The sequence below is a fragment of the Phaseolus vulgaris genome, chromosome 6 (genome assembly GCF_000499845.2).
Source record: "Phaseolus vulgaris cultivar G19833 chromosome 6, P. vulgaris v2.0, whole genome shotgun sequence".
Lineage (NCBI taxonomy): Eukaryota > Viridiplantae > Streptophyta > Magnoliopsida > Fabales > Fabaceae > Phaseolus > Phaseolus vulgaris.
This window is the reverse complement of record NC_023754.2, coordinates 28,179,588-28,322,291: the sequence shown is the minus strand read 5'-3', so window position 1 is coordinate 28,322,291 and position 142,704 is coordinate 28,179,588. Positions and strand designations below refer to the sequence as shown.

Below are 142,704 nucleotides of genomic sequence, written 5' to 3'. Positions count from 1 at the left end.
TTGTCCTTAGGGCGGTGAGTATTAATCTGTGGTTCCGTGTAGCATGGGGATCCTTTTAGTCATGAAAGTGACCTTTTTTTCCATTTCTTTAATTCTTAGTTTCCCCAAACTTTTAATGTGTCCATATGTACCTATTTTTCCAGCTTCTAATTAGGTAGCCATATGCAACGTTGTACATTTTTTTATAAATTAATATAGGTGCTGTCTTTTAGTTTACAGACACTATCGCTTACCAAAAAGGAAAATAATAGGAAACAAATAGCATAAATTAAATGGGAATCTTTTTAGTTTGATATGATGTAACCATGTCATAATTGGACTTGGGCTAAGTTAGCCTCATTGGGTTCAACCCATCTTTTTTTTTATATATATATAACTTTGTTAATGATTGAAACTAGGAGAATTTTTCATATTAAGAATGATCGCACTGTTTATCTTTTCATTTTTAAATACATTAATAATAACATATTTGTCTATATATATATGGATATATTTTTTAATACACTAAAATAAACATTACAATAAAAACAAAGAAACAAGATGATGGAAAACAATGCTAAGAGTTAAATTCAATTTGAATTTAAACATTTTGTTTGGATAGATGGAGAAAACAAAATAGCAAAAATCTATTTAGAAAATTTTAGATTAATACTCTTTTTTCTAAACATATGGCCATTTTTTAATAAAGAAGATTAAAACCGGTATAATGTTTTTTAGGAATTACAAATAGAAATTGATAAATAAAAAAAGCGCAATAACGTCTTTAACTGTTCTTCATTTAGAATGATTTCACATGACTGGGGAGATTAATTGCCAAAAGTAAATGGCGCAATGATTTTTTTTTAATATCTTAATTTAAAAAGAGAAGTGATAGAGATAGTTTTTATAACACTTTTTTTATTAACTAAAATGTATCAAAAATAAAATCTCATTAATAAACTACGAGGCAATTAAACTCATTAAAAAAGATAATGATTTACAGACAAATTCTTCAGTGTATGACTTAAGATTGTTACATAAGAAATAAAAGCAAATATAATATTATTTACACAAACATTAATAAAATTAGTTTGGGTAGATGATAAGTTTCAAGTTTATAAGATAATTTATTTGATTAAAAATGCTTGTTAAATTAGTTGATAAATATAAATTGATAAGTTAAATCCATAAGTGTAAACATGACTTTGATTCACTATGATTTGTGATTTATAATAAAATCGTTGTTACAAACATAATTTTATCCTTTTTATTTAAGTTTTACAATAAAAATATAAAAAATTATTAATTATAAATTTATATTAAAATATTAAATTATAAAAAATTAACAAATATATAAATCTTAAAATTATGCAATGTAGCATGAATTTTAATTGAATAATATATTTTTTTTCTTTTTAAATTTCATTATGTTGCATAAGTTTTTTAATTAAATAATAATGTTTTTAAAATCTACCATTGAGAAAAAAAAATATTTGGGCCTTCGTTTGGTATAAAAGTTTCTTAAAAAACCTTACCCATTTTCATAGGTTTTTACTTCCTGCACCCGTATCATTATCAAATGCACCTTCATTACTAGAAAACAAATTAAATTACCCTCTCTCACTACAAAGAAAGAAGAGGAGATGGAGAATGTTTACACATGAAGAAAAAGAAAAGAAAGTGAACGTACTGTGGTTAAGAAAGTTTGTTATAGAAAACTTATTTAAAAAAGACATTTTTGAAAGATATTATAACGGTCTTCAAATTATGTTTTATAAAACTTGTTTCGAAATGTATTTCATGATTTCTACAATTTAATTCCAAAAATTTCTAAGTAATTAATCTGAAAGTCACTTCAAAGAAAGGTAAAATAGTCGTGGAGGTGTGCCAAGAAATTGGGGGGTGCATGAATAAAAAGTCATTTTCATCCTATGAACAGTCAGTCAGCTACGCTCTAGAAAATCTGAAATGTTAAAATCTCAGGAAAATAAGAGTTTTTTTACTTAAAATAAAAGTTTGTAGTCTACTTGTTAATTTCTATTAATTAATGTATTTTTGTTCGTATTAACAGGATTAGTTAAATGTGTGTATTTAAAATATATATTGCATTTACACAAAAAATATATTATATTTTAGTTATATCTTAATATAAGTTACTTTAAGATAGTGTGGAATTCTCATGTCTTACTTTTCTTATTTATCAAATAATATATTGGTGCGTGAATTAATAAGTAATGAATTTTATCATTTTAACTAAAATTATTTAAAATTTCTTCGTATGTGATTTATTATTTTTAATTGTTGTTTTCAAATTTCATATTCAAATAGGTTAAAAGATTATTTTGAAATAACATTTTCTAGAATTGACAAAAAAAAACACTTCTACGCAGGTTATAATATAAGTCTAAATTTATGTGTCCAAACATACTTATACATATTAAGTATAATCTCAAACAACAATTAAAATAATAATAATAATAATAATAAATTATTATTATTATTTATAAAGTTCAATATAGATTAAAAAAATTGAACAACTGTAAAATCATCACTTTCTTAACTTAAAAAAAAAAACTTTTTAAACTAATATACTTTTAAAAATAGTCTTGACTTTACTTAATAAATCAATAAAATCTGATATAAGCTTATTTAACCCATGAGCATTTCAACCTAATATTCTTTATGTGTTTTGTTTGGATTGGGAGTGAAAAGTTGAGAGTGTGAGGATATGAGAATAACGTGTAGAGAAAGTTGAATGTGTTTGGATTAAGGTATGATATGTGAGAAAAATTTACTGAAGTATGTAAGTGATCTGATGATTATAAGGATATTTTGAATTAGTTTTAATGGTGTAAAATGTAATATTACACATTTAACCACAATTGTCACAAGTCTAATTGCATGTCTTTTCTTAAAATAACAGACCCAATTGATTATGAAGAACATGTTAACAATACAATTGATTCTCCCCTTTAATAGATAAAACATAGTTGATCATCTTCCAAAAAATAGAAGATAATCGACTATGTCTTATGCTTATTCGATTATGAACTGATTTTTAGGGCATAATTGATTAGGTATGTTGTGTTTTTCTAGTTATAATCGATTAGGCACTGTGAAAATTCATGAAAATGTTTAACCTGACCTCGAAGATGCACGTCAAACTCGTGAAAATGGCACACCTCACTAGCTTTCGCACTCTACTTACTCACCAAACTCTCCAAATCGAATTACCCAATCAATGGAAATGCATATGTGTTGTGTTTCCGAGATTGATGGTTATATAAATAAGAGCTCATGAATGCAACATATTTATGATTCAAACCTATAACTAGGACAACGCATTGAAGACAGTCAACGAGATTCCCTGTGTCAAAGTAAAAAAATTGTGCATGCATGGAATTATGTGATATTTAAAAATTAATAATAACATAATTTGATATTAATAATAATTTGTATAATATATTAGTAGTAATTTGATATATATCGGACAAAACCATTATTCAATATAACATGATTAATTAGTAAATAATACACGATAAACACCATTTATAATATGATTACCAAAACTTGGACAGTCCTAATCATCCATACCTAGGAGACCCAAGATAACCATTATAAATAGATATGTCTTTAACTCAAACTCAAAATAATTTCAACATCAAAGTGTAATTGAAGTTATTCTTACTAAAATCTAAAAGACTTAAAAATAAATATCGAAAAGCTAATTGAAGTTATCCTTACTAAAATCTAAAAGATTTAAAAATAAATACTTAACGATAGAAAAGCTAAGTATAAAAAAAAATCTAATTAAAATAAATTCAACATTGTACTAATAATATTTAATAAACAAGACTTTTATTAAGCAAATGTCTAAACACACTGTAGTTAAAGACTTAAAAAATATTTTGTATTAAGAATTACATTACACATTAGAAACCATGGAAATATATAACACATTGTTAGGCTTCCCAAGTTGTTTATATGCTTAGAGATTGATCCCAAATTTAAGATAAATTCACCTATGGTAGGTAATATCTCCTTTCAAACTTAATATATATATATATATATATATATATATATATATATATATATATATAAAATTATAAGTCTATTAAGTCAAAAGCCCCATCGATCATAAATAAAAAGATATACTAAAACATTGTGATAAAAAAAACTTATGTTTGGATACAATTATACATATCCAGATTTTGAAGCTTTGACTAGAAATTATCTCGCGGCAGTAGTTGTTACTATTGTGGGATCCACCATGGCCAGAGTGTGATCAAATTTAGTATATACATGTTCACGAAAGTTGGTGTTTATGTTCTTTTAATTCTCATAATAACTTGGAACACGCTCAAAATATTATATATATCTATGTTCTACATTTATAACATCAAAATATTATTGGAAAAAAAAACTTGTATAATTGTAAAAAGATGATAAAATAATGAATGCAAATGGTTGTATAAATTTATTTAAAGTATCAAAATATCATTATTAGAAAGATGCACAACCATAATTTGAATATGTGATTCTTCCCTAAACAAAAACAACTTTACAGAATTTGATCCATGACATTGTAATTCTTTAAATTACATTGTAAAAATTAAACAAGGAAATATCATCAAATTCACATATTTGATTAAAACAATTCTTAGGGTGACGGGATGACGTATGGTGTTTCTTTGATAGGTATTACTTTTTTTTAAGGCAGTTAGGATTGATAATCAAATTTACATCAATATTTTTATGCAGTTTTTTTCTAAATATTTTTATTTTAGGTATTAGAAAAATTAAATTATAAATTTACGAAAATACGAGACAAAGTTTAAATAAAAGAAATCATTATTTTAAGTAAACTTATATAATTTTGGTCATACCTAATGTCATAATCCCTACGAATAAAAAGCTGGGAAAGATTCGTAGTCACTCGTTGCAAATCCCTTGTGCGTATACTATACGTATTCCGCGGAAAAATCCTCGTTAAAAAAAGCAGCAAAAAAAAAGAAAAAAAAAAAAGAAGCTTAACGCCTAAGCTTCTCTTGAGTTGCGTGGCTTCTCGGAGAAGTTCGCAAAGACGTGTCGGCAGATGCCAAGTGGAAAATTATAACTAATCAATGGCCATGCTTCTCTGTGGCCGCGTCTATTCTTCCTACTTTGAAGTCAACATCTTAAACAAATCATACCATTCCAAATCAAATTTGACTTCAATGGAAATTGACAAAAACATCCCTTGGACGTGACCTGTCACCTCTTCATCCCAATCATCGAAATGACAGCAACTGTCCTGTACCATAGCAGAATATTCTCTCCTCTAATGGAAAAATAATAAGATGCCTAAACCAGATATAGCAAAGAACACGTTGAAAAATATGTAATAACTCGTTACAAATCAATGAGCGTTGCATGTCTTTACACGTAACATAAACACTATGAACTGAAACTGCATCTATTAAGCATAGTCCTTGAAATTACTCCACCAACATACACATTCATTATTAACGTTGTCTATCTTTTTAAGACAATGGTTAACACGTTGTGAACCAAACTTTGAACACATTTTCGCTCTGTCCATAGACAATATACGAGGAATGATAGCTGTGAAAGGAAATTAAAAGTGCAGCGCCAGAGATATTCACCATTTTAATTCTGAATTCTCCTGAACAAGCCAAATAATTGACTCATATTTCGTTATATTCTTCAATAATATTATTTATCTGTTCCCATATACATGTATGACGTGTATGAAATTTTTACATATCTTTTACTGCACTCAAATTAAATTTGACACTGCACCTCAAAACACACACACTTTATAGAGAGGTGAAACGTCGTAAGAAGAATCGGGTACGCACCTCTTTGCCACCATCTTTTTAACTCCGGATGCATTTCATAATCACATAGTTCAACAAGACCAAAAATAAATAACTTATTTTATATAAACTCAAAAATAAATATATGAAAAAAAATAAATCATAAATTAATTTACATATGAACTAAAGTTTACCTTCATAATTTTACTTTGTAAATGTCAGAAAAAGTGTCTAGTTTTTAAAAATAAACACGGAGCTTACGCTTCTTTTTTGTTTGTAAGGTTTTAATATTCATGTATAATAATGATATACCCTTTTAAAATTGGTTAATTAGGTAAAGTGCAATTATTTATTTTTGAAACTTAACCAGGCCGCACTTATTCCTTGGTACAAGCGTATATACGAACCAAACGTGGTCTCCAAGCTACTTTTGCCTATATTTAGACCCACCCTTTATTTCTCTCCATTTTATAATCTCTATATACTCTTCCTCTTTCTCTCTCTCTCTCTCTGAACAAGACCCAACCATCAAACTCACTTCAATAATTGAATCGTAGAGAACACATACAGAGGAAGCAAAACTGGAATCCTGGTACGATTAAATTCTCCCTCTTTCAACTATAGAAGTTGATTCATAATAAACCAGTTCCAACAGATACAAGCAACTAGCTTTACCTTTCTTAACCCTTTTTCATCTTTTTTTTTTTATATTTTAAAATAGTGTAGGAGGGTTTCGCTTTGAGATATATTTGCATGTGCAAAAGGAAATTAACAGAAAGATGACATGGTGCAATGACCCTGATGAAGAGAGGAGGATTGAATCAATCACGCCAACTATGATTATCTCTCAGAAGACTGATGTCAGTGACATAAAACTCTCCGAAGAAATTCGAACTGTAACATGCCCCTCGTGCGGTCATACAATTGAATTCAAGGATCAGGTACTACCACATACTTAAATGTTTCTAATTCTAATCCTCACATACTTATGTTTCCTTAACCTTTGTATGTTTCTGCTTTCATCTTTTTAAAAGTTGTTTTTTTTTTCGCACCGTCTTTAATTACTTTGTATTGTACGTGTGATGAACTATTAGGGTGGAATTCATGAGTTGCCGGGGTTACCAGCTGGAGTGAAATTTGATCCAAATGACCAAGAAATACTAGAGCATTTAGAGGCAAAAGTGGCGTCTGATGCATGCAAGCTTCATCCCCTTATTGATGAGTTCATACCAACTCTTGAAGGCGAGAATGGGATTTGCTCTACGCACCCAGAAAAACTACCAGGTGCTTGATGATTTGCTTTATTTCATTTTTAATTATTGTTTTTTGTCTAATTAGTAGTTTAGTGTAGTGTTTTGGAATACCTATTTGAATATATGTTATGTACGCATCAATGAAATTCTCATTTATTGGGAGACACGTCTTGCTGTGCACGATACCGCATGCATGAAATTAATTGTTTTAGAAATGGAATGATTTTCTCTTTGAAAAATATCTCTAATCATAAGGCGGCTGAATATGACAGCAGAACATTTTATGTTCTTTGTATGAAATCAGATCTAAGAATTATAACATTTTTTTTTTGTTTAAAATTTAAAATGGCCTTTCTAACTTATTTGAAGATATGTAGTCCAAATTTGAAGACGTGTTAGAAATTGTGGCATGTATGTGAAAGTTGGATAGCCTGAAATAAAAATTGATAGCAGTCCAATATTGTGTGTTTCTTGATTCGTTGTTTTGCAATTGTAGCAAAGAAAAGTTTCCGTTGAGTCCTTGTATATGTGGTTCTTAAGATGATATGTTGAAACAAAGAAACACATTAGAAGCACGCATACATATAACTAACTTCTTGTTCATGTATGTTGCAAGAAAGTTCTTAAGTTAGCAATGGCTACCTAACTCAAAATTGGCATCCTATCTTACACTAATTATCCATCTAGCAAGAAAATAAATAAATAAATAAATAAATGAGCCTTAATTATGAGATTTTTAAATTTTATTGTATGTCATATTTCACAAAACAACAGTTGCTGCCTTGTTACTCTAGTGGGAGCTTTCTCAACTTTTTACCGTATAATTTTTCTCCCACATTTTTTATATTTCTCGCTTTTTATTTCTATATTTCTTTTTACCTTACTTATTGTAATACATAATATGAGGTATATATATTTATATTTTCACCTTATATGTATATACCCGCATTTTATTTTATGATAGAATCGATTTCAAAACATCAATTACTTATTGAAAGGGTGTAATTCTGTCCACATCCTTGAGGATGCAAGGGATGTCAAATTGGTGGAATGAAAAGGGAGGGAAAAAATGGGTGAAATTGATGTGATATAATCTTTTCCTCACATCTTATTTAAACCTTTTATATTGATTATATAATTATAAAATGTAATTTATAATGATTTTTTATGACGACATTTATAACTGATAATCAAAACAATATATCCTTAAGCTTAAGCCATTTTCTTTTCTTTTTCTATGATGCTTCAACCACGCCCTTAATTTAATTGAATAGAGCTAACAATTCATTCAGCATTGATACATATAAATATACGCATACTTTATCAACTCAAACAACAGAATAAATGTTAAAGGAATTTCGATTATGTTATATATATATATAAACTACAAAATTTGTTGTCATTCATTCGTGGTATGAGAATATGTACTTTTGGGTAGATCTCACATTTCTTTCCATTCATACATCACTTGTACACGTAAAAGAAATTAGCATAGACTTTATTGAAACAATCATCCTTTCTTATTTTATTTTTTTCTTAACAACCAAACTCTATTTCTGAAAAGAAAGAAAAAAAGAGAGAAAATATTAATATAATAAATGATTATACTACTTTGTTACATAATCATCTTTCTTCTAATTACTCGCCGTAATATACAGAAGAAAGTATAAAAAAAATAGCTTACATTATAGATACTGTCTCACCTAATCTATTATTGTTATTAACTTCATGCTTGAACTCCAATATTCTTAGTAACCTTATCATTGAATTGGCAATATGGTAATGATAAAACTTTTATTTTCTCTGTTTATCTTTCTTCATTGTATCATATCAGCTGTATATCTATGTATATAATTTCCTTAATAACATTCATCAATATAAAATATTTCATTAATTATTACTATATCACTCTCTTTTTATTATTAATCTAGCTGCTCCTTTGAGCAATTCACCTAAGATAATAAAGTGACTAGTCTCAATTGATGAGAAAATCAATGATTATTTTTTATTAGTACATACGTATAATAAATTATGAATAATGCATTAGAAAATGAACTGTTCATATATATATTTATGTCATTATTTTGCTTTTGTTTCCTTTAGAAGACAACATTCTTTCACTATACGTCTTTGTCCAGAAAATAGTATATATGTTGCGTTATTATGCATGTATAAATTTCGTATGACCAAATGTTTATTTACAATTGTATGAAACAACGTAGGAGTTAGCAAAGATGGACAGATCCGGCACTTCTTTCACAGGCCATCAAAAGCATACACAACTGGAACAAGGAAAAGAAGAAAGGTCCACACAGATGAAGAAGGAAGTGAAACAAGATGGCACAAAACGGGAAAAACTAGAGCCGTTTTTGCAGCTGGTGGTGCTGTCAAAGGTTTTAAGAAAATACTAGTACTCTACACCAACTATGGCAGGAAAAAGAAGCCCGAGAAGACTAATTGGGTGATGCATCAGTATCACCTTGGCAGCACTGAAGAAGAGAAAGATGGAGAATTAGTTGTTTCAAAGATCTTCTATCAGACACAACCCAGACAATGTGGTAATAATCCCATTATCACAGAGGAGCCGTACCAAAAAATGATGAACATTAATGATGGAAGTGGCCACAACAACAATACATCAACACCTAAAACTGCAACTCTTGTGGATCGCTACAATGCTCCTTACATAAATTATGGTAATGAGCATTTGAGTTATAACAACTTGGTTGTTGAAGCTGATGGCTCTTATATTCGCTATGCAATGGATGCAAAGAAAGCAAGAGTTGAAAGTAACAGTGGGAAGAGCTTCTAGGAAGTGTGAGAATGATTATTTATTAGGTAGATTTGGTTGATATAGGGTTTCCTAGTGACAATGATTAGGTAGATGTGCTTGATATAGGATTTCCCAGTGACAATGATTAGATAGATGTGCTTAATCTAGGGTTTCCCTTACTGATTAAATTACAGTATTTATTTATTATTGGAGGAGTTAGAACGAAGGAATTATGGTTGTAAGTAGGACTTTAAAATAAATAAAAAGTTGTACTTTCAATCACGATTTTAATTCAGATAACATTTTTATTTAATTTGAAGTATATGTTTTGTGATATTCACGATTTTAATAGCAAAGTGTTGTGCTATTAAACATGTTTTTGTAAATTTTTGTTGTTGTTTTTCTTACACTACAAGGAAATCATGAATATAAACCAATTTTTAGATATAAAAATAATTAGTTATAATAGAAACTAAAATAGATACCGTTTTAGAAACTAAAAAAAAATTGTTTCTAAATTAATTTCTATTATTTTCTATTATTGTTAAATAGTTTCTAAATTGGTATCTAATTAGCAACTAAGATTTTAACTACCAATTATTTAATTTCTAAATTTGGTAGCAAAAACCTTGATTGCTAATTAGCTATCAATTTAGAAACTATTTAACAATAATAGAAATTAATTTAATTACTATTGTAACTAATTATTTTGGTTTCTACAAATTGGTTTCTATTTCGTGTGACTGGACATTTTTTAATTTTATAATTTTTTTAACTCGTGTTTCCTCACATGTTTTTTTTAAGTTTTTTAATTTTTCTATTGCTTATTTAATTTTTATGTTTTTTTATTTTTTAAATTAAGTATTTATTTATATAATCTTTGAATGTATTTAAAATATTAATATAGTGAAATATGTTTAAATGAATTTTAAAAAAATATTTAAATATTTAATTAAATATTTTAAAGAAATTACTTATTATGTTAATTGAATAATTTTAAAACATTCAAAGCATTGTCGATAATATATATTACCATTGAAATAAAAGGAAAAATAAATATTTAAAAATTTATTTATCATTATGGACAATTTTTCTGATTGGAATATTCTGTTCCAATATTAAAAACATTTTTTTTACATTATTTTTAACAATTGATTTCCCGATAATATTAAATTAAATTCCTGTTGCTATGATTTTTAAAATAATTAAAAAAAATCTTGCTTACATGCACAATGATAAATAATTTCTTTAAATATTTTTCTTCTTATTTCAATTTATCTTTTAATAATAATAAATATTTTAATCATATTGTTTTTAAATTTTTTAAAATTGCATTCATTTAATATAATTAATTAAATTAACTATAACAGTTTTTTTTTAAATTCATCTAAATATATACGACATTTTAAGGTATATTTATTTTATATTTAAACTCACATTATCATTATTCTAACCAACATTTAGGTAGACAATATTATTACGCATTAAATTCTAACGTTTTTTTTATTCTTTATATATCCACAAAACATCTAGTTAAGAATTTGTCACGTTAATATGTTAGTAGAAACATTATTCACTAATTAATAACTTATTGACTAAGGTTACCAATAACTTACGCGACAAGATGTAGAATATGTGAAGTTTGAATAACAAAAATTGGAAACTGCTTTCTATACCTTCTTATCCATTCTGCGTACTATAGCCAGAACAAACCAAACAACAAATTAAGTACAAACAAAAGACCAAAATAAACAAATATTTCTTTCGAGAAGTTTGAAATTTTCATCTGGCTTATATTTAAATGGGAAAGATTTAGAGAATAATTTTTTTAAATCAACATTAATAAATTCTGGCTAATGTTAGTATAATTTTGTATTGATGTTGAGATTTTTTTAACTAATGTAGGTTAGAGTTTTTCCATCACCATATATAAATTATTTTCTAATTAGTATTAGTGGAATTATTTATCTGGGTCAAAACTATTTATAGGCTGATTTTTGTAAGAGTTTTCTTAACCGACATCACTAATATTAATTTTTAAGTGTAAACTGTATTTTTTTTTTCATTAAAGTTTATAGTGATTATTATTTATTGGTGTCTTCATTATTGAAGTGGTAATTTAGATTTGGTGATAATTGAATATTATATTGAAATAATAAAATTTAAATCTATTTTCTTTATCTAGACAAAATTATTTTAAAATTAAAAAAAAATTAAAATTTATATATTTAAAATTTCTTAAAATTATGAAATTCTTTGTAACAAAGTTTTCTTAATAAATTATAGTAGGTATAAAAATAATTTTACTTACTATTTTAAAATGTAGTTTTTAATCTATTTCTAATTATGTGTTTTCTATACAAATATAAATTCTCTTTCTTAAGTTGGATGTTTAGTAGTCAACAAACTTGATTACTACAAAACATGTCCTGATTAGTTTGTGATTGGGCTGTCATTAGTTGTTTGTTGTATTTATGTAAAGTTAATACCTAATAATAATGTTCTTGCTTTTAAAGACTTTTCTCATATCTACCATTTGCATACCTACTTTTCTTAAAATTATAATTTTGCTTGATTATTGCAATTACTATTTTGTGAACATCTCCATTGGAATTTACCTGCTAAGAAACCACAAGCATATTAGCCTGCAAGTTACCTCATCAAACAAACTCTCTCAACAATAACAAAAATAACAACTATTAAAAATGAATAATATAAAAAAATTACATTTATCTTAATATTTCATATCGACTAAAAATAAAAATATTTTTTAATATACAAGTAAACAAAAATAATAACTGAAAATAAATAATGTTAAAGATTTTATATTGATTAAAAATATTTCATGTAGTAGGTATTTGAGTTAGATTGAAAGTTAATTTTTTAATAAATAATGTAAATATATAAGGTATAGATGGAAAATGTGAATGACTTTTACAATTTCTAACATTTACATCTATTATTTTTTTTATATAAATTGAAACATCATTTATATTTTATATTTATTTATTTTATTATTTGGGAAGAGTTAATCATTAGTAACATAGAAATCTATACATAATGTATAACTGCGATCAATTTTCCTACTTTAGTGAATTTTTCACCACCTTTAACACATTTAAGTGGAGGTACCCTTCCCCCACCAAAAGAAAGATTCCACAAACCTATATGGAGCAAAATTCAATTTGCTTAATTCCTCCTCAAGTCAAGGTTAATTTTAGGATTTTCTTTTTTTCCTAAAAATAAAATAAAAATTTGAATAATAACACTAAAAACATAAGTTTATCACATTTTATTCTATCTTTAAAAGGTTTATTTTTTATTTTTCTTAAAAAACATTATTAAAGTTAAGTTTGACTTCTATTTTTATAGAAAAGAAATGCTAACCTAATAAAGACACAATAAGTTTATAGGAACCGCCACTTTTGATTAGGTGGTGATTTTTTTCACATTATTTTGTTTTAAGAAGTTATTAATTTTCCTTTTCTATTTCTTTTAACTCATTCATTTACCTTGGCACTTGCTAGTTCTTTGATGTGGCTTTGCAACACATCGCTCACACATTTAACAGTATTGAGTTTCGTAGATGGATAACTGGATTAGTATAGGTTTTAATCTTATTTAGTTCAAATAATTTTATATAAAAATATAACTCAAATTTTAAAAACCAAAATAATATAACAATCCAGGTCTTTTTTTTTATTCACTTTAGTTTAGTATTTAGTTTAAATTTGAAAAACTCTATGTCTATATTGTAATTTAATTATTTATTTGATGCGATATTTTTAATTAGCATAACCATCTTCCAATAATTTTACGTACTGATACTTTAATACTTTCACGCTGTCAAAAAATTTAAAAAGAAAGTTTAATCCTTTAGTAACGTATCACGTTAATTTGATTGTGTATCACCAACCAGGAAAGATATATCCCATTAAATAAGAGTTTATCACATCAACCAGAATTAACTCAATTTGTACTACCGGATGGGCGACCAGACAACAAAATCGACTAGACGACAAGATGCAAAGTTAAACACGTAATAAACAAGTCAACTTCGGTTAAGACACAATTGGGCCTTCGTTTGGACCCTAAAGCAGGCTTATAGCAATCATAGCCCATTTAAAGCAGTATAAATAGCAGAAGAGGCACAACACTCAAAGAAGCCTAACCGAGAAATCAGGAAGACGAGAAGATTGCAACAAGAGAAAGTGTTCTGCAGAGTTCTAGTCTTGCAGAAAGATAATTAATATAACTTTTTTGATGAAAACACCAATTCGTCCTGTTAAAAAATGCAAAAAAACATTTATTTATAGAAACATTAAAATATAAAGTGAAATTTTATAAATTTAAGAAACTAAACTGAAATCAGTCAACAAATTAGATACTAAATATACATTGGTCTATTTAATCCGTTGTTCAAGAACAAAATGGATGCACAATCATAACCCGATGAATACTTTCCTAAAATTCCGAATATTAATTAAATAATGTTGTTATAAAAAATAAAAATTACAGAAAAAAATATGATACTATAAAATATTTAATACTAAAAGATACACATTTTTTTATTCAATATCAAATGTTAAAAAATAAATATCAAATCAAATGAAAATAACAATTAGATAAAGTCAAATAATTATAAAAAAGTAAAATAATCCAATGTATGATCTAAAAAGAAAAATAAATATATATTTTTTAACTCACTTATTAAATTAAAAGTATTTTCGTAATTTGAAACAAAATCATAAATTAAGACAAATGAATATTGAAACAAAACAATCATGTACATACTCATTTACATCCACATACCAAAATTAAAAAATTAAATATTACTTACATTTATATCTATATCCATTCAGGAATTACATGTCAAAATGGAAACAAATTCGAATACCCACAGTGAATGGTTCATTTTTAACCCTTTTTCTAAAGTGCCTAATTGGTATCAAGCAATTACGTTACATCTGATCCGGACATCAAGCAAGAAGCAATATGAAATAAGTTAGTTTTGGTGTCTTTTACATGCGTTTTCACATATAGAACGCAAAACCAACCAGACTAAATATATGATTTGAAACTACTGTAAATCTATTGCATTCTACAAATCAAGCATACAACTGTTAGTAGGAAACAATTGGCAAACTAAAAGGCCAATCTAAATATACGGGTTAAAACTAATCTAATATCCAGTGTTAGTGATGTTAGCGTACAAATAAACACCTAATAAAACTATAGAATATCTACTCAGTACAGCTAACATTAGCATTTAACCCTCGTATCTTTCGCTAACCTGAAGTCATTGTTAGCAAGCGAACTAAAAACTTCTGGTAGACATGCGAGCCACCATGGCACAATTTTGTATGGCCCACACCTATGCTAGACGCCTACACTGGTGTACGGAACTGCTATAACTTTTGAAGAACACATTTCTCGTACAGGGTAAGGATAGCTTTCTTGTTGGGATTCTTCAATTCAAGCAGCTGATCACCGTAGTTATGTTTTGTCAGCTCTTGCTTGAGCTTCTGGACAGTAAATTTCTTATAATCATCCACGTTAGTATGCTGACTATGGATGTCTTCATCACCCCCAACGGAACCAACATCTTCCAGACTTGTAAACTTAGGTGGATTAGATGCAGTCTTAGATCTCTTAGTCCCCCTAAAAATTCTAGGGCTGGAATCCATGTCCTGAACAGATTCTACACCCACATCATCATCTACCCTCAAACGCTTTCCATGGGAGGCAAGTTCACTGTCCAGTATTGTTTCATTCAGTCGAAACTTGGTCAGTTCTTGATGCAGATAATCAATTTTTACTTGTGCAGACTGTAACTGGAGAGAGAGAGAATCAGCCCTGCTATTTGCCTGAGAACATGCTTCACGTTCTGTTTCCAAGAGTTGATCGAGAATTTGTGTGCTATTTCGCCTGTGTGTTCCATCTTTCTCCAACAGCGAATCTATATCCTTTTCTCTCTGTTCCACCTTTTCCTCTAGTGATGAAACCCTAAAAAGTGCACCTTTCTCTGAATCCCCCACTCTTCGCAATTCATTTTCCAAATTACCTTTCTCCGTCTCCAAATTTTCAATTTTCCTCTCAGCTCTCTCAATCTGTGCCAGTCTCTCCATTGCAAGCCTTTGCATCTCGCTCTTCTCCTTCTGAGCCAAGGCAGCTTCGGCCCCAGCTTTGTCCGCTACTTGAGTAACCCTTACAGCTTCATTTCATTTTCAGCATTTTGACATCTTTCCTTGACTTCCTCAAATGTTTTGCACTCAGATTTGTACTTCTCCTTTAGATGGTTAATCTCCTGTTGAATTACCTTCACATCCTTCTCATATGACAGAGCCCTGGCATTTTCAGTTTTCAATCTCTCGGTCAACTTGTTAATTTCAAGCCTCATTGGCAAAATTTCTGATTCATAGTTTCTTATTTTTGACTCTGCAGCCTGCACACATTTCTAGGGTCAGACATGGTATTTAGACCCATAAGGTCAACAACATGTGTTCAATACATAAAACAAAAGTCAATTACAAAATTATCCAAATTGGATTCATGTTTCAAAATTGATTCTCTGTTATACATCGTTGTTTAAATCGAGTGCTACTCGGTTAAAATACCAACCATGCCACAGAGTTCCAAATACTATCAACTCCAACGATCAGTTCGTTTTTTATTTTATTTTATTTTGGGTTAATAGAGGTGTAAAGGGGAAGGTCGGAGTATTAAATAAATAACGTAATTCGTTATAAACATACATAAGATAAATCTTGTCTCTGAGAGCATTTAAAATGCTAGGTGGGGCAAGTACTCGTCTGTCTAATCTGAGCATACGATATGAAGGTGGATGTGAAAGCAAAATATTTAACACCTCTATTCAAGAACAGTTTTCTTGAATTAACTAAACAGGCATGAACCTTACCTTCAATTCCAACTTCAAAGTTGTTAAACACTGCTCCGCATGCTCAATTTTAGCAGTTTTCTCCTTTAGTTTGTCTTCCTGTATAAATCAAGAAGGATTATGAATAAGAAGTTCATTCTCCATCCCATTCATCACATACATACAACATTAATAAGGTAACGTGTTAAATTCTAGGTAACCAGAGATTTGCAGAAATGAAGTGAGAACATCAGAGAGCTTAGCTTACCTTCTCAACCAAAGTGCAAGAAAACTCTTCTCTTAAAGCATCTTCCCTCAATAGTGTTTGCTTGTTTGTGTAATCCTGCACAATTGCTGCCTTCTCTAGAGCAGTTTTTGCTTCTCTAACAGCAATGTCATACTTCCGCTTCCACTCTGCAGCCTCCTCTTGAACAGACTGCGATTGCTCCCTCGCTGCAGCCAACCTTGCTTCAGCAGCACTGCCACACGACTTGAGAGCTGCTATTTCAGAACTAGCTAGGTCCTCCTCAGATTTCTGTCTAGATAAAACTTGTTCATATTTTCTTTTCCAGTCCATAGATCCTTGCTTGGTAGAATCCAATGTTTTCGATAAGCTAGAATATCTCTCATCCAGCGAGCAACAGCTTGCCCGCAAATCAGTTATGCTATTCATATATTGATGAGTTAGTTCCTTCTTATCATTGATGGCATCCTCATAGCGTATAATATACTCCGACTTTTCACTTTCACTGGTTTCCAGCCGCTTATAAAGCAGGGTCATCTTATCTTCAATCAGGCGACAGTTTAAAATGAGAGAACTCTTTTCAGATTCAACTTTATCTATCAGTCTCCTGGTCAGGTCCAGTACGGGGCCTTCAAAACTAGTGTGATGTGACCAACAAGTAAATTATTAAAAGTCAATTTTAAGGAACAATTGAAAACAATCTCTGCAAACAAACCTTTGTTGTAAGAAGACAGAAAGTTTTTGCCACTTCCCTGGAGCTTGAATGGAATTTTCATATTCACATAAAAGAGCATCAAAAACCTGCACAAGAGATCAAGTCAGTTTGACATTTCAAATAAGGCCACCCTAAATGGTCCAAAAAGGAAGATACAAAATGTAAACAAGTTATTTCACATCTCTCTCCTTTAAGATCTCCATATTGCATAAAATGGATTGCCATGAATTGCAATTGCAAACCCTCAGGTGAGAGATTATATTTGCTTTACATTATACGACCAAGTGAAGAGAAAAATGATAATCTTAAATGAATGAACACATCATCTAGAGCTAAATATTTGTTTTCCTTTAATGAAAAAACCTGATAGGCCAAAAGAATGAATACATCACTTGATAACTGTTTCTGTTGTTTTCATCAGGACAGCAGAAGCAATGAAGTATTTAACTTTAAAATCAAAGAACATTCACATGAAGAAATCTAAAAGATGTACACATGAAAACATTTTACGCAGGTTGACAATAATATTGAAGCATAAATACTTCGACTCTCTAAAGCGAGGGAGTGCACTGAAGAGAGAAGTAGAGAATACTACAGAATTACAGCCAATGATTAGAAAATCTAAGAAATTAACTACTTCATGACTTCTTATATATCTACATGAATATTATAAGAATCTAAGCAATTGATTTTGCGATTAATGATAACAACTTTGCACATTTCATTGCAAAGTGAACCACTTGATTTGGACAAGACAAAAAGCCAAGCATATAAAAATGCATCCTGTATAGCAAATATTCTACGAAAAAGCAACTTTATAAAGAATCGTCATACGTCTGTTTCCCTTTTCTAATTTAGGTTTCTATCTGGGGGACACATCACTGGTGCAAAGGATGCGCAAATTTTATAACCAGGTCACAAATAAGTTCATAATCAACATTGTGATCAAAGCAGTGGCAGCACCACCAAAAAATTATAGGCAAAACCTCAACAGATATTATATATAGAAGGAACGGTTGAGCATTTGAAACTGCATAATGATAACTGTTGCAGTTACCAAATTAGCCTAGATATATTGTGACTTAGGAAGTAGAGTTTGAATTAATTATTCTTATATTGTAAATTGCATTATGTATTTACTAGTTTGTAATCATCATGTTATGATAAATCTCCCGAGGCAGAGTGCATTTTCACTCCTCAAGTTATTCATTCAGTCTAGAAAAATTGTCTCCTTCAATCTCAAATCTGATGAATTTAGCGGTGGTTTAAAAATTGTTTCAAAACAAATGTCCTAAGCACAGTCAAACACAGAAGAAAATAGTGGTATATAACTATGTAAAGTTGGTTTTATCTACTATCCTGTAGGATAATGAATAAAACTTGTGCTTCCAATATGTATTCACAATTGATATAAATCATGTTTAGTTTACCTTGTTTTAGAGAAATAAATGTTGTCATAGGAGACCTTTTGAAAGAAAATGAAAGAAAACCTGCTTATCTGTTCACAAAACTTCTAACTTGCTAAAAGTAAGTTTCATGTTTCAGCTCCTTATTGGTGGCTTATAAGCAACCGTTGTACATCATCAAAGTCTTTCAAAACAAACAAATAACCTCATCTACAAACCAGAAACAATTATCCTAATACATATATAGCACATTTAAGTGATTCAGAAAGCAACAGAAAGGTGAGGTGGAAGAAACTCAGAAGAAATAAATTTTAGATAATCACTATCCCACCTTCTCACTAAGCCATGCATAAAGCTAACATGCAGCCTAGATATCTTCAACAATGCTCATTAAGATATCTCCAAATTAAAACAAAAATATTTTCAGTAAACAAGAACCAACAAACAGAGGACTAAAACTAGATTGATGAATATTTGCAGTTACCTAAACAACAATTACCTTTGAAACATTATCTATCTTTGCATCAGAAGAATTACAAGCCGCCCTCAGCCTCTTTTCCATAGACTGTATGGCACTAGAGCATTGTAGATCAGCTTCTATATATGCATTCCTCTTATAATCCTGTCCAAAGCCAATAAATTAGTTGCACAACATACAATATTAACCCACAACCCAAACTGGGAAAAAGCAAGCCCATTGCAAATAAATAGCGTAAGAATTTTAGTCATGTAAGGTTAATCAAAGATGATTAAAAAGCAGAATTCATTTTTTTCAATTTTAACACAGGCAGTTTCATATGGTGCTTGACAAGTACCGCATGATGCTTGCCAATAAGAAAGAAGGAAATAAGTCTAAGAAACTGTCACAGACCCACAAAGAAAGTCAAATCTAATTTGATTGAGTGATACATTGACAGAAAGGGAGAGAATTTTCCTACCAAGGGGTTAAAATAGAAACACAGACTAATAATGAAAGGGATTATATAGCCAAAATAAAACTTTAGCCACCTTATATGAAATATTCTTTTTGAAACAGAAGCCGCACAACTGATACTATGTAGCACCAAGCATATTTATTTCAAGGTTCTAATTGCAAACTAGCAGAAACCCTGCCCAGCTTCCACTAAATCCTTTGAAATTTGTTAGATATTATTAGATATAATTAGATATTATTTGATATTATGAGATATTATAGATATTGTTAGATATCTCATATTTATGTAATGGGCTTAGCCCATATGTTTCTTTTTCCTATATAAACATAACCCTATGTGTTCAATATACACAAGGGATTTACCCTATTCTTTCTTTTCCTTTAATATGGTATCAGAGCATAAGGTTAGAGTTTAGGATTTAGGGTTCAATTTTTATTGGTGAATCCACTATTCACTGGAATTTTCCAGCCACCACCCCCACTGTCTCGCCGGACCTTCACCGGACCTCCGCCGGACCTTCACCGGAACTTCGCCGGACCTTCGCCAGAGACGCCGCCGGAATCTCGCCGGAATCGCTGTCGGAGCCTTCATCTTTGTTGCTCCCGCCAATTAACCGGTGACTGGATTTGTCCTTATCTTTTATGGCTTCTTCCGCTTCCGCTGCCACTATGGCTTCTTCTTCAGTCATTATGCCGGATTCATCTATTTATACTAATTACGTCAATGTTCATCTTTCCATTGACAAATTGGATGGAACCAATTATGACACTTGGGCATCAGATATTAAATTATGGCTTAAGAGTCAAGGTTACGTTGATCATCTTACTCATCCTACTCTTGCTGAAAATGAGGTTGTTCGTTGGTCAAAAATTGATGCTCAATTATGCATTGTTATCAAATCGACCATTCACTCATCTTTAAAACAAATTTTTCGTACCTATGAAACATGTTCAGAAGTTTGGGAACAAGCAAAATTATTATACACCAATGATACTCAACGTCTTTATAGTGTGTGTCAAAATCTTCTCACAATTGTTGCTCCCAAACGTCTTGATGGTACAATGGCAGAATATCTAGGTAAACTTCATGCTCTTCATGATTTTAATGAGTTATTACCTCCTGCCTCTATTCCTTCTCAAGAACTAGAACAAAGATCCAAGTTCTTCATGTTATTGGGTTTACATGGTCTTCCTGATGATTATTCTCACGTTCGTGATCAAATTTTGGGATCTCCTATTGTGCCCAATTTTACTTCCACTTGTTCTACCCTTTTGCGCGTGCCAGGTAAACACACCGCTGATATAACGTCTCATGTTGATGACTCTTCTGCTTTAGTATCTCAGCATAATGATCGTACTCGCCCTCACGAGCCGGTTTTATGGGATTGAGTTAGGCTTAAAGTCCACTTCGTAAAATCAATTTGGAATTTCCATCCGAATTTTGCGCAGTGATAATGGACGTGAGTATCTTTCTCATTCTTTTAAAAATTTTATGGCTTCTCATGGTATTCTTCATCAAACTTCATGTGCTTATACACCTCAACAAAATGGGGTAGCTGAGCGCAAGAATAGACATCTTGTTGAAACAACTCGTACTATTTTAATCCATGGTGATGTTCCTCAGCGTTTTTGGGGTGATGCTGTTCTTAGTGCATGTTATCTCATTAATCGCATGCCATCTTCAGTTTTAGATAACAATATTCCTCTTGTTGTGCCTAGTGCACCTAACAATTCACCACCGCCGCCAACTCTTCAGGTGTATAGTCGTCGTCAACCGTCTCATCGTCCATCAGCAGACTCTATTCTGGTGCCAACACCTCATCCCCCTCCGGCTCTTATAGTTGAACCTCCGACTGTTGAACCTGATCTTCCTATTGCTATCCGTAAAGGTATACGTTCTACTCGTAATCCCTCTCCACATTATACTGCTTTGAGTTACCATAGACTATCTCAACCCTTTTATACCTGCCTTTCGTCTATTTCTTCTGTATCCATTCCAAAATCTGTAGGTGATGCCTTAGCCCATCCTGGTTGGCGTCAGGCCATGCTTGATGAAATGAATGCGCTTCAGAATAATGGAACTTGGGAACTTGTTCCTTTACCATCTAGGAAATCTGTTGTTGGTTGCAGGTGGATTTTTGCTATCAAAGTTGGTCCTGATGGTACTATTGATCGTCTCAAAGCTCGTCTTGTGGCTAAGGGTTATACCCAAATTTTTGGTTTAGACTATGGTGATACTTTTTCTCCAGTAGCAAAGATGGCCTCTGTTCGCTTATTCATAGCTATGGCTGCTCTTCAACAATGGCCTCTTTATCAACTGGATGTTAAAAATGCTTTTCTTAATGGGGATTTGCAGGAAGAAATTTATATGGAGCAACCTCCCGGTTTTGTTGCTCAGGGGGAGTCTTCTGGATTGGTATGTCGTCTTCACAAATCCTTATATGGCCTCAAGCAGTCTCCTAGGGCTTGGTTTGGAAAATTTAGCAATGTTGTTCAACAATTTGGTATGACTCGCAGTGAAGGCGATCATTCAGTTTTTTATCGTCACTCGAGTGCTGGGTGTATCTATCTTGTAGTATATGTTGATGACATTGTTCTTAGTGATCACCATGGCATCTCACAAGTAAAACAACACCTTTGTCAATACTTTCAGACCAAAGATCTTGGCAAACTCAGATATTTCTTGGGGATTGAGGTAGCACAATCCAATACTGGTATTGTTATCTCTCAAAGAAAATACGCATTAGATATTTTGGAGGAAATTGGGTTGATGAATTCGAAATCTGTTGATACTCCCATGGATCCCAACGTCAAGCTTCTACCCAATCAGGGGGAGCCTCTTTCAGATCCTGAGAAGTACAGGAGATTAGTTGGAAGATTGAACTATCTCACTGTTACTCGTCCTGATATTTCCTTTGCAGTCAGTGTGGTGAGTCAATTTCTTAATTCTCCATGTGAAGATCATTGGAATGCAGTCATTCGTATAGTGAAGTACATTAAAGGCTCTCCTGGAAAAGGTTTGTTATATGGTCATAATAACCATACTAAAGTCGTTTGTTATTCAGATGCTGATTGGGCAGGATCTCCATCTGATAGAAGGTCAACTTCTGGTTATTGTGTCTCCATTGGTGATAACTTGATCTCTTGGAAGAGCAAGAAACAAAGTGTTGTGGCAAGATCTAGTGCAGAAGCATAATATAGAGCTATGGCCTCGGCTACTTGTGAGCTTATTTGGCTTAAACAATTACTTAAAGAATTGCAATTTGGAGAGGTTAGTCAAATGACACTGATATGTGATAATCAGGCTGCTCTTCATATTAGCTCAAATCCAGTTTTTCATGAAAGGACAAAACATATTGAGATTGATTGTCATTTCATTCGAGAAAAGATTATATCAGGAGATATCAAGACTGAGTTTGTTAATTCAAATAATCAATTAGCAGATATTTTTACTAAACCCTTACGAGGACCTAGGATTGATTACATTTGTAACAAGCTGGGTACATATGATCTATATGCACCAGCTTGAGGGGAGTGTTAGATATTATTAGATATTATTAGATATAATTAGATATTATTTGATATTATGAGATATTATAGATATTGTTAGATATCTCATATTTATGTAATGGGCTTAGCCCATATGTTTCTTTTTCCTATATAAACATAACCCTATGTGTTCAATATACAGAAGGGATTTACCCTATTCTTTCTTTTCCTTTAATAAAATTAATCCAACAATGAGCAGCTACAGCACACTAAAGTTTTGCAAGGAGATGTGCATAAGTGGCGTTTGAGTTTAAAAAGATTAAAATTTCTCTAAATTATAGAAGCTGGTTTATTCTCTCTACAAAAGTAGGGAGCAGAGATCAAATATCCTGATTTCAATTTACACACATAATATGCTGCCAACTCAAAAATAATGCTTCTGTTTAGCATTATAAGTAAATGATAACAGGGCTGTGCACTCCACAATAATAGGAAAAAAATTGTTACCCAACCCGCACCCTAAACCCCACACATGAAAGAGAGACAATTTAACAAGATTCAAGACAAAAGAGTTAAAGATGAGACAAATTAGCTGTAATTACAGGACTAGATAGGTGGTTGGAGTTTTAGGGACAAAGGATTGGCATATAAACAGTTAGATGTTGTAGAGGAGGCTTCACTCAGAAATATTCACATTGAGGAACAGGCATCTCAGTTCTAAAAGGGAAAGCCTTTGTTGGTGGAAGAGCTTACGAGAGTTCTCCCTTTTTTCTGTTTGTCATTCAATCTACATGGAAAATGTTCTTTCCCTTTTCACTATTTTCTGTTCCAGTATTCCTTTCCTTTGAAATATTAGAATTGTTTTCAGTATACAACAAATTGACCTGGCTGCATATAGATCTCTTACCGAGGAAGAGATGGAAAAGAGATGTGATAGATAGCTCAGTGGAGTTTCTAAGAAAGACAACCAGCAAGAATAGTGTAGTTATGCTATATGGACTCAAATGAGGTAAAATACAAAAGAGCAAGGACAGTGTTGAAGGATTATCTTAATTATAAAAAGGCAAACTATTTGAAAGGGAAACCCTTGGAAGGTGAATTCTCTTTTTTTCTTTGTCATGCAGTGTACATTACAGAAATTATCTTACTCCTTCTCTATTCTGTTTTCTTTTCTCTCTATCCAGAATTCAGACTAAATTGTTGGGTTTCTAACATAACTGATATCTCCTTTTGATGAGCAAATAACTTCTACCAAATTAAGTTTAATCAGTCAATTGCACTCAAATAATTTCGAATATTCCATACCTCAAACTCCCTTTTGAAAAATTTATGCAGCATGCTTTCATATTTTGTTTGTACTATACCAACACCTACAGCACTGGCAGTAAAAGCTCCCATTGAAATCTGAACTGCTTTTTCATGTGCTTCCCTCAAAGCAACCTACAAATATTGTAATTTAAACGGGAAAATAGATGAAATATATAATCAACATTCAACTTGAATAACTCACTTCCTCAGGCGGCTTAGTTCGGTCAAAAGAGGACACATAAATTTTGGCAGCAGAATCATATGCCTTACGACACTCAGCTTCTTCAACACTCTGCAAGTCAACGATATTGACAAACAAAACTCAAGGAATGTATGCTTGAAACATTTTTGTTCTAACTTATTTTACGTCCATTAATGAATCCATTACATATATATACATGTTAAGAAGCACAAGTGGAAATCCTCACAGTTATAAGTTCACAAGCCAGAAAAATAAAACTCATTCATATTAGAAGGAAAGGCATAGAAGAATACAGTATATATACATTGATTTTGAAGAAGCCCAATTTTTTGTGGTAGTGAAAATAATGAATATTATATCACAATTACAAGCTATTTAAACACTCGTCATGCTAGGATGGGTTCTGTTAATTAGGCATTGTCAGTTGAGACTTCATAGTTGGCCATATAGTCTTTTAGAATGGATAATTAGTAAAGGGCTATTATAAGTAGAGCATGACATCGTGGACATTGTATCTTAGGGTATAAGGAGAAGGAAAAGTTAGTTAACATCGTTAAAATATTAATGAGTTAGTTGCTTGAGGTGTTATTTTGATATAAATAGAGGAAAAAGGGTAGGAGAGAGGAAGTATGTTCATTTTGTAGATTGATCATTAGCTCTATGTGAAAGGAGAAATCTTTTGGAAAGAAGAAACCCTTTGAGGAGAGAGTGTTCTCATATTTCTTGTTGTTTTCATTCTATTCAATAAAAAAATTATTTTCTATCTCTTTTCAATTCTTGGTTCCTAACATCGTAGAGGAAGTAATAGAGTATAGTGGAATTACTAAGCAGTTTTGCACTCTTTTAATATATTGTAATGAACGTTACTTAGCCTATCAAGCTTTTAGTCATGCCCATATATTGTAATACGTATAGTCTCAGTTTCCTATAAATAGGCAAGCTTACAACTCTCGTAATCAACTTTACATTTCCATTATATGCATGTTTTCTGTTAAGAGAATTCATAACAAAAATTTGTTACTTTCTATGGTGGTAATCGGAGTAGGGTAAGAACCCTAGGCATGTTTTGTATCTCTTCCTTCTTTTCACACCCTCTCTTCTCTTGCGTTTATGTGTGGTCCCCCTCCTCTTCACCTTTATCTTTATTCATGAAAAATTCGAGAAACACTTTGACAATTTCAGCAAATGCATTGATTACATTTTCCCATGTTGTTTAAGTGATACTTGACACCAAAAATTACTTCTTGTGGTGTCAACAAGTGGAGCCAATTATTGAAGGTTATCATCATCTTCACATTACTTGGTGAATCCAGTTATTCTGATTAAGTATCAAATTGTCAAAGATCGTGATGCATACTGCATTTACGAGGAACACCAAAACCAGTTATCGCTTTCATGGCTTCAATTGTCAATTTCCAAAGAAATGCTCCCTCGCGCAATTGGTAGTAAGAGTGCATGGAATTTGTGAGAGAAGATTTATGCCTTCTTTCATTCTCAAACGAATGTCAAGTCTAGTCAACTTCGTAATGAGCTTCATAATACTAATCTTGAAGATCGAAGCATTTCAGAATATTTACTTTGAATCTGGTGTCTTGTTGATGCTCTTGCTACCATTGGTGAACCTGTCTCCATGAAAGAACATCTTGATATATTTTTTGAATGCCTATCAGACGAATATGAATCCATTGTGGCTGAAGAGAGCAGTCATTTTGATCCTCTTTCAATTAAGGAAGTTGAAATGTTGTTCTTGGCTCATCAGTAGTGACTAGAAAATTGTCTTAAAGCACTAGTTTTTATTAAACTAACAGGAGTTAACTTGCTGAGACTTCAATCTAATCAGCAAGCTCATACTCGTGTTGTTCACACTGAACAAGATATTGACTCATAGTCTAATTTTAGTTTTCGTGGTGCATATGGTAGTGGTGGACATGGCACGTGGTGATGGCCGCAGTCGCGACCGTGGCAGTTGTAGCCTATTGCAGTTTCAGCTCTACACAAAGTTTGGAGATGTTGCTGCAAATTGCTATAGTCATTTTTATCCAAATTTCATACCACCACCACAACTGAATACCCAAACCCAACAATACTTCTCATCGACATATTATCAAACACCTAATCCACAACATGGTAGGTTGCATGATATGACAAGCATTTGTGGTGGGGTGTTGAGAAGTCTCACACTGCCTACCTTCATTCTTTGAGTGCATCTTATAAATGTGTTAGACCTTAAAATCAATTTGTTTTAAAATGAAACTTGACAATGTAGAAGAAACCTGACACTCAAATTTCCCAGGCCAAAGCTTTAAGAAGGGTACAACGACAATCTCAAACAAAAAATGGTAAAATGTAAAAACATGACAACAGTTCTCTCAAATCCTTATTATGCAGTGAGCTACTTATGCTTTTGATAATATATTCATTATGAGTTATTATCACATGAACAAAATTAGAAACATAGTTTACTAATTGTTGGAGTCTTGGAGATCTCACATCGACTAGGAATAAAGTCAAATTATAATATATATATATATATATATATATATATATATATATATTGAGTTAGGAAAAAACTCACTTACTAAGATGGTATCATAGTCATTCAGAATTTATCCTCGTCAAGTTCTTCAGAACTATTAAACACATCAAATATCAGACTCATGTTAGACCACCCATAAATACTTAATCTCACACTTGAGATGTTCATTCCTCAAAGTGAAGGAGTGCGTTAGAAACCCCACATCAACTAAGTCGAATTATAATATATGTGGGGTGTAATCCTCATCTTACAAGCTCGTTTAGTAAAGTAAGTTAGGCATAAACTTACATACTAAGATTAACATTAAATACTCCCTCCATTTCACTTTGTGTGGTTTAAGCTTTTCGATAATTTTTTAAATTGACTGTCATTGCGATATTACCCAAAATAAATGCTTACACAAATCTAAATATTTATAACTTTTCAATAAAAGAAAAAATGAAATGCAGAGAAAAATTCATTTTATGATATGACAAGATTTATTCTTGTTCCTTTTTCACATGAAGCCTTTATTTAAGATGGAGACACTAACCTGCCAGGACGAAGAAATTGTAGGCACAGCACCATGATTGAGAGCATCCAGATAAGATTCAGTGATACCAATCAACACAGGACCTGTCATCATAGTTGCCCCAACTTGTTTTGGCCTTGTTCTCTCAAAAACAAACTTTGTCAAAGCATCTAGGCCAGATCGAAATTCAGGCCGTAATTTTTCCAACTGCACATTGAAGATAAATTTTCAAGAAATAAGAATCAATAAAATGAATGACAACAGAATATGGTAGCTGGTAAGTCACCAACCGATATCTGATCAAGTCGCTGTAGATCACTTTCATTGTTCAGAGTTCGCACAAGAGTGAAGCATTCCCTGTCAGGGAATAAAGCCCGAACAGAATCTCGAATCTACTGATTGATATTGTCAGAAAATTAGCACTTCCAGAGAACAAACCAGGTTCGTAATTTCCTACAGGCTTAAAAGCTAATGAAATGCAGTAGGTTTAAAATGATAGTGCACAACTATATTGAGAACTTGCACTACAATAAAATAAAATAAGTAAATGGAAAGTAGACAGGGCAATACTAGAATTCATGGACGAAAGTTAAGCGATGTTTTACAGGTACTCTTATTTTTGTTCTATTTTTGCAATGAAAACACAAGTGTAACAGTTCATCCATGAAAATATAAAATTTGTTGTAATTGTTACATGAGTTTTCATTGGGAAATCCCACCAAAAGTACCAAACAAACAACCTCCAAGTTTTGTTCTAAATGCATCTGTATCTGATTATTTTACTTCCCATATTATTTTATGTATTTTTGAGATGCAGAAAAAACCAAGTGCATTCAGTATTGGTTGGTAAGGACTCTAAGTTTTAAAGATGTTAGCGCAGAAGAGGATTACAGGCAGTTCAAACTGTTAGTTAGGGACAGTTATATCATATCAAATAAATAAATATTACGGATGGAAGATTGGAAACAGGTCTTTTATCCATTGGGAATTGCTGCACTAAATTTTAGGTTCATGAATATTGTTTATACTGCCCTGATAAGATTCCATTTACCATACATTTACTCTTCATAAATGCAATTAATTCTGAAATGTATAACATGTCCTGCTGAGTGCATTTTTGCTCCAGTAATTCATCAAAACTAAGTCTTGTACTGAAGGATTCATTTGATTCAGATAATCAGAAAGTCTGTAAGAAAGTGGAAACCCTTTGTGAAGGGGAAAAATATTTCTTCTATTCTCAGGCATTCAATAAAATTATTCATCCTTTGCATGTCTCTATCAATTTCCTTTCACACCAAGCCAAGTATTTGCAATTTATTTAAGGATCATGTTCAGACAGGTAAGCCTTGTAAGTCGATAGTAATAGTTTCTGTGGAAAATTAAACAAAATAAAGTAGGAAGTAGAAAGATGCCTCGTTTTTGGCAGTTATATCTCTTCCACTCCCTTGGACAGGCCTCAATGCAATTTCCAGATAGTCACGGGGTGTTATTTTTCTGTTATCTTCTACTAGGTCCAAATAAAAGTCCTGCACGCAAGAGGAAAGACAAATAAGGGAAAGACTGAAACTAGACACCAGAAGTAGGCTAAAATGACATCAAAACACAAGGTTAGAAAATAAAAATTTCAAGTTTCCCAAAATATGTGATGAAACAACAACTAAAGGTTTGTAAACCTCTTACCCTTAGAAGCCAGACAAAAATAGGGGAAAATTGACCCAGTTCAGATACAGAACTCCTCCCTCCAGATGCTCTAACACGAATGTGCTTTGTCATCTGAGTGACAAGAGAAAGTCGATCAAGGGCAGCCTCATCGATACCACCCATCTAGGCAAGAGATAAGAGGGAATTAATTTGTATGTTCATGAGTGGACCCACAAACCGGTCACTAAATTATTAAAATCAAATAGTATGCAGAGTAAAAGCACACTCAATTATGCGTAAATATAAGCTTTTATAAGCTACCCCAACCTGGTTATAAATAAACATGCTAGACAAAAGGACAGCCAATGAGAAGATCTGGGTGCTATATGTTCCCTGTACATTGATGAAAAACAGAGAAACAAAGGGAAAGAACATTACAACAAATGGAAATGGGCTACCCTATAAACAAGCAGGTGTACTCCAAGCTAACCGTTTGATCATAAGCATCTATTCCTTCACTGTCTAATAGCAGGAGATTGTACTCTGTTCCGTCAAGGGAAGTCCTCTTCAGCGGTGTACTCCACAACCAAAGCCCCTTGGTGCATGGACGATGTGTTGATGCTACACGAAATCCACTAGTCCTCCCAAGAAGCTACAATATAATGAGAACAAATTCTGAATTCTTTTTATCACAAGACTGATAAAGAAGTTGTGCAAAAGGTAGTTACTCAGAATGACTAAGTCTCATCTCATGACAGCAGGTAATTACTGTATGATGAGTTAGCATGAAAGCTGGCTGGCACGCCAACTGTAACTGACCTGTCAGATTGTGTAATAAAGCAAATTAATCTCTCAGATGTATAAAAAAGGAACACTGTAAGAAAAAAATTCAGATTAATAAGCTCAAACACATTTCATTCTGAAATTATCTCCAATGTTTTCTTCTACTTCCTCTCTTTCTCTCTGATACTAGCTAGTTTCTTTCAATCGCATTCCACTCTGATAAACATATCCAATATGGGGAGAGGAAAAGCAAAGCCAAAAAAACACTCATCTTTCTTACCGATAAAAAATACAAGCATTAGAGCAAATAACATTTTGTGAAGAGGCAAAATATTTACTTAAAAGCAACAATAAAATGGTTTGATCATATAGCATAAGCTCCAAACCCGGTGTATGAAATCCATCACCCTTCTTCGTCATTTTAAGTTCAATACTAAAGAGTTTAACTAACAAGAAAAATGGTTCACAACTTTTTTATGGCCCACACTGCAATAGCAAATTATAATCTATAAAACACAGATACAAACGCGCAGCGTTTTATTAGGCACACAAAAACAATTCCCAATCCACCTACTAACAAAGTGATATGGGCGTTTTAATAATTCTAGAAAAGTCACGCAATCGAAGAACTATGAAACACCCAAGTTACAACAGCCCTAGAGAAGTCACACAATATAAGAACTATTGCTCAGAGAACCCACCCTCAAAAACTAACTATTAAGAGGAAAAACCAAACACTTAAATACTCCACCGAGCATCTCATACATAGGGCTTGGGCACCCTATGATATAAAGTCTCGTCACAAAAAAACAATTACCTTAAAACTACATCACTGGATCACTATCCGTGCGTTAAAACTTAAAAATCCTAGTTATTAAACGTATACAGTGTCTCTAACAGCACGAAACGCCCTCCACAATCCTAACGTAAAATGCCTGTAAATTACAAGGTATTAAACCCTAAACACCAAAGGAAAAATCATTCACTATCTTCAATGGAAAGTTCACCTGATTCAGAATGAAACTCTTGCCCTGGCGAGCGCGTCCACATACAGAGACCACGCCGACGGGCTCCTTGACAAGCTGGAGTGCGGCTACGGCTTCCGGGTCCATACGGAACCGTCCGTTTTCGTCGCAATAGACGAGGCGAATTGGCCTCGCCGGACCCGTAACCGACGACGAAGAAGGAGTCATCGACGGTGAGGAATCGGCGACATTGACCCTTCTACGAGAGAAAAGGTTCATCATCTTCTTCTTCTTCAAGTTCTTCCTCCAGTTCCTGTCTTATGTTGAGAACCGGCAAAACAAAAGGAGGGGAGGTTTGAACTTGGGGAGGGAAACTTTGAAATGACTTTTTGACCCTCTACTTCTTCAGACGCTACCGTTAAAGTTCTACCCACGCAAGGACCTTTCAGTCATTTGCATCCTAACATGGTTTTTCGTGTCTCATTCAAAGGGACCAAACCTGCCGGCAAAATTCACAGCCTCGCGGTAAGAAGGGTGGCAATGTGGGAGACTACACAACCTGTTATGAAAAAATGTGAATTGATTAGTATGGGTAAAATAATTTTTTTAAAATAATTTTAAAATATTTTATTTTTTAAATTGACTTTTATATTATAAAAAATAAATTTTAAAATTAATGAGATGCATTAAAAACTTTGATGGGATATATAAAGAAATATCTTAATAAAAAAAATTGTCTCTTCTTACTTTTATTTTTTATATATTATAAGTGAATTATTAATTTTTTTATTTTTTATAAAATTACAGACCACCTTTTATACATGATAGGCCAATAGATTAAATTCGAATTACCTAAACAGGTCAATGTGCGGCTTGTTAACCTACATTACTACGGTAAAAAAGTTCATAAAATAGATTAAATTTAAATTAATTCACGTCTAAATGGAATTAGACTGCACAGTTTTAATTACTTTATTAAAATGTAAATAACTCTTCTTCTTCTTCTATTTTAGATAAAATAAAGTTGATAAATTTTCTTTGCACCTTTATATTTTTTTTTAATTTTAACAATATTTTTTTTAAGAATGGTGGAAAGTGTAGTGTTTTCTTTTTCATTTTTAAGTGTATTTTTAAGTGATGGTTGTTTGTGGTGGCTGGCGAAAAACGTTGGTGGTTGAGGTAAGTTTTGTTGTAATTTTATTGATGATGATGTGTTTTCATTCGCTTATTTTTTTATTTTTTTGAAAGCCACAAAACTTAGAAAAAAAACAACAACAAAGTGTAACAATGAAGTACAAAACTAAAAAAAAATTATCTTTACACTAAGAGACGTCGTCAAATAGATTGAATATTCTCGTCTACCTTCACTCACACTGAAATGATGAAATTGTTCTCTAAAATGCTGTGAATAGAAAAGAATGAAAGTGTTGCATATAGAAGCGGGTATGAGTGTGGAAATGTAACTGAAGATATTTAAAAATGTGAGATATAACCCATTACACAATTGAGCATAATCGATTAAGTTCTCACTCAAATAATTTTATGTAACTTGTTATTGAACTTCTGATTTTGTACATATTATATTTTTCTTGTGTCATAACCTATGAGTCTCGGACACTACTCTTAAATGGTGTGTTCGTGTCGAACACTATCGGACACCAACACTCATATGACACATATTGGTGAGTAGTCTAAAATTAAAAAAAAATATTTGTTAGATTTCTCACAATTCTAACACGATTCTAACACAAATTAAAAAATATATATATATTAATTTTATAAAATTTTAAACTTATTATATATATTTTTTACTATGATTATAAAAAAAAAACAAATCATTTTGAAATAGCCATGAAAAACACAATAATTATATCATATATAGATTTGTATTTTTGTATCCTACATTTTAGAAATTACATGTATTTTCGTATCCATATCGTATCAGTATGTGTATGTGTATCAATGTCTCTTGTACATATGAGAATAAACGATTTTGCAAATAATAGGATAACCCTTTAAACTAGGGTAGTATTTTTATTTTTTATTTAATATTTTGTTTTGAAGATACGTAAATATTAAATTTTCTATAAAGATAAATATATTTTAAAAAATTTACATAAATATTTTTTGTGAATATATATATATATATATATATATAATTAGATAATTACTTGATATGATAATGATGTAACTAGAGATGTTAGACTATCTTTAAATAAGAAATTTAAAAAAATAATTATTTTTATAACAACTTAAAAATATTACATGGTAAAATATATTACTAAGTAAAAAATAAAAATAATAGAATACTGTAAGAGTAATTTGAATAGTCATTATTTTGTTAATATTCACTATAAATAATTTCTGTTAATATTAATTAAATTTCTTTTAATATCAAGTAGTGAATATTTTTTTTACCGACACTGATGGGGAGTTAAAAAATACTTCAATCAACATTAATGAAATATGAGATGGGAAAATATTAATAAAATTTCACTTGACAAATAACATGAATTAAGATTAAAAATAAAACAAAGGCTAAGTTGGTGATTAATAATAAATTTGAAAGCTAATTTTCTTAATGATGCCCAGTTAGAGAGAGAAAATATCTACTTTTCCTGGCCGGATATAAAAAAATAAGAAATAAAAAGAAGTGATGTAAACGTGTGTATTTGATAGCTAGGGTGGTGATATATTAATATCATAAACCATATTAATAAAATAATATATTAACCATATTTGATTTATTTTTTAGTTTTAAATATTATAATGTTATTATAATGGTGTAAAATAAATCTTTTCCTATTCGATAGTTTCTATTTTTTTATGCAATATTTGGTGCTGTTGTCTTTCTCTGTATCAGATTCAATCCATTAACTCAGAGGAGACGTTTTCCAAAGCTCATTCAGATCCAAGATCAACTTCATCTACTCATTCAAAACTAAAATAATTATAAATCGAGCACCTTATTTGTAATTCTACAAATTAAATAAAATTTCAAAACAGGGAAATAACTGTAATTAAAAAAATCAAAGCACAGTGAGAAGATCTTTTTGTGAGAGATTCTCACATTCAAGATGTTAACTAACTCAAACATAATGTACAGAATCTCTTCCAGGCCTTTCAACACAACGTGGATTTTGTTTTTCTCGCCCATCCAAGAGACTCAGAAAAAAGGAAAAACAAAAGAGGGAAATCAACTAAGAAATTTTTTCTATATATAATTAATTTCCCTCTCAAGAAATTAGGTAAAAAAAGAACGAGATAGATCAGTCAGAGCCACAAGGCACCAGCGTCCTTTAATATGGGAACCAATTCACCTGAAATATGAGTGGCCATGACTCGTTCCAACCCGCCGAACAGCTTGCCGGCGAGGAACACCGCCGGAAACTGGAGCTCTTCGGCGGCGTGGGGGAAGAGGTAGCGAGCGACGGTGGCTTCGTGGTCCTCGTGGACCTCGTAAACGGGAGGGTTAACTCCGAGGCCTTGTAACAACCTTTTGACGACGTGGCACATGCAGCAGCCCCGTCTCCCAATGATCACCACGGCGTTCTCCGAAACCACGGTGGCCACGGTGGCCGGATCAGCGCCATTGGATTCCGCAATCCCTCCGGCGTGTGAGTGGTCACGTGCGCCGGTAGCAGGGATGCAGGTTCTGTAGGGAATGGCTTGGTGCATGGTAAAGAGAGAAGAAGAAGAAGAGAGAGGTGTGGGAGGGAGGAGTAGTGGAGGGTAGAGGTGGAAATATAAAGAAAGTGGAGGGAGGGAGGGGGGAGTGTAACGTCAACGGCAGTTACATAATTATACGTCACCGCTGTTGCGGGTGACGCGGTATTGCGTCACCGACGCGGTCAACACATTCCCGGAAGTTACATCCATGACATGATGAAATGCCGAGATGCTTCTCTACAGTGATTTGTTTGGTCGCGGTAAATCACTAACCTTATTTCACACTAACTTCTTCTCATTTTCTATGTCATTACTTAACTTTCTTCTTTGCACACGCAACTTATTATTGTTAAAGAAAAAACACAGTGTTAATGATTATTCAATTCAATGTTGATATTATTTTAGTTTTATATTATCAATTTATATATCAGTAGTTTATTTGGTTCGTAATTGAAATTAATAGACATATATATAAATTGGAGTAATAATGCATTTATGGATAACTGTAGAAATATTTTTTTTGTTGCTACAAAAATTTAAGAAAAAAAAACGCTGGTTAGTATAAATTTATTAGAGACATTTTTATTGATATTGGAGGCTTCATACGAAAAGAAGGAACAAAAATAATACTTTAACTACAATTTTAGACAAAATTGTGTAGGTAAACAATATAATTGTTTTATTAATTGTTATAGATTATTTAATAATTAAAAATTCTATATCCTTTTAATTTTCTTGTATATTTATGAGTTTTGTTATGGTACAAGTAGTTGTTGATAGCATAATTCCATTCCATAACAAGTTGTATTAGTTGTATAACATTTTTATAATACTTTTTTATTTTTCTGACATGCTTTGTCGCATACTTCAATCTATTTTTCTTTGCATAACATGTTGTGGAAGATAGTATAAAACTATTTTTTGGCCTTTTTACCGTACCAGTTTAATAATTTAAAAACTCAAATAGGTGTATTTTAAAAAAATTACCAAAATAGATTAATTTACTTGCAAACATAACTCCGATAAATTATATTTAAAAAACTAAAATCATGTTTAGAAACATAATTCCAGTAGTATTTTGTCTGTTTGAGTAGGAGAAACAAAATAAAATAGAAGATTTAGGAAGAAAGTGGAAGTTGGAAGGTGTGGAAATTAAAGAATTTGAGAAGAAGGATACGTTGGTTAAAGGTTGAAGAAATTGTTCTCATTGACGAGGAAAACAGAAGAAAGATAAAGTGATACTTTTATTTTTATTAAAATGATCCTCTCTATAATAAAAAAAATATAATTTTATTTTACATGAGGTTATGTTGATGTGTTTAATGATAAAGTGAAATTTCATTATTTTATTAACACATGGACATTCCTATATGTTCAGTATAATTATTTCCAACAAATTAATAAAGTAAAATTTTAAATTAAATTAATTTTACATAGAAAGATTTATTTTAGTTGTTTTCATTTCAAGTATTTGAATGATTTAAAATTGTAAAAATTAATTTCGTATTATAATATAAAAAAACATATTTAATTCTATTTTATTTTGTTAAAAACTATAATTTTTAAATATTTTTTCAAAATATTTTTTCTAAAAATATATTATATCACTGATATTTAGAGAATGAAATAATTTAATATTTTGAAATGAATACTTGAATAAATTAAAAATAATTATATTACTGTTGTTGTTTGATTTTAATATTATTTAATATAGCAAGATTTGACTAGATTGAGTTTGATCTAATCGCAAATAAACCATCATTCCAAAATATCTTGGTATTATTTGTTCGTTGAATTATTTAACTTCAAGAATCCTAACTTTCAATATTATCTACCTTGTCTAGATATTTAATTATTCGCATAGTCAATTGTAGATGCTCCAAAATTAATTATTGATTATGTACATATAGTTAAACGTGCAGATATTATTCATAATAAATAGTTATGTTAATCAATTTTTGTCCTTTTCATTACTTAAAAAATATAGTATAATAATGTCATTTTTAATCATTATTTTTTAAACCAAATATATAAACATTTTCACTTTTAATTTTAATTTTTCTTCTTCTTGTATACTTTCTCTATCTCTTAAAATTTTCTCTTCACTTATTTTTCAATTGATTTATTTTCTTTTCTCTTCCCCCTTCCTCCATTTCTACCATCCCAGTAAAAATAAATAAAAAAATCCAGCTACAGTGCTCGTTTACAAGAAAAAAATAATAACGCTTATCCTTTTCATTTCATATATAGCATTTTATTTTTAATGATATTTTAAAGTTATCTTACAAAATTTATAATAAAAAAGCACAATATATATAGAAAAACAAATTAATAAATAGTAGTAAAAGATTCAGTCCTAAATTTTATAAAAAAATTACATCTATGCATACTTAAGATACAAGTATTTAAAATATTTAATACTGTATAATTAAACTATTTTATTCCAACACTAATATGATATATAATAAATAATAAATAATAATTTATTATTTTATTTTCACATAATAAAAAAGATATAAAATAAAAATTAATAATTTTTATAAAAAAAGTATAAGATGTTGTAATAAACAATAATAGACAGTTAGAGTTGTATTTTGAATAGTAATTAATAATGCGTTATTGTGTAATTGTTGAATATGATGTTATAACCAGTACTACTTACTTTCTATGCGAAAATATCTCCAAGAAGGACCCGCAACCATTAGGTGACATGACCTAAAATGATAAAAAGAAATTAATTTTAATAGGAAAACATTGATATATATCTTCAAATTACAACTACCATTTTCAACTTCACTCTTATTTGGTAGATAGGAGGGAAGAGAGGGATAATAAAATACTAATAATTGTTTATTTAGAAAAAAAGAAGAAAGAACAGTGAATTGTATTTTATTATTTCTCACTTACTTTTTTATATTTTTTTATTATTTTATAATGCAGAAGATAGGAAATGTTATTAGAGAGAGAATATAAAATATCTGTAAAGCATGTAAATTTGAATGAGATGGTAATTAAAAGTGATGAAATTATTATGATAATAGTGTTTGTAAAGGTGTGATGGGTGACGTGGCAGCGTGGAGAGGCACATAGTATAATAGTAGAAGTAGTGTGTGACGGTAAAGGACGGTGCTTAAAAAACTTAAACGTTGCGCTGACGACGTCATTAGAACCATCTTCACCGTCCACATGTTCAGGAACTGTCCTTTTTCAACGTCTCACTGTAGTCTTGGCTTCTGAGTCCAGCCCCACTACACGTTTTCCTTCATTTCACCATTCTATCAATCTTTTTTTTTTAAAATTATATGATTATTTTTTTATATAAATTGAGTAATAAAATTATATTAGATATTACGTATTTGTCATATAATGTAAATGACACACCTTAATTACATTCAATATATATATACTCTGAAAAAATAATTTCTTTATTTTAGTTCGTTCTCTTCAAACCGTGTAATGATGACTTAGTTTATATTTAAATTTTTTACTTATTTATATGATTACATACACCTTTTATTATTAAATCGAATTATAATTTTGAATCATAATTAAAAACGTATTATCTAGTTAACCTTTTTATTATTAACCTTTTTGTTAAGTTTAATAAATAAGTAGGTACTTGATATCTATTTATCTCTCGGGATCGACTAGAATATATATATATATATATATATATATATATATATTAATTTCTATGAATTTCAATGCATAATGCATGTATAAATATTGAATCGTTTTTGAGTATTGCAAAGGAGCAATGCAAAGGTGACACAATGCAGACACTTGTGATCACTGGTGCTCATAAGTCTTTGATGCTAACTGTTGATTGAATTTCTTATAGCCAGCAATTCAAAAGCGTTGAAAGAAAACAAAACAAAATAAAATAAAATAGGTTTATATTATGGATTTCATAATTTCTCACTTATCTTCTCCAAAGTCACTTTCGCCCCATGTAATGCATGGCTAGCTACCTCCATATAGAATCTTGAAAGGGACCACACAATCCAATATCCACATTATTCCACACTTCCTTTGTATGCAAAAATTGACTTTCCAATGGATTTAGATGGGTATTGGGTAATCACTACATTATGCACCAATCAATTCCTCACACATATCATCTCCACATTGTATGCACGTCATTCTAATCGACCCTTACAACGTATGTAGTGACGAAACTCCCCTTATACCAAACCCAAACTTATATAAATCATAATATTTGTAATGTCATAGATCGAGTACGATGATGTTATGTGCTAATAGGTCTATATCATTTTTAAAATTTCAATTCTACATCAGTATAAATTTAATTTTTTTCAACAATCAATAAATCAATCTTTAAATAAAAAACAATATTTATTATTGAAGAAAGTCAATAATAAAATCAGATATAAAAAAAATAAAATAGAGAAGACATGCACTAATAAGAATACACTGCCTACACTAAATATTTTAAATTTGATATCTGTAATTTTTTTTGTCTAAAATAATATGATTTGAATATTTCATTTCCAATAAAATAATAGCTTCATATCACTATAAACATCTTTTTCACGTTTTATTTATTTATTTATGTAACAATGTTTTCTTTTCTCGTACTTGGCGAATTGACCATGAAATGTATAAGATTCGGAATTTCAACCAGATTCGAGTTCTAATGTATTTTATTTTTAATTTTAAAGAAAAAGGTGTACTTTTTTTTTCACGCTAGACAAATTAAGAAGAAAAATGTTGAGTTTAGAAGTGATTTATTAGTGTCTGTTAAAAAATTAACCCAAAAAGAACTTTAGTCACTTGTCCTATTAGACAATTTGGTATAATTCTAATAACACCTAAAAGAGAAGGATATGATGATTTTCTAAAATGGACATTAAATATTTAATTTATTAAAACTTGCATCCGTTACATCTATGAGTAAACTTGTTGATACCCATTCCGTCTTTTATTGTTAAAAAAATCAAATTACGGGTTTGACTTTGCCTCTTTTATAAAAATTAGTCCATAATAATGATTCATGCATTCAATATTTCTTTACATTAAAAAGGAAGAAGTTGTTTTAGTAATGTTAGAAGACAAAAAAATGTACGCACGTGATGTAAATGTATAACGTGATACTTTTTTGTATTCTCACCTAATATACGTTGTTAGGAGAAGCTATGGAGGTGCAGGAAGAAACAATCCCGAAAAACAAGTTTGAATGGATTATGGGCTTGTCCAATTGGAGCCCAAAAAGTTGGTGATCCAAACCAGAAAAAGTGGTGAGTGGGCCTGACAAGAAAAGTCCCTTTGATCATGTGGGATTTGACAGTCGAAACACATGTCTGTTACAATGTTTTGTAGCTTTGTTCCCACCAATAAAAGCTCCTTTACATACATAAAACCAAACATCACTTACTATTATATCCTATGCATCTCAAAAGTACCATGGCCAAAAAAATGAACTTACCATTAAGGGAATAAAAGGAAGCCAGAAATGGGTGTGGGGTGCTGCAGAAGGAAAATGGCAGAAAATAAAATACAAGCTATTAGTTCTCACTTTATGCTGTGGCCCATTCTTTTACCATAATTATCTACTTTAATTCTAACCATTTGAAAATTGAAGAATATGTCTACAGAGAAGATGCAAATTCGCCAGCTCCAATAGTATGCTCACAAAATGCAATTATATTTCTGATAAATTTTGGCACTGCAAAAAGACAATTCAATAGCTTTCATTGATGATGTCGTGGTGGTAGTCAGTACCTTAATCCCACTACCACTCCCAAATCTTTCTCCAAAGTCAAAGTTCCTTGCTTATGCAAGAGGGCTATTTAGCAACCAAATTTTTAATATATATTTCTCAACTTGATATAGAAATTTTTATAGATTATGATATTTCATTCTTATAAGTGAGTTTTATAAGATTAAGTTAGGTTTAAAGTTTATTTCTTAATATGTAGTAATTATATTTTTTATTATATAATAACAATCTTACTAAAATAGTCATTATGTGAACCCAAACTTGTTTTTATAAAAGTCTCTTGATTTTTTAATTTTAAAGAATTATGCATATGCTTTGAAATTATGTTTAATACAGAAGTACTTCTGGTTCTCATTTCTAAAACTTGAACAAATGAAGAATCACTGCTTCAATGAAGATAGAGAGTTGTGGTATAAAATGATTAAAAAATTCATTATTTATTTTGACATCTTTCTCATACTTTAACAACCCTATCCATAAAAAAACCCACCTTCTCACGTACTTGTCTTCTGCTCTTATCTCTCTCACCCCCAAGAAGACATTTATATTTTAAAGGCTTTAAATACTTTAGCATTTATGGTAACTATGTGAAATTTGACTACAGGTAAAACCAAGAGGAAAAAAAGGGATATCACTGCAAAATTCATTACACCTGGTCCTGTATATCAAAAAAAGATTAAAGACAGATGGTCCCAAGTCCCAACTGAAAGTTAAGAATGTCATTTTAGGAAGTAAACCACCTTTCTCACCTCTATGCTGTCCCCAAAATAACTTGACATGTGACATTTTCCCTTCATACTATTTAACCCAACAGTTATGTTTTTACAAAGGTTTGTGCAAAGGTTTCGCACTTCGTGTGTGGCATAAGATGTTGGACTGCTTTGCTGTTTTTGACCAGAGATGTTATGTTCACTTTCTTTTCTTTTTCAGTTCATAAACTTTAAAGTAAGGAAATTATGTCACTCTAGAGTTGAAAGTGATGGCTTCAACAAGCCCTGTAACCAAGAAATTATCTTCTTGGACTCAGTTTTTTCATTTGTTAGACCCATCAAGGGGAAAATGGAAATTCATGAAAGGTAAATTTGTTGGAATTGGAAAAAAACCCTGCTAAATATCATCAAACATCATAAATGCGATTGTATTCAAACGAGGTCTATATTAAACTGAGTTTTTAGTTTGGTCCATTTTTTTTAAAGGCTCATTCGTAGAAATGTCCAACAACACTTAACAAGAGTATTAGAAAAGTCAAAAGACATGAACAATGGCAAATTCAAGCATGCACATTCGACACTAACAAATTTGAATTTCTAACTTATAATGGTGGAGAAATTTTCTGGATTATGTTTTATAAATTTTTATCTTTCAAAGAGATTTTTAAGGTTTAGGGTTTAGTTAACTTATTTTTTTTTCAAATAGTATTTAGTTAGGTAGAACGACTGTTTTTTTAATATTTTTTAATTTAATTAGAAATCATGTTTATAAATATGTGTTTATGAGTGTATTTTTTTTTATCTTTTTAGATTTAAATTGAAGTTGTGTACTCTAAAGTTATATTTACAAACATATTTTTTTCTTTATTGTGTTTATTTGTGATGATGTAATTATTTTAGTCTAGATAGTGATATTGAACTTTTTTTTTATAAATTATAAGTGAAAAAAATTCAACTAAATTTTAGTCAAAATAAAACAACTGTGCGCTAAAGGAAAGTTAAATATTATAATGTATTATTTGAAATAAATTTTGGTCAAATAAAGTGCAAAATATTATTGAATAGACATTAATAAGATGTTAACAAAAGTGGAAACAAATTATTAATGTGCTCTAGAAGTCTTTGTTTGTTGACTAGGTTTTCATTTTGGTTTTTATTAAGCTTCTGTATTTTTCGTGCAACACGAATGCATTAACTTTCTTGTGAAGGAACACGAGTCTTTTGTTTGAGCATTTGTCAAAACCCAAACCACATTTAAGCAAATAAATCATGGTTAGTTGAAAAAGACATGAAAGTATAGTATATGTTATATTTAGGACTTACTCTCATGTATACAATTTTTTAGTGACAATTTTGTATAAACTTTTCTCACACTTCTAATTTACATAAAAAAAATAACTTTAATTGCAATCAACCTAAATTAAAAAAAAAAACATCATTACAAATAAACAAAATTATTGCCTGTAACACCTTTAGTGTTTAATATACACTAAATCTTGTTTGGAAGCACAAGTATACCTTATAAATAAATTAAAATAAAATGAATTAAAATCATATTTTGTAGCACAACTTCCTCAAAATTTTAAAAATGCAAAATTATATTTGAAAACTAGACTTTTTTTTTTTTAAATTGCATTTCTTCGAAATGACACTACTTTCATGTTTTGGGTGGAAATATGTTACGATTATTAACTAATAATCTTCAATTGGTTTTCAAGATTAATAGATTATTTTATAGGTGTTTTCGTGTTAAAAGGTGAGATAAATCTAGAAAACGAAATAGTTCCAAGCATAAAGGTATACAATGATATAATTCTGAAAATAAGTTTTAATATACTAAGTATATATAATAACATTTTTTAATATATATATAACTTGCGTTTGACCATTTGTCAAAGCATTTGGTGTGAAACAAACTTCATCAAGCGTTTTACGAGGAAAACTAACAAATATAGTTCAATAGCAGCATGGCTATAACCACATGTATCCGAAGACTTCATGTTAGAAAAAAGTATTGTGTTCAGATTTGAGAGGAACAAGAGAAACAAACCAATCATTCCGGTGACCAAAAATCACTGACAAAGTTCCGGTTGAAGAAAGTTCTAGCTACTGTTTTAAGATGTTTAAGGATGCATACCCTTCGAATTGAAATTTCAACATCTTGATTCTAATAAATGCATTCAAAGTGAGGATAAAGATGCATAGTTTTACCACAATAGTTTTTACCCGAGTAGCATCTCTTGCAGGTCACATTGCCTATGCACAAACCATAAATACACAAGTACTTCAACATTGGTCACAGCCAATATCAAATAAAATTAACTAAATCCAGCAGCAAATAATAACAATTTTCCTCGTCACTGAAATGCAAAGATACTTATAGCAAAGCACATAACCAGAGCAACCTATGGACCAATTCTTCAGCTTATCAATTCCAGTGAGTCATATTAGCTAGCAGCACACATGATTCTAAGTTCAATACTGCAACACACCCTGCAAAGAGTAGGAAGAATTATCCAGAAGTAGTGAAGCATTAGATGAAGAACTACATCCTGCATGGAAAGGATTCATAAATGAGTTACCTTTATGCAGTTACTTCCAACCGCCTTGCTCTGAAGTGCCCGGCTGGGATGGAACTCATCTTCAACAAGTCTAGTAAAGGAAGGTCCAGCATTCAATGGTAAAGTGATGGTAGAGGCATCAACCTCTTTATTTGCAACATGTGCGTCCTCAGTCAATGAAAAACCAAAAAGTCTACAACTGCTTTTACATGACGAAACCAACTCTTGATTGTTTCTCAATGCTGACACAGAATTGTGTGACTGTGAACTACCCAACTGATTATGAACATCAAACATACCTAAAGAACTAGCCCTTTCCGGAGCTCGCCTAGAGAAAGTATGATCATCAGATTGGGAAGATGCAAAAGTTCTAGCTTTCACTTCAGATGCGCATAAACCTTGGTACATCTTACTATGTTTCTTATTATTATAATCACAGTTGGAAACTGGACTAACTGCTTGCTGGAACATTAACACAGATGATGGAGATGACACTTGTGAAGGTGTAACGGATGCATGCAAATGTGGAGCATTGTCATGCATCTGTACAGACCACCCATTTCTGGAGTTGAGCAACTGATAACCATCAAAATGTCCAAATCGACCATTAGCTCGAGCCTCCTCGAATGACAATGATCTTCCATATGGTTGGCTTGGAAGAATTTCTTGACCTTGCAAGACCTTTTGGAACCCGAAAGATTCACTAAAGCCTGTGCCATTGCAGGAAAAATCAGATGCTGCATGTGGCATTCTGATGTTATTTCCTGTAGGAGGAATCCCAGAACAGTTTGGACCAAGATAGTACCTCCCTAAGTCATATAACCGAGGACTCGGAGCATTAATACCATCAAACGGAGGATTAACACCCAAAATTTCTTGACCTTGCAAGACCTTCCGGAACCTTAATGATTCCCCAAAGTCTGATGTTCCAATCCCATCTGCTGAGTAATAAATTATCAATGTTATTGCAAGGAGAAACATGGCTCAAATTTACTTCTCTTTCAAGAAAATCGGTCTAGTGACTTACTGGGAGAAGGAAATTCCATCTTCGTTGAATTCATTCCAATCCTGGTCCTCTTCAAACCAGCTGCCATCATGTTGCTGGAACTTGAAGCAGAACCAGATGGCTCAATTTCCCATGGGGAAACCCTATTGTGCCTAGCAGCTTCCATGTCATCCCACCTTACCTGTATAAAACATCAAGAACAAATGGCTCAAATCAATTATATTTTACTACAGAAATTACATTGCTTAACAAATCATAATCAACAATAGGGTAGTGACATAGTGCAACCCACGGCTGTGTCCATTATGAATGAGAACATTCAAATCTTTAGAGATCTAACAAATCGACACACAAAACAAAGGAATGATTGAGATTTATGCAGAAATAACAAGCGTAAGAACAATAACAATCATTGACCTGCAATATACAGATACGTTGCTAGCAAGGAGAACATTAACAAAACCACTCGAGTTATTAGTGTTGAAAAGGACAAGCCAACTTTGGCTGTAACGGATTCCTATCAAACATGTATTCCACCACGAGGCATGGAACACACTCATGAAATTTTACACACCATAAATGATGAATTATGGCTGAAAAAAGAGATAGGTAAACTATCATTTACAATTCAAATTTCAAGAGATAATTGTCAAGCATAGCCTGAATGAAGGCTACGTGTATTGTTTCTTCTAAAGTTAGAAGGCTACGTGTATTGTTTCATTTATTTGAGAAAAATACACTTAAAGGAAGATCCATGGAAGTTCTTACATCCATCAGAGTTCACAAACCCAATTCATCCATCAAACCATTTTGCTGAATTAATGAACTTACATGAATTTGAAGCAGAAAGAAAACCAAAGAAAGAAACAGATGAGTAAATATCCATCAATAAAAAAATCATCAAATAAAGACAGATGGAACAATAAAGGACTTGATATTTGTTTAAATCTTCTTCAGGAAAATGAAGAAAAAGGTACCAAAACAAAAATAAGAAAGCTGCAGTTACGGAGAGGAAAATGCAATCATATGTAGTATTCCTTCAACCTTGCTCACTTGCATATCCAAAACAAATGTGAAAAACGCAATAATGTAGAAGTGTAGAACTAATGTAGTCTATAGAGATTCACGAGCTGAAAATCTAGGAGTATAAAATCTTTCATAATGAGCTCAAAGATGATAAAAAAACACTACAATATCAAACCTAAAGCTTACAACACACAATGACGTGCACATAAACAATAAAAAAACTAAAGAAAGACATTAGGACCAAAGCTGACATACCAGTAGGCATCTCCATTTTGATCCAGACCACCTAACAGGATCGACATCACTGATTCCAGCAATTAATCCAGTAAATCTGTTCAATACAAATTAGATTAAGACCAGTTATTATTGATAGGTGATCAATATGTAGCATTAACACGTATGATATTTGATAATTTGACAAACCTCCGCTCTGCAGCATCTTCCGTTTCGAAGCGCATCCGGAACCTCATCCCAACTAAATAAGAACTGTCAAGACTCTTTAAGAATTTGTGAGAAGGTATGATGAATTCCGAAGAGCTAAACCTGCAAAGGAACGGCGAAGTATGTAAGACATTCTTAAGAGAGATTGAGAGAAAACTGACAGAGAAGGACAGAAGCAGTAATATTAAAGAAATGACATTCCTAAAGAAGAGCTTCCAGCAAAAACCTTTCAGTGCATGGATCAAGTGAACTGTTAGTTTTGGCTTTAATCTTATTAAAAAATACAAAGGATGCAGAGCAAATGGAAATTTTAAAGCATTAAACATTCAATAACTAATAGGAATTTCTTGGAAATTTAATGCAGGTATTTATTTCTATCAAACCAAATCTCATTTCTAGCGCCTTAAAATAAAAGAGCTGAGGTGAATTGGGAAATTCACCATTAGATATTGTAATGAAACCCCATATCCCCATCTAAATACCAACTTAAAACACTCATGAATTGCACATAGAAACTGAAGTATTTACAGATTTCCTTGACTAAATCTTGGGAAAAGTACAAGTGACTTAAAAGAAAAATACCTTGGATTGTAGCAAACACTAAAAGCACATCTTGTAGATAATGCATTAACAACATCCATGAAAGTTCCAGGATTCAATTGCTGACCAGAGGGAACTGCAAAGGAACCAGAACCTTTCAATTGGGCTGCCCTACGAATCCCTAATCTCAGTTCTCCATCATCGCCCCTGATTTATATTATAAAATGTTAGTTGTGGTTAGGAATAAAAGTTCATATTAGATACAAATTCAGGTCATGATACCTAAGAAACAACACAGCATCTCCAGAAACAAGCTTCTTTTTGTTAACAAATGCACTCCACCCAGTAGTTAGCAAATGCCTCCGTGGTTGACCTGTTCACACGCATAATGATAAAAATAAAACTCTAAACTCCCAAGTGTTAAACATGCTATGCACACTAAGTATGCTAATAAGTGACATACCCCTGTATATATGACGAAACCTCCATTCCAGTCCATGCAGATCCTTTGCCACGAGCTCCTGTGAAGGTCTCTGTTGACTGTAATCCTAAAAATAACATCAGAGTACAAATTCAAAATGCTACCACTAAATACATACAAAATAAAGCTTGAATTTAGCATATAAAATAGGATAAATTAAATTAAATCAGTCGGCAAAACTCTTGAGCACAAACAATGCATCGTAATTCGTAACTACCAGGGGAGGAAAGCAATCTTCAGCTGCTCGGCGAGGCACTGAAAATCCACCATGAGTGCTGGTGTCTGAAGCTGTGAGAGTCTTGCAGAACATATGGGGAGTTGTTGACTTCACCATAGCTTCAGTGTCCCCCTCTTCCCCATCAGCTTCAATTTCGCCTTCACGCAAACTTTGCTCCAGTTGCTGTAATAAAGTGCCGAGTTCAAGCAAAATTAAAATTAAAATCAGCCAATAAAGACACTCCATTCGCTTAATAATAAAATAACACCATTTCTTATCATAACAAAAGGGCCAGTAACATGGATTTGGAAAGAAAACAGTACAGAACAATGTGTTAACCACACAGTGTACTCTTTCCTCCCTTGGTTTCTAGAGCTATGACATTCTGCTAAATCAAACAAAATCGTTATAACTAGCTTCCTTAGTCAAATTTTATCTGACCCTAAAGATTCGAACAGATAGAGATACCTTTCTTTCTGCAAGCTTCCCAGACCCAAACTACACCTAAGTAAAATCAACATCATAAAGAAACCTCACCTCGCTTTCAGGAACCAACAACACTTGGCAATATACTTCATCGCTCCCTTCCTCTGCCTGCCCAAAAAAAGCACAATCATATTTCTTTAAAATATATGTAAAATCGAAAACAGACCACCCCATATTTCCCTTTACACATGACTCATCCAAAAGAACCAAAACCAGAAACAAAACTGAATGGGTCTCTCCTTCATTCATGAATCGTTAAACCAGACAAGGAAACACACCAACTTTCTCAGCAAGCAGACAAACAGAAACCCAGATACAAACCCCCATAAAGAAACCAAATTCAAGAAAAGGGAAAAAGGAACAAAAAATCCTCAGCCGACACATTGGTTTTGTTTTGTCCGATGAAGGGTAAAAAAGTGACGAACCGAACCACACTTACATGGAGCTTGACATCAAGAACACGACAGAACACATGGGGTGGGATATCATAAGCAGTGACCGGAAAATCCTGAACATGCTCAAAGTGTCCCTGTGGCAAGTACACAACCACGCTTCCTTTCTTCGGCAGAGAGATCAAAGGGCCCGCACACGCGTGCCACAGTTCCAAGCACACGGAAGGAGGAGGAGGAGGAGGAGGCGGAGGAGGAACAACCAAGGTTGAAGCAGAAGTGCTTATCCCCGAGTGAGAAGAAGAAGATGAAGCAGCAGAAGAAGAAGAAGCAGATAATGGAGCTTCATCATCCTCGGTGGTGTTCAGATCGATCAAGCCCATAGCAAGAAAGTGGTGTTTGCAATGTGAAGAAATCTAACAAGTGAAGGAGAGGGTTGGAAGAGGGTGAAGGAGGGGAAGATTTCAATGAATGGTCTCATGCCTGCTGCAGCATTTTCAGAGAGCGTGAGGTGTAGTTGAGTAACTTTGGCATTGCTAAAAGAGGGTGTGACCCAATACTCCAAAAAGAAAGAGACCCTCTTTCTCTGTCCTCTCTCTCTCTCTTTCTTTCTCTCTCACTACCCTTTTATTATGAGTTATCACTCTCTCTGCTATTTTGTTTCTTTTTGGGGTTCTTTTCTTTTACTTTATGTTTTTGGCTGGGTAGGGTGGTGTGTGTGTATTTTGGGGTAGCATCAAATCAAGCTTTCAGTGAGATTTAAGTTGGAGTGATATAAAAATGGTAGATTTACATCCCCCTTGTTTTATTTTATGTGTGTTTTGGGCCCTTTTGCTCGTTCTTCTGCGGGGTGAAGCAGGAGCAGTGTGCAGTTGGCGCTGCTGCAATGCAATGCTAAGCTGAGACTGTTGGGTGTGATGTGTGGCAGAGAGAGAGAGAGAGAGAGAGAGAGAGAGAGAGAGAGAGAGAGAGAGAGAGAGAGAGAAAGAAACAATGGTACAAGAAGAAAGACTGTAGTAGTGGTAGTGGTTCACTTTGTGAGGTTATGTTTGGGTTAAAGACCAATAAAATATGGGAAACTCAATAAAAACTATTTAATAGCGTACGGCATCCCTGTATTTCCGGGCGGATGTCTATTCTGTCCTCTTCTACTTCACCAAATCTCACACCTATCCCTCTCTCTCTCTCTCTTTCTCTCTGCTTAATCTTCTTTCACTTTTTAGTTTTCATCATCACTCTTCAATTCCTCCTAACTCCTAATTCCTAATTCCCTCTCTTTCAAGACCCCACTATACCAATTCTTTTCCCTTCCCTTATGCAACACACATTTACTTCCACATCATATGTCACACATTACACATCACGTGATTCCATCACAGCAAATATGCATAAAACCACCAATCTCATCATATATACTTCTTTTCTCCAAACTCTTGTTCATATCAAACATTTTCCAATTATTTTTTCTGTCAAAATCCACCCATCATTTTGCATGCACGTCCTTTTTAATCATCATGCAACTCCATACTTCTATATTCAAATAATTCATCTTTAACTCACAACATTAACAATGTGTTGTGTTTTTGTAAATGTGAAAAAAAACATGCTAATTTGACTCATTAAGTGGCCTAAACAAACATTTTATGATTTATATAATGTGATTTTGTTGTGTTAATTGGTAAAAAAGAGTGGGATGGCATTGGTGTGGAATATTTTGCTTGCTGTGGAGGCTGAATCATTACAGGTGCAAGGTGCACCTTATTATTGCTCCTATTTGGCATGCTTTGGTAGTTAATGTTGACAATTAACCAAAAAACAGAGGGTTTTTATATAGAAAGTTGCACAATGGTTTTAAGCATTCATCTTTTTCGCTTTTGAAACGGCCACTTACTTTGTCTGCTCAAGTTTTGACTTTGCCATTAGGGTCTTATCATCATTATTAGCTGTTTTCTTAGACAAAAAGTAATGACAAATCCAGATCACTCTGGCTAACCAATTCTGCATCCACTAAAATAATCAACAGCTTTATAAAGCTTTTGTAGCCTAGATCATAAAGTACTCTTCAACCCACTCTTTGCAATTTTTTACTTATTCCTTCCTTTTATTTTCATACCTTAGTTTAATCATTGGTCTCCACACATGCACCTTCCTCCATATCCAACAAAACTTCTTTATTTTCTCACCAAGCTACCACCTGACTATTGATAAAGAAACCGTGGCAGAATTTCTTGTCTTGTGTTTATCAAAAATGCTTTTTCTTTTCTGAAATAACCACACAAGACAGTATCATTAACATGGCATGCATGAAATTTCAGAGGGCATGCATATGCACACTAAATAATTATGCCTTGGGGACATTAGCTTAAAGAATTTTCTCCTTCACTGCTGCATCATATTTGTTCAAAGAATTAGTTGCAGTCACCAATGGGATAACTGCCCTTCAGACTCAGTATTTGTTATTCAGATTTTCTTCAGCCACACGCATAACTTTTTTTGTCAAAAATTGTGTGTGATTTAGCAAGGAATGTTTCAGTTGTATGGTGAAAAAAAGAATAAGAGGGAGAGACAGAAGAAGAAAATGATCAATGGAGAGGGAAAGAGATGATTACCCATACCCACATGACACCATCAAGTGGTTATTGGAATACACAGATACCAAACATTAATTTAAAAAATTATGCCTTTTTTAGTGAAACACTTTATGATTTATGAGACTTGGGTTTTCAGCAAATCATCATCGCAGGTAAGTAACGGTAACTATGTAAAGAGCCAAAATTCTTACCCAAAATTTGTTTCAATAACTTGTTTTAGGTAAATCGTAAGAATTTATCAAAAGTATTAAACTTTTTATTTGGAAGACTGAAATCTTATTAAACTAAATTAACAATACATGTAAAATAAGCTCTTTAAACAAAAGAACTTACTCACGTGTACATAATATATTCTAATGTGCAATTAATACTTACATAAATGTAAGTAGACATGGTTTCATAATTAAGTTAAGAATTTTGTCCCTGAAAAATAAATAAAATATAATTTTGATAATTAAAGTAAAGATGAAATTATTTGAGTAAAAAATTTGTCTTAAAATGAGTATATTTTGGTAAAAAAATTATCCTTTTTAGATGAATCTATAAAGAGTTTGAAAAAAAACAATTCTTTAATTTAAACCAAACCAATCAATCAGTCAATCTGCGAAATACTTGATACATTTAATGTACGTAGTGTCTTCATATACCTTTTTTCAGATGATTTGATGGTTTGGATTTTTTTTTCTCGATATGGGTATTCATTCTTAACCCACTATACTAATACCAAATCATTTATTTCAAAATGTATATATATTAGTTTATATTTAACATTGTATAAATGACGATAATTCACCTTTTTTATTTTGTGATAAATTTGTAAGTTTTTATATTGAATCTATTTTGTTTTATTTCTTTTCTAATTGAAAATATTTATGGAAAAAACTTGGTCGGTGAAAAGCTGAATGTGTGCAAAATCAAATTAACATTTTTATCTTTCTAATTAGTTATTAATGGAGTTATTCTTCTCTTAATTTATCTAACCAGTACTCAAAGTTATTTATTTAATGAACATTAATCTGGGTGAGATATTTACAACCACTGTGATAATATTTTTATGACCCATCATTTGATCTATGCTATCAAGTGTTTCCTCACATCTGAAATTTATTATAGTCAAACTTTTGAAAATAGTTTCATATCCAAAACTTAGATACACACAGTGAAGAAAATATTTTCTATTAAGTGATTTAATGAAAAGAAAAAACTCAAACACATCATATTGTAAAACTTAAAAGAACCTTTAAATCATAAAATATTTAATATTCGTATGTCAAAAGATATTCATTTGTACAATTTTTTAAGTCATCAACTTATATTCATATGGGATAGCTAGCAGCAGTGCACAAATAACAATGTATAACTTGTTATATTTAAATTGTTTAAGACATAATTAAAATTGGCTAAATTAGTGTCCTATAATATAACATATGGAACAATTTTATGTAAAATCATTTAAAATGACAATGAAAAATTAAAGAAATATAAAGGTACAATTAAATTATATTTTAAAAGTAAAACAATTGACATAAATATAGATTTTGAAAGCATGGGATATTAAATTAGGTTGGAGTGATGATCTAAATGAATGTTTAAGTTATTGAATCTGATTTAGAAATGTAATTGAAATATTAAAATTGAAGCATTGTTATGAATGATTAAGATCCCTATGTATGGGTGAGATTTATTTTTAAGGAAAAAAAGTACTCATGATTATTCCTTAGGACAGGGTACTTTTCTCTATGTTGATTATGTCATACTCCAAATGGTATGAACTGAAATATATTGGCATTTTGGTATTTATTTATAGGTTTTGTTTGACATTGGTAATGTTTAAAAGAAAGGAACGTGGGAAATGATTTTGGGTATGAAAAAAAGTGATTTGAAAGATGAAGAAGAGGCCCATGTATTCCATTATTGATGAAATTATTAAAGAAAAGAGATCCCCACCAAGCATTGATTAGTGGGGTTATTTTGAATATTTTTTTTAAAAAATGGATGATGAAGAAATGTGTATGTATGCATATATGTGTGTGTTGTGATGATGGGAGTTTTGAGTGTGTCTCTAAGCAAAGATATTTGGGTGACTAGGGCCTCCTCCATGAATGAAACGAAGGGTGCAAGTTGTATGATATTACAATACATCACCCAAACAAACCCCACACTCACTCACTCACACTTTCATTCTCCTTATGTGATTCTGGTTCCCAACCACTCTTCACCATAATATGTATCTTCCAAAACCTCCTTCACTTTCTAATCTTACCCAAACACACCTCACATGCCCTACCCCAGCCCCACTTCCTCCTACCCTCCACCACTCCTCACTCTAACACTCTATTTTTAGCTCAATACCCTAAATCATATCTTATCATCAATTTTAGATGTTACATTCTCAATTTAATTCAATCTATAAAATCAAACCATTTCATAAAGTATAAATTCATTCAGGATTTATAAACAAGATTCATTTAAATTCGAATTCAAACAACTAATATTTATTATTATTTCCACTTCAAACAATTCATAACACAGGTCTATCATAATCAATAACCTTTTCAACATCAAAATCAACTTATGATTTACCAAATCATAAAAATATACTGTTTTTATGTTTTTATACTTTCAAAATCAAACAAATAATCATCATCTATTTTACTCAACTAATAATGAAAGAGAAAAAAATGAAGTTAGTGACCACATCCAACTCTTTTAACCTAGGATTTTATTGAAAAGTAAAATTAACTTCTCTTACATTATTAAAAGTATTAAAAGTAGGCGTACTTACAAAGATTTCAAACTCATAAAGAAAACAATGATAATCTAACTTTTACCACAAAATTATGATAGATGATCAAAACACATCACTAGGATTCTGAATTAACATATATTTATCCTAAAAGTTTGAGTTATCACATGCAAATGCATATAGTTATACAAACAATACAACTCAAAACTGACTCAAAGGAAAAATGAACAAAATAAATTTACTCTAATCAAAATTATGATCGAGCAATTTTATTCTACTCACTACCAAAAGTCCAAAGGTAACCTTTAATTGTCAGTCTAACGAGTTATGAAGCTAAAAATTTAGAGAAAAAAAGTAAAGGAATAAGAGAAAAGTTTTAAAAAAATGATGATTATATTAAAATGAAAACTAAATAACTATTTTTTTATAATAAATTTAATTAAGCATATGAAATTAATAAAATACTTATAATAAATTAGTTTTAACAAATAATTGTAAAAACTGTAGAAGTTTATATCCGAATTACTTTTTTGCTGGCTTAAATTAAATTGATTTAAACTTATTTTTTTATTCTTATTATGTAATTTGGTTTATTAAGTATTTTACAAAGTTTCATGTACAAGTAAAATTAGATATTTTTTATGTCAACACTTTTACCTAGTTGATTAATTTCTAAAGTATTCAAGTACAAATTAAACTTGTAAAAAAAACTTAAATATTAGTAATATTATTACCAATATTTACAATATAAAATATAGTTTATGTACACAATATTTTTCTTTTCTCCATCTAATAAATTCTGTTAATGCATGATAATAAACTTAAATTTTTGGAGTTTCAATAATTACAAATGCAAAAAATTGCTCTTTTTTTCTGCAATTAACAGTACATGTACTGAAGCAAAAACACAAAAACAAAACTACGTTTTCCTTTGTCTGTAGAGATACATCTAAACACATGGTGAGTGTGTTTGAACTCGAGTTTAAGAATTAAACAAAAGTAAATCAAAGTGGTTGTAGTTGTAGAACCACTTGTTCTATTTTTCTACGTGGTGCTAAATGACACTATTTCCTCTGCTTCATAAATCTTCACGTTATTTATTTTTTATTTTTTATAAAGTTTCGGTGTTAGGCATCACTATGTAATTTGACATTTCAGCTAAGCTGACACCTCAAGTAACAACAATTATCTTCACGTTACTTCTCTTTTATCATGTTATTGAGCATGCATCACTTTCAAGCTACATTTTCATGTATATAAACCCTAAAAATACCTAATAAACTAAAAATAATTAATAGATATATCTTTTATTTATTTTTTATCACTTTTTTCCTTCTACTGTACATTAACATTCCCAAAAAATTTATATTACTAAAAGATATATTATATTCTTTTCTATTTTTATATTATGTTACTTTTCACATTTTAAAAATTTAAAAGAAAAAAAAATATTTAAATTGATGTAGAATTACTCATCATATAATTTTTTTAAAAAATAACAGGACATTCAAATACATTGAATTTCAATCAATATTGTTTTGAGTGTTTCATTTTTAAATTTTTTTTAGTCAATTCAAATTTATTGATTTTTTTTCTCAAAATATTTCAATTAATACTAAATACAAAATTTTATTTAAATATCAACCAGTCCTAGTTATTATTGATTGAAATTTTTTCTGTCAACATTTTAAAAAATAGAATAAATTATTGACAAGCAATAACCATACTGTATCAATGCAAGGATTTTTTTCATCACAATTGTGACAAATTCAAAAAATATCTAAATGAACGAATTTATTAATCACCCTTGTTATATAGAGATGACAATAGTACGTTTTATTTTCACATCTCTCCATATAAAAATTCATCTTCATTATAACAATAACAATAAATTTATCTATTTCATTTTTTATTATTATTTTATTTAATTCAACAACTTTGATTTCTATTTAATTTAAACAAGTTTAAGATATTTATACAAATCAAGTTTTAAACATTAATAACTTTTGTAAATTAAATATCTACTATACTAAATTTTTTTAATCTAAGTTCCCTAAAAATATTTATTTATATTTTTTAATTTTTATTTTACTCTATCAACTTAAAAATACATCATATTGGAACATGTAGAATAGGAGACATAACACAAATTATTTAACTTATTAGGTAAAAGAATGAATAGATACTAAAACAAATCAATCATGTGAGGACACAAATCTTATTTGAAGTCTTTATTTTATTTGTACTTATTTTGTTATTACTTTTATTTTAGTTGAGTACATTTCTCTTTTATCTATAAAATCTAAGTCACCAACCAAAGAGAATTGAAAAATTGTATATACCAAAAAGTTTGATTTCATTATATATCATTTTATTATTTGTTTATTGTGAGTTGCATCTTTGATTTGGTTTGGAAGGTTGTTGAGATAGGAAAATAGAGTGAAGTACACTGCAATGCAATGCCTCAGCTATAGGTCTACCACGATAGGTGGGTCTCTTCTTGTCAGGGGAATCAGAACAACTAATTAAGATTTCAATTTTTCTGTTCCACATTTATTCACACAATAATTCTACCATTTTAATTAATAATACAACTATTATTAATGCATTCTTTTCTATTTTAACACCAAACTATCATGCTCTAAAATAAAAAATATACTTATCTAAGCTAAAATTAAATATTGATCTACCAGAGTAAGTTTTTTTACCATGTATATATCTCATTCAATAGTTCAAAAATAAATTTTATATATTTTAATAAAAATTATTTTCATTCACATCATTCGAAAAATCCGACTCCTAAAAATATGTTTAGAAAGAGTAAATTATCTATCAACTATAATTTTTTTATAAAATTGATAAAATCTTATCTATCACTTTTTTTGGTTGAATATGAAAAAAGGAGACACAATTTTATGAAAAAAAAAATGAAAGTTGATTTTATTTGGATGAATAAATATTTAGATAAAACAAAAAGAAGAGGACATAGTGTTTTTTCACAAATCATTGAAAATTTGACCACGAAATATAATCATAATCTATTATATTTGTACATATACTCAACTATATTACTGAAATAATATGTAATTCATAATTTTGAGTTTTTTTTTATAATTTTTTATTATAATTTTAAATTTATTAATAATAATAAAAATTATAATTTTTGTTACTTATTTTCATATGGGCAATCTCATATTTTATTTACTTTTTATAGTTTTTTCATTGTTACACAATCTATCAAACAGAACATTAAACAATGATTAAATTTTAAAATAGAAAAACTTAGATTTTTTATTTTTATTGGATTTTTAACATTGTCTATTTACTCTACTTTTAAAATACATTAATTTTAATATATTAAAATATTAAATTCAATGTATTTTCAAGTTAGGATAAAAAGATAATACTAAAAATTCAAAAATTTGTACTTATTTTTTCAACGAAAGCCAACTACTTTTTTTTTTATATATATATTTTGACATCTTATCGTTTTTCTTACTGTCATTATATATGTATATAAATTATTATTTTTATAATAATAATAGTTTTAATATCATATTTTATTAATAAAAGCAATTATAGAATAGATATGAGAGAGAAAAGTAGTTCTCAAACAATATTTGTCATAAGTAAAAAATAAATATAATTCAGTTCACTTTTATGCTAAATAGAAAACTTGAGTAGAAATATAGTTTGAAAATGATTTATTTATTTTATTTTCTTCAATTGGAAAAACATGATTTAAGAGGGGCAAAGTTTCTTGACATTTCTTTTGAATTTGCGATTGATGTACCACGTTTGATTGTGTGATGCTCATTCGGTCAATCAAATTCTATCTTTCTCTTTCTTATTCATTCAGAATCTTGGGGACAACATAAATACTACAATTTTCTTTTGCTATTTTTATTTTCTTTTGTGCAAAACTTGTCTTCTGTTTTTGTGAGTAACTCTACTCATTACATGTTAATAAATTTATGGATTTAGTCAAATTTTCAATTACACATATTTTTACTTTTTATTTTAGTTAACTAAATTATTATTTTATAATATTTTAACTGAACATCTTATACACAAGGTTTAATTAGATTAGAATAAAAAATAAAGTGTGTGCAAAATTGAGATTAAATAAACATTATGACTTTTTAAAAATACCGACACTAAAATAGTAAGACAAAAAAATCAAAGGAAAAGTATAATTCTAATTCATATATTTTTATTATTTAATATGTATTAAAATATTATACTATTATTATTTAATTTCAAGTTTTTATGTTGTTATTTTGAAATATTAACTTTGCCCATGCAGGTTAGATTTTTTTTAAAAAGTCAGTGTTCCACAAGAGAACACTTTCTCTTGTTGCAATATTCTCGTCTTTTCGATCTTTCGGCGACTTCTTTCAGCTGGATCTCCTTTGATCTGCACATGATGGGGGAGTACCTGCGAAGACACTCCGACGATCAAGTCAATCCGAGAGTTAGGTACCAGAAGAGTAGAGAGTGAATAGTTATCTTGGGTGTTGTGTCTCTTTTGCTATTTATACTGCTCTGGATGGGCTATGGCTGCTATGACCTACTTTAGGGTCAAAACGAAGGCCCAATTGTGCCTTAACCGTGCTTATCACCTAAGTTGGCTTGTTTATACCTAATTACTACGTATTTAGCTTTGCATCTTGTCGTATAGTCGGCTTTGTCGTGTTCGGTCATCCGGTAGTACATTTAGTTTAGATTATTTTTTACTATTCTTTTCATTTAAAAAAATCCAATTACTTATACTTTTATTAAACCTTTATTAAATTATTTTCTAACAGTAAATTATATACTTTTCATTACAATATAATATTGATGGCAATGCAAAATTGGATAGGGCGCAATACCTGATTTTGTTCAGATTAACAATTTTATTTATTTGAAAGAATTTTGTACTTAAATGATTATTTTTTTCTCATTTAAATTTAAATGATTTTATATTAGAGTAGTTTAGTTGAGTAAAAAAATCCTATTTAATTAATATTATTAAATATTTAAAATTTGTATTTTTTTAAGCGACTATCTCCCTTTATTTTTTTTTACTAGATTATGATTAATTTTATTAAATATTTTAATTAATGATTAAAAAATTAGATAATTTGATTGAATATATCTTGTTAACGATTAATAGGTCATATAAATAACTTTAAATAATTTATATTCACTATTAAGAAACTCTGAACATGATAACTACAAAGTACAATTTTGAAGGTGTATTCTTGAATCAAAGTATTTTTTTTATTGAAGTTTTAGATTTATAAGTGAGAAATAAAAAATAAAAATAGAAAGAATTGAAAGAGATTAAAAAGTAAATGAAAAATGAAAAAGTTGTAGTAAGTTATAAATAGATGGAGAGATGATAATTTATGAAATGACGTTGTATTTTTTGCATTTGATTGGGGCCACCCTGGAATATGAGTTTTTGAGGGAATTGGTGTGTGGGAGTGGTCCCTCCCACTCGGTGTGGCACTTGTATTCTTATGTTCTTAAATTTTCTGAGAAACAGAATATGTCGTTTTCAATGGACTGGTTGAGCTTTTGCAGTCATCAGAATTTTAATTATTAATTTGTGTGTTGTGAAACTTGAGTAGTCTACGTCACACGCATGTCTCACTACCACCTATGATCATAGTCTCTGTCTCCCTCTCCTCTTTCCAACCTTTGGACCATGCAACCAATTTATTTTTTATTTTTCCATCTCTTCTTCTTTTTCAATCTCAATTTCTTCTCTTCATCCTCTTCCTTCCTTTAACCCTCTCTATCTTCACATTGCAAAATCATTTTTTTAAAACTAGCTCATTTCCATGGTCCATTTAGCCCAAACTCAAACCCACTCAGAAGGCCCATAATGAGTACCACTTCCTTCCTTTCTTTTAAAATAAACCAATTTAACTATTAATGAAAAATAACTTAATTTTCTCTTGTTTATGTCTTGAGAATACAAAATTAGGTTGAGAGAGAGTTTTATCTTTGTAAAACTTGTTTTAACTAGAAAATAAAAGTGCAAGAAAAAAATACTAACATGGATTGATTAATTAGTATTTTTTTTATCGGACATAGCATTTGAATTCTTTGAGGTGTTGAATCTGAGTTGTTGGTAAATTCTAATCTTTTATATCTGGAAAAAATTATCCAACGCTTAAGTGAATAAAAATTAAAATCTCTTATAATAAATTAGTATAGAGTATGAGTTAAATTAGAAGTACTTCATAAATTTTTATTTATAAATTATAAGATCAAATAGAACTGAAATTATCTATTAATAAGGTTAATAATAAAATATTATATTTATTATATGATTTGATTATGAAATATGAATTGAGTTCAATTTTAAGCTTGATCCAAGTTCTTTAAAGCGGTAGTACAATTATTTTAATTAAAAAATATTTAATAAAATAAATATAAACATGGTATTTATATAACTCAAAGACTAAATTTATAAAACATGTATTGACATATCTTAAAATTTTAAGGCGTGTATAAAGGAAAAAGGCTACAAAAACAAAAAAATTGTAATAAAGCTCAAAATTTATATAATATCTGTCCTATTATTAAAAATCTGGAGTGTGTTTTAATTTTCTAATTTAAATTCCGAATAAGTCTTATAAGATTTATAAAAGTTAATCTAATGCAGTTATTTAAATACGCAGTATACGTTTAGTAACTCGTATATTTAATTAATAGGGAAACCTTTTAAATATGTATAAAAACAAGTTGGAGTAAATTAATGAAGCTAAAATTATGTATAGATTAACAAACTTAAGAATTTAAATAGTGTACCTAAAATTAAGAGTACTCATACAATACAATGGATTTTAAGACATTATAGTATTAATCCAATACAATAACAATTATATTTTATTAAGTGAAACTATGTAAAGCTATTATCTAAATATATATTGTTTCATAATCTTAAGCTTCTTATCACAACATTTAAGGAACAAAATAATTTAGCAATGGTGATAAGTTACATAGTAAGACGCAGCATAGAGGCTAATCTATTTGCATTTGCATTTGTATTTGCATTTCCTTTATTGGCGAAACAGAAGAAAAAAGTTGAAGTATTTGCAAAGATCATTTATGATTGTAGTTTTGTTATCGAATTGCGTGCAAGCAAGAAAGTGAGTGGCACTAATCACTTGCCCAAGAATGAGGCATTCAGCTCCCACGCTATTGTCATTCACAATTACAAGTCAAAATCATAACTTTGCTTCTAAGACAAATATTCCTGCTTTTTCATCACTCTAATTACATTTATTAAGAAAAAACACCTAATTGCCTCTATAACTTTAGATTAACAATATATATTATAGACATCGAATCTCACACTAATATTTTTTTTTATATATATATGCATACAAATATATGTATAATTTCTAAAATATTATATATTATGTAATTATAAATTAATAATAAAAATTTATGTGCATTAGGTATGTTTTAATTTTTTTTTTGAAGTAAAAAAATATTTTTTTTATGATTGATTTAAAATGATTTATTCCTTATTTTTTATAATCATAATAAAATTTATGCAATAAGTTTGAGCTTTTAAAAAATTAATATATTTCTCATTTTTAAAATTGTGTAAGACTCATACTATAATTATCAGAAATTCAATAAATATTTTTTAAATTGGACACTTCATCATATATGTTCTATGAATGTCGGTGTCCAATATGTGTGTCTGACACAGACACGCCATTTAACACACCATTTAAGAGAAGTGTCTGAATCAGGAGTGAAAAAAATATATTTAAAAACACAATATTTTAATTATTTAATATTTCTAATCAAATAACTGTTCAAGTTTTGGATGGTACTATGGTACATAAGTAATGTATATTTACTTTCTTTTCAATTTCACTTTACTCTATTCTTCTTTTATCTCTCTTTATTTTTCATCAGATTCAATTTTCTGTGTCTCTCCTTGAATCTGTGCTTCATTATAAAGCAATGCTTGGTCCTTGTTAGCAAGCATAGGGTACTCGTTCACAAGTCAAAGCCCCTCTTTGCCATCTGAAAATGTCTTCCCTGAGACACATTAGGATGCAATGGCCTTGAATTAGAGTCAAGATAATTGAGGACAAGCACCATGGCCACTGAGCAAATAAACATAGGTATTGGCCCAAAGAACCAAAGTAACAAATCAAGAGCAAAATAGAGGGCTCGAAGACCAAGTGACCAGAAATCACCTCCCCTTATGACTGCTATTTCAACACTACTCACAGGGACAAAACTATCTGGAGTGCTTATCAAATAGTTTGCATGAACAAAGTGTCTTGCTGATTGAACAAAGCATGAGAAAGCTAGAAGGAAGCATGTTAGCAGGCAAATGTACTTGACAGTAATGGCTGTTGGTCTAGTGTCACCATAGATCAATTGACTCTGGAAGAAAATGTTGGAACTGTTGGCAATCCAAGCTCCAATAAGGGAACCAAGAGTCAGAGAGACTGAGGCCAAGAATGTAGCAGCTGTAGTGTTTGATTGAATCACAGAAAGAGCTGTGCTCACATCCCTTTTGTCTGCCTGATCATTACAATGTTAAAAACAAGGAGAATAGTTAAAAGGGTTTTCAATCAAGTAGAAGAATAAGGTGATAAGGATTAATCACTTGCCTGCATAATTCTTTCAACCCAAATTCTTTTGTCATTGTTCTCAAATCCCATGACTGTGGTGTGAGTCTGATTGATATATTTGTAAAGCAGGAAGAGGTGATAGGAAAACATGATTAGCAAACCCGAAGGGACCAAAATTAAATCCAGGTACTCCTTATGGAACTTCATGCTTATGTTGTTCCTTCCTAGTTCTCCTGATTGAGGAAAGGTGGAGGATTGAGATTTTATTTCCAAAGTCTTCAGTTATAAACTACAAAACTAGGTGGATTTCCTTTATTAACATTTAATTTGCTTCAAGGATTATTGACCTTTCATGATTTGACAACCAATAGCAACTTGATAAATTTTCAACCCTATTTTATTGCGAATTATTGATTAGTACAACTAGAACACCAATGAATGGAAGAAAGAAAATGGCTTTGGGGAAACAGAAGGTGTTGCCAAGAAGAAACAAGTTTTGTATTCCAAAATGTTGGAACCTTGAAAGGGACAAACCATTGATCTGCACAAGGGTTGCCTGATAGCTGAGGCAGCTTACAATTTGTTTTTAAATTAAATATATTATTATCAGTGTGTGTCAAAAAAATTACTTTACTTAAATTAAGAATGAAATGGTTAAAAACTGAGTAAAATAATTTTGAATAACATTTAATCCAATATATAAATAATAAAAACATTAAATAACATTATGCACTTATAGAGTACATGACATATATACATTTTTAATCTTCAGTAAATTTTTAATTTGATTATAGTAATATAATATTTTTACTATTTTAGTCTACGCTGTAGTAACCTATTTTTTATTTACACTAATATATATATATATATATATATATATATATATATATATATATACATTATACAGTGTAAATGTTTATTTCATATAAATAAAATTTACAATGAATAAATACTTTTAAATATACAAAATTATACTATATTTCAAATTTGTAATAAAAAAATATTTTATATAAATAAATTATATTTTAGAATATGATGAATGATATAATTAATTGTTGTAATTGCTTTTAAAACATATTAAAATTTCAATTAGAACTAAAAATATTTAAAATAATAGACTTTTACACTATTTTTTGTAACGGTTGAAAGTATAAATTAATTATTATAGTATTTTTTTATTAAATTAATATATAAATTTATTTTATTTTATATTTTTAATTTAGTTTTTGCTAGCCGGTAATATAGTTTTTGCTTAATATATTTTTAATTGGTTTAATTGTGTTTTAATTCTTAAAATTTAGGATGATTCATCCTACAAAGAGATTTGTTAAGAGGATTCCAATGAACTGAGCAAGGACTGCAGGTGTTCAAAACTGAAGTTCAGTCAAAAAACAAGGTTGAGTACCAGTCTTGTAAAACCTTTTGGCAGAGGCATTGAACAAAAGGAGAAACTCTTGATTTATGAGTTCTTGCCCAACAGAAGCTTGGTCTACCTTATTTTGGTTCCTTGTCTTAACCTCTCTAATTTTTGGTTTTCTTTGACAACTACCGTCATGTACATTATGTAGAAGCAAATTGATAGATCGGACTAGAGCTTCCAAATTAAGATTGGGTTTCTTTTGATAACTCAGTCAGAAGCCTTCCGTCTTAGCAAGCCATGCAAATTAAGCTCATTCATTTTAGCAGCAAGAATAAAGTCATTCTGCGTCAGCCCACCTACATAAACATGTATTACTTTAGACAATGCCCATATATGGATATAAACAAATGAATTACGATGTAGAAAAATCAAGAAAACTAAGATTAGATAACAGCAAAAAGGACTTTTGGCACAAAGTTAAACAGACTTGGAAAGAAGCAACGACTGTCCAAAGCTAAAGTATACTACTATACGTGCCACTAATATTAGAGATGAAAGTTGAATATGTGGGGAAGCCTTTTTTTAAAAGAATTTCAAGATATGCAAGCTTATAAGCTCACAAAATAGACTTATAAGGTGAGGATTACACTCTACTATATAAAATCTGATCTTATTCTTAGTCAATGTGAGATCTTCGACACACTTTCTCATTGAGAAATAAACATATTGAACGTGAGATTACATATTTATGAGTGGTCTAACAGAAACCCAATAGCAATAACATAATAACCCCAAAAAACTTGACTATAATAGATTCTGAATAACTCTGATATCATCTAAGTAAATGAATTTATGTCTAATTCAACCACCGAAAATCAACTTATAAAGTGAAGATTGCACCCTCACTCATGTATGTTATAATCTGACCTTGTCGATGTGACATCTCCAACGATAAGAAAATGTAATAGCTATGGTATGGACAAACAAAATGACTATGTGATAAACAAATTCCTATTTAATTAAGTTTTAACTTACACACACACACCTAAAGAGAGAGAATTCTTTTTTCAGAATTTCTCTCCAATCAACCATAAGCTGAAACCTAAGATAACCATTCCTCTTCTGCACTTCTTTTCCTTGCAGTACCACAATGCTATATGGGGTGTGGAGGCTGCTGGACAGATAGTGTGATACACAGCTCGAATAGTTTGCCCCAAACTTAAAAATCCAAATGGAAAAACATTTTTTGACACCACCTTTTTCATCTACATCCATTTGACCATTGCTATTCATAATAAAATAATAAAATAAACATAAATAGAATGTTATAATAAAATAATAATTTATGAAGTTGTAATCTGAATGTAAGAGAAAAGTGGAAGTGTCAAAGTATCATGACTCAATTCATTGACTTACCAGAGAAGCAAATTAGTAACATCGCAACCACTGCAGTATTTTCTTTTTCTTTAACCCTTAAAGATATCGGTTAAAATGTACTATATATTGAACTTAATTTGATACATGGTGCATATATCAAATAGATTGGAAATCTGGACAAAAACCATATCACTAGTAGCCAGCGTTGTGCTTGTTCTACGGGTTTCATTAAACATATTATCATTATACTGGGCTCCAATTGTTTAGAAGTATTACGTATCAGGCCATAGGGAATACAAAGAAAAAACCAAAGAGAAGAATCAAAGAAAAGATAATGAGTTTTGATTGAGAAAGGTGAAAATGATTTCATCCATACTCAGATCAGTGATTAAAAAGACATTTAGACAGTCACTGAACCTAACAAACTGCTAAAAACATACAGCTGTATCTAACTGTCTAAATGACTAACCTACCCTTAACAGCCACTCTCAAAACTCAATGTTTCTAAGGAGGCAACAGTGAGTTTGGCCTATTGAGTTTGGACATGAAATGACCACACTGGGACTTGGACATAGTTTTGTTGAGAATATCCGCTACTTGAAATTGAGAGGGAAGATGAATGACCCTCACCGCTGTATAACTTTTTCAAGAACAAAGTGAAGGTCCAATTCAAAGATTTTAGTGCAAGAATGGAGTAAAGGACCTTAAACAGCAACTAGTAGTTCAGTTAGACGGGACTGAATCCACAATAGATCAGTGGTTACAGCAGCAAGTCTGCTGTATTCATCCTAAATGCTGCTGCAAGACACAACAAATTTCTTCTTAGAAGACCAGGATACCAGATTGATCCAAGAAAATAAAACAACCTGTCGAAGATTTCTAGTCATTAGAATGGTCAGAATCACAGAATGCTTGAAACTGCAAGTCATGAGATTTATGAAGACCATATGAAGCAGTCCCTGAAGATATCACAATATGAGGTTAAGTGCTTTACATATTTCCAATGAGCTCTTGAGGAGAATACATGAATTGGCATACTTTGTAACATAGAACGATAGGCCAGGTCAAGTGATAGTAACATATTGAAAAGCGCCAACTATAGTTCAGTAAGAGAAGGACAGGGGTAGTTAGAATAAGTCATATTAGCTTCTTGATGAAAATAAAAAATGTTTTGGCCTGAGATAGTATTAGACCACAGGAACTACCTCAATACCCAAGTGTAAAGGCCCAAAGGTCTTTGTTGTAAATTTTGAAAGGAGCTGTGAGATAAATTGACAGATTTCAGAACTGGAATTTCCAGTTACAATCTTTTCAACATAAAATGAATGTTATGAAGGTAGAGGTGAATAGGATGAAAAGAGAAGGGTCATCTTGGCTGCTATAAAAACCAAAAGAATGAAGATCACAACACAGTTTTTGAAACACAAGATCCAGAGGCTTGTTTAAGCCTATAGACATAGAAAGCTTTTCATTATAGGTCAATTTTGCCTAAACATAATCTTCTGATATCATATTTCTCAGAAACCAACTTTGATTAAATACTTTGAATAATGAAATATTCATACCCAAAGAATGTGTCCAAATCTCTATAGTAACATTATTCCAGCCAACAAGATGAAGATCAGGATGATGACCTACATTATAAAACAATGTTAAACTTTCTATTTCTCTCATAACATCAATAGGGGGAGACTGATGTCGAGGTACAGGGAAGAGAAGTAGAAAAAACCAGAAAATAATACCTTCAGCTTCAGCAAGATCAGCTATTATCCCGAAAAATTCCAATCCTTTGGTAAAAGTCTTCACTTTCCATGATCTCCTCAATTTCAATATACCATCCTCGTTTACCAAATTCCAATCGGCAACCTGACCATTCAATGTTAATAACAAATACATTGATACTTAAATTGACGTAAGTTGAATCAATGTGTTAAATAGTGCGCCATAGCGTTGTAGCACGGAGGTCATAGCTGACCAAATAACAAGATGAATAGAGGTGTTGATTAAAAAAGACCTCTAAACGTATGAATGGCATTAATGAGTAAATTTTATCATTTTTTGAGAATTCATATGTATATGGAGTATACATTGTATAAAACATATGAAGTCATATTTAAAAGAACGGGCATTCCACTATCCCTTTATAGCGTTTTTGAGTTGAACATTTTTAATTTTTAAAGATAACACAATTTACAAAAACCTGTGGAAGCAGAGTGCATGCTTCATCCTGGGTCATGGCCTGCAAGTCCTTTGTATTGCAGGGTATGCACTTTTTAGTTGACAAGCCTAAAATAGAAAAGAAAAAATCGATTATGAAACGCCTAAAGGGTAAGTTAAAGGTAGATAAGGCAGATAAACGCACCTTTGTTGGTAGTGCAAAATTCAGCGGTTGTGAGAGGTGAAGGGACTCCATGAGATATTTCAGAATTCATTCTAAATGTAACAGAGTGAGATCAGAGTATGAAGGAAACATCGTTAAAAATCGAAGAAAGAGATTTAGATGAAATTACCGTGTCCGTGTATATGAATAATGGGTTTGGGGAAAGGGTGGTAATGGTAACTTGGCAGTGGTGGCAAGAGACAGAGGTAGAAGAGGGTGGCGAAGAAGAAGAAGCCGATTCATTTGGTAGTTCTATCAATTCATGTTTCGAGGGCGTTCAGAAATCACGCTTTTCTCAGAGCAATTCAGTTGTTTTAAGGTTTTTTGTTTTTATTTCCTCTTTTGCCCTCCTTCACATGGGAATTTTAGTACAAGAGAAAAGTAGTCATTGCCCCTTTAAATTAAATTACGTAAATAACTCCAAATGCATATTATAAAATAAAGTGTACTTTAAGTTTAACTCAACCTCACAAAACCGACATGAGGTTTGCACCCACTTATATATTATCAAAGACTCTAATCTCTAGTACATGTGTGATCTCCAACAATATTATTCATAAACATGTTCAGAAAAAAAAAGTTGAATAAAAGAAGTTGAGAATAAGTCAAAATAATACAGCCCTGCCATGAAATTAAGCTTTGATACCCACCAAAGAAAAGAAAGAGAAAATACTGACTTCAAAATAAACACAATTACACACTGCAACAAAACATAGTTATGATAGCAAATACATGAAGTAGAATTGTCACATCACAATCGTGAAGATCAACAGAAACTAGGACACAACTATGCAACATAAACACAGATTATTGTTCGTGATAAACACAGATTATTAGAGTAATTCAAGGATAAACTTCAATAAGCGATCTCAAACCAAATATGTTTGTTATCTTGTAATGACTGAATCCAGCTTCCAAGAAGAGTTTCTCCCATTCTTTTTCTTCTCTCTCTCTCCCAGTCACCACAACCATCATTAGCATATCATAAAACAGCTTTGCTTCGGTCAATACATGATTTTCATTCTTTTCACCAACCACTATGTCTATGATAATCACTTTCCCTTCCTTCCCCTTCTTTGAAATAGCTTCTTTGCATTTCTTCAGTACCTTAATGGACTCTTCATCGCTATAAGCATGCAATACTAACTGCAACATATTTACCAAATTAAGATATCTTCAAATCCAACTTAACATACAGCTTTGTAAAGATTAACAAGTTGCATACCTTAAGAAGAATGGCATCTGCTGAAGGAATGGACTGAAACATGTCACCTCCAACAAACTTCAAATTGGTACTGTCAGGCAAATTTTCAACCACATGTGGAAGATCAAGCACGGTCCAATGCAAATTAGGCAGTGACTCACAAACTATCCTACCTACACCTCCTTTGCCACCACCAACATCAACCAATGAACTCAGTCCCTCAAAAACAGATTTACAGTTTCTCATAACCAGATTCACCATCCCGGAATCACTGATCATTGCTTCATTGAAGAGGCCGTTAAACTCTTGGTTCTGACCCCAATACTCCCAGAAACTCATGCCAAAAGCGCTGTCAAAGGGTGTGATCTCCTTGCTGTGAAACCACTCTGCCAAGGATTCTGATGAGTGAATCAAAGCCGGATGAAACATTGCTCGAACAAAAGGAGACAGGGTTGGAACATTGTCCTTAAGGAGTAGCCTCGAGGAAGGTGTGAGATCATACCCCACTTCTTCCTTATCATCTTTCACAACCTTGGTTGTGGCAAAGAAACCTGCATGCACCAGCAAGCGCATGAGCCTATATACATGACCAGATTTTGTTGGTTGAATCTGAAGTGCCAAAACCAACTCAGGGAGAGTAATAGGTTTGGCATTCTTGAAGATTATGTCTGGTATTCCCAAGTGAACTGCACTTTTGAGGCACATGGAACCAATGAAACTATAAGTATAGTTGTATAAATGAGCCTGAGCCTGAAACAACTCTTCAACATCCATCTTTTCCATAGTTCTTTGCTTGGATAAATTCTTCTTATGCTTTTATGAGACTGATTCATTGACACTGGATTCTGCTTCTCTTTTTTATTTCCTTACAATCGTACAAATGATTATTTTATTTTATTAAGAAAAGTAGTTATTAAAGATAAGTTTTTAATGAAGAGTAGGTGTCACATATATGAGAGCACCAGAACGGCAACTGAAATTTATGGTCTGAATCAATACATTGTTGTTTTCTAGTCAATTCTCTGACTTCTGGGACATCTAGAAAAGCAAATAGAGTGTCACTTTCTTCTGTTTTAGTTTTGTCTATGACAAAGAAAGATGCAATTGAAGTAGGACAATAATAAGTTGAATACTGTTCATTCATTATTGTTTTATGACTTTATCTTTAGTGACTTCTGACTTTTCTAGGAATAAAACAAGTGTCATTTTTCTATAGGAATATGTTTTTTCCTCCACCTACAATTCACTAAATATTAATATTTTAATTATTTTTAATATTTTTATTTTGAAAATTATTTTAACATTTTACATTTTATTTATATTTTCATTAAAGATATTTTTTCATTTTTAAATTTTTTTTATTATAAATATTAATATTTTGTTGTGATTGTAATGTGGAGTGGGTGTCAAAATCGTTTTTATATTAGCAGAAGCAATGTCGATAGAAAACTTAGAATAAAAAATTCCGTCACAAATTAGGTTAATTCCTACAATTTTGGTCAAACTTGTTTTTTTATTATTAATCAATAACTTCTTAATCGCGTTGATGTTAAAAAAATGCATTGTTTGAATACTGAATCGATACAGTTATCTTTCCAAAACTAAATTAAAATTCTTAGAAAAGTGCACCAAAATGACTTTCACCAAGAAAAATATATTTTGATTAAGATGGTTAGTCATTTTCCTTTGCAGTTCAGCCTCTGGCTTCCCAATCATGCGGGTTCTAAACATTTTATAAATGATTCCATAACTTATCCACATACTAAGTTTTTTTATTTATTTTATAAAAGCTCTTGTATTAAATATTTATGTGAAACTTAACATCTCAGTTAGCCTGACAACTTAAGTAACAATAATCATTTAATATTACATGAAAAAAATATAATTAAAACAAAAATATGGAAAATTTTATTAATAAAAAGCTATAAGAAAATACTAGATAAAAGTCTATTATACCAATGAAGATACTCTTTGTGAATAAAGTCTAAGTTAGCAAACTTATTAGCACGCTCATCCCTTTCACAAAAATTGTGAGAAATCCTAAACTTGATTTTCCCATACTAGTTAGGATAAGTGTTCTACCTATTACAAAGCATCTAAGGAACATTAATTCTAGTCGTAAATACAACACAAACTAAAACAGAATCACATTCAAGCCATAAACTAGTAAGACCTATATTTTGAGTTTGTTCAACAACATGTATAACTCTATAAAACTCAATAACCAAAGCAGATTGAACATCAAATAAGCAAAAAAAAATATCCACAAAAAATACCATCACAAGTAGCAAGACCAAGAGAACCCCTAACAACACTATTAGTGTTTTTAACTAAACCTGAAGAAGGAAACTCTCACCAAACAAGAAGAAACTCTCATCGAACAAGAAGAGATAAAACTTTACCACGAGTATTGATACCAAAAAAACTTAAGTACATTGAAATAAAAAATATCATTTTGTATAAAACTTTTAGACGAATTACCCATTAAACAAATAATTATTAATTTCATCTCAAAATAACTATAATTTATTTATTTTCACGTAATTTAAGAACAAAAATAAATTTTTTATTTATTGAAATCATTTTTTGTAATAAAAAAATTGTTTTTTATTTGTTAAAAAATTATTGACATAATTGGTCTGTGAGAAAATTAAGAAAATATGTTCAATAACTCATCAAATTTGAGTAAGGTTTGAATTTTTAAAAGTTAAAACTATAGTGATTTTAGGATGAAATAAGTATATGCTTGTATTTTTCTTAAGTCGTTCTCCCCTCTTAATTGGTTCTTCTACGTGGAAGAGTGTAAAAGAAAAGTAAATATGTGATTTTAAATAAATGAAATAAAAGTCCTGTAGATATTAAAAAGGGGAGTGTAGATAGTAAGAATGAAACGATACATCCTCGTGAAGCACCTAATCAAGGCTTTGAATTATGTAAGATGTTTATATTGGGTTTAGGCCATGTTCTGTTTTTGTATAAGCAAATATGAGACAATTTCTTCTTCCACCCCATAGTTTAAAAAATACCAAAAATATTTATTTTAGATTCTACAATTCGAAATGTAAAAATTTGCATTCTTAAATATCTAATCCAAATTAAAAAATTTTATTTTAGAGTTTGCAATCCATACTACAAATTTTATTTCCAAAACATAAATTTTGTATTCTATTTTATATTTCACAATAAAAAATATAAATTTTATATTTCAAATTACATATTTTGAAATATAAATTTTAATACAAAATTCAAAAAATCATAAATTTTGATTTTCAGATTTTATAATATGAAAGTATTTAAATTTCACATTTTAAAACTAAAAACATTGAATAAAAATATCAAAGGAAAAATGATTTTTTTGAAGTATGGGGTACAGAAAGAAATTGCCCAAATATGATGGTGCATGAGGAGCACCCATGAGATAAATTCTGGATTAATCCACCTCTCTCAATTACTCTCTCAATTACATAGTCCTTCTATGATCAGTTATATTCATTTTATATTGTTTTATTAATATAGATTTAAAGTTCTTAAAATCTTGAATTAGGGTTTTTTTTCATTTGGTAATGAATTAGTTTTTCATAACTTTGACAAATATCAACTCGTCACATTAATACAATAAATTTACTACAAACAATGGAGTGTAATTAGATGATAATACTAGATACATAACCTTTTATTGTAAAAAATAATATATCTATAATATGCAATCAATTACCACCGTGAATTAAAAAATTCAGATAAATAATGATTCAGTAGAAAAAGTATTGATATATTTTATATTTAGTATAATAAAAAAATTAATAATCCTAACATAAACAATTTAATTTGATTTTTTTTGAACACATAATTAAAGTAGCATCAAACCTTGCTCAATTATCTCAGATTTGATGCAAAATTAAATAACATAAAAATAGTTTGATTTTACAGTTCCAATTTGCAGAGAAAGGTAAGGGAAAGGAAAGAGTGTGTGAAGTGTGAACAATCAACGCAATGCCGCCATTGACTTGAACACGTTGCGTTCTTGCTCTTCAAGAAAACCGACCACCTTAAAGCAATTCCCATAATGTTTTTGCATCTGGTGTGTGTAAGATTCATCATCTGATTTGAATTGATTAGGTTGAAATCGAGGTATAATGCTCCCACTCTTGAAACTCGGAACGCTGGCCTTGAAAACCCTAAGCAAACCCGTCGCCAGTAGATTGAAGCAGCAGGCCGCTCTTCACCCCAGGTTCCGCCAACTCATCGTTAACATGGCTCAGGTTCCTTCCATTTCCTCCAACTTTAATTCTCAATGCAAATTTCCCGCTCCTTTCTTCTTCACTTTTTTATTTACGATTTTGTGGATCAGTCAAATCATCAAATCACGACCAAGATGCAACGGCGCATCTACGGCCACGCCACCGATGTTGAGATTCGGCCCTTGAATGAGGAAAAGGCTGTTCAAGCTGCGGTTGACCTTATCGGAGAACTCTTTGTCTTCTCGGTCAGTGATTTTAGTCTTTCATTTCGCTAAACACGTTGCAACTATTATTACTTAGTTACTCTCTCAATTCTACTGGCATGTTTATGATGTTGAATTTACCCATGGTTTTACTCTGGAAACATAGTTTTGATAATTTTGTTGATTACTTGTGTTGAGTTGCCTCTTTTTAATGAAATGCCTTAGGAGTATGAATCTAATTTTATGTATTTATTATTCTTTTGTTCTGTTTTCACAAAATACTGAATAGTTGCTCAGTCAAGTATTGAATTATATTTTAATTCTATTTCTTTCAAATGGTTTGTTATTCTTACGAAGTGTTTCTAATGTGAACATTTTGATGTGAGATATCATCTTAATCTAACCAAATTTACTTATAAGATAAGATGAGGTTTGCACTATACTATTATTTGTTGTATAATCAATGAGTTCTCCAACAGTTATAAATTTGGAATTTGGAGCGTTCAGTATTAGTATGCTCATTTTCATTGGAGTTTGAGTTGAGATTAATAGGGTCTTGGAATTTAGCGGAACTCTAGAATTTGATATAGGTACTATGATACTTTGTTTGGATGATTTCAAGAGGGTAACACCAAATTATGCTATGCAGAAAAAACTATAAGAACAATACAAGTAGTTGACTTTCAATTTAGTGGTACTTTGTTGTCAGTTGTTGGATTAGATTGAGTTATGTCTTTTCACCAAAAAATAAAAAGGATCGAGTAATGTTTGTTCAATATTCAGATAAGTAGAAAAACTAATTGTAGAGAATGGCAGAAAATGGTTCCAAGAGAAGACAAGTAGGCAGAGAGGAAGAAGAGAGGAGTTATAGATATAGGAGATTGATTACTCAAGTATTTTTTAATAGTAATTAAACAAATACTCTTACAAATTTGAAATAAGAACGTGCTTATGATCCAAGGGCCATATAAAATGCTTCTGAGTGTGATCTTTAAAGCTAAAATGTTTGTACCTAAATAATATGTACTCACATGTTTTGTCATTTATTGTTTGCTTATATGGCTATGTATATAATCATAGGTTGCAGGAATTCTCTTGATCTTTGAGGTACAAAGGAATTCTAGATCTGAAGCAAGGAAGGAGGAGCTACGAAAGCAAGAGCTAGGGGTAATTTCAAATAATAATCTTATGCAAATAGTTTTAACATTATGTGTTTCCTTTGAATTCAAGTCAAATCTGTCAATTTTTCTTTTTCTCAATTTAAGTTGTTATTTATTTATTATAGTCTTTGTTTTCAAAAAAAATTGTTCTTTTGTTTATATGTTGTTATTTCCTCCTATTTTTAATTTCTATCATGTTTCCTAAGTTCATATGCTAAACATATTACATGTATTATCTGCTCCCTTTTTCCGACATAAAGGAGGATTTTTTACCAATACCACATCATCTTGTTGATATTATAGTTCTTTGCTTAATCACGATTTTTACTGAAATAAAACAAGGTAGGAGCAGTTGAAGTGTTTGACCAGTATCACTTTGTGAATCATAAGAAAAATTCTAGAGGGGCTGAGCTGAACCCATGATAGGTTATGATACACATGTCTTCATATATGAAGATGTCAAGATACTCAATTTCAACCTTTTCAGTTTTTGATTAATTCAAATCCTATATTTCTCAGTTGGTGCTGTCAATCCTTAACTACATTATTGTTGCCTTAATATTTCGTGATGTGTATTTTATTGAAAAAATTTATTTGGCATGGTTAAGTCGACAGTCATATATTAATTACTAAATTTGAGAATGATGTACATAAATGGTTTATACTAAGTCTTTTTGTGAAAAATATACAAGAGGAAAATATCAAGGTTTTTGTCAATGTGTTTTATGTTGGAGTGGAATTGTTAAAAGTCTGAATTGGAAATCAAGGATAGTTTTTTGGCTAGGCAGTTTATTTATTATAATAATTCACGGCAATTTGTCCTTCTTCTTGCTCTAGAATATAAAACCACACTAAAAACAACTCATTGTCATTGGTACCCAATTCAGGCTAAGTAGGAGAAGTTATTTAATAGTCAAAGTTTCATATTTAACATTCTCCAACCGTTGTTTGCTTTACTTTAGGCTGTGAAGGAAAAAAATGAGAACTTGGCAGCAGAAGTGGAACTTCTTAAGCAAAGAATTCAAGAACTGGAGCAGATGGCCAGGGGACGAGGACTGACTGGCATTCTAAACTTCAGACAAGGTAATACAGAAACTGGAAAGGCGGAAAAAACTGCTTGAGCTGATAAACAGTATAATTGTTTTATGACATTTTTTTCATTCGTCTATGCGATGAATGTCAGGCTTAATCTTTGATTCATTTGAGGGTCTCTTCAAGAAGAGCCTATTTTTACACATTCTTGCTGTATTAGGGATAACTAGCTGATTGACATTGTATAAGTGTCAAGCACTGTATAATTCATAGAGGTGACGCTATCAATTGAGCATAAAATGCGTCATCTCAAACATACCCTTTGCCTTCTCAAGTCCACTTGTTATTATTCTTTAAAAAGAAAAGAACATTCGTCTTTCATGAATTCACTTTATCTCTCTTTCACCACAAATGATCAATTGACCTTGCGGCTGTGGAGTGCTTGGATTTATCTGCAAAATGACAAGGACCCCATGTCCTGATTAATTTAAACATGCAGTAGAATTTATTTCTGCAATTGATATGTGTTTTAAGTATGAAGTTTGGTGACAAGATACCCATCCACCGCATTTGATCGTCAAATTGATTGCGAACACAACCACCCACCCCACTATACCATCTTCTATGTTTCCTTGGGAAAATTAGAGGGTTATGGACATGACATGTGGATGGTCCGACCGAATGATAAACCACGGGATGCAGTATCCATTCAGCAGTGCCCCTGCAAAGCTCTTCCATTAACAGAGGCATCAAGACAGGAATATGTTGGACGGTAGTGGAGGAACACTTTATTCTTTCCTTACCCTCATTTCTTTCACCCATTCACCCAATAGAAGATTTTCCTCTTAATTTGTATTATCTGCCAACAAAAGAGGAATCTCCGTTTTTTTCTTTTCTTCTACAGTTTGCTGGTATTTCTTCTCTCCCTTTCTATAGCATTTCCTTGGGGCCAGAAACATTTTGTAAAACCAATAGGGAAAATTTAATAAAGAATAAAAAGGAAAACTTGTTTGGTGAGCTTATTCCGTTTTCATTAATTAGACAAAAAAAATCCTTTTGTTCTTCATACGTTGATTATTACTGTTGTTGTACACATAAAAAGAAGTTTGGTATACAGTGTTGCATGTGTTTCTCAAGACTCATGACTAAGAAAATAAAGGTATATATGGGAAGAAGAAAAGTTGGCAAATTATCAACTTGGTAACACAAAATTGAAGGACCACTCTTTGTGTGATCTATACTCGGGAAGTGACAATATTGGGGTAGTTATGGGACAACGACATCTCATATCGCAAGAGAAAAACATTTTTTTATTTTACGGTAAATATTATGTTTTATATAATTTTTTGGCAAAATGTCTTTACGTTTTTATAACATTTCAAATAAATTAATTGCGTTATCCAAATGTTTTTTTATTATATTCGTTCATTTAAAATTTTAACATATTTTTAGGATTTTGTTAGTGACAAGACTGAAAGTTGATGATGACTTTAACATGTAAATTTTATTATTAAAATGAATTTGGTTATAAGTGTATCCAATACTATCTTAAGATTGTTATTCATGCAAATTTTTAATCTATTGTTATTATTAATAAAATTATAAAAAAATGTTTAAATTTGTGTGGAATCTATAAAATATATTTAATGTTTGGAAGTAAAAAAGTAATATATTTTTTTTAGAGAACGTATTTAATATTTTAAGAATTTTACACGGATTGGAAATGTATTTATCCTAAATTTTATACCTCTTTTGTTATTTTTTTTGTGTGGAGATAATTAATTTATTAAAGATATACGATAAGGTAAATATCATTATTATATATTCCTAAAAAGATATACAGTAATGTAAATAAAAGATATGCAAATTATATTTTCGAACCCAGCTCAACGATAGAAGATTTTATGAGAGTGTTTCCTCTGTAAATATGGAAACTAGAAATAAAATAATGAAGGAGGTTATAACCGTTATTTGGAGTTAAGACATTGGGTATATTTAATATTATTTATGCAGCGACATATATTCTTCAATCTTGAATTCACTGTAACTGCAATGTCCCAATGCTTTTTTTCTGTTTTGTGGTTGTCCCCTTTCACACGCTGATCTCATCAGTTGAGAGCCGAGAGGAGAGGAGAGAGAAAGCATTTTCTCTCTCTTCTCCCTTTCCATCTCTTTATATGAGTTTCTCACCTTAAATCTTATTCTGAAACGAGAGAGTATTGAACCTTCTAAGTTCTATCTTTAATACAAAATTTGGAGTCTCAGGTGAGCTTGTATGAATTTTCTTTTTCTGAATCGGGTCTGGGTCTCTTGCTGAAAACTGCGATCATGACTTGTGTTGGTTTTGCTTTCTGGTATCAGTTGTGTACTCGTTCATTCGAGTTAATGTTGTCTTCTGCTTCGGAGTTGGAGATTGTTTTTATGATGCCTTGTTCAATGTTTTTTATTGGCTTTGGTTAATCTTTTTATTTTTCTAATTTCATTTTGTTCAACTTGTTTCTAAATAATTTTGATTATTTTTATCTCTATTTATGCTTGTGTTTTCATCAGAAAATGGGCTCGTCATCCTTCCATTTTGTTCTTAGTTAATAAATTAAAAATGGGGGGATCTTTTACTATGATTTGACTTAACTTTGTGATGTGGATGTTAGAATCTTGTTTTTAGAATCTCTGGACTTTTGAGGTGGGGTGGGGGTGTGTGAGCTGGAATATGCTCCTGATCAATGACAGTGATCATGATAAACTTTTATGGAAGTTGTTTGCATCTTTTAATTCTCTCTTTCACCAAATTTTTATGTGGTAGACTGAAACTTGGTTATATTGGTGATCTTAGGGTCTTATAGGAAGGACTTGAAATTTTGTGATGAAGAAAATTTCCAAGAGCACCTGCAAATCAGCATCACACAGGCTCTTTAAAGACAAGGCAAGGAACCATGTTGATGATCTACAGGTCATGTTCTTGGATCTGCAGTTTGCCAGAAAGGAGAGCCGCACGATTGATGTGGCACTCCTGGAGGAGCAAGTCCATCAAATGCTTCGTGAGTGGAAGGCTGAGCTCAATGAGCCTTCTCCAGCTTCTTCTCTGCAGCAAGTAAGTTTTTCCAATTGTGACTTTGTGGTTCCCACATGTGAACTTTGAATGACAACATTTCTTGTGAGGAATGATATGAGTTGTTGTGTGGTTGACTATAGGGTGGTAGTCTTGGTTCATTCTCGACCGATGTCTATAGGCTGTTGCAGCTCTGTGAGGAGGAAGATGATGCTACTAGTCCATTAGTTGCACCTAAGCCTGAACCTAATGATCAGACTATGCAGGCTGGAGCTAGGGTGATAGTCCAAGAGGTGCGTGTCCTCTTCCTTTTGGAATTATTCATCCATTTTAGCCATAATTCAATCTATTTTGAGCCTTATTTAAAATTCATATAGAGAATAATGGGTGCTTCAGAATGGTTGATATCTTATAATGCAAACTAAAAATAAAATATTATAACTTGACATCTTATCTTTCACGTGGTAGGCTTTTCTTTTAATGTTTTTCTTTAATATTCCCTTTCCAAATGACAGAAGAGTGGCTTTGATGATTTAGTCCTTTGTTAGAATTAAGACAGTTCTCCCCTAGAATTCTAAACCCAATTTTCGTTCGTATGCACTATAGCTCTACTCATTATTTCAATGTCTGTCTGCATTTTGGATATCGCCATAATTGTCATGAATTTCTTGGTTTAACTGTGAATCAGGGCCAACATGAACAAGAATTCCTATTACTTAAAGAATGCAAACACTCCGCTATAGGAGTTCCCAACATGCCAGCTCACAACTTGGATGGACCTGCTTTAGAATTTCATCAACTTGAATTCAATAAGGACTTCGATCACAGCTTTTACGGTGGTACAGGATTTTGTGAGGAAGGTGGTGGTCCTCATATATCTAGCTATCTTCCAAGTGTGTGTCCTCCTCCTTCTGCTTTCTTAGGCCCAAAATGCGCACTTTGGGACTGTCCAAGACCTGTTCAAGGGTTGGATTGGTGTCAAGATTATTGCAGTAGCTTTCATGCTGCTCTTGCTTTAAATGAAGGACCACCAGGCATGACCCCAGTTCTAAGACCTGGGGGAATAGGACTCAAGGATAATTTACTTTTTTCTGCTCTTAGTGCAAAGGCACAAGGAAAAGTTGTTGGCATCCCAGAATGTGAGGGAGCAGCAACTGCAAAATCTCCATGGAATGCACCTGGTAATTTAAATTTGATGTCTCATTATCACATAGAATTTAATTAGAATCACCAATCGTGTATATCATTCAATCAGAATATCATATATGATAAGATTGTTGACTCTTTGAAATAATTGGTCTGAAGACTATGTGGTGTACTATCAGTATAAAGAGTTTTTACACAGTCAATCTATAAAAAATCACCATGTATATTAAGTTTGTCTATTATTACAGTTACCTTGAAAGCCATGTCTCAAATGATTTCTGATTGATTGGCCATGCAACAACTCTTTACACTCTCAACGCATAAAAATTAAACTATATTTTAAAGGTTATACTTTCTGTGATTTGTGATTAGTTGACGCTGTAAAATAAAAGTTCAGAATAATATTGTTCTTGTTTAAGTGATTAAATAAATTTCTTATTTGCTTGCAGAACTCTTTGATATTTGTGTTCTGGAGGGTGAGACTATTAGGGAGTGGCTTTTCTTTGATAAGCCTAGAAGGGCATTTGAGAGTGGAAACAGAAAGCAGAGATCGCTGCCGGATTATAGCGGGCGTGGATGGCATGAATCTAGAAAGCAAGTGATGAATGAGTTTGGAGGGCTGAAGAGATCCTATTACATGGACCCTCAACCTCTAAACCTTTTTGAGTGGCACCTTTATGAGTATGAAATTAGCAAGTGTGATGCATGTGCTTTATATCGGTTAGAACTGAAGCTTGTTGATGGGAAAAAGAGCTCAAAGGCAAGGATAATAACAGGTGATTCGGTTGCTGATCTTCAGAAGCACATGGGAAGCCTCTCTGCTGAGTTTCACTCTGATAGTAACAAACGGTCTGCCAAAGGTAGTAGAACCAAGCTTGGCATAGGAGGTGGTGTTTATTCAGCTTCTAACAGAGTTGCTCTACTAAATGCACCTTATCAATACGGCTTAACTGCACCATATGACTTTGTTGCTGACAACACAAGGGACTATATGTGACATCATTAATCTTGCATAACTTTGCCTTTTTTTCACTGTTTCTTCTTAGGAACAACAAGACAAGGTGGTTTTTTTTCCTTGTCAAGACATTGTGAATAGTCATTCTCACAGGATTACTGCATTATGGAGGCTGCTGGATACAAAATTCTAACTTGGGAAGATCACCAACAATTAGTGAGTGCTAGAAATCATCAGCACAAAGTTGCAGTAATTCTGTCCTGACTCTTTATTTTCCAAATCATGTCAGTATGGAGGGGTTAGATGCAGCCAGGATAGACTTTCTAGGGCACATAATATTGGCTGTGTAATAATGTTTCTGTCCCTTGATGAAAATTTATCTTTAACTCAGAAAGGGAAAAGAAAACTTCAAAAGTCAGCATAGATTATCATCTGCTTTATTTTATATTTTATTGGTACAAAGTGACTTCTATCTACACATAGCATTCAGTATCTGATCCGATTGATTTTGGAGTGGTTTAAATATAGTTCTGATTGTTGCAAATATAGTAATTATAATTTTTAATTCCTCAAAATTTATTTATTTTTATTCTTATAATGTTGGTCATCAACTGTTTATTAGCATTTATCTATGTAGTACTCGCAATTGTAAAATAGTCTTGAACAGCTTTGGATCTTCTCGTACAAATAGTAACTGCCAATGTTTTGTGCATCAACAAAGAATTGAATAATGGCCTTTGAAAAAGCCACCAGATTCTAGGTAAGACTCTGAATAATTTCTTTAGAATAAAGGCCGTAATCTACCTTTCACTCCTATATTTAGATACATGTTGTTGTGGCTTCTAAAATATAATATAATTAGCCCATTAAATGAGAACAGAATATAAATTATTCTGGTGAAGATTATTCATTATCCACGTCTTGACATATTATTCAATCCTATCCAGTAATTATGGATAAAAAATGTTTGGATTTGAGGTTAAACTTCTTAATTTATTGAGCAATTGTTCCTTCTATTCCTTGTGATAGATGATGTTTTTTTTAATACCATCTGCTGCAAGAATGACGCAGAGAAAGACAAGCTTCCAACTAAGGGATAATCCATATTAGACCATTTTGTGTTCATGATCCACCCACATTTATATTAACAAAAAGCTTACCAGTTAACTATGGTTCCTCACCTCTAGCAACCTCTGAGCAACTAAGGTTAGTTTTAACTAAGGTAATAGATTTAGGATCTTCTCTATATAACTACCTTCTTAGTGGTACAAGGAATTCACACAGCCCAAATTTTTTCACTTATCTTACTTCCAGCCAATTATTAAAATGGATAAATGGGTCTAATGTCACTTGTTGGATGTGTTAAGGAAAAAATACAACATCAATAAAATTTTACATCTATAACTCATGAGTATATCTATATAGCATATAGCTATTAAGATATTATATTCAATTCAAAACCATATTTTTGTGAGTATTTTTTTATATATTATTATTTCTATTCAGTTTTATCTAACTCAAGATTCCAACTAACTTCATGTGGTGCTTAATTTGTTTGGGGAAGCATACACTTAAAAATGCACAATAGTCTCGTACTATTTGTTGGAAGTGCATTTCACAAGCATGCGAAAAATCTTGTATCCTTTGTTTGACGGGTTGTTGTACTTTGCAAAAGAATTTGGGTTGAGAAAAGTTGATCACTTTATTAGTTTGGCAGGAAGAATTTGAGAATGTTTATGTAAAATTGTTGGTTGAGAGACATCAATTACGAATATGTTTTTACATGGGAATTTAAGATTAAATGTGGATGCATGTTTTTGATAAATTTGGTGAAGGTTGTGGTTATAATTAATTAAAAACACTTTGGTTACAATAAAATTTATGATTATGATTTAAGAAATATTAAAATAATACAAATGTATAGGCTGAAAAATAGATTGTAGTTGGTTGCCACTCTGACCATGACCATGACCATAGTTGGATGATTGTTGAATTTGAGCATATCTAAAAATGAGTACATTTTATTCAAGACAAAGTTATATGTATCTACACAATAGATATCATAAATAGGTAAAATCAACTAGATATAATCAATTACATTGAGTCCTTAATTGGATACACATTTTATTCCAATCGATTAAGTTAGACAATTCTCGTAATCAATTAAACTTATACACTTAATCAATTAACATGTCTTAATCGATTATATTAATGCATAATCAATTATAGGGTATTGTTTGTATTAAATAAACCCGCAAACAACAATTTTAATCTAAATATTTATTTTTATTTTAATTGAATTTTTTTCCAAATTTATGATAGGAGTATTTGGATCAATTAATAAATAACTCAATTAAAAAAATTAAATTTTAATCATACTATTTACGATTTTTTTCACTCAAATTTATTTATTTTTCTTACATCCAAATGACTTAATTTTCCTTTCTCTTTTCCTTCCTTTACATTTTCATTTTCATCAAAACAAAACCTTTTTAAGTATTTAGGTTGTACTTAATAGAGTACTACTAGAAGTAATATCTCGAAATTTGCTCTGATACCATGTTACGAAGTAGACTTTAAGCCTAACTCAACCCCATAAAACCGGCTCAATGGGGTGAGGTTTGCACCCACTTATATAGAATGAAATGTCCTAATCTCTAGTCGATGTGGGATCTCCAACAAGTTCGACCATATATATATATATAAATTAAAGATATGGAAACAAAACATGGATCAAAATGAATTGTGATAAAATAATTAATTTCTCATTAATTCATAAAATAATCATGACACCTTAAAAGTTTCTCTTAAAAGTGTCTAAAATAAAAGGTAAAAAAACTCATATTAATAAAACTTATATTGCTGATAAAAAAATAAATAAATAAAACTTATAAAAACGAATAATATTTCTAAATAAAATAAATTTAAAAACAATATTTGCAAGTTTTTAATGATATAAAACACACAACTATGTGAAACAAATTAAAATAAACAATTATTTTTGCTCTTTTATTACACATGATAAAAAAAATCATATACAATAAAGATAAAGAACCTTAAACTTTGTTTCACAACTTTTTTTTTACACGTCAAAATCGTGTTTTTAACTTCTTCCTACCAGTTAAAATCATGTAATATGTAATAATGTTTAGTCCAAAACAAAAAATTTGAATAGTTAGTATACAACTAAACACACACAAATGTCACCCAAGATACTAAAAAAAACCTCAATTAAATCAAATGCATTAATACACTATTGTTTCTTATATCTAAATATGTGTTACTGTCACATAAAATATAAAATATTCATATATGAAGAAGTCTAGGATACATGGATTAGATCTTACTAAAGAATACCTATATTTCACTTTGGAGTATAAAGAAATTTAAGTAGGAGTTAGTTGAGATAGTATAGCTTGTAATGATTGTTCTTCATCCCACTTAATAGATGAGATGTTTTTCACTAGAAAATTTCATAAACAAAGATAGAAGATCATAAAAATTCTCTTGTGTAAACTAGTATCCATCCAGAAAAAAAAATATATATTAAAAAAATTTGATGCTTTTGTGATTTTATGGTAAAATTACGTGTGAAGTCTCTTAAAAGTCTCGTCTATCGGGTAATTGTTTATGTTTTTGTTGTTAGATATGTATATTTCTTTTGTTTTATGTCATGTGTGGGTTTATTGATTGTTATGGATCGTTTGGCATTATATCTTTAAACCATAGCAGGATTTTCTTTAGATGTTTGGAGTAGGTGGGGTGTATGATAATTTTTTTTATTTTTTTGTTTTGTATGAGAGTTAGATCACCCTTTAAGTGATACATATTTTATTTTTGCTGATCTAAAAAGGAAAAAAAAAACTACCATCCACACTCAAGAAAGTATGAATAAATGAAGCATACATATATAAATACATTATTTATCATATATATCAAATGACCAAGTATAACTTAAATTTTTATCTTACTATATGACTTTGTAGACATCTCAAATTATTAAACCTAGCTTTAATTTTATATTGTTGAGACATTTCTTAGATTCCTCACAACACATAAAACTTAAGAATTCATTTTTTTTTTATTTATAGACACTCGAAACAAATCACAATAACTCATATAACACAACATCTCATAACTCACAACACATATAATTTATTAACACAAAGTTCAAAATATAAATTATGTAGCACAACATATACACCCGGTTTGCACATGAAAAGTTACCAGTATATTTGATCTTACAAAAAAAGAAACACGAGTCTTTTATAATTTATTAACACAAAGTTCAAAATATAAATTATGTAGCACAACATATACACCCGGTTTGCACATGAAAAGTTACCAGTATATTTGATCTTACAAAAAAAGAAACACGAGTCTTTTATGTGAAAAAACTAATATTCTTAGAAAGTCAAATATATAACTTAATTGTTGAGTTGTTGATGAGATTAGATGAGAGATTCACCTGCAAAAAATCATCTGATACTCAAGTCAATAAAAGTTAAAAAAAATTATAAAATATATAAATATAAAAGTGAGCAAGAGAATTTAGTGAGTATTCATTATAAGAATAATCTATATTTATAGTCTCTTTGACCTCCTAAGATGAAATATTTCGAAATATATTTTAAATAAATAAATAAATTTAATTTACTATTAAATATTTATCATTTATTTAATTATAATTAAATATATTGAATTGCATGAAACTTCTGGAATTGAATTTAATATTTGTTAATTAAAAAAATAATTAATTTCATATACCATATTTGAATTAGAATAATAATAATAATAATATCATAAAATAATTAATAGAAAATACCATAAATTATATATATATTAAAAAAAGTTTTCATCAGCAGAATAAACTTATCATACTAATCATAAAGGGGTGTTGAACACTTACACACAAATGTGCACAAGTTGATTATACCATGTGTTAGTCAGTTTTTCCACAGAAAAAACTTATCCAATATTCTTTGAATCCAGGTTTTCAGAAATTATAATCCTTTTACTTGAACCTGTAAATAAGTAAATATTGTCATGTGTGTGATATTTCTTACACATTAATTTACCTAGATATTAGAATCAATAAATAAAGTTGATAATGTAATATCATGGAAATTGATTTCTCTCTAGTAATACCTTTTCAGTGGTGAGTTTAATTGAATGTTCTCAATTAATCCTCAACATCAAACCCGCAACCCCAATTAAAGAAATATAACCAACTCTTAACATCCGAGTCCATCAAATACAACAACAAAATTAAGTAAAAGAATTCTTATTTCTTATCATTTCTAAAACCTTTTTACTCAAAATTCTGTTCCTGTTAGTTCATGCCCTCGTCACTTTGTCACTAAACCAACTGTCTGAAAAAAAAACCAGCATACTAGTTAATTAGCAATATCCCGTGACAATCTCAGGATGCTCCAATGAATCTCTCATCAGATTCTTGAAAAATGCATACTAGTTTTAAGTTAGCATTACTACTCATCTGTTGAATATAAATAGTACCTGTTGGAGCAAAATGGATATTGATAAGAAAATGATGAGTAGGAAATTTATTTAACTTTTATTGAATCCAAATCCAAGGTCATCAAGCTACATATTAACCCCAATCTCCCAAGTCATTCCAAAGGGATACACACTTTAGATATGCAACCAGCATACACACTACAATAGTACAATCTTTATCTTTATATATTACAAGCCATATTCGAATCAAGGTGCCTTCATCTAAATAGGACAATTATTCCCATGTTCTTGAACATGCCATGCTATTACATAACTCAGTTATTACATACATCTTATAGTTGCACCAGTGCTCACATCAGGAACTGACTAAACACCGGTTGAAGATATAAAATCGGCCAGTTACTCCATCATGAACAGCAATCTAAACATAGCTATGCATCATCATCCACAGTGTTCACCCTTTCACATTCATCAATCCACTCACTATATCTGCATAGTTGAAAAAACAAGATCCTTGAGTCAGGAATGACACACTGTACACAAGAATGGAGATATGAGAAATGTTTCCCACAAATTGATTTAACTTACATGTCTATTGCCTCTGATAAAGCTGCAAACACAAGAAAAGAATAGTTATTAGCTACATTTGTAATGTGTGTGATCTCAACAGATATATACAATTGTGACAATAATATCCAACATTCCAAATCTCATCAAAGAAAGGGCCATACGTGTTTTCTCAAACAGAGTATAAAGATGAAGTACACCCCATTTTCTTTGGAAAATAACCACAAAGAATAAAGTTAGACGCGGAGTTAAATTTATCAAGGATGTTCTGCCAAACACAACCAAAAATGATAATTCATCATGGGTAGGAATAAATTTAAAAATATTTCTATTTTCTTATTATTATTTTTAAACAATTCTTACAAAATGACTTATTTTCTAGAATATGAATTATTTCAGTGTATTAGAAATGATACACACCTTACCTTACCCAAGCACATGTTTCCACTAGTAATTTTATAAGGAGTTTTATTTTTGTAAATTTTTTTCTAACGGATTTTGTACTGAGAAAAGTTCGGCGACTGTGTTGTTCTTTTCCCTCCTCATACGTAATCTATCTACCTATGTTAGGTAAACACCACGATAGTTACCAATGTTACAAAAAAATAGTTCCATAATGAACTTAACTTCACTCTTTAAAGATTTTTTTTATCGGTTTCTTCTGTTTTTCTCTTTTTCTAAAAAAATAATAAATAATATAAAATTAAAATTTTATAAATATTATCACCTAGCTAATTTCCATTTCCATACCATACCCAATGTCAGTCATCATCAATGCCGTCAATGCCAAACACAGACCATTGATACAAACCTGTGATGGTAGTGCTAAAACTCTCTTGGCATATTCCGCATGTAGCTTCTCCTATCAAATTCTTCATGTCACTGACAAAAGAATCCAAAAAATGAGCTTCAAACCAATTAAGATCCATGTATAACATGCAAAACAGAAGGCACACAAATAATTATTTTAAAGAAATATATGCCTCCGTGTCTTGGGATACATACTGAAAACACACAGACATGGTCATATCCCTTACAAGTAATCAAGAAGTGCTTACATGCGGCATTCAACACTGCTGCCATGATTGCAGAAAGGGCAGCTGAAGACAGTATCAAGCTTATCCATTCGTTTCTTTGGAGCAGGCTTTGCCTTTGCCTTCCTTTTCCCCATAGCTTAACACTGCTTTTCAAATAAAAATCAAAACAATACAGTGAAATGAAAACTTCTCCAGGTTCCACAAATTGCAAATACAGATATGATTCATAAAAAAACAAGAAACAGACACAGTCACATAAAACAATTAAACTTCTCCACCAATCCACCCAAGCAGCTAATCCTTTTTCGTGTTTTTTAAGGTTAAACAATAAAATTAATTTGATTTTTTTTGTTGAAATTCGGTGAACATCAGTTTGAAGGAAACCTATCAAAAAATTCGAATCAGACGCGGAAAAAAGGGAAAAAAAACTAATCCTAATCAATTCTCCGTTGAATCCGCCACATGAAACTCAAGGATAAGACATCTGTTTACATTGAAATTTCGATAATTTTCGTTACCCGAATGATAGGAAACACAGAATCTTATGTTCCGCAAGTTTTCTACGCAACCAAACGACAGACAGGGAATAGCAAAATCAAATAAAATAGACTAAGGAACCCAGAAAAATTGAAGGAAAAAAAAAAGAAAGAATCAAGAAGCATACCTTGATCAAACCCTAGAGAGAGAGAGAGGGTGAGATGTGTGTAATAATAGTCGAATGGCTGAGAGAGGGAGAAATAAACGCCAAATTCATTGAACCTCTTTTTCATTACCTTTATATATAAACATTCCGTCAACAGCTGTGCTTTTTTGGCTGTGGAAAATTTTATTACAGGTCTCTTTTATATCAATAAACTTGAATATTAAATTATATGTAAGAACCCTTTAAAACCATTTCTATAACAAATTATTATTAAAATTCATGATAAATAAATGTTTCTAATTATAGGATATGATAAAACAATACCAAGATGTTAAATTAAAATTAAAGTTTCATAACAGATCATACACATTTTATTTTAATTTAATTTGAGCACTTATTTGTTAGATATGATGAGATATGGTACAACACATATTTTATAGTTAAATATTTGTTACAGTAATAGTATATGATTTCATACTAGTACGTATTTGTTGGATATGATAAGATATAGTATAATAATTATTCTGTTATAATTGTTACATTATTGATAATATATTTTACCTTGGTTATATGTCATATCATATTAGTATTGTATTTTTTAAATGATGTATTATATATATATATATATATATATATATATATATATATATTACATTGTTATCATTTCATTACAATATCTTTTATTTTATTTTTATTATCATTTTCCTAATAAATTATATTATATTTCTTACTTCCATATATAAATTTTTATCATTTTTATTATTTTTCTCACAATATTTATCACTACATCATGTCGTATTTATGAATGATATCAGGACTATTTTTATTTGTAATTATAAATATTATTATTTATAGTCATTGAGGTAATGTATCCATTGTCACAAAACCTCTATCTCTCTTTATCATAAATATAATTTTCATTACCATTTTTATTATTTTAATTAATATCATCATTACTGTTATTATTGTTGCTTATTAATTTCCATTTACAACATTGTTTTAATTGTTAGTAACATTTTTATCAATACCTCTACCATTATTATTTTATTACTTTTATCATATAGTTAGTTATCCTTTCTTGTTATCATTGTGTAATGTTTACGGTGATTTACATCAAACATTAAATGAAAGCAATATTTATCTTATTGATGTACTATATATTGACAATTGAGTCCTAAATATAATAAATATTAATTATTCATATGGATAATTAATAATCACTTTTTTAACGTTCTTGATTATTTTTATATTTATTATTATAATCGTCACTATCTCAGTGCAATATAACCATAATTACTAATCCCATACTAAGTAAAATTATATTTAATATATATGCAATATATACAAATTATTGAAATTCTAACTTTTTCAAAAATTAGTCATACACATATACACCACAAGATGTTAGGAAATAAATTTTTTATTTTATGTGGGTGTATTTCTTCCCACCTAAAAAATCATATTTTTTATTTAAATTATGATGATAGGATAAAGTGAACTATATTTTAAAACAATTCTGCAATATTTTATATATATATATATATAAAAAAGTCACACTATACATTAAAAAAATATTCTACAAATTAAATTTGAATAAGTTTTTTTCAACAATACACGAATCTTTAACCACATTTTAATGATTTAAAAAATATTCATATCAAACATATCTAACAAGGAAATAACATTCGATCCATCACAAACATATTAGAAAAATCATCATTAACTTTTTTTTTGCGATGGGTGATTTGTTGCGCCTGCGTTATTATGATGCATAAATCGTATTATTATTCTCACCACTTAATATTTTGATTTATGTGATGTAAATTATGTGAAGTTGTGATATCTAATTTCCATAATGAAATTTCATTTTAATATTAAGACCCTTAAGGTCATGATACTATCTCAAACATTCCTTGTTACACACTTATAAAAGGGTCACAATATTATAAAAAGACCAACATACATATCCATAAAATAATAACGACACCATACAAACATCACATACGAAATACAAAAAAATGTATATCATATTAATGCATGCATCTCATTATTATTATTATTATTATTATTATTGTCCTCATTATGTTCATATTTCACGTCACACGTGCATATCAAAACATATAAAGCATTTATTGAGCGATGAAAACTCTAAATGAGAAAATTGATGTATTTTCTTTTACGTAAGCAACATTTTGTCACTTGAGTAAATATCTTCAACAAAAAACGTATAATTGATCTCTCTCTCACTCGTCACTTGAGTGACCACAACTTAAGTGTCATGACAATGTTTGAGCGATGTTATTTATTTTTATAATTCAACAAGTTTCAAAAACACTAAAAACATCACCTTCTCAATGCTTAAGCAACCATACTGCCACTTGAACAATATATATGTAATTTTATGACCTTACATATTCAACAATGTCATGCATAATTATCACACCTTAATACTTAAGTAACATTTTGTCATTTGAGTTTATTACAAACGAGAGAGATTTGTCTCGACATCTCTCTTGCTCAAACCTCAAGTAACAATTTTCGTAAAGTTATAATACATTTGAAAAACTTCAAACTTCAAAATTCTATTAAAAAAGAGTTTTAGAAAGAAAAAGTTTATAATAAAATAAGCAATAAACATTTATAACATATCTCCAAACCTCTGATTTTTTACATATTTCAAATTATGTTTAGAGAAAGCTATATGTATTACCACCATGATCCATTATTCTTGCTTCACTCCTTTATTGTTTCACTAATTTTCCGATATTTTTTCACATAAAAATAACAATGCAGTAAATAATGAATATAATTATCACATTATGACAAGTTATTTGGAGTACATTGTACAATAATCCGACAGCTTCTCTTACGGATTTTTTCTTCTTGCACCCCTTATTTTTCAAGCTCCACCCCCATATTTGGGTGAAATGATTGAATTACCCTCCATCAGCTTCTCCCTCAATGCATCCCAGCACTGTCACCATTGTTGCACCATTACAACTACAACACAAGAAGAAAAGAAGGAGAATACTACAGAGGAAGAAGAAGAGCAAATAATTGCTTATTTTAGAAAACTTGTTATGGAAATTCATTTTGGAAAACGTATTATGTAAGGTATTATATACATTCTCAAAAAATTGTTATAGAAATCTTGTTCCAGAAAGCTTTTAAGAATGTATTTCAAATATTTCATTTTGAAAATATTATCCTATTATAGAAAACATGTTCCAAAATGTATTTCATGAATTTAGAAAGCGTGTTTTGAAAAAAAATGTAGAGAGGTAAATTACTTTAAAAAGGATAAAATGGCCATTTTGAAATATTAGGGGTGTGTTAAGAAATTGTGGGGGTGTGTGTAGGAAGAGAAAACATTTACCATGTTGTTCTTACAATGATAGGCATGTAGCTCAATTCTATAATTTAATTTATTTTAATGGCAGTTTCTTCTTGTACCCTTACATTTTTCTTTATGCATCTCATAATTTTATAAATTTTGAAACTGACCTTCCCCTATTATTTGAATTTGGAATTTGGGAGTGTGTTACGGATTCATCAATCCGGAAGTGAATCATGTTGCTTTTTGAATGATGGGATGTTTTGAAAGCAAAGTTTGCATAAATTGTTGATTTTTAGATTGTTGAATCTGGAAGCCTAATTTCTATTACAGATTGGTGGATCCAAAATGATTTTTTTCAATTATGGATTCTGAATCCAGAATGCATATTTTGAATTATGGATTCACAGATCCATAATGATTTTTTCAATTATAGATGTTTTGCATTTTTTTATTTTGGATTAACACTGACATTCATGTACTACCAGAAGCACCAATCCAAGAGATTACCGGACGCGCCAATCCAAAATTTTACCGGAAGCGCAAATCCAAAAATTTACCAGATTTCATAATCCGGAATGCAAAAAAAATAAATGTACAGTTTTATATAGGGACAGTTGTGTCTTTGCGCAATCTTGTGGGGATGCAGGAAGAAAAATATAGGGGTGCAGGAAGAATTTTCCTAATTTAATTAGTACAGCTCACAAATTGTAAGAAGAACTTTTGTTTGGGCCACAATGGGTTAACTTTTGAAGACGGGCCCAATAGTCCATAACGTAATATTACGTTGAATCTCGATAAGAGCCAAGGAAGGTGAAACGATCGTTACTGAAGCGATGACAATGGCAATGGCCGCTTCCTCACTGTTTTCAGTTGTTCTCCCCCACACCCATTCCTCACCAACTCTGCACTTCAACAACTCCAGAAATTCCGTCTTTGCCCTCTCCTGCTCTTCTCCCAAAAGCATTCCGGTGACGGAGCAGCAAGTGCTCCAAGCCATAGCGGACTCCGACGGCAAGAACCTCCCATGCGTCAGAACCTACGAAAACGACTTGTCTCAGCTCACTCTCGTTGGAACCGTCGATTTCCAGCAAGCTTTGACAGCGTCGGCCGCCGACGGCGGACAGGTTGCCTCCGACCACATCGACGCCGGCATGGAGGCCATGGTCGTCGAAACTGTCTTCCCTGCTCCTTCAGGCGACCGCGCCACTGTCTCCACTCGGCTGGTTCGTTCATTCTCATTTTCTGCGCTTCGTTTCGTGAAATTTGAAAGGGAGTGATAAATGTTTTCAAAAATGTTTTATCAGAAAGAAACGAACGGTGGTTTCTGTCAAAGCACACTACTATGTTCTTTTAGATTTTATTAATCGATTTACTGTATTGCGGGTGCGCGTGACTGAATTGAAAATGAAACTCTTTTCGTTACGGCACAACGTGATGTTTGTACTTAGGTTCTGTTACTTGGTCATAGTTGTTTACGAAAAAGAAAATAAAAGAAGGTAAAACCAATAGTTTTTCTCTATGGTAAAATCAACTTACGTAGTTCACCTTGTAGAAAAGTTAGATGGGATAATTTCTATATAAGTTAAGTGCAAAGTTGATTTGAATCTGGTTAGAGAAACTTCTCCATAAATACTTATGGAGAGAAAGATAAGAAGAAAAAAATGAAATGAGTTTTTTCACAAGTTAAAATTAGCTTATGCTTTAGTTGAAAACGAGAATTTAAAGAAGTTATATGTGAGGGCTTCTACAAATTAACTATTGCATAGGCTAATTTTAGTTATGGAGAGGTTCATTTCATTTTTCTTTTACATTTTTCTCTTAGAAGTGCTTTTGGAGAAATTTGTTCAAACACTCATTTACATTTTTATTTTCTTCTTCTACAAGTATTTATGGAAAAATTATCCAAACTAGATTATAATTTTGTATATATCGAGCTACGAGTGCATTAGGGATGAAACCTCGTGTATGTTGTTATATCACCAAGGTAAAAAGCACAGTTGGTAGATTCACTAGAGGCTTCTTACGCATGCCGACTCTGATAGCAAAAATTTTGTTGGGAGATATAGTAGAACTCTATTCAGTGATCTCTTCTACCTCTTGGGAAATTAGTCTCTTGGCTTCTGGCCATTGAGATACCTTTCTTTAAGCAAAAAAATAAAAGTGGTGTATGTTGTAACCAGGAAGCTGTGATGTGGACATTTTTTAGGTGCTTATATGTGTTAAGCTGCAATTGCGGGATATGTTTGTAATTTCGTTTATTGAAATGTTTTGGTGTGAATCATGTATGTTATCTTTGTTGGGATCTTGTGGCGATGAAATTTGAGGATTGAATTTCAAAGCTTGTTGTTTTGACAGTTCTTACCTGCTAGGAAAGTCAAAGAAAGAGCTGCTAAGCTCAGGAAGTCTATTCCTAGAGATGTATTTTCTGGCTCTGGGTCTAAGAATATACTTGCTATGACCTTTCGGCAAGTAGTTTTGCAGCAGATTTGGAGCTATGACCTGAACGTCTTTCAGCCAGGAGAGGAACGCAAGATGGAGGATCTTGAAACACCAAGGGAGGTTTGTAACTTGTCGTTTATTTGGAATATTTTGTGAGTTTTGGTATCTTCGTTACTTTTGTAAATTGTAATGTCATATTATAATGTCTGTCCTGCAGGTGGACCTGATACTGATGCGTTGAGTTCTTTTATGCATTTCATATGAGCAGGTTCCTGCATCTTTTTCTCTCAGCTCGTCTTGTGACTATCTTATCTCTGTGATTGCGGAAGCGATCTGCATGTCTGCACTTCAAAGCACTCAATCACAATTTCTTGATAAAACACTAGGTGGTAATAAAAGTGGCTTCTTTCACTGGTTTCGAAAGCCTGAAAGTGTACAATCAAAAGACTCAGCTGTTATTTTATCCAAATTATTTGAAGACGAGATAGTTGAAAATGCTAGGAGTCTATTGGATAACTATAATTTAATGAAGGATGGCTTCAAGACTGTGAAAATTAAGTCGGGGCATTGGTGGAACCCATCATGTTATGAAAAGTTAGAGAAAATTGGTGGTTCTGATTTCAGTGCTTGGGCAAGTGAGTATGTACCTGCATATCGGTTAGAAATTGACACCAAGATAATGGGAGATGCCAAAATTGAAGGCTGGAAGAAGTCTGCAGGGAATAATAGGTGGGAAGTTCTTTTGACCCACTCTCAAATGGTATTTTTTCTTTTCCTTATTTTTAGTGTTAACTTTTATTTTTAAATGTTGGGACCTGTGTCTCAAAATACTTAAGAATAGTTTGTGGGCTTTATTCTTGTCTTCAGTTTTATTCAAATGACAGGAAAATAAGATTGTTTTGGCTCAATATTCTTGTTTGAATGGTGGGCAGCCTCCTCGCTTCTCACCTGAGTTGTTAGATAGACAAAGGGTAGTATGCCTTAACCACTTCAAACCTGGCCGTTGGCTACAATTGGACCATAAGGGTTCAAAGCGAGTTCTTAAAATATGTCACATCAAAACATTAAACCCCAAATATAACTTCATCTGAATTTTCTCTTTAAATTATTATTTTTTTAAAGCTAGTTGCAACAATTTGTTGGGAAAAGAAAAGTAATAGGCAAACAAACAAACAAAAAGTTGCAAATGGTTAACATTAAATATCGATTTTTTTTTTTGAAAAAGAAGAGTGAAGGGAAGGCAAACCGAGAACCCCTTAGTCTCTTGACAACTGACAACATTTGATTCCTTAAGATGCACAAGTTGATATATATAAAAAAGAGGAACATGGACAATTAGGTGATCCTTGTTCAGACTTTTAAATTATATAAAGGGATTTCTCATTGGAGGCATGGACAATTGAAGAGAAATTTCTAAATAGATAGGGCCCATTACATGTGCCAATTTCTGTTTTGTTTGGTAAGTTTGAGTGTGGTTTCTGTTTCTAAATACTTATTTATTGCACACTGTTTATTTAGAAATACTTGTTGCATATACATCTACACTATAGAAAGGGTTGTACTTGTGTGACTTTAAGTTTGTGGTAACTGTCATTAATATCATGTATAGATGTCATTCAGTTGTAAGTTGATCAATATTGCAGGTTCAGTTGGCTGAAACACTTGATATCTATTATGTTGATCCTTATTCGCTACCTGATAAGCAATTGTCCTGTGGTGAGGCTGCTAAGTTTGCCCATGTGCCCAATAAAAGAGTAATCTATCGTACCTTTTATCTTCTTCAAATCACAAATTTAGCATTTACAAGACTTGGTCTTTTGTGTTATTATAAAATCTATGGAAACTGTACTGGTGTTGTGGCTGCCACACTTGCCAAAGGGTCCAGAAAAGGGTATCAAATTGTTGGAGAGGAAAGCGAAACTACATGAAAATGTCTTTCTATATATTTAGTCTTCCAATAACATTCTTGTTCAATATCATGCAGAATGTTCCAAATGTGAGAATATACTGTTTTCCAATTCCTGTAAATTTTTAGAAAAATAACTTTATTTAGTGGCTTCCATTTTTGAGGACCAAAAGAGGGAAATATCATATTTTCTTTACAGGAAGAACTGCGTTGAAACTTAACCAGTTGCTGATGCTGATATAAATGCCGAAGATATAGTTTTCTTGTACTCATAAAACACATAGTTCACATTGAATTCTTTTCGTTAGTTATATTTTCTGCTTACTAATCGGTTTTATAAATGATTGTCAAACAGACTACATTATTTAATTGTTTTTTATTTATTTATTTTTCTGTAGGGGAATTCTTTTCCTAAATTGTTGTCAGTTACCCTTGCAAGTGGCATATTTCTTGTAGCAATTAGTGCTCTTGGTCAATTTTGTTTGCCTTGGTTATGCAAGGAAAGAAAGCAATCAGTAGAACATAGATCTCTCCCATCATCCCATGTCAAGGTTTCCATGCACGACTTTTTGGATGCAACAAAGGTGTGCAATCTATCGTTTTTTTTCTTTTATTATTTTATATTTTATGTAATTATAGTGATGGCCAGTCTTATAGCCTGAATGCCATGTTTGACACAATGAAAACACAGTACGGAAAAAGACTTGTCATTGGAAATGGATTGATCTTTATAAGTTATAATATTGAAAATCCGTTTGCATTTTTCCACTGGCTTTGTCCCCTTTTGTTATATTGGAAACTGTTTACTTTCCAATATTGCAACACTGAATCTTTAGTACAAAGGTTATAGGTAATTTTTAGTAGGTTTTTTCTGAGTTTCTCCTAGCATATTGGTACTGTTTGAACTTCTTTCTAAGAATCCCTTTTTTGGATCTTTTTCATGGATAGTTGGGAGAGTATTGCGTGTTAGCTATTACTAAGGTAAAAAACACTTTTGGCTGGTCGGATGAAATTAAGGTGGAAGATGATTTTGGTGTCTGGATTGGAGAATTGCCAGCTTACTTGAGAGTTGAAGATGCCGATACTCTTTCTACTTCTTCAGAGAACATAAACGCAGATGCTAAAGTGCCCATACAGGACATTGCTAGTTACCAGGTACTCCAGAATTTCTGAATATTATAATTAATAAGATTCACCTTTGGCTTGCATGCTTTTTAGTTGCAAAGGCATGACTAAAGATTAGAATTTAATTTCATGTGTAATGTGTCATGTTTGGTTTGTATTGTTCAATGTAGTCTGTATATTTGCAATTTTGTCTAGAGACCCTTAATACTATACTGCATTTGTTGATGTTTCTTCCCATGCAATTGTTTGAAATTTAGGTGGTTTTCTCAAGCGAGGGGAAGATAGTTGGTTTTCAACCTTTGAGCCGGGTGGCTGTCAATCATTGGGCTGCTAATCCTTTAGCAAAGGAGCTGTATAGAGGAAAAAAGCTTTCCCCAGGTAGACATTAATCGCTCTTCATACTTTATGTTTTAGCGTAACCTGCTATTGAAGCTGCTAACCGTTTTCCTGGATTTTCCCAAGCAGGTATCATTGAACCAGGTCTCAAGGTGTCCTTCCCAGAAAAGGTTATCGTGGTAGAGTTATTAATGTCAACAAATCCAGATGCATATTTTGCTCTAGCCCGGCCATTCCGGTGATCCTTTTCTTAGTGTAATTGTAATCTTAGCTTGGTAGGCTTACTGATCGGAACATTGTTATATTTCCCAATGTGAAAATTCAGGCACTAGAAAAAGAAAGGATGAACTGTTACATTGGACAGTGTTATAATCGATTGTAGTTATCGAGGGATGAATGGGAATATTATAGATTGAATGCTTTGAAAGTGTATATCTTGTTCTATTTAGACTATAAATGTTATGTATATACTAAATTGTATTTTAATGGTAATAAACGTGGACTGAATTGCATTTTAAGAATAACATGTAATCACTTACTTGAAATGAAGGAAGAATGCGGATTATAAAAGTTATTTTTACGATTTTTATTTTGATTTATGAGTTTTAGAACTAAATTGAAACCTAGTATACTTTTAACTACTAAATCAACCATTCTATTAATATTATGTAAATATTTATAGATTCCTTTAAAATATTGAAGTTGTATTTTTATTTAAATACATTTGTTCTTATTTTTTCTATTGAATGTAAATTTATGAAAATTTAATTGTTTCACAATAAGTAATATTAATTCCATTTAAATGTATTACTAATGAAAGCAAGTTTGATCTCGAAACATATAAAATATCGGTCTTCAGGTTATATGTACATGTCGGTCATATATTGTCGATATAGTAGAGAATAAGAAACTAGACGTAGTTTCGAGAATATGTTAAAAATCTCGAAGCGAAGCTTAATCAACAATCAACTAAGTAAATAAAAACTAATTGCTTGAACTTTGAAAGGATAACTATAAATTTGATAATAAAGGAACAATCTCCTGTTGTCACTGTTTTGATACGTTAGATAATATGGTAGTTTAAATATATATATTTTTTCCTACCGTAATAAAACTGTGATGAAACTTTCAAATTTTATATAGATAATACTTAATGTAATAATTAATATTATGTCAACAAAGTTGAGATTCTAAACAGGATTTGAAAATAATAATTTTGGAGAAATTTTAAACAAAAATAAGGTGTTATCAAGTGTATTATTTATAGACTTAAAACTATACAACTTTTAAGAGAAGAATAAAATAATGTTAAAAATGCCATATTGAATAAAGATGTCCACAAACATCATGTCTGAATTTTCTCATGGAGGAATGGCGCACGATCCGTTGCAGTCGTGTTCGGTGTCTATACTTATATGATAGTTAGAATTTTTTTATAAAATGTTATTATTTATCTTTTTCAGGAATAATATTTATGGTCAATTATTTAATAATTTATAGTTAATTACTATCTACAAAGTTTTGTTTTCACTTGTTTATAAATTAATATTTTAAAAAAATAATATCTGAAAATAACTTCCATTATTTCCTACTATTATCCAGTCATGGCAAAACTAAAACTCTTTATGTACCCAGACGAAAGAGGAACTTTGTCAAAATTCGACAGCCCTTGAATCAGTTAAATTTCACCAAAAAGAATCCATGAAAACTACTATGCTCGTTCAATGGGGAATTTTGTGCTCCTGAGATTTTAATTTTTCATCAGATGAAAATGAGAGTACTTACGAGATATGGTCACTTCTGGTAGAGATTTTAATCTTAATTCACCTCTAAAAAAGCAAGTAACTGTCATAGCAGCTTATGAATATAAGGTTTGAAACCAAAGCAAAGCAAAAACTTTTATTTCAAAGAATCGTGTAGATGATGTTACACCTGTATCATTGCAGGTAGAGACTGTAACAGATAACTCTAATTTTCGCAGTTTACTATATCATATTTGGTTTGTTCTCCTTCTATTTTCCTCACTGATTATTGCTACCTTAATTACTAAATTGCTATAAATGTTCTTGACATGCTAATTTTCTTTACAGAACGGGAAAAACATGAGGATAATGCACAGTCTACTCAAATATTGGTTCAGAAACAAACAGAAGTATTTGAAGTGGCTAGGTAAAGATAAAATAGCTTCAAGTATCACGAGAGAATAAAAATTGTTGATGATATATTATTTTGGTGCATAAGCTGAATTTGAATTTGACTTGATACTAGACCTAAATCATATTCTGCTGCAGGAAACTTATCCTACTATATAAATGACAATTTATATTTTCCTCCATTGTCAATTATGGAATGTTAGTGTCTAACTAAAACATGCAAGATTAAAGGCGTTGTAGCATGATAATGTTCTTGAAATTCTCTAAAACTTGTTAACAAAAATAATGCAGATAATAGAGAGCAAATCACAAACTAAAAAGTATGAACAAATTTAAAGAGGCACACTGCTGATGGTTGTTTCAGAGATGATTTATACTAATGAACTAAACAATCAGTAGATACCGTTGTTCAATTCAAACTAGCAATTTGATCCTTCAACATAAACGTCGAGGTAACCTAGTTCCCAGCAATAAATTTCTCTTTCAGTAATATCCAAAAGAGCCAACAAGATCCCCAGATTGAATTTGCATTAATAAACCCACATTCAAATATCAACTTCTTAAAATATCACTTAATATGAACTAAAGAAGGAGACATTTCTGCAGTTTAACTAGACATGTTGAATGCTACAAAAAAACCTGCTTGAGAGTATATCACCTATTTCCCTGTTATTCTCCTCCAACTAGCATGAAATAAAAAGCCAAAGTTCCTTTTGCTCACTGAAATGTCATTTTTCATTGGCCGCTTGATTTTCTAGACCAAAGCGGCGTCTGAACTTAGCAATCTGTCCTAAACTCTCAGCCATTTGACGCTTAGCACGGAAGTGGTAGACTTTCCCAACAGGGTGTATCTTTGTCATCATCACATGCATCAACCTACCCGTTTGTGTAACATAAGATATCCATTGCTTCTGTGGATGAACTCCCTTTTTCATCTTCTTCCAATTTGCAACCTCTCTACCAGCAAACACATTTCATCAAACATTTTATATGCAAAGGCCAGATTATTGAAATTCATTTTGAAATTTGAGCACACATGAGTGTAAAATAGACAATAACGGGTAAAAAAACAGAGGTATAAAAAGTCAGAAAATTTCCCCCGTTTCATGTAAAATTACAATTAAACAAAAAACTGAAATTTAAACCAATTTAAAGAGAAAACTTTGTGCACTTACTGGAGCTAAAGAAATTCAATTCAATTCTTGAGCTTCGACGCTTGTTGGATTCAATTCGCTGATAGAGGGCGGAAAGAGAGAGAAAAGGGAATTTAGGTTTAGGTTGAAGATCACGGTGCTGTAGCGGTTGGGCCCAAATGGCCCATTGGATTTAGCCCAATACTATCATTGGGTCAACTCCTATATTTTCTCAAAAAAAGATTACGGACCCTAAAAATAAGGCACGAGGACAAAAAATAAAAAATAAAAAGTCAATAGTGAAATTTGTGTCTTATATTATATATTATATGTATAATATATTGATATAAATATATATTGATATGTATAATATCTTCCATAATTTATGTGGAGTTTAACTAGGGTTTTTGGAATTTGGAATAAAGGGGAAGAGAGTGCATCTTCTTTTTGTTGTTGTTGTTGTCAAACTTTAATCTCATAATATAGCAGAAGGAAGAAGAATTTGATTCGAAAATTGTAGCGTAGCGTGGGTGCAATTGAACGATAAGATGGGAAGAGGAAAATACAAAAGCAAGCCCACCGGTCGCCGCCAGTTCTCGACCCCGGAAGATCTCCGTGAGTCTCTTTTATAATTTCCTGCGAAAGTTTACGTCTCTGGCCTTTAAATTTGAATTGTTGTAACCTTTTCTTTGTGGGCATCTTTTTGTTTTCTTCTCTCAACTTATCACCTTGATGAAATAGTTTTTTGTTGTTGTGAAATATGTTTGTGAGCTATTAGGGGTTATTTTGTTGTTGTTGTTTTTGTGCAGAATGGGATGACGGTGGTGCATGATTGTTTTGGTGTGGATATGTAATTTTTTGGGATTGTTAGATCTGGAGAGACTCCCTGGTTGGGGACTCTGGATATCTGTTTTTGTTTCAAATGAATTTCTATTACTGTTTATTTATTAGGATTAATAACTGTTGAGTATCGTGCCGGTTTGTTTGATTTCCCCCCTGAAGCTTTGAAGTGATTGCAACTGTAAATAGACACGATTCAGAGCCTTAGATGAACAGGGAAAATTGTATGTTTTTTATGGTGGGAGGGAATGGTAACCACTGCTTCATGAATGCTTATGGAGAAAATAAGTACTAATTGCCGTTTTAATTTTCTGAGGTTGTCATTTTGGTGTGCTTTCAGTGAGTTTATATTTGGGCTATATCCCAAATGAGGACGTTCTCTCCCTCTTTATTGTGGACTATAACTTACAGATATGTTTGTGGAATTGTTTTGAGATTTCGTTTTTTTTTCAAGAGTTTGTTAACATTACATTTATAAAATGGATATTGTGAAGAAAGGGTTTGGATCGTAGATGTGGGACTGAGACATTGGGCAGAATGCTCTAGAGTTTTACACTGATTGTAGGTCTTACATAGGATACTTGCAGAGGAAGAAAATGACATTTTTATTTGTTGAACCCTGTGATTGCTTGTAAAATTATATCTTAGCTCAATGCCAGATGCCTTTTCTTTCTAGTATCTTTTTTTGTACGAGATAGTCACATTGCCACATACTGGGAAATTAAATGCTGGTAATTTCGTTGTAGGTATGGTCCAGTATGCTAATAATTTGTGGAGGGATTACTATTTTTAAATTCTATGCCAATTCCTTTATTTTGAAACTTTGCTGAAAGATTCTTGTTGATACCACCACTCTTTTTGCCCCCTACCCCTCACAAGAAAGGAAACAGAAAAATGATATTTCGTAATGATGGAATAAAAAAAGCACTTTCAAAATTCTTAAATGTTGTTTTTGACTACTGCAGTTGCTGGAACCTCTCACCGTCCTCGAACTTTTAAACAGGTTTTCTTCTGCATCCATTCCTCTTCATTTTGCACCTCTCTCTCATAGCACAGACACGTGATCACTTGCACACTAATGTTTTTCTTTCCATAGAGTATCTATGGTACCATTAATTTTTATATTCACATGACATGGATTAATTTGTTCTCCATATTCTTTATAATTTTTTTTTTTTATCTTTACAACTTATTAGAAAGAAGCTGAACACGTAGAGGAAGAATCCGAGGAAGCATCTGGGGATGAATCTGGAGAAGAATCTGAAGAAGAAACCTCAGTTAGTATTTTGCAGCTATTACTGATGGATTGAATTTTTAATTTTTTAGAAAATTTGTTTCTTTATATGATCTTCCCCATCCTAACTAAGTTTACTGATTCTTTATATGTAATGTATGCAGAAGAAAAAGGGTACTCAAGGGATTATTGAGATTGAAAATCCTAACTTGGTGAAGCCAAAGAGTGTGAAAGCTAGAGATGTTGATGTGAGTTCAGCTTTCCCTTTTCAGTCTTCTTATAGACTTCTTTATAGAGGTTGGAAAAATAATGCTGTGTTCTTGTGGATGCAGGTTGGAAAAACAACAGAACTTTCAAGGCGTGAAAGGTTAGCTACTTTTTCTTTTGCTTGTTGTTTAAAATTGGACAGGGGGAGTTCTCAAAATGAGATCCTACCTAGCATTTGAAGAATAATTAGAATTAAATTGAAAACGAATAAGGTTTTGACTAATTGGTCATTAACTCACAATACATTAGCTAAAATTATCATGACATAGAGCCACAAGCCGAACCCTCCTATATGGCAACACAAACATCCCAAGCCTCCATCACAGATCTTTGACGGGGCTCCAACAAATAACCTCCCTACGCCACCACCCCAAGTGAAATAAGAGATAATAACAAACATAGTATTTAGGGGTATATTTGTTAACAAACAGAAAGTGATGAGCTTGAACTGAAAGCTCAACGCACTGAGAGAGCAGAGTAAATGCTTCCCCTGAAGTCGAACACAAACAAGAAAGAAAACAGAGGTATGGATTCAAAATTAAGTTAAAAAATATGGGAGAAAAGCCAGTACCCTGCTGTGGAGAGAGTTGATTTGGGGCACTCCAAACTCATGTTTTTTCCGCATTGTGCAACCTGACCTCCAGGGCAATTAGCAGAATATCTGGAGTTTGTCAATTTCATAATCTTCCCTGGTGATCTTGCTACGAATCCACAATTCCACCACCCTAACTGCAAAGGAACACAGAAGGGAGACAAAACTTGTAGTATTCTATAACTTGTAATATTATCAACAAGGGCAGGGGTTACACAATATGCACTTCAAAAAGAGTGTTTTGCTTATTGTTAAAGAGGGTGCAGAACATTCTTTCGTCTAGTTGTTTCAATTCCTATCTTTGTGGGAATATTGAATGTGAAACTTCTGAAACATTTTTTCTTAACATATTTAAATTTCCCATCTGTTTGCAGAGAGGAGCTAGAGAAACAGAGAGCCCATGAGCGCTACATGAGGCTGCAAGAGCAAGGGAAAACAGATCAAGCAAAGAAAGATTTAGGTACCAATAGCATTTTAAATAGTTTCTGTAATTATGTGGTTCGTCCTTTTCTCTTTTAAGGCCTTGTCTTTGATTGTTGGTATTATTATTATTGGATATGTAAACTTTTGATTGATATGGTAAGTTCTAAAAGCTGTATTAGTTTGCAGGTTGAAGTGAATGATTAATATTTAATTTGTGTGTCTTGTAGAACGTTTAGCTCTTATACGTCAGCAAAGGGCAGAAGCTGCTAAAAAGAGAGAAGAAGAGAAAGCTGGTTAGCTCTCAAGTCTTTAAATACTGATTCTTTCTTCTGCTAACTCTATTTCGATATCCAAAAGCTTGAATTGAAACTAATTTGTAAATTTGTTTCAGCTAAAGAGCAGAAAAAGGCTGAAGCGCGCAAGTGAATGATATATTCTAGAGATTGTAATGTCGACAACTTTACTCCAATTAGTAGGAGGAATATGTTCTCTTGCTACATTTAAAATATTATGTCCATTTACCTTTATATTGCGCTATTACCATACCACTCTGGTAAACATGTAATGCAATTATTTTCTTATTCTGTGCTTTCAAATCCTGAATATACATATATAGACTTTTTTTAAAATTACCCAAGCACATTACTTTTTTGTTGCCTTGTTTTTAGTCCTAACTATTTATATTACAACACTTGAGCTTTTCTTCAAACACACACACCTCACCCTCAAAAACCCTTCATTTACGCCCCTCTCTTTAATTTTGAGCTGGCAACTAAAATGCATTTTTAAATATAAAAAATGAAAACGCTAATTTGTACGGTCAGTTTAAGCAATTTTTTGTAAGGATATGTCTATCCTGATACAAATGAAGTTAATATTTCGAAACAGTTGGAACCTGATACTCAATTTGAGCAGTGTTTGGGGTTGCGGAAAAAAATGGGCCATAACTGTTCAGAATTCATTGGAAAAAAATAGGCAATTTCGACATCTACATGTTGTTTGCTCGTGGAAGAAGAAATCAAAAGTGATTGTTATATATTTTTTGATTTAGATATCTGGAATGTCGCTGTGTTTCATTTTAAATTTTTGGATGGTTGAGTTGTGGATTTTTGTGTTTGTGTTATAAATAGTATTGAAGAGATCCGAAATTTATTTATATTTGTCGCTGTGTTTCATTTTAAATTTTTGGATGGTTGAGTTGTGGATTTTTGTGTTTGTGTTATAAATAGTATTGAAGAGATCCGAAATTTATTTATATTTATCGCTGTGTTTCATTTTAAATTTTTGGATGGTTGAGTTGTGGATTTTTTGTGTTTGTGTTATAAATAGTATTGAAGAGATCCGAAATTTATTTATATTTGTTTGCGGATCTTGATATCCTTATGTTGTTGATTTTTGTTGATTTAGAATATTATTTATGTTGTTGATTTAGAAGATTATTACCAAAAAGATCATTGATGTTGTTGATTTAGAAGATTATTTATGTTATGGATTGAGAAGATCTTTAAATTTATTTTGGAAGTAACTCGGACGTTCGACGTACGAGTTCGTTAAAAAACATTTTTTATTTTTATTTTTGTATTCTTTCCAACACAAAATATTATAATATTTCATTTTAGAACTATTTTAATAATTTAATATTATATTTTAACGGTGGGAGGTGATATTATATTTTGAAATATTAAGTGTTAAATAGTGGCGTAATATTAAGAAGAAGAAAAAATGGGGATGAAAAAGGCCAAACTCATTCCTTCATTTTAGTGGGCTGAGTAAATTTCCCTCGGGCCATTGCATTCTGCACCTCCACATAATTGATGTTGGATACCCACAAAAACTTAATTTTTAATTTTATTTTTCAGAAATGTGTATTTTAAATTGAGTACTCTGAAATGTATTATCAGATTTTAAAAAGTATTTCGAAATACATTCTGGCTCCTTGTATCATTTAAGGCGGAATTTAACAACATTTATGGGTTATTCAGAAAATGAAGTTTACCTAATTTCACTTTATTTTCTTTCTTGACCTAATTCAAAAGGTATGGCGTCAAACAACGACTTTCATATTTTAATTTTACCAGTTTTTATTATGCCATAATTGTAATAAAATATTAAAAGCATAATAAATAAATATAAAATGGTAGAATATGATTTTTAAAATTATCAGAAATATAAAATACTAGAATATGATATACTACTAAAACTACTATCATTTTAAAAACTTGTCAGGAAAAATAGCATTAAATAAATCTTCTGCAAAAAACCAATGTCGATTAAATAAAAAATATTATAGAAATATAAAACAATATTCTAATCTAAACATACTTAAAACTGGTAATATTATGAATATGAAACATGTTTATTATCAATTAGCATTGGTCCTTTACAAAATCCCTTTACCAATTTTAGTTCATTTTGCAGTTTCATATTTCTAGAATCACATCTTGATATTCTTAAGAAGTTATCATATAGTTAATTAGGTAATCCTGATTTTTATCTCAACGTACACAAACAACGCAGAAAAAATTAATTCTTTCAATAATTTATTATTAAATAAATGGGTAAAAAATATTTATATAATTCATATATTTTAATTAACTTTATATTTGTTTACAATATTCACTCACAGTCATATTTTTCATAAAAATACTAATAGCATTTTTATTAAGATAAATTAAGTCAAATTTAACGAATAATGGACACCAACAAAATAAGGATATTCGTATCAAATTCAATAATAACTACATTAATACTGATGGTAATTGTGATTCGGAAATTTGAATAAACAATAACAACATATTTAAAATATTATGACATGTGTACACGTGGTGAATTGTGATTCGAATAAACATCATGTTGGCACTACATAAATTACTTAGTCCCTGTGTTTGACTAAAATAGATTTATTAGAAACGAAATAATATCTCTGAGAAATCAAATAGAATACACAAGTAAACATGGGTAACACACTGTACGAATAAATCATAATCGTTCCAAAATAAAATAAAAATAAAAATGATAAAAGTGAGTTTATATAACGCGCGAAAATAAAGTTTAATTTTATTCATTTGTTGTAAACTTTTAGAATGATGTGTAGGTGTGTTTCCATCTAAGAATTTCTCAATCTAAGAATCTAATCTCTTCTATAGTATTTTTCTTTTACTTCTATCATTCTCCTTTCTTTCTGTAATTTTTTCCGTCTTTATTATTCTTCCAATTCACACATAGGATCAGTTTTACAACTACTCTTCTGAATTATAGCAGAAGGATATCTTATCATATCCAAAATATAAAATATTAGCCAGGAAGTTAACAAAGATGATATATAATCTATAAAAAAAATTCAAATGATCGAAACAAATGAAAAAGTTTGGTCGTACTTATCATTTTTTTTTTCAATTAAATACTTGTATTTGTTCTGGTATGTTTAATATAGTATCACATCAATCAGGAGTCGAAGTTAAAAATAATTTATGTCTTATTTCATCTTCTAATCCACCGATACATCTTTTAAAGCTAAAATCAAACAATTTTTAATATGGTGTTTGACATGTATTTGGCATATTATCTTTATAAATAACAACAAAATCATTCTAAACTACCTTCCTTTTATCCACATGTATATTATTTAAATTTTAATTAAATAAAAATTTATTATATATGATTCATAAATTAGAATACTACTCCCCACAAAATTAAAGAAAAATAATCAATAATAAGAAATCTAGTTAAAATTTTAAAGTTGAAAAAATTGGAATTAGATGTGTGAAGGAACTTGTAGAGTTTATTTAGTAAATTTAGAGAAGAAGCTATTTAAATTATATAAAGTTAAAAATAGGATACAAGTGGTTTATACAAGAGAAAACAAAAAAAAAACATGGAGAAGTTTGACCGTCTCCTTTGCCAACAACTTTTGAAGTTAGCATCAAAATTAAAACATAGTACAAGTTGTAAAATTAATTATATTAGAGTTCACACAACACAACCACTAATAACAGAAATGCTTCATCTAATACCTTTGTTTTGTCCTGTTACACCCTCTCTTTCCATAGCTAACCAATGACCCAACCACCACAAAAGTCAACTTTCCCACTTTCTTCCATGATGGGGAACTTTTAGTGTTCTAAATTTAATTTAATCCATTACATAAACATGAGATATTCAGATTATATTTGTGTGTTAATTTGTCACACTTCATTGTGAATGGGAGAAAAATTATATCTGAAAGTCAACTTGGGAATAAGCATGGCAATTTTGACAAAATAGTCTTCATAAGATTTTTAGTAACTTTTCAAGTTGGATATCTCTACATGTTTTACTATTCGATTTTGAATCTAACAAAAGCTCCTACGGTGGAATTCCTTTAATTTCAACTGAACTATTATATATAATAAAACTTTTATTTTCAATCTTTAACATAAATGTATATCTAAAACTTAAAATTGGAAATCATTGTCAAACAATCTTGTCCCAATCTATGTAACTTTTTGTAACATTGTTTTCCCATTTGTCTGATTATACAATCTCAACTGTACATAAGAAATAACACCCTTTTATTTTTCTGCTAACCTGTGACACTATGGAACAGTTGTAATACTTAACATTAATTTTTGTTTTGTTGTAAACAACAGAAAACCTATGTTTCACTTCAAGAATTTGTTGGTTATTTTTGTGGACTACAAAATTTTTTCTTGTCCCTTTTATAAGGTTTAATTATAAAGTCAAGAGCTAAAACCTTTTAGTTAATAGTTAAAATCTAAAAATTACTTTATAATTTTTATTAATAATAAAAATTATTTTAAATAATAATAAATTTTTAGTTTATAAAAATATTTTTTAATTTAATTAATATAATAATTAATTATTTTAATATTTAAAATTAGTTTTTATTTATAATTTTCTTGTAGTATTAGTTCAAAATCAAGATCAGAAAGCTGCTTAAATGTTGTGCTAATCTCTTAGAAAATGAAACCTTTTCTATACTTTATGTATTCCGTCTGCATAGTTGCCCTCAAAGCCATTTGCTTACAATAGTTTATCACACAGTTTCTAAACAACATTTTTATATTGTAAAAACAAAGCTATGTTTGTTATGCCTTGTATAACATAAACAATCCTTTTTTTTCACTTTACATTAATAAAAGAAATCATATTTTTTCATTTGTGAAACTTTTTTTAAGACAGTTTTAATAATAATAACATAATTATTGTCACCGTTATCAATTTAATACTCTATTATGGCCACCACTATATGTGCATGGACGGCAACTTTGGTGGTGATTTGTCTTATAGTGCAGGACAATTTTATTCTGGTTTTGTAATGAATCAAAAAGCAAGACCCTATTCTGATGGCAATCTACTGTACTAACAACATGATATTCCTTATATTCCAACCCCAGAAATGACATGCATTCCTTGTTCATCCCCTCTTCTTTCACCATCAATGATTTGAACTAGTATAAACGACCTCAGAGTTTTGAGTTATATTTAATATTGAAAGGGCGCTGATGAAAGCAGAAAAATAAGCCATTCTCTTGGTGGTTGTTTATTCCAGCACTTCATCTTTTCTTGAAGTTTTCTTCCTTAGAATATTTGGCGAAAGACTATATCCAAAGTTCCTAGGCACCCTTTCTGTTCTGTTCCATTCTTGTACAAATATATTTAAGAATGTAATGAAAGTTGATGATGATGTTTGGTGGCCATGTGACAATATTTTATTTTTATGTTTTGGGACTTAATCCCATTCTAACCGTTGAAAAATGAATGCAAAAGCCATTGACTAAGTAAAATGTATTTGTTAACCTTAGCCATCTCAGAGGCCGCGTTTGGACTACCATCGTTTGTTGATATAGTTTTGTCATACTATTCGCTTTCTCATTAAACGATGATTGCTATAGATTGATCCTCTTTGGTTCTTTGGTTCTTTGGTCATCATTTCTTCCATTCAAAAGTTTCATTATTCCATTTCTGATCCAACATAAGAGAAACATCGAGCAATGGACCAACAACATAAAGTGATGATTCTTCTTCAGCTGCTTCTTTTCCAAGTTCTGTTTGTTGCATCACAGACAGACAGTCGAGATTGTATGTTCAATTCTACTTTTTTTCATGTTTTGCGCTATCTTTGATGCTTGATGGATATTTAACAACTTCTTGTGCATATGCTCTTTAACATCTCATGAAAAAAGTGAGGAATATTTTCCAACTTTTTTGTGGGGTGTTCTTGCATACGCTAACCAGTGCCTAAACTCTCAAAACTTTGTAACTTTGGAGTACCTCAGTTCTATGCAAGAGCACATCACAAATTACAGTGGAAACAGAAAATAGGGAAATTAATTTGTAGAACAAGGCTATACAATGGATGGTGAGATGAAAAAAATGGTGATGAAAGAATTTACTGAAGGAATAGTATAATTCAAGAAAATACAGATATTAAGTTATCTTCTGTCTTCTGTCAATCCGAATGTGATGTAAGAAAAAAATTGTTTGCCTTTTCAATTAAAATTAAAAAGTTTCCTTGTGATTAATTCATGAAATTTCTGAAGTAGGAGAATGAATTGATTACAAAGGTTGCATGATATAGTTTTCACTTTTCATGATAATTTGTGGTCTAGAGACATCTGCAATCACTGAGAGAGGAGATAGATTAACGAACGAGCACTAGGAATTTATGTAGTTTAATTTGAAAATTTCAATTTTTTTTACAACTTTTAATGTAAATGGTATGGCTGTAGATTCTGGCCTAAATTCCCTTGCAGAATCCTGGAGTAGCAAGCCACAGAGTTGGGTGGGTACTGATCCTTGCAGTAGCTGGGATGGAATTCGTTGCAGCAATACAAGAATTACCGAATTGTTAGTTCTTTGTTTCTTTAGCTTCACCAAATTGATATGAAAGCTTGTTTCATAGATTCTATTTTTTAAAAATAAAATTTATCTGAATAGATTGCTATTATTTTCAGGAGACTTCCAAGCTTGAGTTTGAGGGGCCAACTGTCTTCAGCAATTGAGTCTTTATCTGAACTAGTTACTCTGTGCGTACTTCTTATATAAGTTGAATAGCCATTAAACTCATACTTTTATTCTAACCCCAGATGCCTGTGTTTCTGAACTGGGGGTGATTTGTTGGATAAGATTCTTCAATAAAATCAAATTGAAGGATATAAATCTGATACAATTCTCATTTTACAAAAACTGGTTTTTTGGAACTGAATTGGATTCAAACTTAATTCTTAGACTTATATCTAAAGTGAAAAAGTTATAGTATACACCAATAATTTATTGTAAAAAAAGATTATAATCTTAATTAATCCACTAAATGATTCATATACCTGAGAAGAGCCTTGTCCTGATTTGACACTCCTTAAGTATGTTTTGACAATCAAAAGAACGTTTTATTTTGACTAAGCTTTCTGCGGATGCTATGCAATTCTCAGTGGAAGCTCACTTAAATAATATGGTGTTTCTGTTCATGTAGGGATCTTTCTTACAACACGGGTTTGACAGGAACAATTCCAAATGAAATTGGGAATCTGAAAAGGCTAAAATCCCTGTAAGCTAGGCAGTTTATTTTCTATCAAATGATTTTAATACTAACTGAATTTTTCCCTACAAAATTTAGGATGCTTTTTTAACTCTTCCTTTTTAACTGTTCTTCAGATCATTGGTTGGTTGTGGTTTCTCTGGTCCTATTCCGGATTCAATAGGATCTTTAAAGCAGCTGACCTTTCTGTAAGGATTCCCATCTTAACAATTCTGCTAATTCCTTTATGAGAAGGTTTACTTACATAAAAAATATATTAGAGTTCAACTCATTCGAATGTATGAAAAAATGATGCTTCATCTTATGCTAGGTCTGAACATCTTATGTTCACTTCCTGAAATTATCTAACTTAATCTCTAAGCTTAATGTTACTTTAATGGACTAAATCATGGTAAATTATGTGTTGTTTTTCGTGCAGAGCATTGAACTCTAACAAGTTCAGTGGAACTATACCACGCTCTCTTGGCAATCTAACAAATATCAATTGGCTTGATCTTGCTGAAAACGAGCTTGTAGGGACCATTCCTGTCTCTGATAACCAAGGACGACTAGGCCTTGACCTGCTCCTTAAGGCACAACACTTGTATGTCAATTCTCACTGTTAATTTTCACTTGATATAAACACATATCGTCATTGGATATTTTCCAGTTCCCTGAATGACCTAACATTATGTTCACTGATTGCAGTCATATGGGGAGCAATAATCTCACTGGTACAATACCAGAAAAACTTTTCAACTCCAGTATGATTCTAGAACACGTGTAAGCTTCATTACATCTTGTACAATTTGGAATTTTACAACTATATAATGGCATGGAGAGTTAAGTGTCCTCATGTCTCAACAAAGTGAATAAAAGTATATTTTTTCTTAAGATGACTTAGTGAGATAATAGTTCAAATTAATTTCAGGCACGTATATATTAAAATGTGTCATGAAATATTGACTATGGTTATAAACCAAATGGACCCTTAATCACCCCTTGTGCTCTTTTTTCCAGGCTTTTTGACCACAATCAACTAGAGGGTAGTGTTCCTTTATCCATTAGTTCTGTGGGGACATTGGAAGTTCTGTAAGTATATTGTGGACAGTGTCCAATGGCTACGTTCACAAAATTATGCTATCTCTGAATTTCACTTTGGCTTTGCTTTATATTGAATATTTTCTTTGGATCACAGGCGCTTAGATAAGAATGGATTAACAGGGGCAGTGCCGGCAAACCTAAGCAAACTCGGAAAACTAAGTGAGATGTAAGAAAATTAAAGAAGCATGCCGTATTAAACTTCATATCTATATGCAAAAATGTCTCAGTTTTTCTAAAGAATCAACTTTGCTAAGGCCAGGCATGGACTTTATTTTTGCAGCTATTTATCTCACAATAAGTTCAATGGCACTTTGCCCGATTTTACCGGAATGAATAGTCTCACCTACGTGTAAGTATAAATAGTGCACTTTTATTCTATTGATTTCAACTCTCAGTGTGTAAAATTTAATCATTTTGCCTTAAAAGAAATGTTAATATCAATGTTTTCTCTCCACACAAATTATACAACAGCATGCAACACATGTGCATATGATTCATGCATAATACAATGATTTTTTACTGAGTCTTTCATGGAAAACTATCTGCAGGGACTTGAGCGACAATACTTTCAGTGCCTCTAATGTTCCTTCATGGGTTACAAGTCTGCCGGTTCTGACAACAGTGTATGTAGTTCCTTCCTTCCCACATTACCTGTCTCCGATTCTTAAAACGAACGACATGTTCCTAAAAAGTGATGCTTGAGCAAATAATGATTATGATTATTGAAATATGGTAACAGGATACTTGGGCAGAACCACCTCGGTGGCACACTAAATCTTAGTGGCCACAGCCAAAGTCTGGAACAAATAAATTTGGAGAATAATGACATAACAGAGATTGACCCAGAAAGCAATCTACCAAGTATCGAAATAAGGCAAGCCTCGTTTTTTATGATATCTCTTTTTGCTCTATAAAAAAGTGTTCAGCCATTTGCATAGATTCAAAACTGAGGGAGTTATCTTATGTTTTTGCAGACTAGCTAACAACCCAATTTGTCGTGAAAGTGGAGCATCTGAAAAGAGTTACTGCCAACAACCAGTATCAAATCCCTCATTTTATTCAACACCATCAAATAATTGTTCTCCTCCACCTTGCAGTTCCGATCAGATTGCCAGCCCAAATTGTAACTGTGCATTTCCCTATACTGGACTTCTTATATCGAGAGCTCTTAGTTTCTCAAACTTCAGTGACGCAAAGTACTACAGGGAGATTGAGCAGTCTCTGATGGATACTTTCCGAAACAAAAGCATTCCAGTGGATTCAGTTGCTCTTAGTAACCCCGTGAGAAATCCTACTTCTGATAACTTTGAATTGAATCTGCAAGTCTTCCCTTCGCAAAGCGATCGCTTCAATGCAACTGGAATTTTAAATATTGCTTTTCTGCTTAGCAACCAAATTTATAAACCTCCAGAGTTCTTCTCCCCTTACTACTTCAATGGTGCTAGTTATGAATACACAGCAGGTGCGGTTTTGTATCTCATTATGAACCAGAAATAATGAACGCTTTGTCAGTTCTATTCTACAGTGCCCTTTCTCCCCACTAACTCTCATTCTTTACGTCAACTAGGTGAACCAAAAGGATCAAAGTCATCACATACCGGGATTATAGTTGGTGCTGTAGTTGCTGTTGTGGTCTTTGTTGTACTAGCATCCCTTGCAGGGATGTATGCCATTCGCCAGAAAAGAAGAGCAGAAAGATCTGCGGGGCTGAACCCTTTTGGTAAGAAGTGATTGCTGCAGCCTTGGCTGAGTTTTGGTCCTTGCAAGGACTTCTAAAGTAGTCTTTTATTGATTCAATGTCTTTATAAATGCAGCCAATTGGGAACAGAATAAGAATAGTGGCACTGCTCCTCAGTTGAAAGGAGGACGATGGTTTGCTTTTGATGAACTAAGGAAATACACCAACAACTTCTCAGAAGCCAATACTATTGGATCTGGAGGCTATGGACAGGTTTTTGCTAATGGCATCTTGTCACTATCCTTTTTTATTTTAATTTAAAAACACCCTATTGGGCTATTCCTTTGATGTTCCTGAAAGAAATTCTCATTTTCACTCTAGTGTCAAAAATAACCAAGCATTTTCCCAAATAGTTATCTTCTTGTTTACTTATTTGCAAGATCTAATTAGTCCTCTTTCTTAAGGTTTACCAAGGAACTCTTCCCTCTGGAGAGTTGGTTGCTATCAAACGGGCTGCAAAAGAATCTATGCAGGGTGCTGTTGAGTTTAAAACCGAGATTGAACTTCTATCAAGGGTCCATCATAAGAATCTCGTTAGTCTTCTGGGTTTCTGTTTTGAGAAGGGTGAACAAATGCTGGTGTATGAGTACATTCCAAATGGCACTTTAATGGATAGTCTCTCAGGTACTTTCATTCAATTCCTTCACTACTTCGTATGTACTGTACTGCATCTGTATCAGACTCAAATGTATAATGGGGATGGAGTGACTAGAAGTTTTCATCCGTTAATTTATATTTCATTTCTTGACTAGTAAAAAGTAGACCATTTGCCCATTTCATTGTGAATCACCGCAATTGGTCTTAGTGCCAATATTATTTAACATTCGGTTGTCAATTATAAGCCTCATCTAACCAGTATGAATTTACCAGATCAGTAAGAAATCATTCATACTAAAATGGAGCTGTTAAGATCCTGATTTTAACACGCACTTAGATTAATAACAATGAACTTAATCCAATTTGAAGACAAGAAATCAGTGTCCTGGACTGCAAATATTACATCTTCAGAATTTGGGCTTTTGTTACCACGAACATTCTGTTATAAGAACCAATTAAAAATTCAATTAAGGCAAAGTCCAACAAGTTGCCTGTCACATTACTTAATTAATTTTCTTCATTTGACTGTACCGATGCAGGAAAGTCTGGGATCTGGATGGATTGGATAAGGAGGCTTAAAGTAACATTAGGTGCAGCCAGGGGTCTGGCCTATCTTCATGAACTTGCTAACCCACCAATCATACACAGGGACATCAAATCTAGCAATATCTTACTTGATGATCACCTCATTGCAAAAGTTGCTGATTTTGGTCTCTCCAAACTTCTTGTTGATAGTGAAAGGGGCCATGTCACTACTCAAGTCAAAGGGACAATGGTTTGTATAGAATTCTTTGACTACTACTTTGTGAAGCAGATCACATCTTTGCTTAGAATAGATAATAAATTTATCAGTTGCGAAACTTTTAATAGTTCGAAAGCTTCTCCACTCTTATAATTTGGTTTTGAACCTAACTCAATTCCAAAACAAGTTTTAGAAGTGAGGATTATTACCACTTTTATGGTTTATTTTGGTTCCTCCACCTTTGAAATTTCAGTCCTAAAATCAGCCGTTGCTTTATAGCCACACAATTTAAACAATTTCTCAGAGGGAAATAAAACAAACAAGTTTTCGAGACACTTGTAAATGTCAGGAAAAGCTCCCTTGTGTTCTTATGTTAGTGATGCCTTTTTATAAAGTGTGATTGGCATAATGCAAACTTGACACTTTTTAGAGAATGTAACTTTTCAATAAAGCAGAAGTCGAATCAATAATTTGCCAAGAATTAGCTTTAACCTTGAAATTTACCAGAGGTATATCTGATGTAAACTTATTTCCTTTTTATTCTCTCAGGGATACTTGGATCCTGAATATTATATGACCCAGCAGTTAACTGAAAAGAGTGATGTATATAGCTTTGGAGTGCTAATGCTGGAACTAGCAACAGCAAGAAGGCCAATAGAGCAAGGAAAGTATATTGTAAGAGAAGTGATGAGGGTAATGGACACATCAAAAGATTTATACAACCTTCATTCCATTATAGATCCAACTATATTGAAAACAAGACCAAAAGGTTTAGAAAAGTTTGTGATGTTGGGAATGAGATGTGTCAAAGAATATGCAGCTGAGAGGCCTACAATGGCTGAGGTTGCAAAAGAGATTGAGAGCATAATCGAGCTTGTTGGATTGAACCCCAATGCTGAATCAGCTACAACATCAGAAACTTATGAGGAAGCAGGTAAAGAAAATGCCCAACATCCTTACAAGGAAGAAGATTTTAGCTATAGTGGAATATTTCCATCAACAAGGGTAGAACCCCAATAGGCTTCGGTACAATTTTCTTTTGTAATTTTTTCCTCTCTTCAGATCCAATGCCTGAGATCTGCTGTGTCAATTTTGGACTCGAATCCTTATACAGGCGGGTGCTTTACAAAAACTTGCTCTTTGTAGAAAATGAAGGTTCAAGTTTAATTTTTGAATTGATTATTGGAAGGTTGTATTGATATCTTTGTTCTTGTCATGCAAAATATTTGTGAATTGTGAATTGCAGTAATATTTGAATGAATGTAAGTATTGAAGCGTTGAACTTTCCAAATACAGCACTCTTCTTCTCTCTCAAAATTTTAGTTGAAGTTGAATTTCACTACCTGATGATTTAATCTTCTCTCTCAAAATTTCCTTTTTTTATCATGAGGTTTTTTTTTTCTTTCATGTTTCAAATATTGTAATATTTAAGTCATTTATTGCACAAACCATTTACTTATCTATTTAATGTGAATTTGTCTAGCTTATTTCAAGTAAAAATGGCTTAAATAATTTAATGTGCAATTAATACTTTATAGAATTGTACTAATAGTTTTGAACGAAAGTGTTAAATTAATTAAATGTTAAATAAAATTGAATTTATAAATGTGCTTACAAATGAAAAAAAAAACGTAATGACTGACAAAATTAGAATCCAAATCACACCAAAATAGTGAGAGACTAGTAAAATAAAAATAATGAATAATTCATTATACACATACACTTAATATAGATTGTTGTGGTTAACATTTGAAACAATGAGAGTAAGGTTTTGTTTGGATAAAGAGAAGAAAAAAAAGTAAAAATTGTTTGAATATAAAGTAAGGAAGTGAATAAATAAAATTATTTGAATATAAAAAGAGGAATTGAATAAATTAAATTTTTTGAATATAAAAAGAGGAATTGAATAAATGAATTTTTTTTAATATAAAAACAAAAGTGAATTTGAATGGAAAGTGATATAAAAATTTGAAGTAAATATGATTAATGTAAGCTAAAAAAAAAGTACGTAAAAATTGTGTTGCATGATAAATGATATAAATGTCCTTATTTTTTTTTATTAAGAATGTGTAGAGATGATTTGAAAGAATATAATAATAATTATGAAAAAATATTTAAAATTTTTATTACAATTTTAGAACTAAATACAATTTTAAAATTAAATATTTTAATTTTCATCGAGTCATAATTAAAAAGTTATCTTGAAAGAAATTAATTATACAATAATTAATTAATCATCACTACAAATGCACATATATTTTGAAGACAAATTAATTATTGCACAAAAATTCTGAGCTCTAGGGCAAAATCTCCACACGTGCAGTCTTTCTCCTCCCTCAAATCATCCCAAATCACCAGATACAAACAAATCTGATTCGTGGCTTCCGTTCAGTACCTACAGAAAACAACCCAATGGTAAGTACTTTTCAATGTTATACCGTTTGAAGTTGAGATTATATTTGATGTAAAAAGCTTGAAGTACATTTTGAGACGGAAAGTGAAAGCAAAAGAATCGAATCACACCACCACATGACTGAGAATAAACCCAAAACGCATTACCCTTCTCCTTCTCCTTCTCCTCCGTCTTCAGCATCTTCAGGTGGGATTCCCACTCCCAGTGATGATGGCCCAAAAAGGTTTTCAGGGCCGAAGGGCCATTTCAACCCACCAGAGAAAGAGATTCCAGATGCTGCCACTCTGAGGGATCAATGGAGGTATGCCATCAGGCAATACAGTAAATGGTACTCTCACGCTTGGGGCACTGCCATTCTTGCTGGCACTGCCTTCTTTGCCCTTGGCTGGATCATCAAGGGAGAAAATCCCATACCCTCTTTCAACTCCAACAACCCCTCTTCCTCTCAGAACGACAAAGACAACAATACTCCCCCGTGATGTCTCCTTTACCTACTTTTCAGGTCACTTCTCAACTTCCCTCATTTTGTTTTTCATTCGTTTTTAGTGTGCTTTTTTAGGACCAAAATTTGATGTTTTGGATGTTGGGGATTGTGGATTGAAGCTGAATTGGGTTATTGAGAGGCTGTAAATTATTAAAGTTTGTCTTTTTATTTGTTTCCATGGTTCAATTACGAGGGTTTTTGGTTGAATTAGCTATACTAGTTTGATGTTAGGGCTGGTGAATTTGTGTAGTACTTTGCTGGCACTGAAGAATTGGAGGAAGTTGAAGATGAAAGACTGGGTGGTTGATGTCAAGTGTTACTTTTCTCCTATAACAGTTTCTCTTAAAATCTTACTTTCGCTTAAAATTTTACTTGGTAACACTCACTAAATATTGAAATATATTTAAATAAAAACAAAGTAAATGGCTAGAAAAGTTCAATTAACAAGATTGATATTGAAGTTAATCTTTCTCACTCATTTGTATTTTGAATAAATAAAAACATATAATGCTCTGTTACTTGATATTGATGCAACAAATAAAGTCATTCACATTGATTCTTAAAATATGAAATTCTTAAGAACGTCTCCTAAACACTAAACATTGATTCCTCAACTATTTTAGCAGATTTCTTGGCATGAAGAGAAGATGTTATAAAACAATTGATATGTTAAAATTTATTCCTAGCATCAAAATATGTCAAGTATTTTCATTTAGGTCGGGTTCTTAGAAATATTTTCCAGTTAAATCCAAGAATCAAAATCAGGAGTAAATTGATTAGATAAAATCTAGCTTTAGGCATGAAATGAAAATACCAATATCAAGTTGAAACAGAATATCATATATAAATATCACCAAAAATACATAAGATTTTGAAAAGATTACATTCAAAGCTACTCATGGTAGCCATTACAAGCACCAAAGGTTGATGGAAGCAAGAAAAGAGAGTAGAGAGCTTTTCTTCTTCATTTCTAGCTTCAAGGGTTTTTCCAAGACAACATTTTTCCCTTTCTTTCTACGTTTATAACCCTTTTCGTTCTTTGGATTAGTGACATTTTGCTCAAGCTAGACAATGTCGCTCAAGCTAGGCTCAAACATTTCCTGAGAAAAAGTAGTCTCGCTCAAGCAAGCCATATCTCGCTTAAGTGAGACCACCCTTGGTTCAAAACACCCCTTCTCTGGAACATTCTCGCTTGGGCGAGCTGCTTCTCGCTTGAGTGAGACAGGGGCGAGACATGGGCACTTGGGCGAGCCTTCACTCGAACAAAGGTAGCCTCTGGAGCATTCTCACTTCGGTGAGCCTATCACTGGAGCAAGGCTTGTCTCTGGACAATTCATGCCTAAGCAAGACTAGCTCGCCTGTGTGAGGTTTCTTGAATGTTCAAGGCCTTGCTTTCTATCTTTTAAAGTCTCTTTATTCATCTGCTAGTCCTTTGCTCCATCTTTCCTTAATTTCCTGAAAATGACACTAAATTGGTATTAAATGTTTTCATTAGTCTCATGACTCAAAAATATATTGCTGAATTCAATACTTCTCAAAGTTGGGTTGAGTGATAACTTAATTAACAATTAAAACTATAAGTGTCTAGCTTTTTGCATCAAATTTCACTAAATAATGACATTTATCAATAGTGAATTCAGAGTCATGCCTGCCAATGCTTCTGATTTAAAGTGTCAGTAGTCGGGGTTTTTTGTTGTAGTCTATGAAGATAAAGGTTGTAACTGATGTTAAAAACATAAACAGTTATGCAAGGAAGCTTTTTGTTTATGACACTGTATTTATTGATGAAGGCTTGTACCTTAGATTCTATGAATGTAATACTGTTGCAAACATATCCCATGAAGAGTATCCTGCGGTTTCTGGACTTATCCACCAATCACCCTAACATATAACATTGTCGCTTAATCAAAGACGGCTTGGGAAGATTGCATTCTTAGGCCATGCTTGGTTGGACTTAAATTGGGCTGGTGAGAAATATGGGCATTAATGAAATGATTGTGTTGTATGCTATTTTGCTATCTCCATTTGAAACTTTCTCTACTTTGTGTTGTTTGTGTTACATGGATTGAGTATCGGTGCTTTGCTCCTCTGATGGTGCCATAGTTTTTCGAAGACCAAAACTTTTCGTCATATTTTGTCACTTTTAATGTGCAGTATCACAGATAATTTGCAGGTTGTAGTCAATTTTGTTTCCTGTTAGTTTTGGTCTTTTGATATTCTGTGGGCAGATTGAACTTGGCTGCATATTGTTTGCTGCATTCTGGCTAGAATTTAGCTCGATTCTTAATAAATATTTTCATACTTTTAGTTTAGCGGCATTTTGACGTTTTTATCTAAGCATCCCATGATGAAATCTGTATGAACTGTTATGTATATCCTTGGAGCAAGATTTTGGTACTCCTATACCTTTGTAGTGTTATTATTCTTAATTGGAAACTTTTCTTTTACTCCTATGTAAAAAATTAAAATAGGATTACATGTTAGGAGTGTTAAAAAATTTGCTCTTGTTTAACAGGTACGTTGTAGAATATAATGGAATAATGAACAGGAGAAATTGATGGACCGTTGTTCTTCCTGTCTTACTGGCATGTCCTATTTTAACCAAATATTCGAATTTGAAAATAGTTGTTCAATCAGAAGCCTGGAATACAGTGAATAAAAATTCAGATTGATAAATCGTTAATGCAGGGAAAATTTGGATTTTCGCCTCGTTGCTTTCATGTTCGTTAGATTAACTGCTCTTTGCATTCATTAAACAAAGTTCTCGACATCTTGGCCTATATTACATCCTTTATTTGTTCATGAAAACATCCAACTGCAGGCACCAATCACTGGAATCAACCCACACATGAACAGCTTTTAGTTAACAATGTCCTGACACCTTGCTTGCAATGGTGTAATAAGGAAGTTCGATGTTTATAATCGTCTCTTGTTTTGCTTCTTTTAAGCTAGTTTTTGTGCCTGTTTTGATATGATGTAAGGCAAAAGATTATGTATATTGAAATGCTTGAGACATGTAATTGATGTGAGGAAAAAGATTGTACATATTTAATGCTTCACCCCAACTTGAAATTTATGGGTGATTGTGGTCCATCTACGTTCAAGTTTAGTTCTGTTTGATGGTTACTAAGTATATCCCTTTTCAAATAATCACTTTTATGAAGTAACTTCCGTTCTCCAATTAACCACATCACTTTAATTAACAAATGGTTTAATCTAACAATCTTCTCAAGCCTTAAAAGAAATACAAAAGTTATCTGATCGAGTCCACAGACATTGTTTATGTTTGACATACAAATGTTTAAAATCTCTAAGCAAGCATGAGAGCAATTAGACCAACAAAACTACTAAAATTATAAAATACAGAATAACATTATTTGAAAATAAAACAAACTAGTTCTGAGACAGCAACTTTGCTGACTACAATAAGGATTTTTTCCTCAATAAAAGTAAAGAAAAAGAAAAATGCTATTTTTTTTCGTGCATTTGGAGTTATTCTTTATTGTCACTCGGCTATAAGCTACAGATGTAACAAAAAACATATGTATATTCTCGAAAGCCCAACTCTCAGTTTTGAAGAAGCATTGCGCAAATCACAGTACTTATTGAAAATTCAGAATTTAACTTCGAGAAGAAGGCAAAATAAATTTGGATAGCATGAATCTGCATTCATGGAAAAGAAAAAAGAAGCCATGAAAAATTCTGATAAATCTGAAAATAGATAAATTAGTACCTTCATGAAACAACAACCAAATAATAGATTTCTCTACTTAGCAAAGTAGAAAGTTGAGATTGTAATGCTCTCCGGACAACCATTTTCATGTTTTAAGGCTGAACTCTACATAGGATATCAACAGAACATGGGTTTAAAGTAAAAATACAGGTTTTTGCTGCATGGTCAAGCAGAACAGCATCCATTCTGCTTCACATCTGATACACCATCACGAGACCCAACATTTAACGTCTGTCCTTTTGGTAATGCTGCTGGATCATCGCCAATTTCAAGGGCCTTCGTGCTTACAACATGGTAGATCTGTGTGAGCAGTTCTGTGAAGGCATTTTCAACGTTCATGGACTCGAGGGCAGAGGTTTCCATGAAAAATGTTTTTTTCCGTTCTGCAAAAGTTGTAGCATCTTCGGTGGAAACTGCTCGCAGATGACGCAAGTCTGCTTTGTTCCCAACAACCATCACCACAATGTTGGCATCCGTGTGATCTCTGAGCTCCTTGAACCATCTCTCCACATTCTCAAATGTAACATGCCGGGTAACATCATACACTAACAAAGCACCAACAGCTCCTCGATAATATGCACTAGTGATCGCTCGGTACCTGAGTAATGGAAATTAAATGAAGAAGCCTTACTTTAATATTTAATCATATACAGCATTTTTAAATCTTTATCCATGTGGAATTCAAAATTAGGTGATGTTACTCTAAAGATTCTAGCTGGGATTATCAGCAATGTCTAACTGTTCATCATGTTGCTACGACGATAATAGCAATTACAATAACAATATTTCACATCAATCTAATATATAAAGGGGAAATATCTTCACATTTTAGCAACACCGGAATTCAGATTTTTACAAAGAAAAAAATCTTCAAAGCAAGGACTTTATAAGTCATTTTTGTATAACAAGCTAATTTAAAGCCCAGATCGAATTAGAGTAAATCATAACAACAAAGTGATTTAAAGATAACTGTAACATCTTAATGCTACAAATTGGTAACCTCTGCAAGAAAGACTGGCCAAGTGATAATTTCAAATCTTTTATTGCTTAGCATATGTACCTTGCATTTTTACCAGCAACTAACAACTTAGTCAGAGATGCTAAGAGTATGATTTTCATAATAACATTGACATGTTTACATATTGGAACTAAGTGTGTGACAAAAGAGCTATGAGCTATCTGCATTATGTAAATGCCGTAGTTCAGATTATTTCAGCATGAACCCAATGCATAAATGCCAGGTTTGAAAATTGTGAGATTCTATGTAGGAGATTTCGAAATCGTTAGCTGCTAAGTGCCTAATACAACCCTCCCTCCTTTACTCGGGCTTAGGACTAGCTATGAGACCAGAAGCAGAGTTTATGGTTTGAAATCAATCGGAAATGAAAGCTTCATAGAGATTCAATAATAATACAGTAACATAGCTACAGCGAATAAAATTCTAATTACAATGATATAATCCCTTTGCAAACCCCAGGATGTAAAACAGAAGTTCATAAAAGCTTCCAATTCACATCAGCATAGAAGGTGCAGGAAAACTAAAACCAACTAACAAGCCACATACCCATTACAATGAAATCATGGATTCACACACTTCAAAAAGCAAAATCACATCATGGGCAATGACAACCAAAATAAACAACCCAATTCTAGCACAACGAAGACAATAGAGAGTAGAGCCAAAGAAAAGAAGCATTCACCTTTCCTGACCAGCAGTGTCCCAAATCTGAGCTTTGACAATCTTATCATCCACCCTAATGCTTCTGGTTGCAAACTCAACCCCAATAGTGGACTTTGATTCAAGGCAGAATTCATTTTTGGTGAACCTCGACAAAAGGTTGGATTTTCCCACTCCAGAGTCCCCAATCAGCACAACCTTGAACAGGTAATCATAATCCTCATCAGCTCTATACGCCCCCATTAGCCACTACACGCACACCCTTTTTTTCTCTCTGGAGTTTGCTACAGACAGAATCAAGGGGAAAAAAAAAAGTGATTTTGATATGCCCCTTCTATCAGAGATTCAAATGGGTTGCTGTGAATCTATATTTATTATCAAAGAAAGATAGTTTGTTTTAAAATCCAGATTTGGAACAACTCTCAGTAACAATAACAAGTGTTGCAAAGCTGGAAATGTGCGTTTCTTAGTTGGCAAATTGTTTGAAGGGAATGATGACAGTGTGGTAACACTGCCAAACACATTTAACTCCATTTTTTCATCCTAGTTCCTACACTTTCATTCTGATGTTAATTTTTTTTTTTATCTAGAGACCGTTTTGTTTAAAAGTATTTTTCTTTATTTTAATAACTAATTTGCCGGTGAAACTTTTAATGAAAAAAAAAGTGTCTTATTATCATCTTCAATGATTGACTTATATAACTGTATGAATATTATTCTTTAATTATTTTATATTATGTAATAGTACATATGGTCAAATAATCTCATCATTCAATTTAATTCAAATAGATTGAATTGAGATTTGACTCAATCTCACCCAAATCTTTTAAGAATTATGTTTGCGACAAGTTTCGTAAATTAAATTCAAGATTTAACTTAAGTAGACCAAAATTATTAAATAATAATAAAATAATATTGTTATTATTATTCACTTTATTATTTTATTTTATTCATAAATGTCTATTTTTAAATATTAAATAATCTAATCTAATTTCTAAAAAAAATCTAACAAAAAATATTTTAAAAATACAAATTTTAGGGAAACAAAAAAAAATCACTCAATTGACCTCGGAAATTTTTTCATTAGATTCGATGATAAGTTTGTCAAAACACAATTTCACCTGTATACTCTTTGTTATAGAGAAATGTTATCTTATGAAAATAGAATTGAGATATAGTATTTTTAATATAAACAAATTAAATGATAAATTATAATAACGATGATAACAAAGTGAATTAAAAGTTTATAAATTAAGTATTGTGAAGATTATATACAAGTGTTTAAAATAAGTTCTTTGCTAAATTATTTTATTTTATTTTTAAATAAATTTTTAATTAGATAGGTTATAAACGAGCTCGTTTAATCCTATTAAACACACTACTAACTAAATAGTTTTTTAAATTTAATCAAATAACTTAACAGTGTTACAACTAAAAGTAGAACATATTTTTTTCATGAATTTATATAAGAGTAAATTTTTACAACTTCTTTTTAATCATACTATATTCTTATAAATAATCATGAAAATATGTTACACTATAGTCTTATATAAATATATGGAAAAAATATATGTTATACTTTTAGCCTCTTCAAACTTGCTTTTATTGAAATATGGCTCTGCAAAAAGTTAACATATAAGAACAATTTTATTTGCCAATAATATAGCATTTTTTATATATTGTGTTGAAAAATGTAAGTAGGTTGCAGATGTATCCATTGAAAGATGTAACATATTTAAAAAGAATAGATAAGAAGTAAGAAAATTGAAAACGGATTGAAGAAACATGTAAAATTATATCACAATTGGTATAAAAGGAATGGAAGGGAAATATATTCCAAAGATTTTAGTTAAGAGTGTGTTTGGATAACGTCAAATACTCTTGTGATCAGAGAAATACGTTTGAATCAAAGTAGGAAACTCTTCCTTTCTCATATTAAGAGATACGCAAAGACATGTGGAATTTGATTGATAGTTATACACAACTGTCTCAATGTGATGGATTCCATTTATTTATTTTTCTTTTTAATTATTTTTAAGAATAAAGATAAATTTATAGAAATATCTAAATAACTAAGCATATATCAATGTGAAAAAATGGACACAGTATTTGAAAATATACCTAAAATAATGTGAATTGAATAAATATTTATTTAGATCATAATTGTTGCGAATATCCTAATTGTAAAATAATTAATGCCTTGTTTAAGGTTATTCTCTTTAGTTTAAGTTAAACACACATAAATTTACTTTATTTATATATATGTATATATATATATATATATATGTGAAATGGTGTAACTTTTTTTTAGAACAAAAATAAATAAAAAAATAATAGAGATATTTTAGAATACTTTAACTCTTATATAAAAGAAAGATGACAAAATCTTTTAAAAGGAGACAAAATTCTAACTCAAAAAAAATGTTCTTGTTAGGGAGATGGGATCTAGAGAACTATTGAATTTTTCGTCTTCCTTCTTCTGTGGGACAGGTTGCTAGGATTTCACTGGGATTCTTCTCGCCTTCGTGCTTCTCCTTCTTCTCTCAGTCTCGAGTGAATGCCAAATAGGGAAGGTACCTACAGAAGGCACTCTGACGCTCAAGTCAGTAAAGCGGGTAATCGGCACTCGGGTAGGTGCACAGTAATAAATGACGTACCTTGTTCCTTGTAATGTGTGTTATTTGTATTATTTTAATATGCTTACCTTACTAGATCTGATTAGTGGAATAAATCACACTTATGAATGTATTACCTAATTTTTAATGACAGATTAACTTCACTGACTTTGGTTTGAGCGTTAATGGATATATGTGCCAATCGGATTGGCCGTGCGTGGTGTCTCGGCCAAGTCGGTCAGGTAGACCAAACAACATCAACGTGTGTCTCGGTCAACTCAGTCAGGAAACCGAGCCACGTCATCTTGTCGATCGGCCATACCGGTAAAAAAACAAATAAACTTAAAAAATAATTTACCAAAATATCATTCTTTTAAAATGTGTTTAGTAAACTAATAAAATATAGAAGAAGGTGAACGTCCTAAAATAGGGATAACACCCAGTTCCATAATAATATTATGAAATAATTTAATATTAGCATAATGTATATAATTAAGGATGGTTGAATTAGGATTCAATGACTCAATAATAATATTAAAGAGCAATAATGAGAGTTAAAAGGAGTGTATTGTTAAAATTGAACCTAAATTTGCTTTTTAGGAGATATTACTGTATATAAGGAATCTAGTATTTGACAAGAAAATTAGAGGGATGAAGTTGAAAAGTGATAGCAAGTTCCAAGCTAAACCTGCAAAATGATGAGTTAGTGGAAAGAAAGAAGGAGTTTAATCTGATCCGAAAAAATGAATGGAACGGACAAGAAGAATCGAATCAGAGTGAAGTGAAGCAAGCAAGGTGACTGTTTGTTTACCTAACACCTTCGTCCTTGTTGGGGATATAGCTGCACCAAGTACAACATAAAGTCACTCTTTTCTTCATATATATCAGGCTCCACCACACACCAATATGCTCATTTCTGTACCATCCAAACCAAACATCAGCTCCATGTGCCACCAAAACCTCTCAACACACACACATGCTTCTTCTTATTTCCTCAACCATGCTTCCTCTCACCCATCACCTAATCAAACTGAACAGAGACAACCACAAATACCATTCACATCACACTGCTTTGTAATCATTATAGTTTTCTCATCACCATTCAATTCAACTCATTCGTATACATACATTCATGCAGAAAACTTTGAGATGGGTGTTGGGGTGGTGACATAGCATGCATAACATAGCATGGTAGGAGAAAAGAAAAGAGATGTTGGGGTGTGACATAGCATAGCATAGCATAGCATAATAAGGATGATTAATTGGAGGTGAAGAAAGAGAGAGCGTGCAGAGACATATCGAAATCGGTGCGTCAAATCGAGGCATCAAAACATGAGAGGAAATACTGTTGTGTTGGAAGAACACGTAAACCAATCTGTGACTGTACATGCCTGTCTGTGAACCTCTGAACTGTGACCTCTCGTCAGCAACTACTCTCCTGTTAATTTTATGACATGATGAACCATTTCTATATTTATTTATTTATTTATTCAGACATCATAGGAAGAAAGAAAGAAAGAAAGGAACAGTGAGTGAGTTATGAAGACATATTTTTGCAGTGTTTATAGGTTCTTGGTTGCTTCCTGAGCTGAGTGGAGACAAAATTGAGTTTGGCAGTTTGTGTGAAAACGTTGGTAGCATTCCGTTTCTGGTCAGACCTTTCTAATTCGTGTAAACAAGATGCGCTTTTATATGCCATACACTCAGCTTCCCACCTTTTTTTCTAATCACACCAACTATATGCACACACATATTACCCCTCTCATTATAAAAATCTTTACCTATCATTCACAACAATATCAATATTCTAAGTTCATAGATCTTGTTCATACTAATTCTTTCACTGTACTACATTCAATTCTCATCTCATATACTCTGACAAATTCAATGTTTAGTGGTGTTTGTTTATCATAAATAATATAATTTTCAATGCTTCTTTCTATTTTAGATTGCATATTTTATGAATTCAAATAAAGTGGTCTAGTAAAACATCAATTCATTTTCAACTGTATAAAAATTAATAAACTTAATTTATTTCAAGAGAGTCTTCTCTACTTTGAGAGATAGAGGTTTGAATTTTGCCGAAATATGTGTTCATATTTAGGGATGTATTTCTCCAATAGAACTACTTCGAAAAAAGATACTGGTGGAAAATAAAATAAATAAAAAGATTTAAATTAATCACGTTTCATGCATTTGTATTTAAACATTTGCCTTAATTTTCTAACATGCTTTCCTTTTTACATAGAGTGATTTTAAGAATCATACCTCAAGTATATTCATAAAAAATACAATAGTTTACTTTTTATATATTTTTTAACTAAGAATCAATTATTAGTATCTTAAGATACTGATATTTATTTAATAATTTTACCTTTCTCAACATATATTTTATACACACATGTGATTTCTCATACATATTAAATAATGTCTAACTTTTTTTTATCAAAGTGTATTATTTCACTTTGCCATTTCCTATATCATAATTGTAAAACTCCAATAAGAAGCATTAAAATTTTAGTTCCTCAAATAATCTTTTATTAAACATATTTTTTTTATCTGGCAAAAGTAAATAAAATATAAGGAAGCATTTGGATGATATCCAATCTTTATAGAAAAGAAAGCTATAATCTCCGAACAAATCTAAAAAAAAACCTATAATTTAACAACTGAATAAAAAACTATGACTAGCTATCTATGATAATTTATGTCTTATTAAACATATAACATTTTCTGACTTAATTTAATTCAACATTTATCATTTTCTTGTACCAAAATGACCAAAACTATAACTTTGTGATGCAACATAACAATGGCTACATTAATCAACATGGTAAAAAAAATTAAAAGCATTCGTAAATAAACTTCTTTATGAGAACTTAGAAAAGAAAAAAAATCATAAATTAAAATTAACTTATTTATTATAAAAAAAATATTTTTTTGTTACTTTATTTCTGTAAATACTTCTGAAAAAAATATTTAAACATATTATAAATTATTTAATCAAAGGTTGAGAGAGAGAAAAATAGCATAATTAGTATTTATAAAGTACCTAATTCGCATAATTCGAATTCGTCATCAATTAACATAATTACATGAGAGAGAGAAAAATAATTAAACTTTTTATCCATTTACTCTTTATCATGCAATCTTCTATCTCTTCTCTTTTTTAAAAGATTTTTCCGATGGTGATTTTACAGGGAGACAAAACGTGTTATGATAACATTCTTAAAGGGATTTTGTTAACAAATTTTAAAACAAAGTCAATACAAAATCATCCTTAATGAAAACCAATTAAAAAAATTTAACGAGTTTTTTTGGTTAAAAAGAATGGTCACATTTGTTTCAATATGTTGATATTTTCTTCTTCTAGAATATCTTATTTCATCCCAAACGTGTAATAAAAAATAAAAAAAATCGGTCTCACTCAACTATTGGATTTATATGCGATTATTTCCTAAAATGTTTAGCATTACACAAAACGGTTGTGAAATACTTTGTAAAGATAAAACCAACATAGAACTAATAAAAAAACTTCATAGATAAAAAAATTAAGAAATTAGTAATCTTTGAAAAGAGAGTTCTACTAACACATAGATATGTTAGAACTCAAAATGAAAAGAAAATAAAATGAAGTAAACAAATTTACATTATTAATAAATAATAAACATGATTGACAAGACTTTGAAAGTAATTTTTATAAAACTAACTGAACTTAACATAATTGTAATTAAATATATAACAGTATAAAAATTATTAACTTTGTAATATATATATACCTTATTTTTTTCAATAAAAACTAAATAATAAAATGCCATATTTGCATATATAGCAATCAATTAGAATTTTAAAGACTCAAAGTATTAGATAAAAGACTTTAAATATAACTTTATTAATGTATGTATCTTTTTTTTGTCAATTCTTGAACGTGATATATGTATTTCAAAATCATTACATATCTTTGAAAACTATATTGTTGAGAGAATTTGTGATTTTATGAGAAACTGAAGCTAGGACTTTGTTCATTAGTTAAGAGAAGGTAATTTCTGTGCTAACTTTCTAATTAGGGAATACTTCTAAGTTGGAATCTCCACCGTTGTGCTTACCTTTTTGAGATTCTAATCCTTTTTATTTACTATTTTTTCTCTACAATTACCAAAATATTCTATATCAAATAGATAAGCACACAAAGATGACTCGTTGTATTCATCCAAAATCCTAAAATGTCAATAACAATTTGGGGATTAAATTCTCAAATTAAATAGTTTTCTAGAAATTGCAACTAATTAATTGCTAATTTCGTTATTTTGAAAATTAACTCTCCTCGCTCGATAATTTCAACTTTTCCAGTCCCAATAAATACAGAATTCAACAGGATTAACAATTGAATAAAATTCTTGTTATATTCAAACATTCAATATTTTCACTCCATAATTCCAAATTTCAAAGTCTAAAACAATTATGGGAGAAGATAATTGTTAACGATATATTGTTCTTCCCAATAAACAGTTTTTTCTTCAGTTTCAAAATGTGATTTTTCATGGACTGAAGAAAGAGGGTAGGGCTCCCCTAGACCCTTAACATGGCTATGGCAATGAAAATTCGAACAAAACCAATTTTACATTTTCACTGAGATGTACCATTAGCAGTGCCGCATGTTAGTCCAAAAAAGCTGCGTCATGAACTAATAATTCTAAACTTGTGATTATTCACACGCAACCCATAAGCAACAGCGTATGAGAACATCACCATTTATCTTATCTCAACACTTCTTCAAATTCTAATAATTAACTCTATCGTCTGTGAAAACCAAAACATACACGGTTTCTTACTTCATTTTCGGATCACCAATAACTTTTTCCATTTGACAGTAATAGCATAAGGAGTAAAACACATCAATAAACCACACACATAAAATGATATAGAGGAATTAACCATCCTTTGCTTTAAAGTAATTTAGGAGAAAAGTTACATATGATCAGGTAAACAAAGTCATACTTGAACTCATAAGCGGTGTCTACAAACCCCTAATAGTAATACACACACGTCGAGATAGATAAGATAAGAAAAGAAAAGAAAAAGGACAGAACGATCGAAATAGACAGAAAAAACACCATATCTAAAACCTTTCCCATGCATCATCATTCAGCTTTCTACTTCCTATATCTGCAGAATGATGAAATATATATGTTAATAACAATAAAAGTTATGATCACATAAAAGAAAGAAAAAGTTATTGCAACAGAAGCAGGTCTAACGTGCGCACCAAATAATAACATGCACCATGCTGGAGTGAATGAAGAGTGACACCCCATTGGTTTGTTAGCACAGGTTGACCAGTGGCATGGATGAGCACAGCATCATCTCCAAAAGCTTCACGCACATTGAAAGGTCCCACCGCTACCTCGAATGCCACATCGTTAATGAACACCGTTGATCTCGCCGCAGCAGCTGGATCTCCCATGCCTGAGATACACACAAATATCTCTCATGTGCAAGTCGAAACACAACCTACCACAAGTCAACTATAGGCTAAGGCCAATTAAGGCCATGCACACGTGACCTAAATTCATGCTACCCATCATCTTCAACCTAATCATTTTAAAAGTTTCATATATTTTTATCACATCAATCCAGTTATTTTGTATTTTCCTTTTTTTTTTCTCTTTTTATTATATAAAATATTTTACAAAAAGAAAGTACTCTTGTTACTAATGTGGTATATGCACTTCTCATCCTGCCATCATTAACTATTTTTTTTAGATATATTGAAAGTAACAAGCAACCAAGCCCTATAAAGAATGTCACACTGTATATTTGTTACCAAGTGGTTCAGGGCATGGAGAAAAATGCATTGTTCAAGTCACAATGCAAAATTAAATTTAATAATACACTAACTAGTAGTGATGTTATGTTCTTTTCTGATACTTTTTTCAGTAATGCTTCGTATGTTTTAAACTAGTATTATTAAAACATAAAAATATTTTTTCATACTGTAAATATTAAAAGAAATATATATCCAAGGAGAATGAAAAGTTCTAAATAAAATTACCATGAACTTGAGCAATGACGGGGGATAGAACAGTAGTGGTTGAGGTAGTGATGGGAGGTACAGCAGAGGCAGAAGTAGGAGCTGTTGTTGTGGGAGTGACACAGAAATTAAACAGTGAGGGCTGGTGCATTATTTTCAGACTCTTGTCTTGCTCTAGATCTTTCTTTGATGATGCAGCAGCACCATGGCCTACGATTTCACTGAGCAAGAGGCTAGTGCAAGGACCAATGTTATGTTGAGGAGGTGATTGAAGTTGAACAACATTAGACAGCTCTGAGAAACAAAAACCTTGTGATGCCACCGTACTATGTGCTCCTCCCTGCGCATGATGTTGCACTGGGAAGAAGAAAGCCCCAGTGTGTGGGGCAGCAGCAGGTGGTGGTGGTGGAAGCATAGAAGACTCATTGTGAGTCTGAAAATAGGTCTGGTTCACAGAAGTAGTTGGAGAATTAGGTACCACATCGGTGACGTTAGAGAATCCAATGGAGAATACCTTGGTTGGTATTAATTCTTTTGGAGAAGATTTCTCAGAGGAGGAAGATGAGGATGATGGTGCAGTGATTTGAGGGAGAGAAGTGGGGTTTTGTTGATTTTCAAGGTTCTGGTTCTTTGAGTTTTGGAGATGACGAAGCTTGTGTTTGCTCCTTGATTTGCGGTTCTGAAACCAATAGAAGACATTTGCATCACCCACTTGGCCATGCTCTTGCAACTGTGCCCTTATCTTTCTTATCTCATCTCTGGGAGGATTCACCATTCCTGAGTTGAATATAGCTTCCAGAATGCGAATTTGCTCAGGTTTTGGATTCCACCTTGGCTTTGGTTCTGGACTTCTCTCTTCACAACCCGTACCTGTGATGTTAAAAAAACAAAACAAAAAAGAAGAGGAAAAATAAAACACATCATGTCAAGAACTTCATACATATAAAATGACAATAACAATATAAATCATGATATCTACTATATTTTATGTATATAAGAATATGAAAATCAATTTCTAAGTAAAACTGAAGTGCATGGTACATATATTTCTGGGTTGTGAATATTGTAACGTAAAAGCAATTAACCTTTGGGTTGAGAATGGGAAAGGGTTTTGAAGGTCTGTCATAAAAATAGAGAGATGTGAGAGGTTTTGGAGTGTGGCAAACCTGAAGTGTAAGGGCTTCTGTGGCAACCAGTTGAGATGAGGGAGGAGTTGATGTCATGCTGCCATTGGTGGTGAGGGTTGCAGGGCTTAGACTTGAACATGCTCGGCCAGTGTCTGTTAGAAGAAGCCATGATGATGGTGGAAAATGGCTGAACTGAAAGTTAGATATAAAAAACGGCCAACGAGAAGGAAAAAACAATCTAGAAGCAGCACTTTTTGTTGCTCTTGCTTTTGGGTCTGAACTGAACTCAGAGGGAGAACATAACGTGCCTTCTTATATAGCCTCTTCACCTACCCTAGCCTCTGTGTAACTGTGCATCACACCGATCTTATCATAATGTTAATAACATCTTGGCATGGAGTACAAAAAAAAGGTACAAAATTATTCACATATATTGGAAGTTAAGACAATAAAATGAAAGATAAAAGGGGTATTAAATAAAATATATAAAAAAAGGAGGAAAGGGCAACAGGAATCGCCTGTGAGAAAGATGAACTAGAAAGGAAAGGGAAATAAATAAAAGGGAATGACGATAAGAGAGAGTACCATGTCTCCCATCCCCTGCTATATAGGTAGCTTTTGCATAGAAAGAACTTTTGCATTAATAGTGTGAAGAAAAAAAGGGTTTAGTGTGTGTGGAGGTTCTTTAAAGTACAAGGAAATTCCCCCCGGACGAGAAGCAAATGGAACATGGAAAGGAATACATGCTGGGGACTTAATTAGGAATCTTGTTGTCTGAGAGATGACAGGGAAAAGGCTCTTAATGCTAGGGCTTTCATGAGTGAGAGAGAAGAGAAGGGGAAAGGGTGAAGGGTGGGGTTCTGATCACTTTGTCTCTTTCTTTTACCACATTTCTTTGGGGGAAAGGAAAGGAGAGTGTTGGTGACTTGGGAGTGCTAGCAGTGTATTAATAATGGGTGGGGGAAGAAATAAGTGTGGGATTATTCTAATGGAAGAGGTTGTTGTGGAAATAAATAGGGTGTTTCAAAGTCAAGAAGGGGCGTGTACTACTAGTATGTGGTGTTATGTGGTGTTTGATTGGAAAGCGGTGGTGGCTTAGTAATTGCTCTCTTTTGGCTTATTTTCGGCAAACAACGGATCAACAACACCTTTGGATTGACTCGAGGGACCATATTTATTATCATTTTTACACTTCTATTTTCCCTCTACACACATCAACAACAATCTCTATATCACAAACCCACAACATTCAAGACAAATTCATCTAACCAATCAAATACTACATCAACCATGCGTTACTTTGTTTCTCTCTGTGCACTTTTACACTTTATAAGTACATTATAGTTCAAAATATTCACCATTTCTCTTTCAATTTTTTATATTCTTCTTTTTCTGTGTGAACAGTACCATTCTTTTATGTTTCTTGACTGTTAATTCAAACTTACTCCTGTCTAATTCTGATAAGGATGACTGAAGTGACTTTCTACTTTTATAAATTTGGTTTCTACAATATTTAATTCTGTTATACAAAAGAATTAATCACTTCAAAATTAGAATCTTTTTTCATTTTACTTTGAAATTTGATTTTAAAACAAACTTTTAGAATTAAATTTAAAAAAGTTTAGTTTTTTTATTTAGGAAGAAAAAGAACAATGACTTGGAATTTTTGAAAAAAAAAACTTTTTTAAATAAGAACAAGGTTGGAATATAGGAACAAGAGATAATGCCAAATTCAATTAATAAAAGAAGGTAGTATAAAACAGTATTCACCAAAGTCAAATATTACTAATTCATTAACTTCTAATATGTATCAGAAATATTTCAATTTGTTTATAAAACTAAAGTAAATAAACCATTTGAAGATAGAATGTTAATACCTCTGTAATGTAATAGGATATTAGAGCCTTTATTCAATATATATGAAGCTAATTAAAAAAAAAACAACTAATAAAACAAAATTGAAAGGCTCGTCCAAACTGAAAAAACAGGGTCACTGAATTAAAAATGGACCTTAAACTTCTAAAATGTTTAGAAGAAACAGGATCTATGACTTAAGATTCAAAATTAAAGATCAATTAACCAATTAAACTTACAAGAGAGTGTTAGAGAACAAGTTCACAGATTAAAAATATATGAAAGCATTTTTAAACAAATAATGAAATTACTTCACTTTCATAGACAAGACCATTCACAAAATCTATAATAACGGCTTTCAATACGCAAAACTATATCAGGGAGTTCAGTGCATTCTGATAGTTTACCAACAGAGTTATCCAACTATTTATCAGTGTCTTCTGATATAAGTCTTCATCTTAAACAGTCTACTCATCAAATATTTTTTCATTACATTTTTTAAGTCACTGTTTTTTAACTAATGAAATTCAAATCGCCAATTTGCACTGTCCATTTTTTTTTATTCAAGTAAAAAAAAGAACTCATGAAATATGGTGTACAAATAAAAACATATCCACCAGAGTGAACATATCAGGACCAAACACAACCAAAAGGAGGAGTAACACGTGACAGATGTGATATGACGTAGACTAGAAAAAATGTGGAGATTTCATATTGATCTGTCGAAATTGAAAGTAGGAAGAATATTCGAAAAGAAACACATTTAAATTATTAGATTCTAACATGGTTGAGGAATAGTAGGTAATTAGATTGGATAAATATTATAAGGATTGAAATATTGAGAGAAGGTGTGGTTTTTGAACAGATGCGTATTAGTATAGTTGTGGTTTGACTATGGGAATGAGTGAAGGAGTTTGTTTGTGGTTGAGTGGTAGAAAAATATGGAAATATGATACAAGGTTGCGATTCAGCTGTCATTCCGAATGACCACACACTGCCTTCAGAAGATGCATGCATAGGTAGGTTGAGACCCTATATATACTCTTTCTTCTCTCTATGGCATGCACAAATCACACACATTGCTTCTCTTTCTTTTTCTTTCTTATCATGGAAACCACATTCATACATTTACTCTCAACTGCATTTCACCCATTACTCAATACATCTACTATTCACTCACCAAAACATATTAATCATTAGCCAAAAACTGTTTCAATCAAACTTTCAAATGTTACTATTCATTCTTTTTTAACTTCAAGACACCAGAATGAAAAGCTCATCACTTTCGAAGTAAAAATGGTTTTTTAAATCACCCCTTAGGCAACTGGTTATATAATGCAGACCTCCAAATGAAACAAAGATTATGTAGTCTGAAAATATAGAAATGTTATACTCTTATATCGTAAATGAGAACATATAGTTTTAACCTTCTATCTCAATTAGATAATGAGTATATCCTTCTTTTCCTTGATTTAGAAGAACACTGCAACTAGTTAAAAAAATCTTTCAGCTATTCTAAAGTACATTTTTAACTATATTTATCTGCTATTCTCATATAGTTTATAATTTTAAAAATATCTGTTTATTATAAACTCAGAGCATAATGTTATTTATTATGAATTTTAGATATTTGTCCTCAACAGTGGCTATTATATGAGACTAGAGTAGTTGTTTAATTACATTCTTTAACCAGTCTCCTGACACAGCAGAGCCTTTAAAATCTAAAGTGAAGATAATCAGTTTATCGAAAAACGACTAGTACTATTTATGTCTTAAATCAGTAAGTATAAAAGAATGTCTTAAACTATTTGATATTAATTTGGTAGTTCTAATACTAACTCGATCTCGCTCCCAGTACAACCACATTTCATCTGTCTTTATCTTCATGAAATAGAACAACAAAAACCAGTGCCAACTCAAGGCATCCACGTGTCTATTGTTGTAAACATAGTGTATAAAAATACTGTGCTTGGAATCAAATTCTGTTCCAGACTTGCGTTATCATGATGCTGCATACGTATTTCTACTGAATGTGTTTAAAGCTAATGCAATGATTAATTTCTTCTTATAACTAGTGTAATGATTTAAACGAATTGAGTAACATGGGAAAGTGGATCCAAGCTTAGCCTTAAGATTCAACTCAAGCTCTCACAACTTCCCAAACAGAGGGAAATTGGTTTAGTTACTTCCTTGGTATTAGAAGGTTCACAGGAATCTGATTTCATGCAAGGTAGAAAAGGGTATTGAAGAAGCTAGGTGAAAGACATAATATATAAACATGTTGTTGATCGGTTATGGATAAAGAAGGGATAGTGAAAAGGTAGCTATGGCATTATTTATGTATGTATGTGTGAATGGCATGCATTAAATATAAAGTTAGATGAGCAGAAAGTGAGAAAAAGTATATATTTTCTTAGTATCTACATAAATCTTTTCATAGGTTCTGACATATGAAAGGGGCAGGGGACCATGCATGGCGAAGTCTCTTTGCTTTCTCTGAATCTCTGATCTCTCTCATGCCTCTCTGTTTGGGGGAGACAGACAGGAAACTAGGCAGAAAATTGGGACTACAATCGCATCAAACAACTTTAGCAACTGAAGTAGACCTTCCTGAGAGGTAGCATTACTATAGTTGTGCTTGATTAGTGTAGTGGCTACAACTTTTGGAACCCCATTTGGCGTTTGGCCATAACTCCACTAACACTTTTTTGTTTATTAATATAAACCTAGCAAAGTGCAAAACGTGCGCAAGCAAGTGTACCCTGTGAGCAATTATGAAGCAAAATCAAGCTATATATATAGTAAGTATATCCGTACCATATTCCATATAGATAGAGGCATTGCAGAATGCAGATACCCCATTCCTTACCTGCTATTTTTCTCTATAATGGCATTAATTATATCTCTTTGATTTGCACTTGTAGTTGTAGTTGTATTGTAGGGGGTTGATTCTCTGCACCAGTGGCCACGTATGTGTGTATGTATCTATCTACATATTTATTTATTGCTTTCCTTTCTAATCATCTTTCCCTTTTTCTGTTCCCACCCTTCTGTCTGCACCAAAAGTGAGATGAAAATCAGTAAGTAATCTCTTCCTGGACCACCTCTGTAGCTCTCTAAGTTGTGTTCAACTCTCTTCCCTCTCTGACAACTCACTGTTCTGATGGGAGCTGTGTTCAAAAACCTTTCTCCATCTTCCTTTCTTACTGCTGCGGATAACCATGTTTATAGTTTCAGTATCACACAAATCCAACTTCTAAATGATTGGAGACAATCACCCATTATTCCCATTTCCCTTTACCCCGACCTCAAACAATTAACACTAAGGTCATTGTTTAACCATTCTTTTCCTATAGGAAAAAGGCTCAAAACAAAATATATCATGCTTTATTTAGTCAAACAAAAAGGGAAAGAATGTTAAATTTTTATACAAAATGACACAAATATAGTTAAGGAAGAAACCAGTAGGGAAAGGGAAAAATAGAGATTACTTAGTTTTTTATAACAGAAAAAAAAAAATTCATTCCCCACTCTTCTGCTCTGTGTACCTTTGTTTGTGGAAATTAAAAAGTTTTTATCATTTTTTCAGGAGGAGAGAGGAAGATAAATCACCTGTTGTTGAAGTTTAATACTGCGTCTCACTCAAAGGTTTAAACATCATCACTACTGTAGTGGGAGAAGAAATAAAATAGACTGTTTTACATTTTTTTAATTCTGTTTGTATTTTCGTCGTCTTTTTGTTTTCCATGTGTGTATTTAAGTAAAACTTTTATCAAATTTATTTTCAAAACGATGCAATTTATGTTTGGATGTAATTTATTTGTAGAGCGTAATCACGTTTTATTTTTTAAGAGTTTTGAATCATGTTAATCAAATTAATTTTAAAGAGACACGATTTTTATGTTTGGAGGATTGTATTATAAAATCAAATTAGTTCAGCTAAAGCTTAAGTTGTTAAAAATTGTTGGTTAACTGTTCAAATTTAGAAAAAAAAATTGTTTGGTATTTCCTTTAGATATATTTTCAAACTTTTATATGATTAATTAATCTTAAAAAATATTTCTTATACTACTTCATCAAATATATAGAATCGATATTAAGTTTCAACTATTTACAACTTTAATAAGATTGTTTTCTTATCTTTAATATTGTAAATATATTTTCACTTTCGAAACATAGAATCACTCAAAATATATAAAAGTTATTAAAACTCCAATAAAAAATGTTATATAATATAATATAAAAAATGTCAATTTATTGCATCTTACATTGCATTATATTATAATAAAATATGTTTTAACGTAATCCATTAATATGTTCATCAAAAACAGAGGAAAAGAGTAACAGAGGGAGAGAAAGAGTAACCTATTTTGTTTATCAAAAACAGGGGTGTTCTTAATCAAAAGGGGTGAACAAATAACAACTGTCTTTTTTCTTTCTTCAATGTATACTGGATATGGGCCAATTGGTCCATTTTAGGTTCAACCCATCAGCTTTATAATTTTTTTAATTTCAAAACTACTATTTCATAAAAAATGTTGAATTTATTTTATGATTTCTGATATAATCATAACCTTCAAAACAATACAAATTATATTTCCAATGGTAGAGTTTGAAAGTTATATTTTAAAAATTCTTTGAAACTCTACCATTTGGAATACAAAATCATATTTTAGATTATAAAGTTTGAAAGGTATTTTTTATATTCAAAAATACTTTTCAAACTCTACAATTTAAAATAAAAATTATATTTCAAATTGTAAAATTTAGAAAGTAATTTTTAAATTTGAAAATACCTTCCTAACTTTTTAAAATACAAAGTTATATTCCAAAATATAGAGTTAATAAATTATTTTAAAATAACCACTTAGATTTCCTATGAATGAAAAGTCCAGTCTAAAAATACAGTGGAAAGTTAGCTAAAATCACTTTTTAAATATTTTTTTCCTTAACTCATCGATTTGATTTGAATTAAAAAAATCAAAGATCAAATACTAGATCCTTTATTATATTAATATACAATAGTATATATTTAAAATTAATTAAAACTAACAAATATATATGAATATATTTATTAAAAATGGTTTTAGGATTTAATTATATTATAATTATAGTATAATTTAGCTAATTTATTTATGAATATAAGATAAAAATGAAATTATAAATATAATAATTATAAAATAAATTTAAATGTTTTTTATATAATAATTTTATAATTTTATTTTAAAAAAATTTAAAATTTCTAACAATGGGATACTGTAAAATAAACCTAAATTCAGATATATAAATATCGGTTTTTGTTTAGTTTAAATTTTATATTAAATTAAAATAAAAGTTAGCTTTTACTTTGAATTTCATTGACTTCTTTTATTTTAAAAAGTAACTAAAATTGAGTCTTGAACACTTTTAACTGATAATGTTTAATTATTATACTCTGGTCTTAAAATAAAAAATAAAAAAAGTTACAAAAGGTCTATTAACACATACCTCGTGTTCATATATTACGATGAATCCACTGCAAGAAGGTAAATTTCAAATTCAGGAATCTGTATTTTTTAAGGCAGTTTCTTCCTGCATCATATTTTTTTTATATGCACCCAATATAAATTTTCAAACCCAACATTTTCTTTGTCTTTTTAAAAAAAAAATGCAAATAAATATTAAGAATAAAAAAAACTTTTAGATAGTATTATTTGGTGCATGTCAAAAATAGTTTGACGGAGCGAGAATAGCCATTTTTTAAATCCACAACTATACTCAGTCAATAACGTAAACGTCAATCTTTGTGTTAAACTATACGCAAAATGATAAAAGAATATTAATTCAAAGAAGATATTATACCTTAAAATTTATAATGAAATATTAAGATTTGAGTAGTACTTTTGTGAAAAGTTCAGAACTCAAAAACTAACATCACTTAAAATTATCTTGGATGAGAAGATATTTTTGTTAAAATAATATGTTTTGCCTACAGCTTTTAAATAGTTAGTTTTGAATTCTTGACACTTACGTTTATTCTTTCAATGTTATAAAATTTAAGGCTATATTAAATAAAAGCAGTTCAATATACTTTAAATATTCTTGAAAAAAGACCCTACTATATTATTCAAAATTCATTGGTTTCCGAAAACGATTTTATAATAATCACAATATGAACGCAAGCTAATTCTCCTCCCGTGCCAATAAATTATTACAATTTTATTGTCTTCTCAAAAATAACTTTTGATTTGTCTAATAAATAATTTAAAAGGAATATAACAAATAATAATTTTTTTAATATTATGCTCGAGGATTAGTGAAGAGAAAATAAACCAGATTATATATTTTGACAATATTATGCATAAGAGATTGAAGAATTTCTTATTAAACATTATCAGTTTCATAATTATTACATTACATGTGTGAAAAGACATCAAACTGCACTTTATCTAATTTTTTAAGGTCCTTTTAAATATAATAGTTATTTAAGTCAAGAAAATTATTTGAATCGACTATTTTTTAATGTAATTTTAAATAAGTTCTCTATTGTATCATATTCCTTTTTTATCGCCATTTAATGTTCAAGCAATTTTCAATACTATCATCTTGAAAAATAAAAATAAAAATAAACATTTTTTTATTAAAAAGGTGACAATTATAAAAGAACGCATAAAGAATGAGATCTTATATTTTATCACTTGTACGGCTCTATACATACGTGTAAGTTACTTTAAAAAAAATAAGAGAATAATAAAAATATAAATGATAGCAAATATAATTAATAAAAACAAAAATCTTTAGAAAAACACTACACTTCAAACGAACTCAACAGAGTATA

The 142,704-nt window shown here is 31.1% G+C and overlaps 18 protein-coding genes across 26 annotated transcripts in view; 8 read left to right on the top strand and 10 right to left on the bottom strand.

Moving 5' to 3' along the window:
• The window catches only part of LOC137832550 (probable serine/threonine-protein kinase PBL24), a 1,771-nt gene extending 1,551 nt beyond the window's left edge, over positions 1–220 (top strand). The window contains exon 1 of the mRNA XM_068640762.1: positions 1–220. This exon is cut by the window's left edge and continues 1,551 nt beyond it. The gene's annotated coding sequence lies outside the window, so the exon portion shown is untranslated.
• A 6,004-nt stretch (positions 221–6,224) lies between these two features.
• LOC137832549 (NAC domain-containing protein 73-like) lies at positions 6,225–10,137 on the top strand. Of its 2 annotated transcripts, none has more exons than XM_068640759.1 (4): positions 6,225–6,390; positions 6,520–6,739; positions 6,893–7,082; positions 9,274–10,137. In XM_068640759.1, exons 2-4 carry the CDS (start codon positions 6,578–6,580, stop codon positions 9,861–9,863), a joined length of 942 nt encoding a protein of 313 aa, XP_068496860.1. In that variant the 5' UTR covers positions 6,225–6,390; positions 6,520–6,577; the 3' UTR covers positions 9,864–10,137. The 2 variants fall into 2 exon arrangements, with proteins under 2 accessions (XP_068496860.1, XP_068496861.1); XM_068640760.1 differs by having other exon boundaries at positions 6,264–6,390; positions 6,525–6,739.
• Positions 10,138–14,866: 4,729 nt separating this feature from the next.
• LOC137832548 (uncharacterized) lies at positions 14,867–31,834 on the bottom strand. Its single transcript, XM_068640758.1, is given in 15 exon segments — positions 14,867–16,036; positions 16,039–16,269; positions 16,744–16,821; positions 16,970–17,582; positions 17,661–17,746; positions 19,566–19,688; positions 24,795–24,929; positions 25,000–25,089; positions 28,068–28,253; positions 28,337–28,438; positions 29,459–29,572; positions 29,727–29,870; positions 30,015–30,080; positions 30,178–30,339; positions 31,478–31,834. Coding segments are annotated over 15 exon segments (3,174 nt in total). The 5' UTR covers positions 31,718–31,834; the 3' UTR covers positions 14,867–15,232.
• A 2,874-nt stretch (positions 31,835–34,708) lies between these two features.
• Positions 34,709–35,113, bottom strand: LOC137833578 (glutaredoxin-C9). The gene has a single exon (XM_068641919.1). The coding sequence runs from the start codon at positions 35,111–35,113 to the stop codon at positions 34,709–34,711; it is 405 nt and encodes a 134-aa protein (XP_068498020.1).
• An 8,586-nt stretch (positions 35,114–43,699) lies between these two features.
• LOC137832547 (auxin response factor 3-like) lies at positions 43,700–49,767 on the bottom strand. Of its 2 annotated transcripts, none has more exons than XM_068640757.1 (11): positions 48,752–49,767; positions 48,364–48,420; positions 47,827–48,009; positions 47,592–47,676; positions 47,411–47,501; positions 47,171–47,335; positions 46,571–46,690; positions 46,403–46,478; positions 45,143–45,302; positions 44,137–45,053; positions 43,700–44,047 (listed from the first exon to the last, which is right to left on the bottom strand). In XM_068640757.1, exons 1-11 carry the CDS (start codon positions 49,082–49,084, stop codon positions 44,030–44,032), a joined length of 2,205 nt encoding a protein of 734 aa, XP_068496858.1. In that variant the 5' UTR covers positions 49,085–49,767; the 3' UTR covers positions 43,700–44,029. The 2 variants fall into 2 exon arrangements, with proteins under 2 accessions (XP_068496858.1, XP_068496857.1); XM_068640756.1 differs by having other exon boundaries at positions 44,137–45,056; positions 48,752–49,719.
• A 12,048-nt stretch (positions 49,768–61,815) lies between these two features.
• Positions 61,816–62,980, bottom strand: LOC137832546 (uncharacterized). The gene is made up of 2 exons (XM_068640755.1): positions 62,677–62,980; positions 61,816–62,587 (listed from the first exon to the last, which is right to left on the bottom strand). The coding sequence occupies exons 1-2, from the start codon at positions 62,846–62,848 to the stop codon at positions 62,055–62,057; spliced, it is 705 nt and encodes a 234-aa protein (XP_068496856.1). The 5' UTR covers positions 62,849–62,980; the 3' UTR covers positions 61,816–62,054.
• A 1,095-nt stretch (positions 62,981–64,075) lies between these two features.
• LOC137832545 (pterin-4-alpha-carbinolamine dehydratase 2, mitochondrial-like) lies at positions 64,076–68,118 on the bottom strand. Its single transcript, XM_068640754.1, has 6 exons — positions 67,889–68,118; positions 67,741–67,811; positions 67,579–67,664; positions 67,121–67,244; positions 66,944–67,012; positions 64,076–64,357 (listed from the first exon to the last, which is right to left on the bottom strand). Exons 1-6 carry the CDS (start codon positions 67,999–68,001, stop codon positions 64,269–64,271), a joined length of 552 nt encoding a protein of 183 aa, XP_068496855.1. The 5' UTR covers positions 68,002–68,118; the 3' UTR covers positions 64,076–64,268.
• A 243-nt stretch (positions 68,119–68,361) lies between these two features.
• On the bottom strand, positions 68,362–69,821 carry LOC137832544 (isoflavone 4'-O-methyltransferase-like). The gene is made up of 2 exons (XM_068640752.1): positions 68,984–69,821; positions 68,362–68,904 (listed from the first exon to the last, which is right to left on the bottom strand). The coding sequence occupies exons 1-2, from the start codon at positions 69,743–69,745 to the stop codon at positions 68,602–68,604; spliced, it is 1,065 nt and encodes a 354-aa protein (XP_068496853.1). The 5' UTR covers positions 69,746–69,821; the 3' UTR covers positions 68,362–68,601.
• Positions 69,822–72,837: 3,016 nt separating this feature from the next.
• LOC137832543 (OPA3-like protein) lies at positions 72,838–75,984 on the top strand. The gene is made up of 4 exons (XM_068640751.1): positions 72,838–73,221; positions 73,311–73,445; positions 74,484–74,570; positions 75,526–75,984. Exons 1-4 carry the CDS (start codon positions 73,096–73,098, stop codon positions 75,682–75,684), a joined length of 507 nt encoding a protein of 168 aa, XP_068496852.1. The 5' UTR covers positions 72,838–73,095; the 3' UTR covers positions 75,685–75,984.
• Positions 75,985–77,616: 1,632 nt separating this feature from the next.
• On the top strand, positions 77,617–81,289 carry LOC137832542 (transcription factor VOZ1). Its single transcript, XM_068640750.1, has 5 exons — positions 77,617–77,860; positions 78,429–78,686; positions 78,788–78,937; positions 79,333–79,825; positions 80,240–81,289. Exons 2-5 carry the CDS (start codon positions 78,459–78,461, stop codon positions 80,785–80,787), a joined length of 1,419 nt encoding a protein of 472 aa, XP_068496851.1. The 5' UTR covers positions 77,617–77,860; positions 78,429–78,458; the 3' UTR covers positions 80,788–81,289.
• Positions 81,290–86,297: 5,008 nt separating this feature from the next.
• LOC137832541 (transcription elongation factor 1 homolog) lies at positions 86,298–88,643 on the bottom strand. 4 transcript variants are annotated; one of them, XM_068640747.1, is made up of 6 exons: positions 88,492–88,579; positions 88,346–88,387; positions 87,849–87,970; positions 87,602–87,672; positions 86,812–86,833; positions 86,298–86,712 (listed from the first exon to the last, which is right to left on the bottom strand). In XM_068640747.1, the coding sequence occupies exons 3-6, from the start codon at positions 87,959–87,961 to the stop codon at positions 86,655–86,657; spliced, it is 264 nt and encodes an 87-aa protein (XP_068496848.1). In that variant the 5' UTR covers positions 87,962–87,970; positions 88,346–88,387; positions 88,492–88,579; the 3' UTR covers positions 86,298–86,654. The 4 variants fall into 4 exon arrangements, with proteins under 4 accessions (XP_068496848.1, XP_068496850.1, XP_068496847.1 ...); XM_068640749.1 differs by having other exon boundaries at positions 87,849–87,973; positions 88,492–88,569; XM_068640746.1 differs by lacking the exon at positions 88,346–88,387 and having other exon boundaries at positions 88,492–88,643.
• Positions 88,644–92,608: 3,965 nt separating this feature from the next.
• Positions 92,609–98,045, top strand: LOC137832540 (uncharacterized). Its single transcript, XM_068640745.1, has 8 exons — positions 92,609–93,030; positions 94,163–94,366; positions 94,515–95,006; positions 95,890–96,000; positions 96,551–96,736; positions 97,101–97,307; positions 97,535–97,655; positions 97,743–98,045. Exons 1-8 carry the CDS (start codon positions 92,641–92,643, stop codon positions 97,853–97,855), a joined length of 1,824 nt encoding a protein of 607 aa, XP_068496846.1. The 5' UTR covers positions 92,609–92,640; the 3' UTR covers positions 97,856–98,045.
• A 2,073-nt stretch (positions 98,046–100,118) lies between these two features.
• Positions 100,119–101,066, bottom strand: LOC137832539 (uncharacterized). The gene is made up of 2 exons (XM_068640743.1): positions 100,942–101,066; positions 100,119–100,721 (listed from the first exon to the last, which is right to left on the bottom strand). The coding sequence occupies exon 2, from the start codon at positions 100,699–100,701 to the stop codon at positions 100,495–100,497; it is 207 nt and encodes a 68-aa protein (XP_068496844.1). The 5' UTR covers positions 100,702–100,721; positions 100,942–101,066; the 3' UTR covers positions 100,119–100,494.
• Positions 101,067–101,164: 98 nt separating this feature from the next.
• Positions 101,165–104,887, top strand: LOC137832538 (uncharacterized). Its single transcript, XM_068640742.1, has 8 exons — positions 101,165–101,514; positions 102,705–102,742; positions 102,936–103,016; positions 103,138–103,221; positions 103,306–103,340; positions 104,207–104,292; positions 104,483–104,548; positions 104,647–104,887. Exons 1-8 carry the CDS (start codon positions 101,448–101,450, stop codon positions 104,679–104,681), a joined length of 492 nt encoding a protein of 163 aa, XP_068496843.1. The 5' UTR covers positions 101,165–101,447; the 3' UTR covers positions 104,682–104,887.
• A 4,643-nt stretch (positions 104,888–109,530) lies between these two features.
• On the top strand, positions 109,531–117,243 carry LOC137832537 (leucine-rich repeat receptor protein kinase HPCA1-like). The gene is made up of 18 exons (XM_068640741.1): positions 109,531–110,336; positions 110,987–111,104; positions 111,212–111,283; positions 111,727–111,801; positions 111,909–111,980; positions 112,211–112,375; positions 112,480–112,554; positions 112,792–112,863; positions 112,970–113,041; positions 113,156–113,224; positions 113,424–113,498; positions 113,615–113,749; positions 113,850–114,337; positions 114,443–114,595; positions 114,690–114,826; positions 115,018–115,237; positions 115,750–115,985; positions 116,502–117,243. The coding sequence occupies exons 1-18, from the start codon at positions 110,249–110,251 to the stop codon at positions 116,970–116,972; spliced, it is 2,793 nt and encodes a 930-aa protein (XP_068496842.1). The 5' UTR covers positions 109,531–110,248; the 3' UTR covers positions 116,973–117,243.
• A 986-nt stretch (positions 117,244–118,229) lies between these two features.
• On the top strand, positions 118,230–121,942 carry LOC137832535 (uncharacterized). Of its 4 annotated transcripts, none has more exons than XM_068640739.1 (2): positions 118,230–118,867; positions 118,925–119,220. In XM_068640739.1, exon 1 carries the CDS (start codon positions 118,482–118,484, stop codon positions 118,842–118,844), a length of 363 nt encoding a protein of 120 aa, XP_068496840.1. In that variant the 5' UTR covers positions 118,230–118,481; the 3' UTR covers positions 118,845–118,867; positions 118,925–119,220. The 4 variants fall into 4 exon arrangements, with proteins under 4 accessions (XP_068496840.1, XP_068496841.1, XP_068496838.1 ...); XM_068640740.1 differs by having other exon boundaries at positions 118,912–119,220; XM_068640737.1 differs by lacking the exon at positions 118,925–119,220 and adding an exon at positions 121,671–121,942 and having other exon boundaries at positions 118,231–118,867.
• A 581-nt stretch (positions 121,943–122,523) lies between these two features.
• LOC137832534 (ras-related protein RABA1f-like) lies at positions 122,524–124,814 on the bottom strand. The gene is made up of 2 exons (XM_068640736.1): positions 124,283–124,814; positions 122,524–123,180 (listed from the first exon to the last, which is right to left on the bottom strand). Exons 1-2 carry the CDS (start codon positions 124,501–124,503, stop codon positions 122,748–122,750), a joined length of 654 nt encoding a protein of 217 aa, XP_068496837.1. The 5' UTR covers positions 124,504–124,814; the 3' UTR covers positions 122,524–122,747.
• Positions 124,815–131,775: 6,961 nt separating this feature from the next.
• LOC137833180 (WUSCHEL-related homeobox 9) lies at positions 131,776–134,480 on the bottom strand. Its single transcript, XM_068641539.1, has 4 exons — positions 134,073–134,480; positions 132,928–133,776; positions 132,142–132,341; positions 131,776–132,041 (listed from the first exon to the last, which is right to left on the bottom strand). Exons 1-4 carry the CDS (start codon positions 134,200–134,202, stop codon positions 132,036–132,038), a joined length of 1,185 nt encoding a protein of 394 aa, XP_068497640.1. The 5' UTR covers positions 134,203–134,480; the 3' UTR covers positions 131,776–132,035.
• Between the last annotated feature and the right edge of the window lie 8,224 nt (positions 134,481–142,704).

Excerpts from the sequence above, each read along its gene's own strand:
- LOC137832535 (XM_068640737.1), top strand. The coding sequence starts at position 118,482 with ATGACTGAGAATAAACCCAAAACGCATTACCCTTCTCCTTCTCCTTCT.
- LOC137833180 (XM_068641539.1), bottom strand. The coding sequence starts at position 134,202 with ATGGCTTCTTCTAACAGACACTGGCCGAGCATGTTCAAGTCTAAGCCC. Across the intron at positions 133,777-134,072 it reads CAGAAGCCCTTACACTTCAG|GTACGGGTTGTGAAGAGAGA; the intron begins GTTTGCCACACT and ends TTAACATCACAG. Across the intron at positions 132,342-132,927 it reads CGTCATTGCTCAAGTTCATG|GCATGGGAGATCCAGCTGCT; the intron begins GTAATTTTATTT and ends TGTGTATCTCAG.
- LOC137832545 (XM_068640754.1), bottom strand. The coding sequence starts at position 68,001 with ATGAATCGGCTTCTTCTTCTTCGCCACCCTCTTCTACCTCTGTCTCTT. Across the intron at positions 67,812-67,888 it reads TATTCATATACACGGACACG|AATGAATTCTGAAATATCTC; the intron begins GTAATTTCATCT and ends TGTTACATTTAG. Across the intron at positions 67,245-67,578 it reads CATGCACTCTGCTTCCACAG|GTTGCCGATTGGAATTTGGT; the intron begins GTTTTTGTAAAT and ends TTGAATGGTCAG.
- LOC137832542 (XM_068640750.1), top strand. The coding sequence starts at position 78,459 with ATGAAGAAAATTTCCAAGAGCACCTGCAAATCAGCATCACACAGGCTC. Across the intron at positions 78,687-78,787 it reads CAGCTTCTTCTCTGCAGCAA|GGTGGTAGTCTTGGTTCATT; the intron begins GTAAGTTTTTCC and ends GGTTGACTATAG. Across the intron at positions 79,826-80,239 it reads ATCTCCATGGAATGCACCTG|AACTCTTTGATATTTGTGTT; the intron begins GTAATTTAAATT and ends ATTTGCTTGCAG.
- LOC137832543 (XM_068640751.1), top strand. The coding sequence starts at position 73,096 with ATGCTCCCACTCTTGAAACTCGGAACGCTGGCCTTGAAAACCCTAAGC. Across the intron at positions 73,222-73,310 it reads TCATCGTTAACATGGCTCAG|TCAAATCATCAAATCACGAC; the intron begins GTTCCTTCCATT and ends TTTGTGGATCAG. Across the intron at positions 73,446-74,483 it reads GAGAACTCTTTGTCTTCTCG|GTTGCAGGAATTCTCTTGAT; the intron begins GTCAGTGATTTT and ends ATATAATCATAG.
- LOC137832546 (XM_068640755.1), bottom strand. The coding sequence starts at position 62,848 with ATGAAGTTCCATAAGGAGTACCTGGATTTAATTTTGGTCCCTTCGGGT. Across the intron at positions 62,588-62,676 it reads TGAAAGAATTATGCAGGCAA|ACAAAAGGGATGTGAGCACA; the intron begins GTGATTAATCCT and ends ATGATCAGGCAG.
- LOC137832538 (XM_068640742.1), top strand. The coding sequence starts at position 101,448 with ATGGGAAGAGGAAAATACAAAAGCAAGCCCACCGGTCGCCGCCAGTTC. Across the intron at positions 102,743-102,935 it reads GTCCTCGAACTTTTAAACAG|AAAGAAGCTGAACACGTAGA; the intron begins GTTTTCTTCTGC and ends ACAACTTATTAG. Across the intron at positions 104,549-104,646 it reads GAGAGAAGAAGAGAAAGCTG|CTAAAGAGCAGAAAAAGGCT; the intron begins GTTAGCTCTCAA and ends AATTTGTTTCAG.
- LOC137832541 (XM_068640746.1), bottom strand. The coding sequence starts at position 87,961 with ATGGGGAAAAGGAAGGCAAAGGCAAAGCCTGCTCCAAAGAAACGAATG. Across the intron at positions 87,673-87,848 it reads AGCAGTGTTGAATGCCGCAT|TGACATGAAGAATTTGATAG; the intron begins GTAAGCACTTCT and ends TTCTTTTGTCAG. Across the intron at positions 86,713-86,811 it reads TTATCAGAGGCAATAGACAT|ATATAGTGAGTGGATTGATG; the intron begins GTAAGTTAAATC and ends TCAACTATGCAG.
- LOC137832549 (XM_068640759.1), top strand. The coding sequence starts at position 6,578 with ATGACATGGTGCAATGACCCTGATGAAGAGAGGAGGATTGAATCAATC. Across the intron at positions 6,740-6,892 it reads CAATTGAATTCAAGGATCAG|GGTGGAATTCATGAGTTGCC; the intron begins GTACTACCACAT and ends ATGAACTATTAG. Across the intron at positions 7,083-9,273 it reads GCACCCAGAAAAACTACCAG|GAGTTAGCAAAGATGGACAG; the intron begins GTGCTTGATGAT and ends GAAACAACGTAG.
- LOC137833578 (XM_068641919.1), bottom strand. The coding sequence starts at position 35,113 with ATGCACCAAGCCATTCCCTACAGAACCTGCATCCCTGCTACCGGCGCA.
- LOC137832534 (XM_068640736.1), bottom strand. The coding sequence starts at position 124,503 with ATGGGGGCGTATAGAGCTGATGAGGATTATGATTACCTGTTCAAGGTT. Across the intron at positions 123,181-124,282 it reads GACACTGCTGGTCAGGAAAG|GTACCGAGCGATCACTAGTG; the intron begins GTGAATGCTTCT and ends TCCATTACTCAG.
- LOC137832537 (XM_068640741.1), top strand. The coding sequence starts at position 110,249 with ATGGACCAACAACATAAAGTGATGATTCTTCTTCAGCTGCTTCTTTTC. Across the intron at positions 111,284-111,726 it reads TTATCTGAACTAGTTACTCT|GGATCTTTCTTACAACACGG; the intron begins GTGCGTACTTCT and ends CTGTTCATGTAG. Across the intron at positions 111,802-111,908 it reads CTGAAAAGGCTAAAATCCCT|ATCATTGGTTGGTTGTGGTT; the intron begins GTAAGCTAGGCA and ends ACTGTTCTTCAG.
- LOC137832547 (XM_068640756.1), bottom strand. The coding sequence starts at position 49,084 with ATGGGCTTGATCGATCTGAACACCACCGAGGATGATGAAGCTCCATTA. Across the intron at positions 48,421-48,751 it reads TTCTTGATGTCAAGCTCCAT|GCAGAGGAAGGGAGCGATGA; the intron begins GTAAGTGTGGTT and ends TTTTTTGGGCAG. Across the intron at positions 45,057-45,142 it reads GATGGAATTTCCTTCTCCCA|CAGATGGGATTGGAACATCA; the intron begins GTAAGTCACTAG and ends TTTATTACTCAG.
- LOC137832544 (XM_068640752.1), bottom strand. The coding sequence starts at position 69,745 with ATGGAAAAGATGGATGTTGAAGAGTTGTTTCAGGCTCAGGCTCATTTA. Across the intron at positions 68,905-68,983 it reads CAGATGCCATTCTTCTTAAG|TTAGTATTGCATGCTTATAG; the intron begins GTATGCAACTTG and ends AATATGTTGCAG.
- LOC137832540 (XM_068640745.1), top strand. The coding sequence starts at position 92,641 with ATGACAATGGCAATGGCCGCTTCCTCACTGTTTTCAGTTGTTCTCCCC. Across the intron at positions 94,367-94,514 it reads ATCTTGAAACACCAAGGGAG|GTTCCTGCATCTTTTTCTCT; the intron begins GTTTGTAACTTG and ends TCATATGAGCAG. Across the intron at positions 96,001-96,550 it reads CCCATGTGCCCAATAAAAGA|GGGAATTCTTTTCCTAAATT; the intron begins GTAATCTATCGT and ends ATTTTTCTGTAG.
- LOC137832539 (XM_068640743.1), bottom strand. The coding sequence starts at position 100,701 with ATGAAAAAGGGAGTTCATCCACAGAAGCAATGGATATCTTATGTTACA.